We start from the raw sequence: 144,179 nt of genomic DNA on the forward strand, positions 1-144,179 counted from the left end.
GTCTACATATGTTGTATCTTATATATGTGTAGTGCACGTGTTATAATAATTTAGGAAATCATTATGAATCCGCGGCTTGTTTAGGAAATAAAATTTTAAAAACACATGTAGAGACACCAACATCCCCCTCCAAAAAAGAAAAAAAAAATAAATAAACACTTACGCTGACCAATGTAAAAATGAGGAGGCAAGGTTATTAGCAGCCTCACTGACAAAAAGAAGAAAGTCTCATGGAGTTATTACTAAGACTTCTAGATAAATCCTCTCCAAAATATGGATCTTCTCTCTTATAGGATAAATCCAAAATACAACTTATGCATACACAAAAGTTGACCTCTAATATGAATATTAGTCTCATTTGGGATTCAAACCATAATCCTTTTATTACTTTTTTGAATGTTTTGTCACTGCACCACACTTGAGGGGTTGAGGATGGCAATCGCAATGGAGATTTTTTACTATTACATGGAAAAGGAAAGGTATTGTGGAGGAATGAGCTTTCTAACTCTGTAATGATCCTCTACCTTGTTGAGCTTGCTCTCAAGATGATGGGGCTCCTCGTGCAGTCCTTTTGCTCCTAAAAAAATTATGTCCTAAACAACCTTGAACACCATCACCACAAACACCACCTATTGATAGATAGTAATTGTGCTCTGCCCTGCCACCTTCATTTAAATCCCTTCCAAAGTGATCCCCATGATTTCCCACCAATTCCAAGCATCTCTAGAAAAATAGTATCTGGCAAATGAAACTTTATCTTCCTCTAGGCAACTTAGCACATTGAACTCTACAACCCCCATTGTGAAGCTACTTATGAGCTTTTAATGGATTGGACTCTCCCATGAATGGCTTGAACTTTATGAAGTAATGGGATTAGTTATCTCTAGTATGTCCTGGTACTTGAGCAGTTGCAACCAAAAGAGAGACCTCAAGAGTTGAATAGTGGTCAAAAGATTCTTCAACCTGATCAAATACATCAAGAAACTCTATAATCAGAACCTCAAGCTCAGCAGCTCTAGCTTGGCATGCACCTCAACTACTAAGCATTTCATGACCTAAATGATAGCAACTTCACAACCTGCAATGGTGGTTGCTCGATGACTCATATCCTAAAATGAGAAAAGACAATTAGAAATTAGGACCTTAACTCAATTTCAATCCCAAAACAACTTATGACTAACAAAATTTGATACATCAAAAAACTACTCACAAAAGTGTTTTAAGGTACAGAACATCTTATAACACAACGTAAAGCTCTGAGCAAAAAAAAATATCAAGTTCAAAATCAAAGCATTTGATTAGAATAATTAATTCAAGTAAAATCCAGAAGAAACAAAACAAATTGCTTCAAACAAAATCAACCCACTTTCCTATCACTAAATTGTCACATTCAAAGTGGATCTCCACAGCCATTAGTATGGCACGGAACCCTGACGATAACATGAGATCCTCATTGCTAGTCGATCTTGCTCACTTGGGGATTTTTGGAGTCTGCTTCTCCAAGGAAGAAGGGATGGGTAAGTATTGTCAAAGATGGCAATTACAATTGCTGCGGGATAAGGTGGTGTCACTAATGGTAAGATGGCAGTGGCAAGTGGCAGCGAGCATAGGAGCTTCAATGTAAGGTCATAAGACGAGGGAGATGGAAGGGTTTCTATAGGATAAAAGGGGAGGACTCACAAGTTTCAATTAGAAGAGGAAAGGCTCAATATGTGAGTTTGGATCGAAGATAATTAGTTGCCATCCTAGACTCAAGATGCAAGGGCTATAAATGACAGTAGATGGGGTCCATACAAACTTGTTAGCCATTTTTTATTCAAGTCAACAGAGTGAAAAATGAGAAAAATATTAACATGTTTCATTCACATTTTCCACAACTTAAGACTTAAAATTAACTATCTTATTTCAGAAGTAAAACTATGACATATAGAAGATCTTTGAAATCTGTTGCGTATTGACTGGTAGGTGGCATTGTAATTTAGCATGCTGAATTTATTTTGCTAATCACAAAAGTGAGTCAATTCCATTAATAGAATGCAGTAATCAAAGGGTTATCATCCACTTTACTACCAGAAGCCATGCCTGGTGTTATCAAAACTAACACCTCAATTATTTCTTTGAATAATTACTACAATCAGTCCAAGGATCATCAAGACGTATAAACATGACCAAACCTCCTATTACAGAATGTTAAATCACAACAACCCAGAAATCATTTGGACCAAGTGTTCACATTTATGCAAGGACTACATAATTCGTATATAGTTTTTGCCAATATCCTGCCAAGAAAACTCATCCTAATGATTGCACAGTGGAAAGATAAGCTAAATGAAAACCTTTTGTAATTCTAATCCTCCACCAATGCATGAATTTGATGCAGCGATAAGGTTTTACAGATGTAGAATACATCTAAATTTTCTTTCTTACCTATGCACAACCTTGGGACAAGGAGAACATCAGTATATTAATATGACAATTTGCCAAAGTCAAGATTTATGACATATTCACACTTTGAACTTGAATTTTTCAATACATTGGAAAGGGCAGACACATTAATTGGCTATGGTGGTCAGGCAAAATCTGTGATAGTCCCAGATGACTTGCTTTTGAATAACAAAAGGGGAACTTTACTGATGGCAATGGCAATATTTAGTAATACATTGAAGGATTTGTTGAACCCATTAAACAAAAATTTTAAAGGAATCTTCTGATGGTGGAATTTGGAAGACCATGAAAATGACTGAATCAGTTGACTGGTAAAAAAGGCTATCCATACATGGAACAATCACAAAATGTAGAGACTACTGCTTGTTCCAATCACTTCAGCTCACTGTGGTCCCTTTTTCCATGACATGCCTTTAGTGCTTGAACATCTGATTCAGAAACAGAACAAGAAATATATTATATAATGCACTAAAAGATGTACAGGGTGCTTTGATTAATTGAGAGTAAGAGCCAAACAATTGAAATCACAGAAAAACATTTAGACCAATTTTATTGTTTCAACAATAAGTTCATAATCCTTCTTCACTACTTTTACAGAACGTGGATATCAACTATGCGTTTGGCTAAACTCAAATCTCCTAGCAAGCATTCATGTCACACAGAGTAAGAGCCAAATAATTGAAATCACAGAAAAACATTTAGACCAATTTTATTGTTCCAACAATAAGTTCATAAATCCTTGTTCACCATTTTTACAGAATGTGGATATCAACTATGTGTTTGGCCAAACTCAAATCTCCTAGCAAGCATTCATGTAACACTAGTTTCATTGAAGAAAACTAAATGGCATGTTAGTGAAAAAGATATTAATTTATATTTTACAATACAAATCAGTTGTAGATAGAACATGAAACATAAACTAGAATTTACAAATTCTTTCTAATGGAATATCAACTCAACATGACCCCTTGAACTTCAAAGGGTCATAACTTCTGACTAGGGACTTGGAATCAAGCTCTGTTGGCGGCCACACATGCATAATTCAGAGATTTACATTTATTATCCGAAAACCCGTAACAGCCAAATTTCAAGCCCAAAAAACAATGTTCAGGCCCTCGTCCGAGTCTCCGAAGATTTTATTACTATTTTTAGTAATTTCTATTTTTATAGTATTTGTGGTCATTTTGGTATTTCTGATATTTATAGGTCCTAGTTTGTTTATGTCAACGCCTTGTTTTATTAATTTCGATTTCTGTCGAGATTTTCTTTCATAGTAAGAAATTTCCTTTTCTTTACAAGATAGGAATTGAGGTCCATAAATTAGAATTTCTTTCCTTTGTTTGTCTTAGGGTCTAGAGTCTATATAAACACATATTTAGTTCTATGAGGAGGGATCTCTCAATTATTAACAAAGTTTCCTTTTTTGGAAGATGACGGGTTTCCTCTTTGTCTTTTTAGTTTTCTCTTCTCGCTTTCTCCGCAATTTCATCGTCTCACCGCCCCAGAATAATCGCTATCCTGCTCGACATTAGTTAGTATTAGAGCAAGGTGCAGATCCAATGGAAGGACATCATGGACGTGGTCGTAGTCGCAACAAGAGGCAGGTTCCAATGGAGGAAGCCGAGCCCCATTATCTTAGCATTTATAAGATGACGAATGAGGATTTATAGAGACAAGTCGCAGATCTAACCCAGTGTCTGGCAGAAGAGATGCAAATGTGTGAAGAACGTGAGATCTCGGATCATGGATATGAGTCTTCCGTCGAGAACCCTTATCACCAGCGGCCTACGTCCCACGTCCCAGGAGCACCCGGGTCGGGAGGAACGCCATGGAGACCTCGATTTTCGGATGGAACTGCAAAAGTTTCTGGTACGTTGCAATCAGAGGGCTTCGTTGACTAAATCAACAAAGTGGAGCGGATCTTCAACTATAAGCAAGTTCCAGATCGAATAAAGGTGAAGTTGATTGTCATTAGACTCAAGAGACGAGCATCCACATGAAGGGAACAGATGTAGCGCTCACGAGACTAAACGGGCAAATCCCAAATAACTAACTCGAAAGAGATGAAGCAGAAGATGAGGGAGCACTTCCTCCCTTTAAGCTACACTCAAACTCAACGACTTTATTCGTTGAGACAGGACGTAAGATCGATCGACGAATATACGAAAGAGTTCTTCCAATTGATCACCCTAAACGACTTATTTGAGATGGAGGAGCAGTTGGTGGCACTATACTTATGGGGTTGCACCTAGCCTTGTAAGATGTCCTCAGCCTTCATTCATTGTCGACGATTTCAGAAGCCAACCAATGTGCATAGGTGGTTGAAAAGCAGTAAAATCGAAAACCGGTGGGGAGAAGCAACAAAAATAGTTGTCCAGTTCACCCTCAAAATTTTCATCCTTCACAGCAACATCAGCAGCTACCACAGGTTAATTCAAAGTCCCCTATCAGATGTTATCAATGTGGCGAATAGGGACATAGGACGAACCAATCCAGGAAACCTACTAGATCCAAAGGGCAAAAATTTATTGATTGAGGAAGACATGATAGAAGATACAACAACAATTGGCGAACTAGTGTATGAAGCTAATGACATGCTATATGGTGGTGGTCATGAGACTTTGGTCGTGCGCAAGAATCTGACTCCCAAAGGCGAGTTAGGGATCAGTGATTGAGAACTAATATTTTTCACATTACATGCATCGTCGCGGATAAAGTATGCAAGATAATCATCCACAGCGGTAGTTGTAAGAATGTAGTGTCCAAGGAGGTTGTCCAAAAATTACAACTAAAGACGGACCATCACCCTAAGTCATATAAGTTGTCGTGGCTGAATAAAAAAAGTGAGGTAACAGTACATAAGCGATGTCTCGTACTTTTTTTCAATTGGTAACAAATATTATGATAGTGCTTGGTGTGATGTGGTGACCATGGACACATGTTATGTACTATTAGGGCGACCTTGACAGTATGATCATAGTGTCATCCACGGTGGAGGGAAGAATACTTATACTCTTTACATAAAGGGATATAAAATTGTGTTGACGTCACGGCGAGAAGAAACCACTCCAATTCCGACAATCAAAATTACTAATCTGTTTTCTACGTCTAGGTTTTTAGATAAGACAGAGCATAACAATGTTGTTGGCATAAATGTCCAAGCCATGGAAATAGCTGAAGTGCAGCAGCTACTAACAGAATTTGATGAGTTGATGTCAGAGGATCTTCCTTCTGGACTACTACCTATGCGAGATATCCAATATTAGATTGATCTTGTTCCAAGGTCGAGTTTACCTAATCGACCAACATATCGCCTCAGTCCTAAGGAAGCTGATGAATTACAGCATCAAGTGGTGGAATTGCTAGAAAAGAGTTATATTCATGAGAGTATGAGCCCCTGTGTTGTTCTTGCCCTACTAGTGCCTAAGAAGGACGATTCGTGGCATATGTGTGTTAACAGCCGAGCCATCAACAAGATTACATTGAAGTATAGGTTCTAATTCCCCGCTTGAATGACATGTTAGATCAACTATCCGGTTCTAGGGTTTTATCAAAAATTGACTTTAAAAGTGGATACCACCAAATCAAAATAAGGTCGGGAGATGAATGCAAGACAACATTCAAGATGCAATATGAATTTTATGAGTGGAAGGTCATGTCTTTTGGATTGTCCAATGCACCTGATATATTCATGAGGTTTATGCATCAAATCCTGCAGTCTTTCATAGGAAAGTTTGTGGTGGTTTACTCTGATGGCCTTCTCGTCTACAATCCGACATGGGCATCATAGTTCGATCACCTCCGTACTATTTTCGAAAAACTAAAAACGGAGTATTTATTTGTGAACAAGAAGAAGTATTCTTTCTTTACTACATCGGTTACCTTCCTTGGCTTTATTGTGTCTGTTGATGGTGTGCATTCATATCAAGCAAAGATAGACGCAGTCTTCGAGTGGCCTCGACTGAGGACCTTGCACGATGTCAGAAGTTTCCACGGCTTGACTTCTTTCTACCGCCGGTTCATCAAAAATTTTAGCTCTAATTGCTCCCATCACCAAGTATCTCTAGGGGTCTAAAGAAGCATAAGCTAATTTTCAATTGATCAAGTAGAAGATGACCGAAGCATTAGTTCTGGCACTACATGATTTTAACTAAGTGTTCGAGGTCAACTGTGATGCATTCAACATTAGTATAGAGGGTGTTTTGAGTTAATTTGGACGTCTTGTTGCTTTCTTTAGTGAGAAGCTATCTAGATCCAAGAACTATTATACCTGAGTTTTATGACATTGTTCCATCTTTGAAGCAATGGCATCACTATTTAGTTCAAGAGTTCATCGTTTACTAATCATGAAGCATTGAAGTGCATGTCAACACAAGCTGAGCAGACGATATGCCAAGTGGATGACTTACTTACAGGAGTTCACTTTTATGTTGAGACACCAAGCTAGAAGTCTGAATCGTGTCATAGATGCCTTGAATCATCGATCTTCATTACTCACCACCATGAGTACCAACGTTGCAGGCTTTGAGGTTTTCCAAATATGTATGTAGCTAACCCATCATTCAAAAGGATATTCCGGGAGGTACATGATGGCCACCAACATGATTTTATTTTGCATAATAATTATCGATTTCATGGGTTGTAGTTATGTGTTCCAGATTGCTCTCTAAGGCAGCAGATCATGAGTGAGCTTCAAAATGAGAGCCACTTCGGGCGTTATAAGACATTAACCCTCATCTCTGTCGATTGTTGTGACCAGTGATATGGTTCGCTTTGTGGACCGATATTATGTATGCCAACGGTCTAAGGAGGTTCTCACCAATGCAGGCTTGTACACTCCCTTACCTGTTCTTGAAGCTCCTTGGTTTGACGTCAATATAAATTTTATATTGGGACTACCCGGCACCTAATCAACCACAGATTCTATTCTTGTTGTGGTTGACAGGTTTTCAAAGATGACACATTTTATAGCTTGCAAGACTATAGATGTTATCTGGATTGATCATCTTTATTTCAAGGAGATCATGCATTTGCATGGTGTTCCTCGATCCATGACTTCAAGCCGTGATGCCAAATTCATCAATAATTTCTGAAAAATCTTATGGGGAAAATTAGAAACACAGTTAAACTTTAGTAATGCCTACTACCCCTATGGACAAACCAAGTTGGTGAATCGAAATTTAGACAATCGTTTAAAGTGTTTAACAGGTACTAAGTCGAAGCGGTGGGATTTGGCATTACCTCAAGCAAAATTTGTCTACAACAGATCAAGAAACAAGACCACAAATTGAGTCCCTTTGAGATTATCTATGGGAGGAACCCATTTGGGGTTCTGGACTTACCATATTCCACGTGTGGGACGATTTAGTCCTAAAGCAGATGAAATGGCAAAGCATCTTCGAGACATTCATGAGCAGGTGAAACTAGCAATTTTGGATAGTCATATTCCACGTGTGGGACGATTTAGTCCTAAAGCAGATGAAATGGCAAAGCATCTTCGAGACATTCATGAGCAGGTGAAACTAGCAATTTTGGATAGCAATACCAAGTACAAAACTCGGGTTGACAGTCATCATTGTCAAGTACTTTTTAAGGCCGAAGATTTTTTCTGGCCTGTTTTAACTTGTGATTGTTCTGTGAGTACAATAAGCTGAAAGATCGGAAGATTGAACCATGTGAGCTACTATAAAAGATCAACGACAATGCCTACAGGTTGCGCCTTCCTAGACATTTGAAGACGTCTAATATCTCCAATGTAAAGCACTTGACTCCTTACTCTGTGGATGCTGATGAGGCTACTATAAACTTGAGAGCGAGTTCTTTTCAACCCGAAGAGAATGATGTAGACCAACCCTGACCCCTTGAACTTCAAAGGATTATAATGTTGGATCATAAGCACGTGAGAGGTGAATCACGTGACTTTGAAAACGTTTCTTTTCTTTTGTAAATTAAGTGCGCAGCGGAAATATAAGAAAAGAAAGCGAGACAGAAATAAAACAATCGCTAACACAGGTTCGGTTTACTTGATTCGGAGTCTTTGACGACTCCTACTCCAAGGTCCGCACTTGCTGAGTGCTTTCGGTGGGCAATCACTATAATCACGAATGATGAATACAAAGATTAAATACAATTGCAAGAAATAAAAGTATACCGACAATACAAAAGTGGAAATCGAACGTCGCTTATCGGAGCAGCTTTTCGATATCCCGGAGACCTTTTCGGAGTAGTGCGCCAGTATGAAAGTTATAGAAATTAATGTTTTGAAACTACTGGTCGAACTCTCCTTTTATAACCCCATTCGGGTACCTGGATCCACCCCCAGGCGCCTCCTGGAGTGTGCTGACGTGGCTGCACCTCGTCGAAAGTCTATCTTGCAGACTTTATCCACCTCCGGGTGCCCGGAACTGTCCGGACGCCCGAATTGTGACGTAGGCCAGCGAATCAACATACGCCACCTCAGCCACCGAGGTCGCCTGGATTCGGCCCAGTCCGGGCAGGACTACCTTTTTCAACCAGCTTCTAGTTTTTTTTCTACATCAAAGTGTTAGTAAAAATATCTTGCAACACAGAGTTAGAACAGTATAAATAAACAGAATGATTATTAATTAGATCATGTCTTCCCAAAACCAGTCCAAAATGGTTCTAAGCTGGACCGTCGTCTATAGCCCCTAACTAGGACTCGCCTGTAAGGAACTAGAGCGCTAACACGCTTATGCGAAGCGGAAACCATCTAGTTCCTCCAGGAGATCCATGCGAATGGAAAGAAAAATATACTAAGGGGGCGTTTGGTTCAAATTTATCAATCGGAATGGTAATGGGTTTGATTATAGGGTCAATAGGAATGGGAATCAGAATTACATTATCAGTGTTTGGTTCAAATTCCGGAATGGATATGGTTATAATTGATAATGTTTGTTTCAATCAGCATTAGTAATGGGAATCAAATAAATTTCCAGTTTTACCCTTATGTAGTTAATGCATTAAAAATTATTAAAAAAATGCTATCTCTATTTTTTTAAATAACATATATGTTAAAATTATTGCAAAAGATATTTTAATTTTTTCATTTTAATTATTTATATATTTTAATTTGGTTCATTTTAATTTGAAATGGAAACCTGTAAGAACCACTTAATTATCATATTTTTAATCTTTGATTTATCGTGCGCCATATTTTTATTATCATATTTCTATATTAAAAAGTATATATAAAAGGTATTCCTCCGATGAGATCCCAAACATTATACATGGCGATCAGCACAAGTGCATATCTGACGCAAATTCAACGGCAACGGTTGTATTTGTCTTGCTATGGATGCTTCACAAAGTTACAATTGCAATGTCGAGACCATTTGCACAAGCTCAAAGAAACATGAAAATGAGAAGAACATCACTGCAAGAAGCACAAATGAAACTTCAGCACATCCTATAAGATCCAACATTGGATGCACAAGCACGTGTTGTTACAGATGCACAAGATTGGACCTATTTTTTCATAGAGAAATAAAATTCAACATATCACGTAACATATTCAAAATATCACCCAAAACAACATCAGTAATAACACTGTTCATAACCATTTTAAACATCATCTACTTGTTTAATACAAAATGAAATGTCTCAATGCAAAACCAACTATGAGACTTAAGCAAAATATAAATCTACCCATAAAACATTAACCTCAATAGTTGAGGATAACAATGCCAAAATCAGGATTTTAACAGACTTTAGTTATATTAAAGTGAGCACATATGCTCTCACTTTGGAATCTAAACTAAATAACAAGTCAACATTCAAAGGATCCTGACAAATTGCTTTAGAAGCCTTGTCTGGACCACTGAACCCATGCTTTTCCAACAGTTCAAGAGCTTGTGGCATTCTTGAGGTTGTACCTTGCATCCAAGTTGACATTGTGCCAAGGTGAACATCAAGACTCTTCATAAAACCCCGAATTTCATCATTAAATTCCTTGTACTCAGTTTCAGCATTCTTCACAGGTGCAAACTTGGTCTTCTTTGAAGCTTTATGAACTTGATGAGGGCATTTTTTTTTTTGCAGCACGTGAACTAGAAGAATTAGATGGCAATGACTCCTCAGTGTTAGAATCACTCTCGTCTGTCATAGTCAAAGTAACATCAACATTCCCTAAATTCTGCTCAGCAGCAAGTGGATCTTCAGCCAGATCCCCCGTTGCTCGATCCTTGCTATACACAATATCCAAATCCGTAAAGTAAGGGAATGAGACATTATACAAGCCCTTAGCATCTTTATGAATCTGTAAAAAAAAAATACAAAGCCAACATTGCAATTAGATTTTACATAAAATAACAACATAGCCTTTTAATTACAAATTCATGAAGGGTTCAAGAACTGATATATTTTGTTTGGCTTATGCAGAACTATGTTTCCTTTGTCTTCGATAGCATAATATTTTTAATCAAGTTTTGGGTGCTGAAGATATTGGTCATACACCATTGTTTTTGTTATCTTTGCTCAAATCCTTTGTGTTTGTTCTCATTGCTCTGCTAGTATTTCTATAGTTTGTGAATGCACTATCTGTTGGATCTGTTGAACTATGTGTTTTTTGTTACCTCTGCTAGTATTTCTATAGTTTGCTGAAGCTATTTGACACAATGGAGAAACTCACAAGGTTGATCATCTGTTGAGTCAAGGAGTTTCTCCGTCTGCTAATGCATATGAGATAGAACCGTGAAGCACATAATTTAAATACAAGCAAATTACTGATAACCATATACTGAAGAATGCAAATTACTTTATTCATGTTTCTTAAATGGAGCTACTATGGCTCTCTACCATGGATCTCCTCTTGGACGTGGTTTTGGAAAGTTTGTGCAGGTAATTCCTGCTACAAATATCAAAGCTTCCATTTTTAAATAAATACACTAATTTATCCATGAGCCATGGTTGATCAGTGAACATATTTCCTAGGATGCATCTGTGACAATGTTAGGAACAGTTCCCAGCCTAGTGAAATATTGGAAGAGCAGCGAATGCAGCCAGAGCAGAGTTTGAAAAAAAAAGGTACAACATACAATATTATAAAATAGCAAAATAAAACACATGAATTAACATACCTTAATCCATTCGGTATACCATGTGAATTCACATGCAATCTTTTTTTCAACATCATTCCAAGAACATCCGCTCTGCTTGCATATTTCATTAATAGCATGGTACCTTCCCTTCAAGAACATGATCCTAGAGCCAATGTGCTTCACTTCGATTATCAACTGGGGTAACTTTTGCACCATTAATCTTTTTATTTCGTTCATGTAATTATTCTTAAAACCACCATCTGTTTTCCAAAGAGAATCTATGGCCATATCTTGTAAACATCTAATTAAGACCCAAGTTTCCTCCTCTGTCCAAAACCGCTTATTCTTGCCTCTTCCGTATTCAACATCATTTGTCTCTTGGTTATGAGCATCCACTGCACTGCTTTTCATCATACTGTGGTTCAACAAATACAAATTCCAAAAGCATAATAATATAATTATAGACATTATATAACAACTCAAACACATAAATATCAAATAATGTTCCAAAATCCTACATCATATTGAAAATGTTCTAATCAAAATACAATAAAAGCACAAACATATGCAATAGTCAACCCATATTAAAAACTCCATTTCTCCAATTATTAAACATTTCAATTGCCATATTATTCCTGAACGCATTCCACTGGTCAGTTGGGGCAATTGTTCGTATGTATTCCACTTCATCATCATCATCACTTTCCTCATCTTCATTTTCTTCATCATCCTCTATAGATTCCTGAGGATCTGTACTCATAAATTTGCGAATCAGATTATGGAGTAGACAACAAGAAATAATAATACGGACTTGGGTTTGTATTGGGAAAAAAGAAGGGAATGCTAGAATTTTTTCTTGCTCTAGAGTGCTTCATATTAAAATATTCTTCCGGAGTCTCGGGTCGATGACCATCAAACTCATTAAGATGATACCTATGTCCACGATAAGGCGCAAGAAATCCAGAAGAATTACAATAACCAGCCTCCACCAAGTAGTAACAACCTTCGGCAATAAAACAATACTAAATGTAAGACTACAATAAAAATTAAGGTAATTGGTTAATTCACAACTTTTTTATGTATACCTTGAGGAACTTTAAGCCCAGTAGGCCTACTAATGGCATCACGAAGAACACGACCGTCGTGAGCAGAACCTTCCCATCCAAGTAATACATATATAAATTGCATATTTGGGGAACATACTCCCAACACATTTGTCGCTATACCTCCTTTCTTTGTCCGATAACGTTGTTTTTCTTCTTTAGGTGTCACTGGAATAAAAGTACCGTCTAACGCGCCTAAGCAACCCTATAATAATCAAATGAATTAATAAGAAATACTACTAAAACATAATGACCCTATTATGTTACTAAATACTTATCATATGTTATTACCTTAAATGGTTTTCATCTGTCATCTTCACGGTTTTCGAGTATAGGTTCTGGTGTTTTGAGCAATATGTGGTGAAGCTTCAAAATTGCATGAAGACACAGATTGAAGTGACGACTCACAGTCTCTTGACTTCGATGAAAAAGTAGACTAATTGTTCTATTTTTCTTGTGATGTGCTAGAACATAGATAAAAAATGCAACAATTTCATCAACGGATGCATTTCTTGTGTCTTTTAACCCCCCAATGTCTCTTACCATATCACATAATATCCCAAAGGTTCTCCTATCCATACGGAGTTCACTAATACAAAATGCATCACTCTCTTTTGTAAGACTAAATATCCATTGCATTCGCTTAATTCGTTTTTCTTCCTTATTTTTTATTCGGCAAATCTTAGTACGTCGATATATTCGATACGAATGTTGATAGAATATGAGAACCAACACAGCCATAAGTATAACATGTGTAACCCACAATGTGCACATTAAATTTTGACTTCTGCTATTAAAAGGAGGTCGTGCCATATTTTTCTACAACAATACAAGTAAAAAAACATCAATGAAATATAAGAGAAACAAACAGAAACTAATGCATAACTAACGAGGATATGTAACAAGGACACAAAGTTTAATAGCAAAAAAAAAACATACTTAAAAATGAAACATACTTAAAAAATGAAACATACTTAAAAACAGAAACTAATGCATATATTGTTTGCCCTTTTGACTTTGACACATTGAAAAATGAAACATACTTAAAAACCAAAAGAATTTTATTTATTTTTAATTAAATTTTCTAAGACTGAATTGAAGATGTGAATACTTCTTCTTTCCTACTACCTCTCTTTTGTGGAATTGCATAAGAAAGATTCACTCTTCTTTGTAGTTCTGCCAATACTTAAATTTGTTAGTAAGATGGCAGATAAAATAGGTCTGTATTTTAGGCAATGCCTTGTCTTTTAGCAGTATCTATAATCAGATTTCTCGTTCCTCTTGTAGAGCTATTACAATCCATCCACTGGATCAAGATTTTATTTAAAGAAAAAGTTATTTCAGCATTTTAGTGCATCAAAGATTTCAATTCCTACAATCAGAGAGACAAGGAGTACCACTTCTAGCTACAATAACAAAACTAGCTCTCCAACCAATCAAGAGAAGAGTACCATCGAGGACTAACTGAATCTGATTCAAAAAGTTTGTTGAGAAAGACTCCAAAGGTTAGTTACAATTGATCATGAAAGATGTGAGAAATAGGGTCTTGTTATAGTCACATTGCAAAACATGAAAAAATGTACTAGATGAGACAGATAATCATAGGAATCTTTTATCATATGAAGACAAAAATTGGCAATTCATGTGGCAGTAATTTCTGACTATTGTCATTACTGGGGGTTCAAATTTGGAAATTTTGCTTTATCCTAACTTCATTGTTCTTTTAAATTCCCTTCTCAACTCTTTTTAGGCAAGTATAATCCCAACTGACATGTTTGATCTTTCTTTTCATCACTTAAAGCACCGCAAAAGAAGGATGATCATGAAGATTGAACCTTCAGAAACTTGGAATAGATATTCATAAGAGATTATGATTTGCAATTTGTGCAGAATTTTATTTTGGTTCTTAAACTTGATCATGATGTCTATGATCTATCACTTTGTATGCTAATGAATAGTGTAAAAACTTATTTGCTATCCATCTTCCTTGACAAATTACAGATTGAATGAATGCTTGGTCCGAGGATCACCATGAGCAGAGGAAAGGCTTCAAATTTACTTGGTGTATCTATTGGTTTTGTAATGCTTCCGTATACGCAAATATCATCATGATAGTTTTACAAGTTCTGACATTGCTGATAATATTCAATGGCATGTTTTTATCTTTTAGCTCTATCCTATATTTCTCATAGAATTTCTACAATCAGAGAGACAAGGAGTACCACTTCTAGCTACAATAACAAAACTAGCTCTCCAACCAATCAAGAGAAGAGTACCATCGAGGACTAACTGAATTTGATTCAAAAAGTTTGCCTAAAGGATGGATTACTGAGATCAGAATGAAGGGGTACCTGGTGGTGAGCGTGGGGAGGAGATGCAGCAGTTCGTGATCGTGTCGGAATACCTAGGTCATTGGTACAGCGCTATTGGGGAAGGCGGAGGAGTTCGGGTTCTGGGAGGAAGGGGATCTTCGAATCCCCGGCGAGGTGGCGGCGTTCAGCGAGGTGGCGGCGTTCGGCGGGGTGGCGGCATTCGGCGTCGTTCGAGAGCGCCGTCACCTTCGTTCGAGAGGAGCTGCAAACAGCGGAGAGGTGCGATTGGAAATATTAGGTTAAGGGCATATTTGGTATTAAGGGGAAATGCTGATTGCTGCAAATAAGGGAATAGATGATTGAAGGGGTGGGATACGGGAATGAACCATTACCCACTAATCAAGAATCATTCCCTTATTTTTATTCCCATTCTTGTAAACCAAACACTAACATTGATTGCTATTCCCATTACCTACTTGTATTCCCCCAAACCAAACGCTCCCTAAGATTTGAACAACAACATGATAGTATACCTTTGATGCGTGCTCACGGATTCCAGACAATTTGGATCTCAGCACGATCACACCTTCGCGCCTCTACGGTATCCACACGAATAAGTATATCCGTTTGTCTCACAAACTCACAAAATGGAGAAGAAAATTACCTAAGGTTGTGCTAGCAACCAAGCAAGGTAATTTCGGCCAAGGGGAGTAGAGAAGAGAAAGGAGAATGAAGAAGTACTCAAAATGAGAGAAAAATTGCTTAAGTATTTTCATCCAATGAAAACATTTAATGAGTATTAATTTAATTAATGAGCCTTAATGAACATTCACTCTCCATTAAGAACCACACTTGAAACTCTTCATTTTGAATTCAATTTCGAAAATTGAATGACTCATTGAATTTCAAAAATTCAATGAATTAATCTCCATTAATCCTCACTTGAGTCTAACTCAAGTCTAATTCCCTTAAGTCTAACTCAAGTCTAATTCACTTGAGTCTAACTCAAGTCTAATTCAATCGAGTCTTGCTCAATTAATCTCATGCAATTTCAAATTCAATAAATCACTATTTCATTAATTTGAATTGACTCCTTGAGTCTAGTTTGAATTGGACTTAATCCAATAATTAGATCCAATTGAGTCTAACTCAATAAGTCCAATTCGGATTAGACTTAATCCAATGATTCATCATATGCACCCATCTCCAAATCTACTTGTTCTTTGTGTGTGACCCAATAGGTTCTCGTAACGTTGGCAATGTATCAAAATCAACATTTAGATACATAAGCAATGAGTGGCATCTAGCAAGGCATCATTGCTATCCAAATGACGAGAAAGTCAAGATCCGACCTAACCTGTCAGTGGCTATTATCTTATATGACTTGGTCCCTCTATCATTGATATCTAGATTGATCATTGATGCATAGACCGTGTCATCCTCTTATCAACCTTTGTGTTTCTTGATCTCCAAGTAGACAACACTTAATCAAATAACCTCAATATCTCATATTGACTCATTTGAGAATGACCATGCTTTCTTGTGTCCTACTAATTAAGGTGCCCACAGATATCGCTTCCGTCATATTGAAGGGATAGACCTCATCTACATCACTCACATCCTTCCGCATAATTCATTGCATACCCAGTGATCGATTTTATTGTCCACCTTGTTACAGGTGACGTTTGCCGATACCAAAATATACAACTTCTTATGTAGGGAACTGTAGTGACTTCAGGTCTAAGGACTATTTATATCAATAGCCACATGAGAATGTTTATGACACTCATATAACGATCCATGAAACATTCTCATGGCGAGTCATTCAGTATATATTCTCTAATATATACTCACGTGTCAACCTGATATCTCATATCCATGACTTATGAGATTAAGTCATCCGTTGACCTACATAGTAGTCTCAACGCATTAATATTGTTCTTGTATATTAATGCTTGACTAGAAATAGTTAAGAGTAGTGTTCTATGTATATCTATAATATCTCACTATCAATTCAACTAATTGATATGCTGTAGATAAGAACATACTATTCAAGGACATTATTATACTTATTCAATCGACACTAATCTGAAATAAATATAATAACCAACTTTGCCTTTTATTAATAATGAAATATGATACAAAATGAACCCTTTACAATCATCTCATAATTAGTACTCGGGCTAATATTAACATCGCCCTTACTGGAACTCTCCTCCCGTGCTTACCTCACTTACTATTACAGACCTACTTGACTCTTTGACCCACGAGGTCTTCCTGCCAGATACTCCATCTGGGTTTTAGCCCGTTGTCAGATCACCCTACTAGACTTCTTGCCAAATATCAGGACTGCTTAACATATTTAGATTTCGTGTCAGTTATCAAATCCTCCAGACTCCCTATCTTTCAATCTTGCATACTTGGTAAAAAGGTTAGACAAACAACACATCTAATTTTAACTTATTTGTTATACATCAAAACCTAATTATTAGTCTGCACCAACACAACTTTTGACTCGGGACATGGAATGAGATTCTGTCGGCAGCCACGTGTGTAGAATTCAAAGATTTACATTTATTACCGGAACTGTAACCGCTAAGTTTCGAGCCTAAAAAGCAACGTTCAGACCCTCGTCCGAACCTCCAAAGATTTTATTACTATTTTTAATAATTTCTATTTTTATGGTATTTAGGATAATTTTGGTATTTCTAGTATTTATGGGTCCTAGTTTATCTATATCAACGTCCTATTCTATTAATTTCGATTTCTATCGAAAGATTTCCTTTTCTTGTAAGAAATTTCCTATTCTTTACTAGATAGGAATTGAGGTCCATAAATTGGTATTTCTTTGCTTTCTGTCTTAGGGTCTAGAGTCTATATAAACGCATATTTAGTTCTATGAGGAGGGATCCCTTAATTATTAAAAAAGTTTCCTTTTTTGACAAACGATGGGTTTTCTCTGTCTTTGTGGTTTTCTCTTCTTGCTTTCTCCTCAATTCCGTCGTCTCATCCACTCGTAGAATAATCTCTATCCTGCTCGACATAAAAAATGATATAGTATCTTTAAATGAGTACAAATGTTGGGATATAATATTCTTCATATTTTCTAGAATTATGATACTATATATGCTAGGATATTATAAACAATTTAGAGACTCCTATCACTTCTTTTTTTGATAGGGACTCTTATCACTTATGACCATGCAACAGAATGATTGCATTTATTTCTTTGACTACATGCATTATGTTTGCAATCTTTTATTATTTTCATTTTGCAAATTTACATAAATGAACTTGCTTTCGTAGCCATCTTGACTATAATTTATGGTTCAGTTGTCTGCATTATATAAAATTGTGAGAATATTTCATATGACTATTGCATAGTTCTTTTTCTACTCTAGAAGAGGAACCAGGATCTACTAAGGTGGTTAGTTTCATAACCATTGACCAGTGGTAAAAATCTCTTTAAAATAAGAATTGATTGCCCTACATTTTTCCCATGTAATTCTTCGCTTTCATAAGTTAGAACTATTAGGGCATCCACAACGCTCCAACGTTATAACATCCACCACCTCATCAAAAAGTATGGGGTCCACTGCCACATACTCATTATAACAACCTCCTTCTTTCATCCACATTCCTTTTAACATTAAAACTCATTATTTATGGGTCCCACAATCCACTCAATCATCTTAAAATTATATCATATTAAATAAATATGTTTTAAAATATTTAACTTATTAATAATAATAATAATAATAATCTTGCATTTTTAAAAATAATTTTACTATTTTTCAAAAATAATATTAAATTTTTTTAATATATTTATTAAATCAAATAGATGTGTGAGAGAATATAAAATTATAAAGTTGGGAAAATAAAATTATTGAACGTAATTAGCCGTTAAAAATAGTCATTAAAAAATTAATCATTTTATTTTTAATTTTAAAATTTATAATCTTTTAATAAATATTTTTTTAAAAAAAATACTATTTGTGGAGGGCCAGCCAGGATAAAAAAATAAAAAATACAAATATGGGGTGGGCCAACCCCTAGCTGGCCCACCACACGTGAATGAACGCATTCAAACTTTTAAACGCGTTCAAACTGTAGTGTGTTATAACATGCTTCCATAATGGTGTCTAACACAAAGGAATGTTATAACACCCTCAATAACGATCCATTATAGATGCTCTTAGGGCTGTAAATGAGCGAGCTAAGTCGAACAGTAAGAGGCTCAAGCTTGGGCTTGGTTCATTATCGCTAAGCTCGGGCTCGGCTCGAGTTCGATTCGAGCTTTAGTTCTTAAGCTCGAGTTCGGCTCACAATAAAATTAAATAGCTCGAGTTCGGCTCAAGCTCAACTTGAAAAAAGCTCGTTTAAAAATTAAATGAGCTTAGTTCGAGCTCATTTACGATAATTAACTATAATAATTAATAATATATTATTATATGTATTATTTATGTTTATTGAATATTTGACGTTGGCTGGCAACCTAACGCAACCCTCCTCCTTTATCCGGGCTTGGGACCGGCCATGACCGGTCATCATGGGCGGAGTTTTGAACGGTTATATCAAAAATTGGATACAAAAGAAGGGGAAAGAGACATTTATAGAATAGATAAAGTGAGAGAAAGGAAAACAAGAGATTTTAGCCAAATAAAATGTATTAAAGATGAATGTAATAGGGTATTAGTAAACGATAGAGAAATAAAAGAGCGGTGGAAGAGGTATTTTCATCAATTTTTTAATGAAGGTTTAGGTGACCAACTTCACTTAGGTAAATTTAATTAGGTCAAATGAGCATAGAAATTTTAATTTTTATCGTAGAATTCAAACTTCAGAAGTAAAACAAACTTTAAATGAGATGCACAATGGAAAAGCCGTTGGACCAGATGATATTCCGATAGAGGTATGGAAGTGCTTAGGGAAACAAGGTATTGAATGACTTATAAAATTATTTAACATGATATTGAAAACGAAAAAAATGTATGATCAATGGAGGATAAGTACTCTAGTTCCCTTATATAAGAACAAGGTAGACGTACAAAATTATGCAAACTATAGGGGTATTAAACTAATGAGTCATACTATGAAACTTTGGGAAAAAGTAATAGAAAAAAGATTAAGGAGACCACAGTGACAGAAAATCAATTTGGGTTCATGCCTAGAAGGTCGACAATAGAAGCTATATGTCTTCTTAGACAATTAATTGAAAAATATCGGGAACAAAAACAAGATTTACACATGATATTCATTGACTTAGAAAAAGCTTATGATAGAGTCCCAAGAGAAATTATATGGAGAATTTTAGAAAAGAGAGGTGTTAGCGTAACATATATTGAACTAATTAAGAATATGTATGAGGATGTAAACTGAAGCATTTCCAATAAAGATAGGGTTACATCAAGGATCAGCTCTAAGACCCTATCTTTTTACACTAATTATGGACGAACTCACTGCGCACATTCAAGATACAGTACTGGTGCATGTTGTTTGTAAATGATATTATTTTGATAGATGAGACATTCACTATTGCCTTGGGGTATTGGAATGGGTTACTTAAGGCTAAATAAATAATTTACCTTTCCTTCCAATTTTTCTGTAAGGGAATCTTGTTTCTCTTATCAAATTCTAGTTTTTTTATGAATTTGACCTTCTGGAGTTATGAAATTTTATTTTTTATTCTATCTTTTTCATGAAAACACAAGAATATACAACTTCACTAAATATCCTTCAAGCTTTTAGGGATCCAAGATTATATTAAAATCAAAATTTCATGCAAACACAAGAAAGTAGCTCAATATTTTTTGTGTATATATGTGTAGATAAAGGAGAGCCTTAGCGCAACGGGTTTGAGTCGCGGAAACAGTCTCTTGCAAAGTAAGATAAGACTGCGTACAATAGACCCTTCCATGAGACTCCGCATTAGAGGAAGCTTCGTGCACCAGGCTACCCTTTTATATTTTGGTTGCTTCATATAAAAAGACTAATATGAACTAAGTATGACCCAACATAACTTGAGGTTCATCGTAAGGATGTCCATTATTCAATTCCAACCAAAAATCTAACTAGAGTCCGTTCAATTCAATGTGGGTTTTAATGAAATGTATAAAATATTTTGATTTAATTAATCATAAATCAAATCTATCCAACTCAAAATAATGAATTTATTTGTTTTAAATGATAAATCTAACTTGATAATTTTGATTCCTTTTAGTTTCTTAAAAAAAAACTATACAAAATTTTTCCTTTCATTTCGTATAGTTCGGCTCAGTCTGTACCTAATGGTCACCCTAATCAATCCCATTTTTGTTATTTTTTCTATGTAAAAGTAATATGGTCATAAATATCATTATGAATTTATATATTTGCATATTGTATATAAATATAGTATTTCATATTTTATGAAGGGGAGCTTTGGCGCAACGGTAAAGTTATTGTCATGTGACCTAGATACCCTTTCCCGAACCTCTCATTGGCACCAGGCTGCCCTTTTTTTTCCAATATTCCATATTTTATCACCTAGCTTTTAGATATTTGACATTTTAATTTTTTTGCATACTTTTTTCATTCAGTTCCAGGCAAACATGGCTTAAGATGGCTCAATGTCAGCTATATTCTCTGCATTTTCATAATTTTAATTTTATTCTGTTTCTATATATTTTAGTTTTTTCAACTTATACTTGTGTTGTGTTTGTTAATGTAAAAAAAAATCAAAATTTTACTACATCTTGTTATATTTTTTCCTTTGTTTATGAAATATTGATGTTCTTGTACTAAGTTTTATCAGCAAAGATTAATTGAATTAGTTGAAAAGGCTGAATAACAAATAAATAACAAACAACTTAGCATTTCAACTTACTCAAGAAAATGATCACTCCTGAAAAGTGATTTTCTCAAATCTAACCTATTTTCCTTAAGTTCTCATGTGAAAGATACCAAACACTGTGAAGGGTTTATTGTTTGGCATCATTCAGCACAATTAAAACATTTCATTCCGCCAACTAATTAGCGGGACATGGGACACCTAGACTAACATACCTAGGGTGAGGACTCCTTCGCATAACTCATGCTCATAGTCTAGAGCGACAATGGAACCAGCTTTGTCCAACACTCTATTACAATCCATAATGATGAGATATAGCATAAAGAGGATCGACATAGAACAAGTTTCCTGGAGATCGAGATCAGACAATTCTAGAAGGATTAAATCAAATGTCAAATCAATTGAAAAGTGGAATAAAGTACTTATAACATATCAATTTGTGAGTTTATAAAGGAGAGGAATCAAATCTTGTAAAATATCAAAATATAATACAACTCTTTTTCCTTCTCTCTCTTCCTCCCTCTCTCTCTCTTAGCAACTCTGCTTTAGGTTGCAACAATAGCCACAACCTCGTGTGTTGCCGCCACAACCTAGTGTGCAACCTCGAGGTCATCTATAATTGAGCTACAACAAGGGAAGCTCCACCTATCATGGCCCACCTCATAGTCAGTCATCCAACACGCCATCTTGACTGAGATTGAGCTTGCGAAGGACTCAATTCCCCCTCCCATTCGCCCTCTAAGTAGTTCAAACAAGTCGCATTCATTCAACTCAAAGATTCAGTCCAACCTTCCCTTTTTCTCTTGGTTCAACCGCTTTCCCCAACACAAGGTGGCTCCCAATGGGCAAACGATTGTTATGCAGCCAATTCTCAAGATTTGCAAACTTCTCTATGGATTCAATGGTACACATGCATCTATAACAAATTAGTATCAAAGGCAAGCATGGGCAACGTATCCTATAACACTTGATTGTTTGATGTATTCTAAGCAAACAGCCAGGGAGTTGACGAAAATCAACATCAATTGGTCCTTTAAAAAAGAGGAGCAAGAAAAGCTATATGTGAAGTCGTGAAGATCACATCACTTGCGAAGGAGATAGAGACCGTTTGCAAATTAATGGATTAATATGGTGGAGAGACAAGCACATCCAGGTGGTGAGGATTTTAGTTGAGAGACAAGGTCACTCTTTGTGTGGCGCAGAGGACACACAACAGATCACTGTGATTCATTTCTGACTGTTGGCTTCTTACCCCGTATAGGTAAAATTAATAACTTTACAATATGAGAAGCTTCTAGAAAATTTTCACAATTGAGAAGCTTTAACCCGATTTCAAAAGTTATTGGCTTTTTTGTAGAATGGTTTATAAAATAAAGAAAACTATTAATTCTTGGCACTGAAATGAGTGCTTCTAGGGAAAAAGGGGGGATTTGACGGAAACGTACAAGGTTGGCAAGACTTCCAGTCCCTATTGGTCTCGGCGAGGCATTCCTGAATCAGAAGATGGAAAACGATGAGTGCAGGTGAGGTATGGATCAATCTACTGTGGAATGGATCGGAGAGAAGGGGAAGGAACCAGCAATGAAGCGATTACCTGAAGAGACAAGTAAAGGACGGCGCACTCCTTGAGCTGCTTCACGCTCTCGTCGTCCTCATCGGCGTCAGTCGCGTGAAGCGGAGGACCAACAGCGGATCGGAGTAGCGCGGCCGTTGAATCTGCAGGAGATGCCATCGATCGCACTCGAACGTCGAAAGTCGAATCTTCAAAACCTCCCGATGGCGCAGAGAGAAAATAAAAGAAAACCCTATAAATATTTCCTGAATTTATAATTTTTGTCAAAGTCTTTGCCCTGAGATTCGTTTCTTTTCAAATAGTGGATTTGGTAATATTGGTTATGTGACCATTTTAGTTATGTAAAATAAAATATAATCTCCAATTATTTGATTCCATTTAGATAATATAATAAAATTTTATTTATTTAAAAGTTTTAATATATAATTTAATATAATATTTTGTTGTATTATCTTTGATTCAATCATAAATACGATGCTATTATATGTTTATCCAAATTAAAAAGAAAAAATATGATAATATTATATACATGTATGGACCTCTATTTAAGTGAAGAGAATTATATTAGGACAATTTTCGATTGTATTTATTTTAATTTATGAAATTAATATATATATATATATATATATATATATTACAATTGGATAATATTTTATTTTTTTATTATTTTAGATTTTTTTTAATATTATTTTATTGGTATTTAATTAAGTCAATTTAATTTATTTTAACTATAACTATAAGTGGTTTGACGTAATTTATTAAAATTTTAATAAAATGACAAAGTTTAAAAAAAATTGTTCCTCTTCTTCCTCTTGTTGTCATCGCTCTCTGTTGGCATCTGTCACCCGCCACCTATCACCCGTCGCACATCGTTCGCCGCCTGTTGTTAACTACCACCATCCTACACGAACGATGACGATGTCTACTACCGCTGCCTACTACCACCTCCAACTGTCACATCGCTACCGCGTGCACATAAAAAAAGGTAGATCCGCTACCTTAGCGGCCCCCTAGTGTCGGTCGCACGGATATAGAGGGAGATACATGTAGGTACACAGGTCATAGGCGCATGGTGGGGTAAATCTCAGGTCGTTAGTTCTTGAGAATCGATCCTTGACCACTACGCCAGAGATATTATGCGCCCACCGTCTGCGCTACGCCCTGGGGGTTACCTGTTGGATCGTAGAAGTCGTTGGGGGGAGGGGGTGAATAGCGATTTAAAATTCATTATCGAAATAGAGTAAGCAACGGAAAGGAAAGACAAAACACAATGCTAACACGAACCAATTTTACTTGGTTCGGAACCTTCGTCGACTCCTACTCCAAGCCCCGCACTCGTTGAGTGCTTTCGTTGGGCAATCACTAATAGTTCGCAAATAAGATTACAATAGTAGGTACAAGAACTATTAAAATGAAATACCGACAACAATAAAAAAAACTTGAACCGCCAGTTGTCGGAGTAGCTTCGCAGCGTCGCAGGGGGCGGAGCACAATAGAGCAGTTGTAGAAGAAGTTGTTCCTTTGATGCTCCGTGGAGACCTTCTTTTATAGGCATGCTACGGGTGCTCGGATCCCTTCCGAGCGCCCGGACTGTGACGTAGGTCCGACCAATCAGTTTGCGACGAGATGAGTTTTGCCTTCCGGGCGCCCAGACCACCATTTTCCAAAAATTCCTTTTCCTGCAAGAAAATATTAGTCTAAGGCAAAATAAATATTAAACTACCCTGCAAAACAAAAGTTAGCACAAATATAATAAAACAGGATAATAATTAGATTCCGTCTCACTGAGATCCGAATCTAGTCACGATCTCAACTTAGATTTTTGAAATAGTTCTAAGTTGGATCGACGCCTAAGTTCCTTAACTGGCAACGCGTCCTCACCAAATCACTCCCCTCTAGTGACTTACCTTAACTTACCTGCTAGACGTCCGGTTAGCCCGTCAACCCGTTTGGACTTCATGCCAGTTACCCCGTCGACCCGTTTACCTAGCTGGACTTCGTACCAGACATCCGGTCAGCCCGTCGACTAGTCTGGACTTCGTGCCAACTATCAAGTCAGTCTGTCGACCTAGCTGAGCTTCGTGCCAAACATTTGGTCTGCCCGTCGACCAGTCTGGACTTCGTGCCAGCTATCAGGTTAGCCCGTCAACCTAGTTAATCTTCTCCTGCACACTTCGTCAAAGTGTTAGATCATAACGAAACTAACTTAATCTATTTTATCATTCATCAAAACCTGAGTTAGACCGTCAATGTTAACCGCACCAACACTACCGCGTGCACATAAAGCTTTGGTGGTGACCTGCATACGTGGAGGAATGTGACACCGTCCGCTGTCGATCAGGCACCGCCCCACTAGTGCTCAACAACCGCGCTCAGCTCTAATCATGCTTTTCGAGGATAATTTTAGAATAAAAATTGCTTAACTTCTAAAATCGAGAATGTTGACAGGTGACTCATATCTGAATAAAGACTAATGCGAGGGGCGTCATGGAAGAAAAATCTGTTAAGATTTGTTTGTAAAAGAATTCTTTTATGATTTTTTATAACAGAATTTTATTACGATTTTTTATAATAGAATTCAATTATAGTTTACATAATAGAATTCTGTTACAATTTTACTGGATCTGAGTTTAATAATTAGATTCTGTCTCACCGAGACTGAAATCTAGTCATGATTTCAACTTAAATTCCTGAAATTGTTCTAAGTTGGATCGACGCCTAAGTTCTCTAACTGGGAACGCGTCCTCACCAAATCACTCCCCTCCAGTGGCTTACCTTAACTTACCTACCAGACGTCCGGTCAGCCCGTCGACCCGTCTGGACTTCGTGCTAGCTACCCGTTCAGCCCGTTGACCTAGCTGAACTTCGTGTCAGACATCCGGTCAGCCCGTCAACCAGTCTGGAAGATGTGTAGGCTAAGTAGATAATGACATGAAAGATGTGTAGGCTAATATCTATATCTAATCTATGGCAAAAGGCATAAAGGATAAAAGAGTGAAATGGACGCATTATCGCGACGTCACGAGTGGTCATTAGCAAAATACAGGAGACTAAAACCCTATAAAGAACATAGTCTTGGACTTGAAGGGAAACTAACCTAAATATGGTAACAGTTCGCTCTCCCCTAAAAAATTATGAATAAATCGTACTAAGAGTAATATACGAGTAAGGAACACCAAATGATAGATCCCTAGGAGGGTAGAACTGAAAAGTGCATATAGATGGTTGTAAACTTAAACAGGTCTAGATGACAGCTGGGGATAGCGTCATATAAATACCAGCTACCCTAGTAGTGTATAGAAGGACATCTACTCTAACTAGGTTGTGTTGGACCACTGGGCCGACTAGAAAGGGGGGGGGATTGAATAGCCTGCAAAAAAAAAACAGAACCCTTCTCGAACTTTCAACAGAACACTTGCATAAAATGAAAAGCAATAAATTAAAACAGAAAAGAAAGAGACACCAGATGTTTACTTGGTTACAACCGGGGAGGTTGTTAATCTAAGGAGTAAAACACACTAGAATATCTCCTTTAGGCGGAGAAGCCTCTTACAGTAATGAAAGCGCAAAAAGAAAGAAGCTAATCTAGAGATTGAGCGTACAAGTGTTGGAATTATAATTTCTGAGTTAATGAAAAACTTCTAGACCAAGGCTATATTTATAGCCTTGGTCGGGGCACCCCGAAGGGGTTCCGAGCACCTTGGGGGGATAAAACTTTATCCCCTAACATTCAGATCGTGATTGACGCGTTCTAGTCAAAAAGTCAACTTCGGGCGTCCGGAAGGGTTCCGGGCGCCCTGATTAGTCCAGACGCCCCAGACAGTTCTGGGTGCCCCGGCTGGGAAAGTCAACCCTGTTGACTTTTTTTAGCCCGGGTCTTCTGCTCCGGCTCAGTTTGCCTCAGTCCGAGTCTTCCGCTCGCTTGGGTGATCTCTGCCATCCGGAATAGAACTCACCCGAACCCAACTTCCGGTCTTTTCGAGCAGGCTTCCGCTCCGACTTCTCGTCCCTCGGAATCACCGCATTCTTTCTTCTCGTCCGCCAGTGTACTCATCCGCAGTCTTCATCCCTCCGTCACACCCCGTGCCGACCTTCTCGGCTAGATGCGTCTCTTGCTCCTCGAGCAGTCTTCCGCTCCGGCTTCTCGTCTCTCGGAGTCACCGCACGCTTCCTTCTTATCCGCCGGTGTACTCTTCCGCAACGCCTCGTCACTCGGATGCACCGCATGTCATCTTTCTCGCTAGCTGCGTCTTCCGCTCGACTACCTGTGCTCCTAAGCTCCTGCACACTTGGACACAAGGTTACACAGGACCTAACTTAACTTGTTGATCATGTTAGAGTGTATACTAAAAGCCTAACTTTTTTGTAAACATTTATTTTGGAATAAAGAATCACATTGGTCAAATGTCTACATTTATATGCTAAGTGTAGTTGTTCAATTAATTTATTTTATAGATAACATGGTGTGTGGTGTCACACATATAAGATCATATTATTAGTTCCTTATAAGTTATAAAAAGTAGCTCATGACTAAGATGGAAAGGAACAAACCATTGGAATAGTCGTAGTGTAATTTGGTATTAGTTTATCTTGACAATAAAATTACACTAGTACACTCTGAGTGTATTGAGCAGGACCATTTGAGGTAGTTTCTTTTTATACTAACTATATAAAAGAACAATATTTTTGTTATTATGGAAGTGTGTACTCTTAATTATGATATAATAACAAGCACATATACTTAATACTTATTTCTTTAATTTATCAAAGGATGCGATTTAGCTCATTAAATCAATATACTCGATAAATTGGGAAATGATATTATTTATATAGTGTGTTATTGATTATAGAATGAAACTGTGTTCTAGTAATTTAAGTTGATGATGTCCCCTTGAGGAGCTCATAAGGATTATCATATAAACTCTGCAGGTGGACTTAGTCCTACATCACGATAAGGTTGAGTGGTACTACTCTTGGAGCTAGATATTAATTAAGTGAGTTGTCAGTAACTCATTTAATTAGTGGGCATTCAATATCTTAAACATAGGGAGACTAACACACTCATGATAAGAAGGAGCCCATATAGTAATATGGGATTGGTGCGGTAGTACAATAATAACTTTTTAGTGGAATGAGATATTATTGATGAACTCGAGTTGGGTATTCGGGGCGAACATGGGAAGCTTAAGTTCATCGGGAGACCAAAACTAATTCCTCCTCGCGGTCCCTGTTGTAACCTCTTATTTATAAAGTCTTATACTCACCTAAACCCACCTTCTTACCCATCTATAGGTGGATGGCCAAGCCAAGCTTGGAGCCCAAGCAAGGGTCGACCATGTAAGCCTTGGATGGATCAAGTGGTGGTCGACCCTAGCTTGGAGCCCAAGCTTAGGTGGTAGACCACAATAAAATTAAAAGGATTTTATTTTTTTTAAATCTTTCCTTATGTGGAAGTCATGATTTAAAAGAGAGTTTTAAAATTAAATATTTCCTTTTATAGTTTCTATAAAAGATTAAGAGAAATGTTTGATATCTTTCCTTATTTGTAGATTGAAAGGAAGATTTTAATTTTGGAGAAAACTTTCCTTATTGTAATCATTCACATGTTTTAATAGAGAGATTTTAATTTATAAAAGTTTCCTTTTATAACCAACCATGAAGGAAATTTTTAAAGAGAAATTTTATTTTTTAAAATTTCCAGAAACAAATTAGAAAGTTTTAATTTTGTGTTTAAAACTTTCCTTGTTTAGAGGATTTAAGGTGGTCGGCCAATAGAAATAAGAAAGGAAATTTTAATTAAATTTACCTTTCATTGGCAAGGAAATTAAGGAAGTTTTAATTAAAACTTTCCTTATTTGCCAAGACCAAGGAATATAAAAGAGAGGGTAGAGGTGCCTCACCTCATAATAACAATAGATCTTCTATTATTCCTCTCTTCCTTGGTGGTGGTCGGCCCTCTCTTCCTCTTCCTCTCCTATTCTTCTTCCTTGTGTGGCCGACAACATTTTCATCTCAAGGAACTTGGTGGTGGCCGGATCTTGTTAGAGGAACAAGGAGAGATATGAGGCTTTATTTCTTAGCATCCCTTGGAGTTTAGTTGGTAGCCAAAAGTTCTTCATCTCTTGAAGATTGTTGGTGGTCGAAACTTGCTTGGAGAAGAAGGAAGCTTGGGTGGATTCTCGTCTCGGTAGATCATCACCCACCCGACGTCCGAGATAAGAAGAGGAATACGACAAAAGATCATGAGGTCTATAAGTTATAAAAGGTATAACTAGTTATTAGTTCTGCATCATAACTAGTTCATCTTTTTGTTTAGATCTTGAAATACCAAACACAAGAGGCTAACATTTCTAGGTTTCAGATTTATGATTCGAATTTGTGTTTCTTTTATTTTTCGATCTTGTGATTCGATTATTCTTATTGGTTAAACTTAGGGTTACTATAAGGAGATTAAATATTGAATTTCGTTGAAAGGCTTTGTTTAGGAAGTGGTGGATGCTCCCATAACCAAGAAGGCCTAGTGCCTCGCCATGTTTAACCTAGAAGTCGATCTCTGAAATAAATATTTAATCAAATTTGTAACATAGGTGGATTTGGATTAAAAATGTTAAGCATCGTTTGCGATACAAGTCTAAACTTCTAAGAACAGATAAATTGAATTTGGAATCAATAATGTTAAGTTCTGTTTGTAATTCCTAATTTAATTTCTAAAGAATACAATAGGTTGTTAGGAAAGGTTCAGGACTTGTACAAAAAATTTCTACAGGAGAACCGATATGATATTCCGAGTAGCAACCAACAATTGGTATCAGAGCTAGGGTTTGCCTCTATGTGTTTGGTTTTCAGATTAATTATGCACATGTCATACATAATTTAGGTAGGATAATAGTAGGATATGCTAACTCTGTGGTTGCAGGCTCCAACTATGGCTTATAGAGATTGTGTGTGATTGGACCCTTGGACATGTCAAGGGCATTTTATTTATGTGCATGATTGTATGTATTAAATACAGCACGAGCTGTATTAGTTTTAGGATTTTACATTTTTGTTTCGATCTAGATTACATATACATTCCTTTATGGAATATAAGATCGATATATGTAAAATTCTATTTTTGTCACAGATCGTATCCTTGCAAGGCGTGGTACTATTTATGGACCAGAGGCGCAGCGGAAATAGAAGCAAGATAGATGCGGCGACTAGACCCGATTGCAGTGGCTAAAGATGGCAGTAGCTAGGGTTGGCAGCACGCAGAGGACAATGATGGAAAATGCCATAATAGTTGGAAAATTATTTTTCCATATTTATTGCTTTATTTGCTGTGATGTGTGTGCGCATGGTTAAAATTCCTCACCTTAAATAACTAAGTGGAAGAGGGATTAGTAAATAAATTCCACGGTCTCCATTCCTGGTTTGTAAGTGATGCAATAAACTTGCGTGTTGGCTCTGAGTGCCTCCCTCCATAACGGACGAGTTTGTTTGCGGATCACTAGGTCAAACTTCCTTTATGGATGGTTATAGGGAATTATTTAGGAGCGTGTGATCTTCTCCAACTGAATGGGCACAATCCTATTTAATGGACTAAGTATCAAGTAATGGTATACACTTAGGCACATTTAATAGTATCTTTCCCAACGGAGTCACTACTATTATTTGTGTGACCAAAGGAATACCAACTATTAATTTTATTTGTCATAAAGTTAGGATGACAAGATAATAAAATTAATAGGTAAGACTCTCCTCTTATAAATGTTTGATTTTGTATACATCCACACTAACGTGACATGCAAAATTCGCGGTGTTTTGAGGTGTGAGTAAATTTAAATAGTATTGTTTGAAGAATCAATATTATTCTAAATTTAGAGTCTTGACCAAAACTTATTTTGTTTTTCTTAGGATGACTTTCAACTCACTGGCTATTATACTGAAAGAGAACAAACTTACTAGTCCTAATTACATAGATTGGAAAAGAAACCTGGACATTGTTCTAACTACTAAAGGCTATAAGTTTGTACTGTTAGCGGTCTGCCCTAATGTGCCTAATAGTGATTCTAGTGAAGAGGAGATTGAGTATCATAAGAAATGGGTCAAGGCAGATGAGATGGCGCGGAGTTACATTTGGCTTTTATATCAAATATGCTGCAACATCAGCATCAGACCATGCCTACTGGCCATAACATGATGTATAATCTCAAGGAATTCTTAAGACACTAGAATCGGGGCTGACAGGCAAGACTGTATGATCTCTAAGTACTGGACTAAAAGCAAGAATGAAGAAGCCGAAAGGCAAGTGCTTCATTTGTAAGCAGTCTAGACATTCGTAGGCAGACTGTCCTCGTAGGAAGAGAACAATATAGGTATATCTTTTTCTCTAGTAGTTGGAACATGTTTAGTAGTGTTATCTACCGATACCTGGTGTGTAGATACGAGAGCTACTGATCATGTCTGCAATTCATTGCAGGGGTTCCAGGAAACCCGACAACTATATAAAGGGGAAATCACCATGGACACTTGTAGTAGTCTGGACATTTTATTCCTTCATTTGCAAGCAGTCTGGACATTTGTAGGCGAATTGTCCTCGTAGAAAGAGAACAATATAGGTATATCTTATTCTCTAGTAGTTGGAACATGATTAGTGGTGTTATCTACTGGTACCTGGCATGTAAATATGATAACCACTGATCATGTCTGTAAATTATTGCAGGGGTTCTAGGAAACCTGACAACTACACGAAGGAGAAATCACTGTTTACATGGGCAATGCTACAGAAGTAGTAGTTGTTGCAGTGGGAGATGTTTATAGGAATAAAATATTGGTTTTAAGAAATTGTCTTTACGTACCAAGTTTTAGAAAGAACTTGATTTCAGTTTCTAAACAATGCAAGGATGGATATTCTGTCTATTTATGATAGCAAAGGTGTTCTCAAGATAAATAGGGAAGTTATCTGTTTTGGTACATTCGTTGGTAATTTACTCTAAATCCAATAACTCTCACGATGCAATAAATGAAAATTAATAACGCATCTTCTAAATCTAATAAGAGAAAGGAACCTTCGGAAATAAATCAAACATATCTTTGGTATCTAAGGCTTGGTCATATTAACTTGAGTAGGATTCAAAGGACTCTTGGGTTCATTAGTGCTAGAAAATTTTTCAACTTGCGAATCTTGCTTGGAAGGTAAAATGACCAAGAGACCTTTTAAGGTAAAGGGGTATAGAGCCAAAGATGTATTAGAACTGGTTTATTCTAATTTGTGTGGTCCTATATCTATCCGGGCAAGAGGTGGTTTCAAATATTTTATCTCTTTCATAAACGATTATTCGAGATATGGGTACATTTACTTGATGTGCCACAAGTCTGAATGCTTTAATAAGTTCAAAGAGTACAAGGTTGATGTGGAGAAACATCATGGTAAAAGTATCAAGATACTATGGTCTGATCGTGGTGGCGAATACCTCTTTGGAGAGTTTAGGAATTACTTATCAGAGGCTGAGATTCAATCCCAATTGTCTGCACCTGGTACACCCCAACAGAATGGTGTGGCAGAATGAAGGAATATGACTCTTATAAGAATGGTTAGATCGATGATGAGTTATTCAGAATTACCAGATTCATTTTGGGGACATGCTCTGGAAACATTAGTGTATATTCTGAATATGGTACCTTCTAAATCAGTACCCTCTACTCCCATGGAATTGTGGAATGGGCGTAAGCCTAGTCTGAGTCATATTCGGTTATGGGGTAGTCCAGCACATGTGCTGAAGGGAGATATTGACAAGTTAGAATCACGTACAGAAGTTTGTCTGTTTGTAGGATATCCTAAGGAAACGAAAGGTGATTTGTTTTATAATCCTAAAAATCAGAAGAACATTGTTAGCACCAATGCTTAATTTTTAGAGGAAGATTATGTAATGAACCATAAGCCCATGAGTGAAATTATTCTAGAAGAAATTAGAAAGGACACGTCTAGTCTAGTATCAACAGTGCAAGATGAAATATCACAAGAAACTGCAATACGTATCACAAATGATACACAACAATAGACAGTACCTCGTCGTAGTGGGAGGGTTGTTAGGCAACCTGAAAGATTCATATTTTTGGGAGAGTCGTCAGACTTGATCCCAGACAAACATGAACATGATCCCCGAACATATGACGAAGCCCTCCAAGATAAAGATGCAGCATCTTGACAAAGAGCAATGAATTCAGAAATAGAATCTATGTATTTTAACAAAGTTTAGGAGCTAGTAGAACCATCAAATAGTGTAAAAGCTATTGAATGTAAATGGATCTACAAAAGGAAAAGAGAGACAGACGGGAAGGTGGAAACCTTCAAAGCAAGGCTTGTTGCGAAGGGGTATACTCAGAAATAGGGAATCAATTATAAGGAAACATTTTCGCCAGTAGCTATGCTTAAGTCTATCTGGATACTCTTATCTATTGTTGCTCATATGGATTATGAGGTTTGACAAATGGATGTCAAGACAGCTTTCCTTAACGGAAGTTTTGAAGAAAACATTCATATGAAGCAACCAGAAGGGTTTATTACAAAGGGCAAAGAACATATAGTATGTAAGCTCAATCGGTCTATTTATGGACTGAAGCAAGCTTCAAGGTCTTGTAACATCCGGTTTAATGAAGTAATCCAGTCTTATGGATTTATTCAGTGTCTGGATGAGTCTTGTGTATACAAGAAGTGTGATGGAAACGTAGTGTATTTCTTGTACTATACGTAGATGACATTTTATTAGTTGGAAACAATATCAAAGTGTTGTTGAAAGTAAGGGTATGATTGTCCAAGCAAATCGATATGAAGGACTTGGGAGAATGCGCACATATTCTCGGGATCAAAGTAAAAAGGGATCGCAAGAAAAGAATGTTGTGCTTATCCCAAGCTTCATATATCGATACAATCCTAACTTGTTTTAGCATGCAAGACTCCAAGAAAGGTTTTCTACCTTTTAGGCATGAAGTATCTTTATCCAAAGAGATGTCTCCGAAGATATCAAAAGAGATAGAAGAGATAAAGGCAGTTCCTTATGCTGTAGGAAGCCTAATGTATGTTATGTTGTGCACGAGACCGGATATCTATTTTGCCGTGGGCATGGTTAGCAGATATCAAAGTAATCCAGGGTAGGGACATTGGACTACCGTAAAGCATATATTAAAATACCTGAGAAGGACTAGAGATTATATGTTGGTATACCAAGCAGATGATCTGCTCCCTGTGGGTTACATGGATTCTAACTTCTAATCAGATAGGGACAAATAATAAGTTAACCTCGGGGTTTTGTGTTTACTTCAGGAGGTAAAACCATAATAATGGTGGAGTGTTAAGCATAGATGCTTTTTCAGACTCCACCATAGAAGCTGAGTATGTGGCAGTCTTTGAGGCAGCCATAGAAGCTGAATGGCTCAGTAACTTCATGATGGACTTAGATGTGATTCCTGGTTTGCCTAAAATTATTGGTGCAGTAGCAAACTCAAAAGAACCACGAGCCTATAAGGTAAGTAAACACATAGAGTGCAAGTACCACCTAATACGAGACATCGTATAACGAGGAGAAGTTGTTGTCGCCTAAATTGCATCAGATGATAACCTTTAAGATCCTTTCACTAAGGCGCTTAAGGCAAAAGCTTTTGATGGGCATGTTGAGGGCATAGTCTTTTAGTATAAGTGGGAGATGAGTGTATACTAAAAGCCTAGCTTTTTTGTAAATATTTATTTTAAAATAAAGAATCACATTGGTCAAATGTCTACATTTATATGCTAAGTGTAGTTGTTCAATTAATTTATATTGTAGATAACATGGTGTGTGGTGTCACACATAGAAGATCATGTTATCAGGTTCTTATAAGTTATAAAAAGTAGCTCATGACTAAGATGGAAAAGAACAAACCATTGGAATAGTCGTAGTGTAATTTGGTATTAGTTTATCTTGACTATAAAATTACAATAGTACACTCTGAGTGTATTGAGCAGGACCATTTGAGGTAGTTTCTTTTTATGCTGACTATATAAAAGAATAATACCTCTGTTATTATGAAAGTGTGTACTCTTAATTATGATAAAATAATAAGCACATATACTTAATGCTTATATCTTTAATTTATCAAAGGGTGTGATTTAGCTCGTTAAATCAATAGACCTGATAAGTTGGGAAATGATATTATTTATATAGTGTGTTGTTAATTATAGAATGAAATCATGTCCTAGTAATCTAGGTTGATGATGTCCCCTTGAGGAGCTCATAAGGATTGTCATATAAACCCTGCAAGTGGACTTAGTTCGACATGACGATAAGGTTGAGTGGTACTACTCTTAGAGCTAGATATTAATTAAGTGAGTTGTCAGTAACTCATTTAATTAGTGGACATTCAATATCTTAAACACAGGGAGACTAACACACTCATGATAAAAAGGAGCCCATATAGTAATGTGGGGATTGGTGTGGTAGTGTAATAATAACTCTTTAGTGGAATGAGATATTATTGATGAACTCGAGTTGGGTGTTCGGGGCGAACACGAGAAGCTCAAGTTCATCATTTTAATGTCCAATTTTCTCGCTAAAAGCCCTAAATCTAATTAGTTCAAGTTCAAGTTAGACAAGACTTTGGAATCCAATATAGGTTCCAACCAACTGAATTAACTAAAAATTTCTTAAGGCATACTCTTTTGAAATGTTCCTAATTTGTCCCTGGTGATATATAAAATACCAACTTAAATTGTTGTATTTTCTAAAGTATGTTTTATTTGAACATACATGATTTTTTAGACTATCTATTTGTATTTTCAAATTATTATTTTCTAATTTTAATTTTTCAATTTCTAATTCTAATTTTTTAAAATCTTCTACCAGACAAGATTTATCTAGAATTAATTTCAATTCTTTATTTTATTTTTCTAGCATGTAACAGTATTTATTTAATAACTTTACAAATTTGAACATTTGGTTAGGTGGTAGGGAGCGTACCTGACTTACCTTGTCTCCTGCTGATGCTCCCCCTGTTGAGCTGCTTTCTTCCGAAGACTCTGCCCCTTCATCGATGCTCTCGATGTTCATTGAGGATGAACTTGCTTCATCTTCTAGTAGATACTTAGCTATTAAGGCTGTTCCGACGATTGCCTCGGTTTCAGATTCTTCCGATGATGACTGGGTGTCCACTAAGGAGTTAGATGCGGCTTCTTTTGGTTCTTCATGGAGCTTTAAGAACTTTTCCCAAAGTTCTTTTGCACTTTGATAGTCGTCGATTTTGTTGATATCTTCAACCGGTAGTACACTTAAAAGGTGAAATTCAGCCTTACCATTTGATGTAAAATCATCACGCTGCTTTTTGGTCCAGAGGCGTTTTTCGATTTCTTCTCCGTTCGCATTCTTCGGTGTTTCATAACCATAGTTCATAATTAATAAGATACTAAAATCTATTTTAATAAATACCTCCATTCGTCGTTTCCAAGACGCGAACTCCCCCTCGAATGTTGGTGGATAGATGTTAGCTCCGGTCATCTCGTTGCTTCAGTCGATGGTTAGTCCTCCTGAGGCACCTTAGCTCTAATACCACTTGTTGGACCACTAGGTCGGCTAGAAGGGGGGTTGAATAGCCTGCAAAAAAAAATACAACCCTTCTCGAACTTTCAACAGAACACTTGCATAAAATGAAAAGCAATAAATTAAAACAGAAAAGAAAGAGGCACCAGATGTTTACTTGGTTACAACCGGGAAGGTTGTTAATCCAAGGAGTGGAACGCACTAGAATATCTCCTTCAGGTGGAGAAGCCTCTTACAGCAATGAAAGCGCAAAAAGAAAGAAACTAATATATAGATTGAGCGTAAAAGTGTTGGAATTACAATTTCTGAGTTAATGAAAAGCTTCTGGACCAAGGCTGTATTTATAGCTTTGGTCGGGGCATCCTGAAGGGGTCCCAGGCGCCCTGGGGGATAAAACTTTATCCCCCAATGTTCAAATCATGATTGACGCATTCTGGTCAAAAAGTCAACTCCTAGCACCCGGAAGGGTTCTGGGCGCCCCAGACTGGTTCGAGCGCCCCAGACAGTTCTGAGCGCCCCGGACAGTTCCGAGAGCCCCGGCTGGGAAAGTCAACCCGGGTCTTCTGCTCCGGCTCCGTTCGCCTCAATCCGAGTCTTTCGCTCGCTTGGGTGATCTCTGCCATCCGGAATAGGGCTCACCCGAACCCAACTTTCGGTCTTCTCGAGCAGGCTTCTACTCCGGCTTCTCGTCCCTCAGAATCGCCGTGTGCTTCCTTCTCGTCCGCCAGCGTACTCATCCGCAGTCTTCGTCCCTCGGTCGCACCCCGTGCCGACCTTCTCGCTAGTTGCGTCTTTTGCTCCTCGAGCAGTCTTCCACTCCGGCTTCTCGTCCCTCGGAACCACCACACGCTTCCTTCTTTGTCTGCCGGTGTACTCTTCCGCAGCACCTCGTCCCTCAGATGCATCGCGTGCCATCCTTCTCACTAGCTGCGTCTTTCGCTCGACTACCTGTGTTCCTAAGCTCCTGCACACTTAGACACAAGGTTAAAAACACACAAGACCTAACTTAACTTGTTGATCACACCAAAACAACCTTGGGGTTCCAACAGGTTGTTATCAATTCAATACATAAACCTATGTTAATTTAACTTGTGTATTATACAAGGCACTGCAAGCTGCAGTAGTCAATGACCTCTACAGCAGGAATGCATGAACGTATAAAAAACTGTCTATCTAAACACCTAGTATAGATAGGCATGTAGATAGTACTAGCAAACTTAATCCTAAGTTCCTCAGTCGGAAACCTAGGGTCTGTACTAGCAGTAGAGAGCCCAGTACCAATATTAAAATGTTTCCTACTTTATCAAAGAAAAGCTAGACTAAGCAATAAATTATAGAAAATATTTATTTAAGAAATTTTACCGACGCATCATGAAATAATACTAAAAATGACGATCTCGGTTGATTCGCAGCAGCGTAATAATCGAAGAAGGAAGGAAAAATTTTAAATTTAATCCTTCTTGCGTTAAAGCTCGGTGAGAGCCTTTGCAAGAGTGGAAAGGAGAGGTGCAAAGATTGGGGGCACCCTTGTCGGCCCTTATATAGGGCACTCCGGGCGCTCGAACCGGTTCCGAGCGCATGGAGCAGACTCCCGGGGCGGGGCGCCTAGACTGCCTTCGCCCGGAAGGCAATACCAGGGGCAATACCGGAAGGCAATAGTATTGATCTCCTACGCAAAGCGCACCGTGCGCGACTATGCGAGTCGTGCAGGAGATCAATTAATAGCTTTGTTTTTTAAAATTTTTTATTTTTTTTTAATATTTTAAATTAAAAAATTAACATTTCCTTATATAAATTTCTAATATATTAATATATCCCCTCAATATATTATAATACTCAATAAATACTTAAATTATTTTTTTAAATTTTTTTAAAAAACTAAACACTATAATCTAATTGGGAAACATGAACCCTAGAGGTAAAATCTAAAAAAAAATAGCTTTGATACTATAACCCAAAGCCTGAATCCTAGAGGTAAAATCTAAAAAAAAATAACTTTGATACTATAACCCAAAGCCTGAAATCTAGAGGTAAAATCTAAAAAACAAAATAGCTTTGATATTATAACCCAAAACCTGAACCCTAAATAGCTTTGATACTATAACCCAAAGCCTAAATCCTAGAGGTAAATCTAAAAAAAAATAACTTTGATACTATAATCCAAAGCTTGAATCCTATAAATAAAATTTTTAAAAAATATTTTAATTATTTTTTTTAATTCAAAAATAAAAAAAAAACAAAAAAAAAACTAAAACCAGTGATATCCTGCGCGCGCGCACAGTCGCGCAATGTGCGGGCGCGCAGGATATCAAAAGTGTATATATATATATATATATTAATTTAACTGAAAGAAGAAAAATATTAAGTTAAAATGGTTTTTTTGAGAAATTATTAAATTAACATAATTTTTAAAATAAAGTTAAACTTTTGAAAACAATTTTTATGTTAAAATATATTTTTTAAAAAAAATAATTTTTAAATTAAAATAATTTTTAAAATAACTTTTAAGTTAACATAATTTTTTAAAATAATTTTTAAGTTAAAATATTTTTAAAATTTTTTTTTAAGTTAAATAATTTTTAAGTTTAAATATTTTTAAAAATAATTTTTAAGTTAAAATATTTTTTAAAATAATTTTTTCAAATAATTTTTATGTTAATTTTTTTTAAAAAATAATTTTTAAGTTAAAATATTTTTTAAGTTAAAATATTTTTTAAAAATAATTTTAAAATTAAAATATATTTTTTAAGTTAAAATTTTAATTTAGTTTTAAATTAAATTAAATTTGATTTAGTTTAATTTAATTTGATTTAATTTAATTTAATTTAATTAGATTCAATTTAATTTAATTTAATTAGATTCAATTCAATTTAATTTAATTTAATTAGATTTAATTTATTTTAATTAGATGTAATTTAATTTTATTTTTATTTTATTTAATTTAATTTGTTTCGATTATTCAATTTGATTCAATTCGATTCTATTTGATTCAATTTGATTTGAAGTCCTTTGTCATCTCACCCGGTCTATGTTTTCAATTAGGAAAACCTATAATTTTTGTGAAATGAGTTAGATTCAGTTTCAGGGTTTGATTTAACTTTGTGTTAGATTCAGGTTTAGCTTTGAGCTCAACAAATAGGTATTTTTTGGATAAACTTCTGTGCTATGGTGAGTCACTGGACATCATTAGAATAACCATGCCTCGAGATTTTCCAAATAGTCCTATCCACTAAACTTAGTATAAAACCTTGGTCTAACTAGTTAGGATTTGTAAAAGGTAGTTTCGGTTAGTTCCACTAAGCCAAATGCACCCGGTCGAAGCTATATCTTCTTAGACATGCATAAACAGAGTTTCCCTAACATACTATCATCCAAAACTTCACTAGTACCGTAGGTTAAGTTAAACTTTTGTCCCTTTTTAACTAGTCCTAATTACCTACCTCTTCTTAGCAATTAGTCCGTTGAAGAGCATCCTTGCTCTGATACCACTTGTAAGTGATCGATGACCGACTAGAAGGGGTGTTGGATAGCTAGGCCACCCCCAACTTCGATTCTTCTCTACAAGGTTAGTTACGCAAGTGGAATACGAAAACTAAAGCAATGAAAATAAACAAGTAAGAGCACAAACTCTAACACGATTCCTTTACGTGTTTTGGAGATTGCTTGCTCTTACTCCACGGCGTGTCCTTGAGGTGGACGAACCCTTGATCCTTCGGTGGATCAATCTCCGGCAATCTCCAGCTAGAGCTTACTCCTTCTCGGTGGAGTACAACCTCTCACAAGGTTCTCTTTCTCTTACAAGATGAACTTAGGTTTAGGAGGAATAGAGTAGGCTTGGAAGCTTTGGGCAATGACAAGGAGTAATTCAATAATAATTAGTAACCTCCTTCAAGCCCCAAAGCTTCCTATAAATAAGAGGAGAGAGTTGATCATCATATCAACTCATCTCGGCACCAGTCGACTGGTGCTACTGTTGGAGGTAGCCAATGGCTACTTTGCAGCACCAACAGTCTGCCAATGGTCATTTACCATTCGACTGCTAAAACTAACAGTCGACTGGTAGCTGTTTGCTGAGCGAACAGAATGCTTCTGTTCGCTGCCAGTCGACTGCGCAGTCGACTGCTAAGACTGCGCATACACACTTATCCTCTCCGGAGTCGCCCTTGAAGTCCTCTTCCTCGGCCTTCATCCCTCAGATGTACCCGAGCCCGCGGCTCCTCTTTGTGTCATCCTTCACGTTTCCTTGAAGTCCACTTCCCTCGGCTCCACTCCATTGCTCCTCGTCCGGCGGTCCCTCGGATGCCTTCCATACCATCCTTCACCGACTCAAGGATCCGAGCCCTAGAACGAGCTTCCCAAGCTTAGTTGCACCAAGCTCCTCATGTGTGTTTCACCAAGTCCTGCAAGACTCAAACACACATATGAAAGCCTAACTTAAACTCATTGACACACACATTAAAACCATGATCGTACCGATCAAACTTGGGTCTATTGCACCAACACTTTGTGCTCTTCTTGGTAGTTGAGGTGGAGGGTTGAGCTTCCAAGATCTTCTCTTCCTAGGATTGCTCTTCTTCCTCTTCACTTGAAGATGTGGGCGGTTCCACTTCTTCCTCCCTTGATGATGTGGATGATACCTCCTCATCTTCCTTCTCCTTCTCGGATGTTGAACATGTGTCAACATCCGATTGGTCCTTCTCCTCTTGGACAAATGAGTCATTCTCCTTGGGCTCATTCTCTTCTTGGATTTGTGTAGGACTCTCATGAAACGCAATTACCTTTTTCCAAAGGTCACTTGTGTTCTCGTATTCACCTACATTTAATAACGCATTAGGAGATAATAAATTAATTAAAATTCTAATTACCTCCTTATCCGTCTCCAATTGCTCCCTTTGCTCCTCGGACCAATATCGAGGTCGGAGACGCATTCCCTTCTTGTCCGTTAGAGCTTTAAATGGTTCCTCCAACGTAATCCATTGGTTCCAATTCATTTGGAACCACATCTCCATGTGCTTCTTCCAATAGTCGAAGTCCTCGCACTCGTATGGAGGTGGGATTCGGATGTCCCATCCGAGAGGTCCCTGTTGGTGCAATATTCCCTAGGTCAAGGTTGACCTAGTTGACTGAGCTTGAATTAGTTCAAACTTGATTCTTGATGTTTGGGTTTCGATGTTTGACAATACATGGAGACAATACATGGAGATTGCAGGTGCAATTGTTCATGTGGGGAGATTGTTTGGTACAATTCCCTTTTGGTCAAGGTTGACCAGTTTAGATATGAAGGAGAGTCAAGTAGGTCAAGGTTGACTGGATACTTGACTGGAAAATCCTGGTGAGTGAAGCCGGGTGAAAGTCCTAACTGGGAGGTTAGGCAGAGTATGGAAAGTCCTGGTGAGTGAAGCCAGGTGAAAGACCTAGTGAGTGAGGCTAGGCAGTTTGGAAAATCCTGGTGAGTGAAGCCAGGTGAAAGTCCTAATGAGTGGAGCTAAGCAGAAGGAAAGTCGTGGTGAGTGAAGCTAGACAGAAGAAAAGTCCTAGTGAGTGAAGCTAGGCAGAAGGAAAGTCCTGGTAAGTGAAGCCAGGCAGAAGGAAAGTCCTGGTGAGTGAAGCTAGGCAGAAGGAAAATCCTAATGAGTGAAGCTAGGCAAAAGGAAAGTCCTGGTGAGTGAAGCCAGGCATATGAGAAGCCCTAGTGAGTGAAGTTAGGCAGAAGGGAAGTCCTTGTGAGTAAAGCCAGGCACGGGAAATCCAAGTGGATCAAGGTTGATCGAACACCTAGTGGAGATAAGTCCAAGTGGGTCAAAGGGATTGACCAGACACTTGGCACGAGGAGAAAAGTCCAAGTGGGTCAAAGGGATTGACCAGACACTTGGTACGAGGAGAAAAGTCCAAGTGGGTCAAAGGGATTGACCAGACACTTGGTAAGGGAGTCCTAGCAGGTCAAGGGTGACCAGATGCTAGGCATGATGAACCAATAGGTCATGGTTGATCGGATGTTGGTTTAGGGGACTTTGGACTTGGTTTTGGGCAAAAATCATGAGCTGGATCGATCAGCCGATCGATTGGCTCATGCCCAATCGATCGCTTGATCGATTGGGTGAGTCCCCGCGACAAGCCTCCTCCCAATCGATCAGCTGATCGATTGGGAGAAGATCGCAATCGCACAGAACGGCTCTGGATCTATTGGTTGATCGATTCAGACTTTAATCAATCAGATGATCGATTGGGAGCTGTGATTTCGCGCGATAAGCCCTGGATCGATCGGCTGATCGATCCAGGCAAATCCCAAGAGCACAGAGGCGCTCTGGATCGATCAGTCGATCGATCCAAAGCCTCCCCAATCGATTGGGAGCAATCCAATCAATTGGGATCCGACCGTTGGTGCAGATAAAGACGTTGGCGAGCGTTCTTCTCTACACGGCTTTCTCGGCTTTCTTCCACGCGACTACAGGCGATTTCTCCACAACTTTCTTCTCCACTCTCACGCAGTTCTTGAAAGATCTTGGAGGCAAGCCCAAGTCAAGAGGCGAGAATACAACAAGAAGAAGAAGCTAGGGTTAGGGTTTCTTGTGTAAATCTTGTAAGCTTTCCCTTGTATTTGCTTCTCTTTATTTCTTATTGTATTGAGAGTGTTGTAAGGCTTCTCCGCCTTCGGTAGTTACCGAGAAAGAGTGTTTTTATAGTGGAGGGTGCGTGAGTATGTGAATCCTTGGATTAGTCACTTCTTCTTGAGGTGGATACCAAGTAAATCCCTAGAGTTAGCGTTGTGTGTTTGTTTCTTGTATTTCTGCTGCAGATCATCCCAAGAAGCGAGTAACGACGAGCATGAGATCGCGCCGAGCTATTCACCCCCTCCCCCCTCTAGCTATATTTCGGTCCCAAGAAGTGGTATCAGAGCGATGTCGCTCTTTACCGGATTCATCGCCGGAAGGGGCAAAAAGCTAGAGGGTGAAGAAGTTGGTGCAAATTCTATCAAGTCAAAGACTTCATCATCAAGCTCAACTTAAAATGGAATTCAGAGATGGATTCAGATTCAACACGAGGGTGCCTCCACCATATGTATCCACGAGTTTCGATTCTTGGAAATCAAGAATCGAAAACTTTCTTATGATAGAGATAGAGCAATGGTTTACTCTCATGGAAGGCTTCGAAGCTCCAACAAATTCAAAGGGCAAAATTCTCAAGAGGAGCAAGTGGAGTCAAGAGCACATTCAAAGGAACGAGGCAAATGACAAAGTGACTAAGCTATTGGTCAATTTATTGCCAAACAATATTTTGGCTCAAGTCGGAGAATTCAAATATGCCAAGGAGCTTTGGAGCAAATTCACAACGATTCATGAGGTCCCCTCCACTGTACCGATTCAAGAAGAATCCAAAGAGGGCGACTTCGTAGGTCAAGATCAAGAGGAAGTGGACTCTGAAGTTGAGAGATGCTCAACTTCCGAAGAAGAAGTCCAAGAAGCCTCATCTTCAAAGGAATGCGATGAAAAGAGCAATGAGGGAGCATACTCTTTGTTCCATGTACAAGATGAAGATGATGAAGCCTCCACCTCTTGGATTGAGGGGGAGCGATTTTCGTTGACACCGGATCAAGAAGAAAAAGAAGTCTCCACATTCGGGTCAAGAGAAGAAGAGGATGAAGAAGCTTCCACCTCCACAAGTCAGGTCAAATCTATTGGAGGAGCATCATTATCGGAACAAGAGGAAGTTTCTACCTCCGGATCCAAAGGAGAAGATGTCATCCCTACACATGAAGGTATAAATATTTCATTTAAAAATAAAAAACACATTATTTGCTTTGAGTGTAGGGAGCATGGGCACTACAAGAGAAAGTGTCATAAATTGGTCAAGAAGAAGGGTCAAGTGGCACCAAAGGGCAACGAAAAACCCAAGGAGACCGCCCCCACAACAAAGAAGAACAAGGAGCACATTGTGTGCTTCTTGTGCAACCAAAAAGGACATTATAGAAGTCAATATCCTAAGGGGAAGAAGGTTGTCAAACCTAAGGGAGGAAGCATGAGTAAAGGGGGAGCCTCTAAGGTAAAACGAAAGGTATCATTTATTGAGCTTACCCCTTTAAATAATGGTAAAAATAATGCTAATTCCAATTTTTATCATTTTAATGCTATTTACCATAAAAATAGGAAGCATGATAGCATTAAAGAAAAATATATGACTCTCCATGCTAAGACTATCACACCTAGGGTTAGGAAGGTAGGTAAAAGTTTAGGCAATAACACTAAGGACCATAGTTATAAGCCTAGAAATAAAAATGCTCAAGGATTTAAGAGAAAATCAAAATCTAGGGATTTATGGGAAGAAAATCAAGTTTTGAGGTCAAGGCTTGATAAAATTAAAAAGACCCTAAAAAGGATGGAAAGTATCCTAAAAGGGCGAAGTGAGTAAAACCTAGGTTTTCCAAGGGTCATAGGGGTTTGGGATACAAACCTAAAACCAAAAAGGATGTGCCTTCTTACCATATGGTTCCATATAATTATGAAACCAACCCTAGGTCAAATGGTCAAGTCAAAATTACTAGGTAGGTTATCCCTAAAAGTATTTTTGCAAGTCACAAAGAAGGTCACAAGAGAAGAAATTCCTAGAGTTGACTTAGGAAATGTGACCAAGACTTTTAAGAAGTCTAACAAGGTCACTAGGAAAGTATCTAGGGAGGTTATCCCTGTTGGATTGAGATGCGCTAGAGGGGGGGTGAATAGCGCTCGCGGCTATTTCATTTTTCGAATCCGTAAATCGTACGAGAAACTAACAGAGTAATAAGCAGCGGAATAAAAACAATCAAACACAGACACGAAGGAATTACTTCGTTCGGAGCCTAAGGCGACTCCTACTCGAAGGCCCGCGATCCTTGATCGCTTTCCGTGGGCAACAACTATAATTTCGAATAAAGTACAAGTATTGCAAATAAGTACAGTAAAAAGAACTACGATTATACCGACAACAGTATTGAAATCACAAGTTACGGAGCTCCGGGTCGTCAGAATGTCGCAGCAGCACTTCGGAATGATCTTGTTAGCAGCACGCTGAAGAAAGAAAGCCTGGAACTTGATTGATTAAGGTGCTGCTCGAAACCCCCTTATAAAGGGTGTTCAGGGCGCCTTGAAGGCTGTTCAAGGCGCCTCCATGCTGCCGAGTCCTCCGCGTGGATCAAGCTTGAACTGGTCGAAGTTCATCTGCATAAGGCACCTTATGCCCTATCCAAGGCGCCTTCCAAGGCGCCTCCATGGGTGCTTCACAGCCAGCTCCAGCTTTGCACCCGAGGCGCCTCGGACACTGTTCATCCGAGGGAAAACTTCATTATTTTGTTCCTGCAAGACATGTTAGTCCCAAACAATATCCTGCAACACAAAATTAGCATAAACAGCAGCATGAATATGATAAAGAATATTATGACAGTCTCCAGACTGTCCGGGTCTGACTTTGGATTTCTGTCCGGAAACCCTAGGTCGACCCGACGCCTACTGTTCCCTCTACGGGGAACGCGTCCTCACCTACTCCACTCAGGAGATTTACCTGTTGCTAGTGTGATCCTCCAGATCGACTGGACTTTTGCTCAGCACTCGACGCTTCCAGACTTTCTGCTGGACATCCGCTTCCCGGCTAGTCCAGTCTTTCACCTGGTTCGCGACACCAGGACTTTCCACCTAGGGTTACCACCCCCTAGGACTTTTGCCTGAAGCCATCGACCTGCCAAGACTTTCCGTATAGGGTTACCACCTCCTATGACCTAGGGTTACCACCCCCTAGGGTTTTCCCTTTGCCTAACTGCAGCTAATACTTTCCTGAAATACTCAAGCAGACTTGTTAGATTACAAAACACCTTAACTTTGAATCCTTTGTCATTATCAAAACACGAGTTCGATCGTCGGATGCTTCCTGCATCAACAATCCCTAGTAAGTATCTAGAGCATCCAAGGAGCACCAATAGGTTTTGGGTTCCTAAGAGCATTTTCTCTATCCCTTAGATGGGTTAGAGAGTGTCAACCCTAATTGAAAGAGTAGTTAACCTAATCATGATAAAGTTGGCACTCTAAGAACATTTTCAAGGTTATTGTTAACCTTTGAAAATGATACGGATTATTGGTTTACTCTTGGAAAGAGTAAGATGTGACATAATGTGAGAAGTTTGATTTTAAAATAAAATTGGCACATTTGGGAAAATCATAAGAACTACCAAGTTGGGATTGTGGTATGTTCTTAGGAAGTTAAAGGCAAATCTAAGCCTTATTTCTTGGTTACTCTTGAAAGAGTAAATTGTGTCAAAATTTGAGGAATATGCTTAATTTAAATTGACACAAAATCTATAAAAGCAAAAGAAATGTCAAATTGGGTTTTGGCATCTTCTTGGGAAATCATGGGTAATCTAGGATTTAAGTTAAGTTAGCTAAGGTTTTTAGGATACTTAGATAGATAATCTAGGTATATTTTATTTATGTTATTTTACCATGCTTTGTTTGCCCATCATATGCCATGACATCAAATTTTACATTCATGGCTTAAATATGAAAAATACAAAAATACCATGTCATGTCATACATACATCATGTAGTTCTAGGAAATTTTTCCTTTGAAAGGTATCTATCTTTGATGTATACCATAACATCATCATGCATTCGTTTAATTTCCTTGTAACTAAGGACTAATGACATTCATTAACAAGTAACATCCTTGGTGGATGTCTATAACCTCAAAATGCCTAGATATGCATGATCCCTAAATTAGGGCAAAACCAAAGTTTACATCTCACTAAAGAACTATAAGGTGACTTGTATGTATTTTTGTACACATTAGATGCAAGTGAGATGTTAGGATGATGAATAAAACTCAAGATGTTGATTTAGTGCATTTTTATGAGTTTTAGGTTCATCGAAACACATAGTTATGTGTTTTTCAATCATTGGGAAAGCTAATGTACAAGCATGTGCATTGAGCCCAAAGAATATGATTGGATATTGGTTTCGAAAATGATTTTAAATATGCTTTAGAAAACCTTGATGAAGACTATCTTTTGATAGTAATCATCATTGAATAGTTGAGCACAAACTTGGAAGAAAACACTAAACTTTTTACAAGTTTCCAAGTTTGTATCAATCTTTTAAAATAAAAAAGTATTTTCATAGAAAACTATTTTTCCTTGATAGTATATGCCTTAAGGAATGCCTACATGAATTTTCATGATTTTTCAATTTTTGTAGAATTTTAGGGGAGTTTCTGAAATTCACTGAAATAAATTTTCAACTTTTCAGAACTCCAATCGATCACCCGATCGATTAGAGTGCTTCAATCGATCGGGCGATCGATTGGGAGGAGTTTTCTCGCGAGCAGAAGCTCACTGGATCGATCAGCCGATCAATCCATGCAGTCTGAATCGATCAATGGATCGATTCAGTTGGGTTCAATCGATTGGGACTCAACTCCAATCGATTGAAATGCTGATTTTGGCTGGGTAAGCTAGAGTTTAGCATTTTTTGTCTATATAACCCCTCCTTACCCATCAAAACATATTTGTATACATTTAGGGGGAGTTTTCATGATGAAAACAATGATGGATTGGTTAAGGAAGACTAAGTAGAGGTTTAGGTTGATGTTTGGTTTCATTATTGAATTTTTGAATCTCAAACACTTCTAAATTTGGGTTTCCTATATGTTTATGGATTCCAAGTCATTGTTGGTACAATGACAGAAGTAACGTGCATGTCTTTAGGGGAGTTACTCTTTAGGAACATGAAAATCTATTTTTCATACACCTTGGAAGGTGGTTAACCTTCCTTAGCGTAAATGCTCAAGGTTGAGCATTTGAATATAATGGAGAGTGGATTTCTTCATTGTTCAAGTGGTATATGCTCAAGAATGAGCATGTTAAGAATAATGAAGGGTATGGAACCTTCGTTATTATGTTGTGAACAATGAGTGAAGTTGTGAACAACGTTGGGTAACTCTTCAGGGGGAGAGTTTTTGATATGTGCCAATAGGGAAGAATGTAGGATTTAAGTTAGGCCTTCATTACCTAAAGAGGGAGTTTGCACTCTAGGAAAAGGGGAGAATGAAGGAAACCCTCATTCATACATTGACATGAAGGAAGTTGAGGCTATGGGATTAGCCCAACTTAAAGATAATATCAAACATCAAAAAGGGGGAGATTGTTGGTGCAATATTCCCTAGGTCAAGGTTAACCTGGTTGACTGAGCTTGAATTGGTTCAAGCTTGATTCTTGATGTTTGGGTTTCGATGTTTGATAATACATGGAGATTGCAGGTGCAATTGTTCATGTGGGGAGATTGTTTGGTATAATTCCCTTTTGGTCAAGGTTGGCCAGTTTAGATATGAAGGAGAGTCAAGTAGGTCAAGGTTGACTGGAAAATCCTGGTGAATGAAGCCAGGTGAAAGTCCTAACTGGGAGGTTAGGCAGAGTATGGAAAGTCCTGGTGAGTGAAGCCAGGTGAAAGACCTAGTGAGTGAGGCTAGGCAGTTTGGAAAATTCTGGTGAGTGAAGCCAGGTGAAAGTCCTAATGAGTGGAGCTAAGCAGAAGGAAAGTCGTGGTGAGTGAAGCTAGGCAGAAGGAAAGTCCTAGTGAGTGAAGCTAGATAGAAGGAAAGTCCTAGTGAGTGAAGCTAGGCAGAAGGAAAGTCCTAGTGAGTGAAGTCAGGCAGAAGGAAAGTCCTAGTGAGTGAAGCTAGACAAAAGGAAAGTCCTGGTGAGTGAAGCCAGGTAGATGAGAAGCCTTAGTGAGTGAAGCTAGGCAGAAGGGAAGTCCTGGTGAGTGAAGCCAGGCACGGGAAATCCAGGTGGATCAAGGTTGATCGAACACCTGGTGGAGATAAGTCCAAGTGGGTCAAAGGGATTAACCGGACACTTGGCACGAGGAGAAAAGTCCAAGTGGGTCAAAGGGATTGACCGGACACTTGGTATGAGGAGAAAAGTCCAAGTGGGTCAAAGGGATTGACCGAACAGTTGGTGAGGGAGTCTTAGCAGGTCGAGGGTGACCGAATGCTAGGTATGATGAACCAACAGGTCATAGTTGACCGGATGTTGGTTTAGGGGACTTTGGACTTGGTTTTGGGCAAAAACCATGAGCTGGATCGATCAGCCGATTGATTGGCTCATGCCTAATCGATCGGCTGATCGATTGGGTGAGTCCTCACGACAAGCCTCCTCCCAATCGATCAGCTGATTAATTGGGAGAAACTCGCAATCGCACATAACGGCTCTGGATCGATCGGTTGATCGATTCAGAGCCTTTAATCGATCAGTTGATCGATTCAGAGCCTTTAATCGATCGGATGATCGATTGGGAGCTGCGATTTCACGCGATAAGCCCTGGATCGATCGGTTGATCGATCCAGGCAATTCCCAAGAGCACAGAGGCATTCTGGATCGATCAGTCGATCGATCAAAAGCCTCCCCAATCGATTGGGAGCAATCCAATCAATTGGGATCTGACCGTTGGTGCAGATAAAGACGTTGGCGAGCGTTCTTCTCTACACGGCTTTCTCGGCTTTCTTCCACGCGACTACAGGCGATTTCTCCACAGCTTTCTTCTCCACTCTCACGCAGTTCTTAAAGGATCTTGGAGGCACGCCCAAGTCAAGAGGCAAGAATACAACAAGAAGAAGAAGCTAGGGTTAGGGTTTCTTGTGTAAATCTTGTAAGCTTTCCCTTGTATATGCTTCTCTTTATTTCTTGTTGTATTGAGAGTGTTGTAAGGTTTCTCTTCTTCGGTTGTTACCGAGAAGGAGTGTTTATAGTGGAGGGTGCGTGAGTGTGTGGATCCTTGGATTAGTCACATTTTCTTGAGGTGGACCAAGTAAATCCCTATAGTTAGCGTTGTGTGTTTGTTTCTTATATTTCCGCTACACATCATCCCAAGAAGCGAGCAACGACGAGCACGAGATCGCGCCGAGCTATTAACCCCCCTCCTTCTAGCTATATTTCGGTCCCAACAGTCCCTCCGACTCCATCTTCTTCCTCTAGCTGCTCTCTTGGCGATTAGTCTAACAAGAGCTCACCTAGCTCTGATACAACTTGTTGGGACCTTGAAGTCCGCTAGAGGGGGGTGAACAACGTCTCACCCAAATCGATTACTTCTTCCTACACTTGTTAGTTATGCAGCAGAAATATAAACAAACATGTAGGAAGCTAATCTAAATATAAGACAAGAAATGCAAACTAAACTACACAATCATTTAACGTGGTTCGGAGATTAGGGCTCCTACTCCACGGTTATCCGTAAGGTGGACGATCCTGATCCGTCTGTGGATGACTCCCCGGCAAACTCCGACTAGCTCACGTATCTCCTTGTGGGTGGAGAAACCTCACCACAACTCTCACAAGAACACTTGGGAAGCTAGGGCACAGGTAGACTACTAATAGGGGTTAACCACCTCTATTTCGTCAACCTAAACCAAACTCCCAAGTCTTGGTTATATAGGTCATGGGTTGAAAAATCTCGCCTACCAGTCGATTGTCAAAATCATCAGTCTGTTAGGATGTATACTAAAAGCCTAGCTTTCGGTATAAACATTTATCTAGAAATAAGAATCACATTGGTCAAATGTCTACATTTATGATAAATGTAGTTGTTCAATTAATTTATATTGTAGATAACATGGTGTGTGGTGTCACACACAGAGGATCATGTTATCAGTACCTTATAAATTATAAACAGTAGCTCACGACCAAGATGGAAAGGAACAAACCATTGGAAGGTCGTAGTGTAATTAGGTATTAGTTTATCTTAACTATATAATTACACTAGTACACTTAGAGTGTATTGAGTAGGACCATTAGAGGTCGTTTCTTTTATACTGGCTTTATAAAGGAACAAAGACCTCAGTTATTATGGAAGTGTGTGCTCTTAATCCTAATATAATAACAAGCACATATATTTGATATTTATTTCTTTAATTTATCAATGGGTGAGATTTAGTTCGATAAATCAATAAGCCCGATAAGTTGGGAAATGATATCACTTATAGTGTGTGTTGTTGATTATAGAAGGAAACTGTGTCCTAGTAATCTAAGTTAAGAATGTCCCCAAGAGGAGCTCATAAGGATTGTCATGTTAAACCCTGCAGGTGGACTTAGTCCGACATGACGATAAGGTTGAGTGATACTACTCTTGGACTAAGATATTAATTAAATGAGTTGTCAGTAACTCACTTAATTAGTGGACATTCGACATCTTAAACTTAGGGAGACTAACACACTCATAATAAGAATGAGCCCAAAAATGTAATTTGGGATTGGTGCGGTAGTTCAATAATAGTTCTCTAGTAGAATGAATTATTATTGATAAAATTAAATTGTGTATTCAGGGCGAACACGGGATGCTTAATTTTATCGGGAGACCAAAACCAATTCCTCCTCTCGGTCCCTATCGTAGCCTCTTAATTATAGAGTACTATACCCACCTTCTTACCCATCCTATAGGGGCCGGCTAAGCTAGCTTGGAGACCAAGCTAGGGCCGACCATGGTTTGGTTCATGGGTGAATTCATGTGGCCGGCCCTAGCTTGAACTCAAGCTTAGGTGGCCGCCCCTATTAAAATAAAAAGGAATTTAATTTTAAAAATTGTTCTTATGTGGATAACATGATTTAAAAAAGAGTTTAAAAATTTAAATCTTTACTTTTATAAGATTCTACAAAAGATTAAGAGAAGAGCTAAATCTCTTTCCTTATTTGTAGATTAAAAGGTTGATTTTAATTTTGATAAAAACTTTCCTTTTAATCATGTTCATGATTTAAAAGAAAGTTTAAAAATTAAAAATTCTCTTTTATTAGTTTCTACAAAAGATTAAGAAAAGATTTAATATCTTTCCTTATTTGTAGATTGAAAGGAGATTTTAATTTTTAAAGATAACTTTCCTTTTTAGAAATTATCCACATGTTTAAAAGAAAGTTTTAAATTTATAAAATTTCATTTTTATTAACCAATCATGAAGGGATAAAAATTATTGGATAAATTTTTATAAATTTCCGGAAGCAAATAAGGAAGTTTTAATTTGTGTTTAAAATTTTATTTGCTTGGAGATATTAATGTGGCCGACCATTGAAATTGAGAAAAGAATTTTGATTTTAATTAATTAAAATTTTTTATTTTCATGGCAAAAGAATTAAGGAAGTTTTTATTTAAATTTCCTTATTTGCCAAGACCAAGGATTATAAAAGAGGGGGTAGAGGTGCCTTCATTGTGAACGACTATATTATTTTCTCCTCTCTTTTTCTCCTTGGGTGTGGCCGGCCCCTCCTCTTTCTTTCTTCTCCATCTTGTGGCCGAACCTCTTCATGCTCTTGGAGTTTTAATTGGTGGCCGGATTCTAGCTTGAAGAAGAAGGAGAGAAAGCTTGCATCCCTTGGAGCTTGGTTGGTGGAAAAAGTTCTTCATCCTTTGGAAGTTTTTGCTTGGCCGAAACTTGAAGGAAGAAGAAGAAGGTGCTAGGTGGTTCTCGTCTCGGAAGATCATTGCCCACACAATGTTCGAGGTTAGAAGAGGAATACGGTAGAAGATCAAGAGGTCTTTGTCTTCAAAAGAAAGGTATAACTAGTAATGTTTTTCCGCATCATGCTAGTTTTATTTCTTTGTAAAAATACCAAATACAAGAGGCATACGATTCAAGTATTTCGAATTTGTTTTCGATGTTGTGTTCTTTTATTTTTTCTTTTCCTTGTGATTTGATTATTCTTTTCGGTTGACCTAAAGTTATTTAAGGAAATTAAATATTAACTTTCCTTAAAAGGTTTTGTCTAGTCGGTGGTGGTTGTTCACATATCCAAGAAGGTTATGTGCCTCGCCACGTCAGTACTGGGAGCCAATTTTGGAAACTAATATTTAATGAAATTAATAACCTAGGTGATTTGGATCGAACGTGTTAAGTTCCGCAGGAGATCCGAGTCTAAACCTAAAAGAACAAATAAATTAAACTTAGGATCAAACGTGTTAAGTTCCGTAGGCTATCCGAGTTTAATTTAAAAGAACACATGGTAGCTAGGAAAAGGTTTAGACCTTTGTACAAAATTTTTGTACAGTGGAACCATTAGGTTTTCCGAGTAGCAACCAACACAGTCGACTGCCCTATGTGGAAATTCGACCGTTATAGCCCAACGATTCAATATCAACCCTCTGTTCGCTCCCAGTCGACTGCATTAGTCGACTGATGAAACCACCAGTCGACTGCTACAGTACTGCTATAGTAACGCTACAGTACTACTACAATAACCCTAATCTTAGTATTTAACCCCTGAGTACATTCACTCAGTATTCGTCCTCGCCCGACCAACCTAGACCTAGCCTTCTAGCCTCCTCCATCAGCCTTGCGTCCCTCAGATGTCTCCCCATTCTTCGCGTCTTGCCTTCTAGAGCTTCCATCGGCCTTGTTATTATTGTCGGGTCTTCCTTTGCCAAGAGGTCGTGCCTCTGGGACTTCATCCATTGCCAAGTCACACTTGGACTTACACCGTCAAGACTCATCTTTGGACTTTCCTCTTTTGACAATATCACACTTGGACTTTCCATGTTGTACTTGTATCCTGCACACTCATAATGCATATCAAATACAATAATAAAGCTAACTTAAATCTTTGCCCAAACATCAAAACTTAGGGTACCCAAATTGCTCCAACAGAAAGTTTTATAAAAAATTAAAATCTTTCTTTTAAACATGATAGACAACTACAAATAAGGAAAGATTTTAACAAAATTAAAATATCTCTTTAATCTTTTGTAGATAGCTATAAAAGGAAAGATTTTAAAATCTAAAACTCTCTTTTTAAACCCATGAGGATGACTATAAAAGGAAATTTTTAAAAATATTTTTTTAAAAAAAAATCCCTTTCATGAATGGCTACAAAAGGAAAGATTTTAACAAAAAATAAAATCTCCCTTTCATCCTATGTGGTTGACCCCATGCTTGGACACCAAGCATGGTATGGCCGGCCATTACTTGGGCTCCAAGCCTATGCTTGGCCGGCCCCCTTGCTCCAAGTAAGGTTGTGTCCGGCCCATTACTTGGATAAGAAGTGCACTTAGTAGATACAAGGTTTTATAAAGGCTACAACAGGGACCGAGAGGAGAAATTAATTTTGGTCTCCCGATGAGCTTGAGCATCCTGTGTTCGCCCCAAACACTCAACTCAAGTTCATCAATAATAACTCATACCACTAAAGAGTTATTATTGAACTACCGCATCAATCTCAAATTATATTATGGGCTCCTTTTTATTATGAGTGCATTAATCTCCCTATATTTAAGATATATAATGTCCACTAATTAAATGAGTTACTGATAACTCACTTAATTAATATCTAGCTCCAAGAGTAGTACCACTCAACCTTATTGTCATGTCGGACTGAGTCCACCTGCAGGGTTTACATAACAATCCTTATGAGCTCCTCAAGGGGACATCATCAACCTAAATTACTAGGACACAGTTTCATTCTATAATCAACAGCACACCATATAAATAATATCATTTCCCAACTTATCGGGCCTATTGATTTATCGAACTAAATCACACACTTTGATAAATTAAAGAAATAAATATTAAGTATACGTGCTTGTTATTATATCATGATTAAGAGCACATACTTCCATAATAACAGAGGTCTTGTTCTTTTAAAGAGTCAGTATAAAAAGAAACTACCTCAAATGGTCCTGCTCAATACACTCATAGTGTACTAGTATAATTTATTAATCAAGATAAACTAATACCTAATTACACTACTGTTGGTGTAATATTCCCTAGGTCAAGGTTGACTGAGCCTGAATTGGTTCAAGCTCGAGTCTTGATGTTTGGGTTTCAATGTTTGACAATACATGGAGACAAGACATGGAGATTACAGGTGCAATTGTTCATGTGGTAAGATTGTGAAGGAGCGTCAAGTGGTCAAGGTTTACTGGATACTTGACTGGAAAATCCTGGTGAGTGAAGCCAGGTGAAAGTCCTAACTCGGAGGTTAGGCAGACTAGAAAGTCCTGGTGAGTGAAGCCAGACAAATGAGAAATCCTAGTGAGTGAAGCTAGGTAAAAGTCCTGGTGAGTGAAGCCAGGCAGAAGGAAAATCCTAGTGAGTGAAGCTAGGTGAAAGTCCTGGTGAGTGAAGCTAGGTGAAAGTCCTGGTGAGTGAAGCTAGGTGAAAGTCCTGGTGAGTGAAGTCAGGCAGAAGGAAAATTCTAGTGAGTGAAGCTAGGTGAAAGTCCTGGTGAGTGAAGCCGGGCAGTTGGAAAATTCTAGTGAGTGAAGCCAGGTGAAAGTCCTAGTGAGTGAAGCTAGGCAAATGGAAAGTCCTGATGAGTGAAGCCAGGCACGGGAAATCCAGGTGGATCAAGGTTGATCGGACACCTGGTGAAGATAAGTCCAAGTTGGTCAAGGATTGACCGGATACTTGGCACGAGGAAATCCAGATGGGTCAAGGTTGACCAGACATCTGGTGGAAGTTCAAGTGGGTCAAAGGGATTGAACGGATACTTGGCACGAGGAAATCCAGATGGGTCAAGGTTGACCAGACATCAGGTGGAAGTTCAAGTGGGTCAAAGGGATTGATCGGACGCTTGGTAAGGGAGTCCTAGCAGGGCAAGGGTGACCAGATGCTAGGCATGATGTACCAACAGGTTATAGTTGACCGGATGTTGGTTTGAGGGACTTTTAGACTGTTGGTTAAACCTAGGAAAACGTACCGGTTCTACTGTACAAAAATTTTTGTACAAGTGTCGAACCTTTCCTTAAATAACTTATTGTGTTCTTTAGAAGTTAAATAAGGAATCGCAGACGGAACTTAACATCATTGATTCCAAATTTAACTTATCTATTCTTAATGGTTTAGATTTGAATCGCAAGTGGAACTTAACACTATTGATTCAAATCTACCTAGGTTATTAATTCCATAAATATTAATTTCTAAAATTGGCTTCCAGAACTGCATGGCGAGGTACATGACCTTCTTGGATATGGGAGCAACCACCACCGCCTAGGCAAAGCCTTTTAAGGAAAGCTAATATTTATTTCCTTAAATAACTCTAGGTTAACCAAAAGGAACAATCGAATCACAAGTTCAAAAAAGAAGAAAACATAAACTCGAAAAACTATTTCGAAAAACTAGATCTAATTGCCTCTTGTATTTAGAATTCTTACAAAGAGTAAAACTAGCATGATGTGGAAAACAATTGCTAATTATACCTTCTCTTTGTATGCTAATGACCTCGAGATCTTCTGCCGTATTCCTCGCCTCACCTTGGACGTCGTATGAGCGACGATCCTCCAAGATGAACACCACCCAAAAGCTTCCTCCTTCTTCTTCTAAAATCCGGCCACCACCACCACCAAGGAGAAGAGAGCAAAGGGAGAGGAAGAAGGGAGAGGGACGGCCACACCAAGAGATCACCCAAGCAAAAGAATAAGAGTTGTGTCTCATGAAGCCCCCTCACCCCTTCTTTTATATTACTTGCCCAAGGCAAATAAGGAAAAACCTTTTACAAAAAATAAAATCATCCAAGAGTTTTTCCTTTTCCTTTTTTATTTTTCATTTTCTTTCCTCTTGATTGAATCAATCACCAATCAATAGTTATGATCAATCCTATTTGATTTAGGATTGAATTTGGTTTAATCCTATTGGCCGGCCCTTGCTTGGGCACCAAGCAAGGTGGCCGACCACAATTAAAAGGAAAGGAAAAATAATTTTTAAAAATTTTACAAGAAGAAATCCTCTTATAAAATTTACAAGCTATCTTTCCTAAAGTATGAGTTAAAAAAGGAAAGTTTCTAAAAATTAAAACCATGTTTTAAAATTTAAAAACTCTCTTATAAAATTTCCTTTTTTAACATGGTGATAGAAAATTTAAATTTTAAAACTTCTTTTCCTTTTTTTTCCTAAACCATGAGGATAGTTAAAAAAAGGAAAGTTTTAAAATCTTTTAAACTCTCTATTTAAACATGTGACCTAATTCAAATAAGGAAAGTTTTAAAAATTAAAATCTCTCTTTTAAAACTTATAGTTTTCTACAAAGAGAAAATTTTAAAAATTTAAACCCTCCTTTTGAATTATTATGGTCGACCCCTACAAGCTTGGTCACCAAGCTATAGGGCCGGCCCCTTTCAAGAGGATGTGGCCGGCCATTGCTTGGTCACTAAGCAATGGTCGGACCCCCTTCTTGGACACCAAGAAGAGCCTTACATTTGGATGGACTTGAGGCTATAATGAGGCTACGACAGGGACCTAGAGGAGAAATTGGTTTTGGCCTTCCGATGAGCTTGAGTATCCCGTGCTCGCCCTGAACACACAACTCAAGTTCATCGATAATAACTCATTCCACTAGAGAGTTATTACCGCACTACCGCACCAATCCCAAATTACATTATAGGCTCCTTCTTATCATGAGTGTGTTAGTCTCCCTGTGTTTAAGATTACGAATGTCCACTAATTAAGTAAGTTACTGACAACTCACTTAATTAATATCTAGCTCCAAGAGTAGTACCACTCAACTTTATTGTCATGTTGGACTAGGTCCACCTGCAGGGTTTAACATGTCAATCCTTATGAGCTCCTCTTGGGGACATTCTCAACCTAGATAACTAGGACACAGATTCCTTCTATAATCAACAACACGCACTATAAGTAATATCATTTCCCAACTTATCAGGCATATTGATTTATCGAGCTAAACCTCACCCTTTGATAAGTCAAAGAAATAAATATTAAATATATGTGTTTGTTATTATATTAGGATTAAGAGTACACACTTCCATAATAACTAAGGTTTAGTTCTTTTACTAAGTTAGTACAAAAAGAACTTACCTAAATGATCCTACTCAATACACTTAAAGTGTATCAGTGTAATTTATTAGTCAAGATAAACTAATACTTAATTACACTATGACTATACTGATGAGTTGTTCCTTTCCATCTTAGTCGTGAGCAACTGTTTATAATTTATAGAGAGCCGACAACATTATCTTCTGAGTGTGACACCACACTCCATGTTATCTACTATATAAATTAATTGAACAATTACATTTAACAAATAAATACAGAAATTGACCAATGTGATTCTTTTATTTCAACAAATAAATATTTACAAAAGCTAGGCTTTTAGTATACACTATAACATGGACTTGATTTGGCAAGTCTTACATGGGCTGGATCGATCAACCGATCGATTGGCTCATGCCCAATCGATCGGTCGATCGATTGGGCGAGTCTTCGTGACAAGCCTCCTCCCAATCGATCAGTGGATCGATTGGGAGAAGTGCGCGATCACACAGAATAGCTCTGGATCGATCGGCCGATCGATCCAGAGCCCCCAATAGATCAGTGGATCGATTGGGAGGCGCGATTTCGCGCGATGGGAACTGGATCGATTGACTGATCGATCCAGGCGATTCCCAGAGCACAGAGGCGCTCTAGATCGATCAACCGATCGATCCAAAGCCTCCCCAATCGATTGGGAGCAATCCGATCGATTGGGATTCGACCGTTGGCGTCGTATTTAGCTGCTTGCGAGCTGTTCTCTCGAGACAACTCACGACCTTCTTCTCCAGCGAGCACAGATCTTCACAGAGCTTCTCCACAGAGTTTTCACCGCCAGTTCTTGAAGTTCTTGGAGGTTCTTCCAAGTCAAGAGGCGAATCTACAGCAAGAAGAAGAAATCTAGGGTTAGGATTTTCTTGTGCAAACTTGTAAGCTTTTGCTTGTATTTTGTTCCCTTTCCTCTTCTTCTTGTAGTGTGAGCTTATAGGGCTTCTCCACCTTCGGTAGTTACTGAAAAGGAGTGCTTTATTAGTGGAGGGTGCGTGAGTGTGTGGATCCTTGGACTAGTCACCTCTTGTGAGGTGGATACCAAGTAAATCCTTGAGTTAGCGTTGTTGTATTTGTGTTCTTGTATTTTTCGCTGCACATCATCGCAAGAAACAAGCAACAACGAGCACGAAATCACGCCGAGCTATTCACCCCCCCCTCTAGCTACATTTTGGTCCCAACAAGTGGTATCAGAGCAAGGTTGCTCTTCACCGGAATCATTGCCGGAAAGGGAAAAGAGCTAGAGGGTGAAGAAGTTGGAGCAAAAATTCTTCAAGTCAAAGATTCTATCAAGCTCAACTTCAATGGAATTCCAAGACGGACTTGGATTCGATACAAGGGTGCCTCCATCATTTATTTCAACAAGCTTCGATCTTTGGAAATCAAGGATCGAGAATTTCTTAATGGTGGAGATAGAGCAATGGTTTACTCTAATGGAAGGCTTCGAAGCTCCAAAGAATTCAAGGGGCAAAATTTTCAAGAGGAGCAAGTGGAGCCAAGAACAAATCCAAAGATGTGAGGTCAATGACAAAGTGACCAAGCTTTTGGTCAATTTATTGCCAAGCAACATCTTGGAGCAAATTGGAGATTTTGAAGATGCCAAAGAGCTATGGAGCAAATTGGCAAAGATTCATGAGATCCCCTCCACTGTACGAAACCAAGAAGAATCCAAAGAGGGTGACTCATTGGAGCAAGACCAAGAGGAGGAGAATTCCGAAGTTGAGAGATGCTCAACTTCCGAAGAAGAAGAAGTCCAAGAAGCTTCATCTTCAAAGGAATGCAATGAAGAGGGCAAGGAGAGAGCATACTCCTTGTTCCATGTACAAGATGAAGATGAAGAAGCCTCCACCTCTAGGATTGAGGGGGAGTGTAGATCATTGACACCGGAGCAAGAAAAAGCCTCCACATCCGGGTCAAGAGAAGAAGAGGATGAAGAAGCCTCCACCTCCATAAGTCAAGTAAAATCAAATGGAGGATCAAGTGTCATCCCTACACATGAAGGTATAAATGTTTTAATTAAAAATAAAAATCACATTATATGTTTTGAGTGTAGGGAACATGGGCACTACAAGAGCAAGTGCCCTAAATTGGCCAACAAGAAGGGCCAAGTGGCACTAAAGGGCAAGTGAAGCCTAAGGAGACCGTTCCCGGAACAAAGAAGAGCAAGGAGCACATTGTGTGATTCTCTTGCAATCAAAAGGGACATTATAGGAGCCAATGTCCCAAGGGGAAGAAAGTGGTCAAGGCTCATGGAAGAAGCACAACTCAAGGGGGAGCCTCCAAGGTAAAAAGAAAGGTATCATTTATTGAGCCTACTCCTTTAAATAATGGTAAAAAGCATGCTAGTTCTAATTTTTATCATTTTAATGCTATTTACCATAGAAATAGGAAGCATGATAGCATTAAGGAGAAACATGTAGCTTTTCATGCTAAAACTACCACACCTAGGGTTAGGAAGGTAGATGAAAATATAGGCAAGAAAACAAAGAATTTTAGGTATGTGTCTAGAAACAAAAATGCTCATGGATTTAATGAAAAACCAAAAACTAAGGACTTAATGGTGGAAAATCAAGTCTTGAGGTCAAGACTTGATAAATTAGAAAAGACCCTAAAAAGGATAGAAAATATCCTAAAAGGGCAAAATGAGCATAGCCTAGGTCTAGGAGTACAAAAGTCATCCAATGGCCATAGAGGTTTGGGATACAAACCTAAGGCTAAGAATGATGTAATTTCTTACCATAGGGTTTCATATAGTTATGGAACCAACCCTAGGTCAAATGGTCAAGTCAAAAATACTAGGGAAGTCATCCCTAAGAGTATTTTTGCAACAAATGTGATTAAGACTTCTAAGAAGTCCAAAAAAGTCACAAAGAAGGTCACAAGGGAAGAAATTCCCAGAGTTGACCTAGAAAATGTGACCAAGGCTTCTAAGAAGCCTAACAAGGTCACTAGGAAGGTATCTAGGGAAGTTATCCCTAGTGAATACCTAGAGCATCCAAGGAGCACCAATAGGTTTTGGGTTCCTAGGAGCATTTTCTCTACCCCTTAGATGGGTCAGAGAGTGTCAACTCTAATTAAAAGGGTAGTTAACCCAATCATGATAAAGTTGGCACTCTAAGAGCATTTTCAAGGTTTTTGTTAACCTTTGAAAATGATAAGGATAAATGGCTTACTCTTGGAAAGAGTAAGATATGCCAAAAAAATTTGAGTTTTTGGATATAATTTTAATTGGCACAAGAAATCAAGTCTAAAGAAATTCCAAGTTGGGATGTTGGCATTGTATGAGGGACTTAAGGGCAATCTAGGACTTAAAGTTTAAGTTAGCCAATGTTTTTAGGATACTTAGATAGGTAATCTAGGTATTTCTTTTATGCTAATTTGCCATGCTTTGTTTGCCCATCATATGCCATGACATGATATTTATTTTTGCATTCATGTCTTGTTATGAAAAACACAAAAATACCATGTCATGTCATACATACATTATTTAGTTATAAGAAATTTTCTTTTGAAAATTATTTCTTTTTGATGTATGCCATAATATATCATGCATTACTTTAATTCCTTGCAATTTAAGGACAAATGACATTTATTAACAAATAACATCCTTGGTGGATGTTCATAACCTCAAAATGCCTAGATAGATATGCACAACCCTTAGATTAGGGCAAAACCAAAGTTTACATCTCACTAAGAACTATAAGGTGACTTGTATATGGTTTAGTACACATCAAATACAAGTGAGATATTAGGATGATGAACAAAACTCAAGATGTTGATTTAGTGCATTCTTGTGAGTTTTAAGTTCATCAAAACACATAGTTATGTGTTTTCCAATCATTGGGAAAGCTAATGTACAAGTCATGTGCATTGAGCCCAAGGAACATGGTTGGATATTGGTGTTGAAAATCATTTTAAAATGTTTTTGGAAAACCTTGGTGAAGACTATCTTTTGATATTACTCATCATTGAAAAGTTAGACACAAACTAGGAGAAAACACTAAAGTTTTTACAAGTTTTCTAGTTTATGTCAATCTTGGAAAATATGAAGTATTTTCTTAGAAAACTATTTTTCCATGATAATATATGCCCTAAGGAATGTCTACATGAATTTTCATAATTTTTTGAATTTTATAGAATTTTCCAGGGGTTTCTGAAATTCACTGAAATTGAATTTCAGTTTTTCAGTGTTTCAATCGATCACCCGATCGATTGAAGTGCCTCAATCGATCGGGCGATCGATTGAGAGGAGACTTCTCACGAGCAGAAGCTTACTGGATCGATCAGTCGATCGATCCACGCAGTCTGAATCGATCAGTGGATCGATTCAGCAGATTCAATCGATTGGGACCCAACTCCAATCGATTGGGGATGCTGATTTTGACTGGGAAAGTCTGATTTCAGCATTTTGAACTCCCTTCAGTCTAGGTAACCATTCCTAACCCCTCAAAACACATTTGTATATATTTAGGGTAAGTTTTCATTATGAAAACAAGGATGGATTGGTTAAGGAAGACTAAGTAGAGGTTTAGGTTGAGGTTTGATTTCAATATTGAATTTTTGAACCTCAAAACTTCTAAATTTGGGTTTCCTAAAGGTTTAGGGATTCCAAGTCATTGTTGGTGCAATGATAGAAGTTACGTGCATGTCTTTAGGGGGAGTTACTCTTTAAGGACATGAAAAATTATTTCCATACACCTTGGAAGGTGGTTTTACCTTCTTTAGTAAAAATGCTCAAGGTTGGGCATTGGAATATAATGGAGAGTGGATATCTTCATTGTTTAATGGTATATGCTCAAGGATGAGTTTTTGATGAAAATAAAGGGTATGGAACCTTTATTTGAATCGTGTTGTGAACAACGAGTGAAGTTATGAAAAACGGTGAGTAACTCTTCAGGGGGAGAGTTTCTTTTTTATGTGTGCCAATAGGGGGAGAATGTAGGGTTAAGTTAAGCCTTCATTCCTTGAAATAAGGAGAGAATGTGTGCTTTACCCTATGGGAAAAAGGGAAGGATGAAGGAAACCATCATTCTCATGTTGGCATGAAGGAAGTTTAGGCTATGATATTAGCCTAACTTACAAGTGGTATTGTTAAGTGGTATTGTTAAACATCAAAAAGGGGGAGATTGTTGGTGCAATATTTCCTAGGTCAAGGTTGACCTGGTTGACTGAGCTTGAATTGGTTCAAGCTCGAGTCTTGATATTTGAGTTTCAATGTTTGACAATACATGGAGACAAGACATGGAGATTGCAGGTGTAATTGTTCATGTGGTGAGATTGTGAAGGAGAGTCAAGTGGTCAAGGTTGACTGGATACTTGACTGGAAAATCCTGGTGAGTGAAGTCAGGTGAAAGTCCTAACTGGAAGGTTAGACAGACTATAAAGTCCTGGTGAGTGAAGCCAAGCAAATGAGAAATCCTAGTGAGTGAAGCTAGGTGAAAGTCTTGGTGAGTGAAGCCAGGCAGAAGGAAAATCCTAGTGAGTGAAGCTAGGTGAAAGTCCTGGTGAGTGAAGTCAGGCAGAAGGAAAATCTTAGTGAGTGAAGCTAAGTGAAAGTCCCGGTGAGTGAAGCCGGGCAGTTGGAAAATCCTGGTGAGTGAAGCCAGGTGAAAGTCCCAGTGAGTGAAACTAGGCAGATGGAAAGTCCTGGTGAGTGAAGCCAGACACGGGAAATCCAGGTGGATCAAGGCTGATCAGACACCTGGTGAAGATAAGTCCAAGTTGGTCAAGGATTGACCGGATACTTGGCACGAGGAAATCCAGATGGGTCAAGGTTGACCAGATATCTGGTGGAAGTTCAAGTGGGTCAAAGGATTGAACGGATACTTGGCACGAGGAAATCCAGATGGGTCAAGGTTGACCAGACATCTGGTGGAAGTTCAAGTGGGTCAAAGGGATTGATCGGACGCTTGGTAAGGGAGTCCTAGCAAGTCAAGGGTGACCAGATGCTAGGCATGATGTACCAACAGGTCATGGTTGACCGGATGTTGGTTTGAGGGATGTTTGGACTTGATTTGGCAAGTCTTACATGGGCTGGATCGATCAACCGATCGATTGGCTCATCCCCAATCGATCGGTCGATCGATTGAGCGAGTATTCACGACAAGCCTTCTCCCAATCGATCAGTGGATCGATTGGGAGAAGTGCGCAATCGCACAGAATAGCTCTGGATCGATCGGCCGATCGATCCAGAGCCCCCAATCGATCAGTGGATCGATTGGGAGGCGCGATTTCGCGCGATGGGATCTGGATCGATTGACCGATTGATCCAAGCGATTCCCAGAGCACAGAGGCGCTCTGGATCAATCAGTCGATCGATCCAAAGCCTCCTTAATCGATTGGGAGTAATCCGATCGATTGGGATCCGACCGTTGGCGTCGTATTTAGCTGCTAGCGAGCTGTTCTCTCGAGACAACTCACGACCTTATTCTCCAGCGAGCACAGATCTTCACAGAGCTTCTCCACAGAGTTCTCACCGCCAGTTCTTGAAGTTCTTGGAGGTTCTTCCTGTAGGATTTAAAAGAATTTAGATATCTCCACAATAGCATGATATTGTCCACTTTGGGCCTAGACCCTCATGACTTTTCTCTTGGGCTCTCCCCAAAAGGTCTCATGCCAATGGAGATATCTTTTCTCTTATAAACCTATGATCTTTTCCATGTGTTTCCAATATGGGACTATGTTTGCAACCTTGCAACCCCAACAATCCCCCCTTAAACAAAGGACCATAGGCTTCCCACGTCCGATCCTCGACCCACCAGGTCTTCCTGCCCCTCGGTCCACCCGACCTACTAGGACTTCATTGCCTAGTCGCAACTAGGACTTCCTGTCTGGTGTCTGATCCTCTTGATTCGAACATAGGAGCCCCCACTTTCTTTGTTCGAGGTCAATATTATACCCACATGGCTCAATCAGACCAGAGCTCTTGTGCACAGTCGGCGGTTAAACCTTCTGGCAGTCCGGGCTCTGATACCAATTGTAGGATCGAAAAGAATTTAGATATCTCCACAATAGCATGATATTGTCCACTTTGGGGCTAGACCCTCATGACTTTGCTCTTGGGCTCTCCCCAAAAGGCCTCATGCCAATGGATATATCTTTTCTCTTATAAACCCATGATCTTTTCCATGTGTTTCCAATATGAGACTATGTTTATAACCTTTCAACCCCAACACTTCCAAGTCAAGAGGCGAATCAACAGTAAGAAGAAGAAATCTAAGGTTAGGGGTTTCTTGTGAAAACTTGTAAGCTTTTGCTTGTATTTTGTTCCCTTTCCCCTTCTTCTTGTAGTGTGAGCTTATAGAGCTTGTCCGCCTTCGGTAGTTACCGAAAAGGAGTGTTTTATTAGTGGAGGGTGCGTGAGTGTGTGGATCCTTGGACTAGTCACCTCTTGTGAGGTGGATACCAAGTAAATCCTTGAGTTAGCGTTGTTGTATTAGTGTTCGTGTATTTTCCGCTGCACATCATCGCAAGAAATAAGTAACAACGAGCACGAGATCGCGCCGAGCTATTCACCCCCCTCTAGCTACATTTTGGTCCCAACAACTACAACCACTCCAATGGTTTGCCCCATTCCATCTTGGTTATGAGTAACTGTTTATAATTTATAATGAACTGATAGCATGATCTTCTGTGTGTCTCCTCACACTATGTTATCTATAATATAAATTAAATGGACAACTACACTTAGCATAAATATAGGCATTTGACCAATGTGATTCTTATTTCTAAATAAATATTTATACAAAAAGCTAGACTTTTAGTATATATTCCAACAAGTTTCTTCTTGTCCTTCACCTTGGACACCTCTTCCTTGCCATAATTATATGACACCCTAGCATATTCCTTCTTATTGGCCTTGGATGACTCTCCCTTGTCCTTGGTCACACCTCCCTTACCAATGTCATGTGCTACCTTAACACTTGACCTCCTTTTGGTCTTGAAGGGACCTAATTTGACATTTTTGGATCTTTGACCACACAAATACATGTCAAGTCCTTTAGGCCCAATAATGAACCTCTCTATAACTTTCTCCATTTTCTCAAACTTTGCCTTCAATGCTTGATTTCCAATTCTAAGGTTCTACCCCTAGAATCAACATGTCCATCATGGACATTCCTAGACCTACCCTTTCTAGGTATGTGTTTCCCTTTCTTGGTATTAATGCCTAGGTTTTCAATCACCTTCTTCTCCTTAGGCAAGATAAATTGTTTCCTTTTAGGTCTATCATTTGAAAATGATTTCCTAGGATTAACACCTGCATTAATCCTATTCCTATCATTACATCTAAAACCATAAATATGCATGGGCAAATAATTTATATTATTTCTAACATGTATGGAGGAATTTGAATCTGAAATTGAATTCAAGTTAGGGTATACCTCCCTTACCCTTGAAGCTCTCTTCTTCTCCCACTTCTTTAAGTGAGCCAATTTCTTGAACTCTCCTCTCCTTGGGCACTTTGTGTGGTAGTCTCCCCACTCATCACACGTGAAACACCTAATGTGCTTATTCTCCTTCCTAAAACTCACATTAGTTAAATCAACCTTGTTGATTTTAGGATTTACCTCTCTTACCTTTTGAAGCATTGGACACCTACTCTTATAGTGTCACATCTTACTACACTCAAAGCATTTGATGTGGTCATTTGTTCTCTTCTTGGTAGTTGAGGTGGAGGGTTGAGCTTCTAAGATCTCCTTTTCCTTGGATTGCTCCTCTTCCTCTTCACTTGAAGATGTGGACAACTCCACTTCTTCCTCCCTTGATGATGTGGATGATACCTCCTCATCTTCCTTCTCCTCCTCGGATGTTAAACTCGTGCCAACATTCGATTGGTTCTTCTCTTCTTAGACCAATGAACCCTTCTCCTTGGGCTCCTTCTCTTTTTGGATTTGTGTTGGACTCTCATGAAGCGCAATTACTTTTTTCCAAAGGTCACTTGCATTCTCGTATTCACCTACATTCAATATCGCATTAGGAGGTAATAAATTAATTAAAATTCTAGTTACCTCTTTGTCCGTCTCCAATTGCTCCTCGGTTCAATATCGACGTCGGAGACGCTTTCCCTTCTTGTCCGTTGGAGTTTTAGACTGTTCCTCTAACGCAATCCATTGGTTCTAAGTCATTTGGAACCACATCTCTATGCAATTCCTCCAATAGTCGAAGTCCTCGCGCTTGTATGGAGGTGGGATTCAGATGCCCCATCCGAGAGGTCCCTCCGACTCCATCTTCTTCCTCTAGCCGCTCTCTTGGCGATTAGTCCAACAAGAGCTCACCTAGCTCTGATACCACTTGTTGGGGCCTTGACGCCCGTTAGAGGGGAATAGCGTCTCACCCAAATCGTCACTTCCTATACTTGTTAGTACGCAGCAAAAAATAAAAAACGAACTAACAAGAAGAAAGATAAACCCTATAAGCAATAAAGAAAGACAATAAATCAAAACAAACCGTAAGACAAGGCGTTTACGTGGTTCGGAGATTAGAGCTCCTACTCTACGGCTGCCCGTAAGGTGGACGATCCTAATCTGTCGATGGATGACTCCTCGGAAATCTCCGGCTATCTCAAATCTCCTTCTCGGTGAAGAAACCTCACCACAACCTTGATACAAACACTCTTAGATTACAAGAAGAGCTTAGAGGCTTTAGAAGACTACTAATAGGGGTTAAACACCTTTATTTCGTCAACCATGCCCAAGCATCCCGAGCTCTATTAAATATAGCTCGAAAGGAAAATACTAAGCTATTTTCCTGCTACTAGTCGACCGATCCTTTAAGTGAAGCCGACCGTTACTCAACGGTCGGCTATCAGTCGACTGCTACAGTGTACCAGTCGACTGCTACAGTGTACCAGTCGACTGCTATAGTGTACCAGTCGACTGCTACAATGCTGCTACAGTGTCGCTATAGTACTGCTACAGTGTCACTACAGTAAATTCTAATCACATAGGATTTTATCCTGAGTACAATCACTTAGCACTCATCCTCACCCAACCAACCTAGACCTAGCCTTCTAGCCTTCTCCATCAGCCTCGTGTCCCTCGGATGTCTCCCCATCCTTCACGTCTTGCCTTCTGCAGCTTCTTTCGACCTTGTCCATATTGTGGGGTCTTCCTTTGCCAAGAGACTCCTCACCTCCGGAACTTCATCCATTGTCAAGTCACACTTGGACTTACGTTGCTAAGACTACATGCTTGGACTTACACCGTCAAGACTCATCCCTGGACTTTCCTCCTTTGCCAAGATCACACTTAGATTTTCATTGTTGTATCTGTATCTTGCACACTCATAATGCATATCAAATACAACAATAAACCTAACTTAAACTTTTATCCAAACATCAAAACTTAGGGCACCTAGATTACTCCAACATTAAGGACTATGGAATATTTGATTTTGGGAGTTCTAAATTGTTAGTAAAGACTTGAATAATTATAAGCTAGATTTTTAAGATTTGCTAATATGATTTATAAGTCTTGATGGTTTGTTTGATATTTCAAGTCATATTTGACTCACAGATATTGTAGTTGACCAAATGTATAATTTATACAGGACTTAGACTTCAAATTTTAGTTGAATGTAGGTAAGAAAAGAAAAATGATGCACTAAGAGGCGATTAGTGCTCATATACATCTAAACCTTAATTTTTGTGAAAACAAAAATAAGGATTTCAATTATTTTGAAATACCTCTTTCATAATTTTCATAGGATTCCTTTATCGGCACGGATTGATATAATTGATATTTATGTGTTTACTCCAATAAATGTTAGAGTTAATTACCAACAGATACAAAATATGAGCTCCAATAATATTCCTTTCTTCAGTTAGAAGCATCCTTTTAATTGAAAAAAGATTTACAAGACCTAAAAGGTTTAAAGGGCGCAATTTTAATGTTGCTTTTAATTGTAAATTCTTTGTTAGTAAATTTAATCTTATTCTCATGTTGATTCTTATTAAATCTAAATTTGGTGGAACGCACTAAACACGCCATATGAAATTTGATAAAGTTTAAGGGTGCAAAATGGAAATTCTAAAAGCTTGAAAAAACAGAAAGCGCATATATTAACCAGAGGCCCTTCATTTTTATTATCTATTAAAAGACATTCTAATTTTAAAATATTTAAAAAGTATTTTTTTCCCGCTGCAAAATGATTAAAATTTTAAAAATAATATATATATCGAGAGAAAAATTTTAAAGAAAATTTTAGAAATAGACATGATGAAGGCCATAAAAATAAAAATAATAAATTATTAATTTATATGTCTATTCTTATTTTATTTATTATTATTATTTTTTTTGCATATTATTACTCTTAAAATTATTTTAGTTTTTCTTATATTTTTTTTTGAATAAAAATAGAATCGGATTTATTTTTTTTATTATGACCAAAATATAGGGTGTCTATGACTATGACGAAGATATGGGGTGTCTTTTGAATTTTGCCAAAGGGAGGAAAAAAGGGCGACTACCCTCTTCTGACGACGCCTCGGCGGCAGCACGATAAATCTCCGACAGCAGAAAAGCCATCCTCGCTTCGGCTCCGACTTCCTCCTCGTTGAATAGGTCCAACTCAAATCTCATACAGGTACTTTTGCCGACCTCGATCTTTCCGTTTCTCTGTCGAATAACCCTAATCTGCTGATTTTGAAACTGGACTGATTTCGTTCCTTGTTCACGGATCTCGGATCTCGACGAGGCCAGACGAATCTAAAGTTTCGATTTGAAATTTGTTTTGTTTTTTCAATCAATTTCAAGGTAAGAAGGGAAGAGGATGACGAGGTACCATGTGGGAGGAAAGGTGGTGCACGAGGTCGACTTGCTGAAGCTAAGGCATTGGACATGGCGCCTTGACATTTGGCCCTTCGCGATTCTCTATTTCATCTGGCTCCTTGCGGTTGTCCCCAACATCGATTTTAGTGATGCTTTCATCGTTCTCGGAGGGTTCGCGATCTTGCACATTCTCGTGCTGCTTTTTACAGCCTGGTCGGTGGATTTCAAATGCTTAGTTCAGTTCAGAAAGGTGTGGGAAAAATTCTGATTTTTGATGTTTCCATAGTCGGGTGGCTCTCTATAATTTTGAGGTTTTATAGGGTGCCTCAAATTGATTCCTTCACTTGGTGCTGCACTGACAGTTCTAAAATCAAAATTTATGTTTGTGTTGTTACACTAGTTGGTTCTTACTATTTGTCTGGCTCTGAAGAGGTTCCTATTATGATTTAGTTAGAAATGATTCCCAAATCTATTATAGAGGCGTATTTAAATAATGCTCAAACTACATTGATTGCTTAACTTTGTATTCACTGGCAAGAAAATATAGTCTTGTTCATGGCCCTTCCAATAAGAGACAACTGGTTCTTCTGTAGTACATTCTTGGTCTTTGTCTAATTAGGTAGTTTTTAAATTTTCATCCTTTACTACATTGTTTTGAATTGGGGGGTAGCCTCTGTCATGCAAATTTTTTGATAATGATCTTTTGTTTTCTTTGTTGCATCAGGTCAATGACATTCATTCGGCAACTTCATGCAAGATAATACCCTCTAAGTTTTCTGGTTCAAAAGAAATTGTGCTTCTTCATACAAGGAAATCTGTACGGTGGTTTCTCTTTTTAGATAATATTACCTTGCACATAGATGTAATATGTCTGCTACTTCCTGACTTCTGATTGATTCTAAATGCTTTCTAGATAGAATGAATGTAATATTGATGAAAATATTTTCTTAGAAGTGAAATTGAAGGTGTATTTGACCATCACGAGTGTTATGTGATTGCCATTTATCTGTTAAGTTAAAGTAAAGATGTTACATGGTAAATAGGGATCACATGCATTATTAAATGTGATGTTTAGTGTTTTAGTATTAATGGTGTATATATGAGGATCCATGATGGGTGTATTAACATTAAGAAATACATTTTGAAACAAAATTAGGTCAATGTGGATATTTGAGGATGTATGAAGCATGTGCATTTTTAGTCTGCATGCATTGGTTAGTCAATTTGAGTTACTTAGGATGGGGGTTTTGGAGTTGGTTTTACTATTCAGAGTTCTATATTACAGTAGTTTTTGTACACTCCTAAAGCATGCTGAGGGTAATTTATTAACAACATGCAATTTACAAGTCATTAACAACCATTCAATTTAAAAACATCACCAATTTATTAACAAAATAATACATGCAACATAGTATAAACCATATGACAAAAACCTCCATGGTTTGTTAATTCATCTGTCCCTTTTTCTTTTGAATCTACCCCAATAGTTAGCTTCAAGTCTTCAAAGTTATGATTGCCCATGCAACCTTCACATTTCCACTATTCAATTCACTTCCAGAAATGGATAGTAGAGGGATGAACCACACCTAGGGACATAGTTTTGTTGCGAAAAAGTAATGAAAAAAAAGGCTATGCAAAGATTATTTATCCTCATTTACTTGATGGGAGCAGAAAGAAAAATACAAAATACCTATTTTGCTCAACATCTCCTTCCAATGTTTGAAGTGACGAGGCATCCTGGGCATATGCAAAATTTATTGTTCTGTTCATTGATAGGCACGCGAAACACTTAGCACAAGTACCAAAGTTGGGAAGAGAGGGGAAAAAAGTAAAGAAGAAAAATTGAAGGAGGAGAGAAAGTTATCGGAGAAATAAGGTTTTGTGACAAGTGTTGTTGCAAGCAGCAAGAGTGGCGGGGCTTCTAGCCGCCTGCGACAGCGAATGGCTGTTGATGGTAGCGACAAACAATTGCGAGCAATGAGCGATGGGCGGTTGCGAGGGTAGGAGGCCTGCTTGCGAAGCATGAGCCTCCAGGAATCAAGAATGGTAATAAAAGAAGAAAATAAATAAATAACCTAATTAAATAATTTCTAATCTCATAAAAATACCATTAGCCTAATTAAATACGGTTGGACTGGAATATCTTCTATATTAATTTGGTTTGGCTTGGTTTTAAATGGACAAAATAAAATCCAAATTGGACTTCAGTTTGAATCTACTTGATCTTAATCACCAATTCACCATATTTACATAAACTTTATTTGGCCCCCCCTAAACTTATGTTTATACGATTATAAAACTCAAAATACTAATTCCATTTAGCTTAATTAGATATCTATTTTTTTAAAAAATAATTTCAAATATAAAAAATTTAAATAAATAAAATTTAGTATTAATATCATTAATGATTTTTTTTTTATGTTTTAAACTTCCATTTTTAAATTTTAATGTGATTTTATGAAATTGTCAAATTTAATTCAGTTGAGTTTGAATCAAATTTCATATATTTATTTTTTTTTAAAAAATTCATAATTATAAAATTTAAAATATAATTTAAACCTAAATATGATATTTGAGGTTTCAAAATTTAAAATATTTTGAGTCTTTATTTTTTTTTTGTTTACTCTAATAATTATAATTATGTAGAACTAGTGAAATTAAATAAAAAAATATTAGTATTTTAAATTATTTTATCTAATCTAATAGCTTTTTCTAATTTATCATACCAAATATAAGAAAAGAATATTTAATGCTTAAAGTTCTTATGAAATGCTTTTAAATAAATTTCATATAATTACATAAAAATATATGTTTGTTTCAAACAAAATTATATCATCAAAAATTATTTTTTTAATCAAAATATGAACTCAATAGTCAACATTTGAAATATAATTAATAGCAGGCATCTAGAGTAATCAAATATTAATAAAAATATATATTTTTAATTAATACGTATATTTATATTTAAAAATAAAAAAGTATCAAAATTGTATAGCCATTACATGATACAGTACTGAAATCGTTTCATTTTGCTCTTAGACTGAAACTCTGGCATGACTCTAAATTTTAAACCTTGCCTTTTGCTTGCCTTCACCTTGTTAGCACCTCCAATGGTTGTTGCATCTCAATCGTTAGTAGAGCAATGAGTTTTGTAGGGAGCCTCTTGCTTGTGGGCAATTGACAATCTCACATTCGACCGATGGGTTTGTAGGCGGGTGGGCATCAGACTCGAGAGGAGGATAAATAATGTGGAAGGAGGAGTGGGCATTAGGCTCGGGATGTGAGCAGTGGGCTCATGGTAGGTTCATGGGAAAGAGGGGTAGGTGGTGAGCATCCGTCTTGTAGTAGGGTGGCGAGTGTCTGTCTCATGGGAGGGCAATGGGCTTGGTAGGAGAAGCAGAAGGGAAAGAAGTAAGGGTGGACGAAGGGCACATGGTGTGGTGGTCGGCTTGTTGGTGGGCGATGGACTTGGGAGGAGGATAAGCAAAAGAAGAGGAAGGAGGTACAAGTGGTGGGCTCTGGAGGAGTTAAGCAAAGGAAGGAGGACATTTGACTTGGGCAAGGCTGAGATTTCACAAGTTTTGGAAGGAAAAAGGCTTTCCGCATTAGAAATGAGGCACTCCGGACCATGAAAAACTAGTTTTTCTTCTGATATATCTGGGAAATGAGGCACATAAATGTCAATTAGATTAGTTGTTTTACCTCTTATATAGTGCTCTATTCTAAACTTTTTTTACTGGTGTGTTTGCTGAACCAAATTTGATAATTTTAGCTGTTTCTAAATTTAATTAAAAATTCTTGAGTGTACCAAGCATGACAATTCTGTATTTCTTTTAATTTTTAACTAATGGAAACCACCCCATACTTAGAATGCCATTCTATGTTTGAATCTGACACTATGAATCAAATATTCCCGTCATGCATACTATAGAGATGAACTATATTGTAACAAGATTGTGCGCTGCATGAAATTCTGGCTAAAATGATATCACATTGAGACCTTCATGCCACTCCCATTTTTGGGATGGTCTGCAGCAGGCCTTGGTCCCTCAGGACTTAGTTACAATTTAATCACTTGCATATAAATGGACAGTCAAAATACATAATTCAGGCAAGAACAGATATTCATACATGCATCTTGGATTTTGGTGGCAATTGGGTGGAGCACATTTATTTGTTTGAGTTTCCTTATCATAATCTTATGCAAATGGTTTGATTTGAGGCCTTTAATGGACGAAGCCTTTGGTCTCTGACGCTCTGAGCATTAAAACAAGGTCAGTGAGAAACAAATGTTGGGTCGCAATTGTTACAATAAGATGCCAAACTTCTTTGAAGGTTTTGACATGATTGGTTAGAAAATGTTGCAATACAGAATATATTTGCTAATTATTGTTAGTGATTCAATATGTTCTTTGCCTTATTATATATTACAAAGAATAATAGTATCTTTAGTTTACAGGATACTTCTTATATTAACATTGTCATATTGGTTTGTCTGCATGCAGGTGGTAGGGTCATCAGCATCTTCAACTGAGAATGCCAACGAAATATATTTTGTTTTTCGAAAGCAATGCTTCAATTTTTCTGCAGAGAAGAACACATTTTGCAAGCTACCATACCCTACAAAGGAATCATTTGGATATTATCTCAAGAGCACTGGTCATGGATCAGAAACTAAAGTAGCTAGTGCAACTGACAAGTGGGGGCGAAATGTGTAAGTTTTCTGCTTCTATGAAGCTAATAACATCATATACTTGAATTTGTTTAGACTCAGCAGCCCCTGCATTAATTCAATTCACCTGAATCCTTAGATCAACTAAAGCTGGAAACAAATTTGTTTTGAACTAAATTATTGATCTTTGCACTTCATCAATGCAGTGTTTGATGACAAATGGATCTACTTTAAGTAGTTGAGAGATTCAAGAAGATATTATTAAATAAGAATGATGGTTAAAATGGCAAGATGTTTCTCGGTTTTGTGACAGTATTGTGTCCCATTGGACAATTTTTAAGATCAGGGCATGCTTTAGATATGGTTTTGTATTGCAAATTAACAAATAAGATACAAATTTTAGTGGTTGATAAATGAGGATGGTGGGATAAATGAAAGGAAAGAATAGAAATGTTCTCATTCGTGAGTTGTTAGGTGTAACCTTTATAATGTTGTTATAAAATAATTTATAATGGTATACATATTTCAGAAGACCGCACAAATTCTATACTTGACATTCTGACCAAAAAAATTCTATACTTACACAAGTTGAATCAATTGTATATAGGGAGACTGAATGAAGCTTGACTAGATACAATTTAGAAAAAATCTAGATGACCTTGATATTATTACGAATATGGCTGTTAGTTCAATGATTGGAAACATTATTCTAAAAGATTGGCCACATAATCCACTTTTGAGGTAGCATAAGCTTGTGTGGTGAGGGACACATGACATCGGCTTATGGTATCATGCAAGCTAACCTAACCAATACCTAGCTAAAGTCCAAGTCTATCCTGATTTGATTAAGCCAATTTTAGCCATATAAACATTTTTTAATTGCTTGATTACACATGTAGCCTTTTCTCTCATATTGAATGCCTAGGTTAACATGCATCGCTATATGTTATGCATGAGATATGGATTACTTAACTTTGAATGAAACTTATATAGAGTTAAATATTACTTAGGAAGATTAACTAATATTTTGAGTGATGAGTATAATTTTTTATATCAACTACTTAGGTAGTATGGTCAGCATATTTATCCACATAACACATGTGAATTAGGCGGTGGATTGATTGCATATGATCTGATAATTTTGAAACCTTAATGGGAAATGATCATTGTAGTCAACCCCAAATACGAGTTTATGAGTCTTGTTATTGTTGTGATAGTGAGTATTTGTATCTATTTGTATTTATATGAGGAATAACTGTTAAAGGTTGTTTTCTTCTAGCATTGTTGCTATACAAGGTTTCTTTCCCTCTACTGATATGTGAACCTTGTGGGGATCCTGTTGTATTTTCAATTACTTGGTAGACACTGAATATTTAAAGAAATATAAAAGCCTTATATCTAGCATGATGTGAGGTCTTTATATCGTTCCCATTGATAGAACAACTGATGTTTATTTTCAAGTGCACTTTAACTTCAATTGTTACTACTTGATATTATTTTGGATTGCAGTTTTATTTATTATTACTATTATTTATAAATATAAAGGTAAGCTATAACTTGGTCCCATTACCATGATAGTAAACTTTATTGATAAATGGTTTCAGCATATTGCTCTTATTTGCTAACCTTTTTTATAGGTTTGACTACCCCCAACCTACATTCCAGAAGTTGCTGAAGGAGCAAGTTATGGAGCCGTTTTTTGTGTTTCAAGTATGTACAATTATACTGTATTTGCAGTATCTAAGGTTGTGTACTGCAAATTTATTTGCACTCAGTTTTCAGTTGATTTTTCTGTTGTAGGTCTTCTGTGTTGGACTGTGGTGCTTAGATGAATACTGGTACTACAGTTTATTCACACTAGGTATGCTTTTTCTTTTTGAGTCCACAATGGCCAAGGGTAGATTAAAAACTCTGACTGAGCTCAGACGTGTACGAGTTGATAGTCAGATGCTGATTGTGCACCGTGGTGGGAAGTATGTATATAATGGTTTATGATGTTTTTTTAATGAGTCATTATATTGCTGACTGAACTCTTTGAGCTCTAGGTGGGTTAAGCTTTCTGGAACGGATCTTCTTCCTGGAGATGTTGTCTCTATTGGTCGCTCTGGTCAGAATGGGGAAGATAAAACAGTTCCAGCTGATATGCTTTTATTGGCTGGAACTGCCATTACCAATGAAGCTATTCTCACTGGCGAGTCTACACCGCAGTGGAAGGTTGTTACAACCTCAAAATACTGATCTAAATTGTGCCTAGATTTTAAAAACAGATCCATACCTTCCAGTGTTTCTGAAATTTATTTATCAGAGTCTTCGCACTATCCGATTCTAGATAGTCCATGTAGCTCTAAATAATCACCCGTTATGAGTGAGACATATGGTTGGTACATTGCCTTGTATCTAGCTGTTCCATATGGCAAGGAGAGAAGTATGTCGTTTGCTTGGTTGATGGCCGATACACCCTTATTAAACTCCCTTCACCCTCATTCATCCCTTAGCTCTCCTCTTAGTCTATTTCTCTCTTAAACAGTTTTTATTTTTAAAATTTTAATTTATGGAATTTCATCTTCATGTTTCTTCTATGGTGCTGAATCCTAGCCTCATTCACATGAAAACATGCTACAACATTTGAGAATCTTCACCGTTAGAAATATACCATTGCAATTTGGTATCATATGGTGGAGGTTTTACATGAGTTTGATAACTTCTTGTCAGCAACTATTTTGATGTTACCAAATACATAAAATGCTTGCAATTTTGTTGGTTTTTCAATTATTCCTTGATGGATGACAAGCTGAGAGCAATAGGAAGATGAGGAAGAGCTCAAGTTTGGAGCAAGTGTTCTATTTTCAGTGTTGGAACAATAAGTGTACTGTGAGTTTGAGGGTAGAGGGGACAACTTGAAGAATCTTGAGATTCAAGCTCTTTCATCCTCGAAGGAGAGTATGAATAAGCAGTACAAAGCCAACATTTATCTCATAATTGGTGAATCATAGGGAAATGGTCAAGTTTAGTCAAGTACCAGCAATTCTTCAACAAAAGGCTCTTGTCGACATATGCTATAGAATTCTGCAACAATTTGGGTCAGAGTTCAACACATGATATATGCATCTTTGATTCAATGCCACTTCTCTCACTGTCGAGCTGATAGAGTCATTGATATTGTGTGAATGTCTATTGACAAGCTAGTTTTTATTTATGAAAGTAGTATCATATTTTAGCAATTTCAAGAAGGTAGTAAAAGTTGGTTCCAGGTGGTATGATTAATATGTGGGCGCTCAAGTAGTTAGCATTAAAATATTATTAAAATAGGATCATATATATGGTAAAAAAGATGGTGAAGAAAACCATAGTTTTAAGTGGATTCAAAACAATAGGATAAAAATGCAAGCTACTTAAAGATATGGTAAAAAAGATAGTGAAGAAAAGCATAGAGGTACCTTATTATGAAGAGGATCACCTTGTAGAGAAGAGTGGTAAAAATATTACAAAAGTAGTCACAAATTTAGAAAAAACATTCTAGGGGTAAGAATAAATCCTGAAAAATTTAAGAATATATGAGGAGAAAAAACAAGAGAAGGAGAATAAACTTATAGAAGACATGGAAGAAAATATGGTTGGGCTGGGAAAAGGCTGGAAAATGGCCAACGTTGAGTGAAGAGAGAGTCTTGACGTCTCTAGAAGTAGTAGGCTTGGGTGAAGTGGGATGTTGGACAGCATATTGGAAGATTTAGGTTAATTTTTATGAATAAATGAATTCAAAATTTTAAAAGAACAGTTTTTTTTATTATAAACTTGCATGGACAAGCTCAAATGGACTACCTAGGCGGTCTGCGTAGATTGGTTTTTAAAATGCTTGCTTACTAGGGTTATTTACCACCTAAATAAAGCGACTGCCTATGGTGCTTTTTTATAACCATATATTTTAATTTATATTTTTCATGTGCATATTGGTAGAGTAGAACGATAACGGGATATCAAATTTCTTCCATTTCAATCGTGACCCCCCTAATGGATCAATGTGTCAGGGCTAAAATTAAGGAGAAGGTGCCTATCCTTAAAGACCATATACAGTTATTTTTTCATTCACGAGTCAACTTATTCAACAATGATAAATGTATAAAATCACACTAATGGCCAAAAGTTGGATGAGTTATACATCAATGTACATCATCAATTTTCTCAGTTATTGTTGCAGGAAGGTTGTTTGATAAATCAGCTAAGTTATTGACCACTACCAAAGCATAATTTACACATACGAGAGGAGGTTATGGAGGAAATTGATGCTAGGAAATTGTCTAAGTTGTCATTTAACTTCAACAGAGCTTGTTTGTCAAACTGTTGGTTGAGACTTGAGAATTCTCCTGCATTATGTGGACACCTTATGCCACTGTTGCATTGATGATGATGAGGGATATTAGTGATATCTCAACTATTAACACACTAGTAAAGAAGACTTAAGGGATCATGAGGCTCATCTTCAACCACCATTTGGGTGCATGTGTTAAATCAACTAGTAAGGCACTAGTAAAGAAGACTTGAGACATCATGAGGTTCATCTTCAACCACCGTTTGGGTGCATGCGTTATGAAGAAACACACTAACGACAAACAATATAACTAGTTCCACCCAATTTACCACAATTTTCATCAACTTAAAGTCACTGTGTCGACCCCAATATATGATTGTTGACCATGTTCAATTGTCAAGAATGGCTGAGCTCCTATTTGTAATGGGGAAGAATGGAAAGGAGATTGAGAGGAGGATCTTCATGTGTGCCGAACATTCCGAGCATTGGCATAGTATCATACCCATCGACATGATTGACATAGGTGGTATATGAGAGATTAATTGTGTCGATTAGGATCAAAGTTTGGCAGTGATTGAAATGAGACGTTATGCAACTCAACACAACATGAGATCACATTGGGAAGATTAGATGCCCAACTTTATTTTCTTCCTAAAATGTTATCAACATTGAGAAGAAAGAACTTTCTCTTCTCCTATGAATTTACTTACCTCCTTTTCTCCCTCAATTCCCTTTCCAACATCATGCTCACCTCATGGCACTGTCTTGAGACAATTTGTCCCCCTACCCCACCTCAATTAAGTCACCTTACCCTGCCTCATAATATAAATTGGATGAGATAAAAAATGCAGGGTAGGGAAGGAATGAAAATATTTTTGTTCCTTGCCTTGTTTCGCTCATGCTGCATGAAATTGAGCTTAAAATATGTTTATAGACCATTATATATATTCTTTGAAGTTTTATTATCTTGCCTTGAACCCAACCTGCATGAGAAGGAAGGTATGGGAAAGAAAAGTTCATCTCATAATCCTCCCGCTCTGCACCTTCTTATATGGGATGGAGATGAGAAGTTAAAAATGCACCCTACTCTCCTCCATTGTCATCTCTATCTTCAACAGAGTAGCTTATTGTTGCTTCTATAGTGGTCCTCCCCATCTCCTGGTTTTGATACTTTCTGCCATTGGAGCTGCTTGTTGGTTGCAACAAGTAGTTTGTTGGCTGCTGCTTCTCAGCAGAAGAGGTTGGGGAGAAAAAAAGATTAGGTAGATGGGTAAAACATATTTTATTAATTTCATTTTTTTTTTTTGCTAATTTTCAATGTTTTTTCTTCCTTATTTTCTACCTTCCCAAGAAAATAAGTTTTTGCGACTTTCATCCTTTTACTATCTTCTCTCAACATTTATCTTCGTAGTTTTTGTCTTCTCTAATAAACATGCCCTTGGCCAATTAGAATACATTACTTGATAGGTCCAAATGATGACAATGATCTCAATAGTAGTATAAACATACTAAGTGAGGGGATAAAATGACAATCATTCCACTCATCAATTTTATCCCAATCCATGAGCATTGAATAGGATTTTATTTATGCAATTGAATATTCAGATCATGTTCAACCTTATCAACACCTTTATGTACCAAGAAAGATCAGTTAAGGAAACAATTGGTAACATGATTTCTAGCTCCTTAAATACGATTATATGCAAGCTTCTTTGATGAGTATTTTAGTTTGAGATAATTTGTTAGTATTAATCACACAACAGCTAAGAGTTATCCACCTTTATGCATATCTGGATGCATATATTTTCGTCTAGAATTCCCAACACTATGCCAATTCTGGTATTTCAGATGGCTAGAAATGGCTTGTTCTTTATGTGGCAAACAAAGCTATTATTCCCATTTCTATGAAATGAGTTTTAGACATGGGAACTTGAAACATATAACATCTACCTTAGTTGATACCAACCTGCTGCTCCAATTTGAACTCATGATGGTCATTTGTTTTAAATATTAGGATGTAACTTGAAAAAAAAGGTTTTTTTATGGCTAGCTAATGTGCTATTATTTGTGTATACCAGGTCATCATACCGGATGTTGGTTATTACTTTCTTGATTATTTAAATATAATTTCATATAATTCTACCCTCATGCTATTCAGTCGATCTTGACATAGTAGGATTATTTGCTAACATATAGAGGTTAAAATGTATTTGGAATTAAATCCTAGAGGATAAGCCATTGGACAACCTGTCATCACATGGAACTATATCAAGCATTAGTATGAACCAATACTTGTGCTTGTCTGAGCGATCACCATTGGTCTAGGAATGCTATTTTAAATACTGCCCGATGCAGAACTCATTTCCTGGAAGTAGGCAATTATATACCATGGTTTCCTATGCTTAAGCTCTATGTTATTTTTGGACTATGGATCTATGATTATGTATCTTCCCTGAGATTATATAACCTAAGAGATAATTGGTTTTAAAAAATTATTACCCATCTTGTATAGACAGCAGAGAAGGCCTTTTCCACTATGCTCAAATTGAATGAAGGGCGGATACTTGGGTACAGAATAACTGAGTGAACTTTGTAACTCAAACACTATTGAGTTCGGTTGCAAAATAGGAGGAATAATCTTAGTTTTTTCCAAAGCATTTAAAATGAGAATTTAAGTGAAAACTTCAAGCAAAGTGTTAGAAGGCATTTTCTTTGATTAATGTCTGTAAATTGTTGTTTGATTTAATATGTTTGAAAACAGTATTTACTTAAGAGACATGATTTGGACTTTGCTGATCTGTAGATCATTCTAACTGTCCAACATGGTAGTGGCATGCTGATCCTTTTGTATGCCACTTAAGTTTGACTTCCCGTGGACTGACTTCCATTGGTCAGATATTGTGATAGTGGTGAGGCATTGAATATGTTGAGTTAATGGGCTGGTATCTCTGTTGTTAACTTGGAATATACTTGGGGAAAGTTGTTCAGGATTTGGGTTTTCAAGCTATACTCTACTAGAATTGCTTAGGTGGTCTGTATAGGTAAATATCTGACATTGGTCAAAATTATTCCCTCCAAATTATTTAACAAAAACTGAGATTCAGTTGTTTTTTTATGTAATCTCTATTACAATTTCTTTCTTACCTACACTTTAGTGGATTTTTTTTTGATGTCTTTGTTGATTATGACAAAATTAAATTGTGTAAAAGAACTGAACCCATTAATACATGTTGGGGGGTATTTTCATGTATGTTTGTGTGTGAGTCAAATAATGTCATATTTTTATTTTACAATTTGATCATATTTACAAAGAAAATTTTCTGTATTTGATAAAGCAACTACTTCTCAGCTCCAAAGCGAGTTGTGTGTGTTCTCTTTCATCTTCAAGCATGGGAGAAAATTTTGTTTTCAAACTTTTTTTACTTATTTCGATCTAGGCTTTCATCTTTTGACTTCTTTCTGAATGAAAAATTGGTTTTTAGGTTTCAGTTGCTGGACAAAGTCTTGAGGAAAAGTTGTCTATCAAAAGAGATAAAAATCATATTCTCTTTGGTGGAACAAAGATATTGCAGCACACTCCTGATAAAGTAAGCCGTGTAAAGTTCATGTCAAATTTCAATTTATTTTCAACAAAAAAAAACAAACTGTGAACTCCTACTCATGTCAAATTATTTTTACTTTCAATAATACTTTCTTGCTTTGATAGCCTCTTGCTCAGTATGATACTTTGTTCTTTGCATTTTAGACATTTAACCTTAAAGCACCTGATGGAGGGTGTATTGCTGTTGTGTTACGAACTGGATTTGAGACAAGCCAAGGCAAATTGATGCGAACAATCTTATTTTCCACGGAGAGGGTAACTATTGATACCTAGTTAAAATGCCATAATTGCAATGTTGTTCTAACTCCCGTGGGCATTTTTTTTTTTTTGAAATTGCTGATTCAGGTAACAGCAAATAGCTGGGAAAGTGGTCTGTTCATTCTATTTCTGCTTTTCTTTGCAATCATTGCTGCAGGCTATGTGCTTAAGAAGGTAACACAAAATTTTTCCCTTCTTTATATACAACAGAGTTCAGTATGGTTTTTGTCAAAATTTTCTAGCATTGTCCTACTATTATTCCCTTATTGTGATGCATCATTATTTTAACAGTCTTTTCTGTATTTAGGGGTTAGAAGATCCAACCAGGAGCAGATATAAACTTTTTTTGAGTTGTTCACTGATACTCACTTCTGTGATCCCTCCTGAACTGCCAATGGAGCTTTCTATAGCTGTCAATACTTCTTTAATAGCACTCGCAAGGCGTGGTATTTTTTGTACAGAGCCATTTAGGATACCATTTGCTGGGAAGGTCAATATGAACACCTTATTACTTCTTGCACAAAAATAATGCTGCTTATGATACTCCGATTAACAGAAAACTTAAACCTTTCTGTAGGTTGACATATGTTGTTTTGACAAAACGGGAACTCTCACATCAGATGACATGGTACCAGAATGATATTTCGAGTTTTAGCTGTTATCATCCTTTATCAGATTGTAACTTGTCTTCCCTTGAGTTCCAGGAATTCCAAGGTGTAGTTGGTTTGGATGATGATGGAGCTCTACAGACTGATATGTCTAAATTGCCTGTGCATACTGTTCAAGTTCTGGCTTCATGTCATGCTTTGGTGTTTGTAGAGAATAAACTGGTATATTTATTAGTGTAACTGCTTTTTTGCATAACGATTACACTGTCCCAACACATGACCGTTTGTATTACCTGATTACAACTGCAGATAAATTCTGGTCTGTTGGTTTGCAGGTTGGTGATCCTCTTGAGAAGGCTGCACTGAAAGGAATAAATTGGATATACACGTCTGATGAAAAGGCTCTGCCCAAAAAGTAAGCTGTACTCACCTGGGAAGGATTGACATAGAATTGCTAACCTTCCTTTTCAAGTTATTGATCCTAGTCTTATGCATCTTACAATGTTTCTTTCATGTTGCAAAACGTAGCACAACTATAGAAAAACTATATACTAGTGATATCATCTCTTGTGCATATGAGGTACTGGGAATCTTTTCCATCTACGCCAATCTGACACAGGGATGAATGTATGATTATTTTCAGTCATTTGCTACAAATTTCAAAAGTTTGCTCTAGATCACTGATCATGTGAGATTGATAAGCTGTACTTTCACCATCATACTCTGTAGTGTTCACTCTTAACTTGAACTATTGAAGACTTAAATTTTAGGAGACATTTTATACCTTGGCTGATGCTTATTTGAGGATGTTATGTGTTTTTATCATTTCCATTCCATTCACTTAATGCATTGATTGCTAATAATTTCTCTCATTAGTAAGCTGCTTTGTTTGGCTTATTGTTTCTCTGTCTTTGAACTTAGTCTTTAATATACCTATGTATTTTTAGAGTTTATTTCAAGTGGGCAAACTTATAAAGTCATTAACATGTTGATTAATCTTTACACACAACCGGAAGAGTAACTGACACAGGGCATGAGTCTCATGGATTATACCAACATGCTATGCCCTCATTTCATGTGCGTTTGTAGCTAAATCATTTCCTCTTTAGATACATAGTTGCTCGAGTCATCCATGTTTGTGAAATTTATGTGGGATGGTTTCTAGTCTGGTTGGATTTTAGAGCCTTTAGTCCGAGTCTTGTTAGTTAGAGAATATGTTCTGTTTTCATTCCTAATAATGTCAATAGATGTATTTTTTTCCATTATTTTTCTTAGGGTGCATTTGATTCAAGTTATCATGTATAATCTTGGTGATGTGATCACCAGGTAATCGCATAACCTAGGTTATGGGGAATAAAATATACCTAATGTTGTTTGGTTTAACATTAGGTAATACAGCAAAAACTTATTTGTTTGAAGGTTTTAGTGTATAATCTAGTTTAACATTTACTGTATTACCCTTGTTTCAACACTCTTAATTATTTCTCAAAATATTTTTTATACATATTTTGACCTTTAAAATATTTATCCCTAATAAAATTTAAATTACATTCTTAATTATTTCTCAGAATATTTTTATAATATCTTGATTGATCCTCCTTTAGAATGTGGACCATTGTTTTCATTGCAATAAAATGTTATAATAATAAAAAAAGATAGGAGACCATGTGATATCTTAAAATATTATATTTAAATGAAAAATAACAACTAGCAAGAATTTGAAGCGCGACAAGAATCAACTCATAAGTTTTTAAACCGTGATTTGATTATACAAAATCTTTCAATATTACAAAAAAATATTTATGCATTTCATAAAAGTAACAAAGGAAATCAAGACATTCATTAAGAAAAGTTGCATACTTAACAAATTCTCATTACAATGTTATTTCCAGCATTCAAAACTAATTGGGGTCATCACACAAGATCCAATTCAAGTGACAGAAAAATGAAAAATTTCCAAAAAAATATTGTATTGTTAAAGTTGTAATACAATTCAAACTACACCTTCATCAAAACAGAGATTTCCACATTAAAAAAAATATATATAGCATTAACAATTTCAGGCTAGAATACATTCTGGCAAATGCTTAAATATTAGTTGTAGAAAAAACAAAATAGCTGAGCAATACTGAAAAATAAGAAAACTCAAGTTTCACAGAACTAAGGCATGAAAGTTCATCCAAAAGACATTCAAAATAACATCAGCCATGTAAACACCAGTGAAAATCTTGTAAATTTTGAACCTCTCTGGACACCTCTCATGATTAATCTCTTCTACCTTACTTCTTAGAGGTTTTGCGCGAGTTGATTCCCAAAGGCCTCGCCTTTTCCTCACAAGACAGCTTGTCTTGGCGTCTGTAGCTTGTCACTATGAAGCAGGAGCATCAAGAGGGCCTCCTCAGCGGAGGAGATTGGTATGGCGCGCTGGTGGAGGCAGCGCGAGGAGCAGGGAAAGGGAAGGGCGATGATGGGAGTGGGGATAGGGGCGGAGGATGAGGATGTTGATGAGCTGCTGGCGGCTCTGGGGTACAATGTCCAATCGTCGGACATGGCCATGGGAAGAGGCGTTGTGGGCAGTGATGACGCATTCCCTTCCTATCTTGCAACTGACACTGTTCACTACAATCCCTTGGATATTTCAACTTGGGTGGATATTATCCTCTCCAAGCTCAACTCACCTCCTCCCCCTCTCTTGTCGCCGCCCTCGCCGCCGCATTTCGATGCCCCATCTCCCATCAATCGGTAGAATCGATTTCTAGATCTTCCACCTTTGTCTAAGAAATCCACCAGCACCACTGAGCTTCCCCTTGCTAGGGTTTCGCGAGTGGGGATGACTCCGAATGCCTTTGCTATTTTTCACGATCGCGAGTCGGGAAAGCCTTTGCGAGTTTTGGTGGGTTATGTTTGGGTGGATTGGGATTTGACAAATTTGTAAGGGTATTTTTGTCCCAAAGGATAAATATCGGAGGTTAATTTTAGAAATTTTTTTGTTAACCCCGTATAATAAAGGAAAACCTCACTTTTTCGAGGTTTTCCCATTTCCGGTTGCATGCCCCGTTTATTGACGTGACAGGCATGCGTCATGACTAGGAAATCGCTATTATCTTAAACCAAACAAGGTTTTTAATGATAACCTTGGATAGATAACCAAGATTGTCAGCAATAATCTTGAACCAAACACACTCTTAGAGTAATATGATATATATGGTGTCTAAGTCATGCCTATTAAAAACTTGATTCAAATATTTTATTATTTTCATTGATGACTACTCTAGAACGACATACTTTTTTGTAATGAAAGAACATTATGAAATCTTTTCCATTTTTATTCCTTTTGAATTGAGTAAGAATCTAGTTTGATATATATATTAAATTTTTGAACAGTTACAAGTTAAAGAATACCTTCAATATGTTTAAGTAATTCCTTTCTAGTCAAGGTATCCTTTATCAGTTATCCTATTGCCATACACCCCAACATAATGGCATCATTGATAAAGAAACACTTGGTGGAGGCAATCCATATATTACTAATTCACATGGGAATCCTCTCGAGTTTTGTGATGATGCAGTTCTCATTGAATATTCTGCTTGCTTTCTTTTCTTTTTCATAGTTTAATGGCCTTCTGCATTCTCTTTTTTCATGATTCTATATACCATCTCACATACTATCTTCCACTAGATGTTTTTGTTTTTTTTGGCCCTCTTTTCTCCATGTAGAGAAAAATGTCTTCAGATTTATCATGTGCATCTTTCTTCACTATCATTTCTTTGGATTTATCATGTGTATTGTTGATTCTCTTTGCCTTTTTATGTGACTTTTTGTGTGCTCGAACATTTAACTCTTAAGTTATTAGTGAAGGTATTCCATGATCCTTCTGTGTTTTCTTTCACCATCTTCTCCTACAGAGAGACCAAGACCTGAGACTTTGCCACGAAATAACTAAACTAGAAAGATCAAAATCTGAGCATAGATGCTCCTCAAGACTCCTTTTCTCTCCCAACACCATCCACACTCACAAATCTTACCTCTAATTTGGACCTTCCAGCCTGTAAAAGGCACTTGCAATGTACAATGTTACATCCTCTTTCTCGTTATATTTCTTATGTTACTTTGTCATCCCATTACTTTGCATTTGTATCTTCTTTAGCTGTATTTTTCATTTCTAGGACCATCTCAGAAGCACTTTGCAATCAAGATTAGAGATAGGCTATGGTAGTTGAGATAGCAACTTTGCATTCTAATGATACTTCAGAGCTGGTTCCTCTTTTTCCTAGCAAGTTTATAGCTAGTTGCAAAGTTGTGGTTATTGTTAAATTGCCCTCTAAGGGTATTGTGTCTTGGAAGGCTTGGTTGCTGGCAAAGGGAAACCTTAAATCTATAGTCTTGACTATCTAGTCAAATTTCTCCTATGGTTAAGATTGTTTTAGGTTTACTCTTTCTTACTTTAGTAGCAATAATTTCTAACTTTTAGTGCAATAGAAAATCATTGTCAATGATTTTTTTTGGTCAATGGAAAATTTTCTTTTGGTAGTGGCCATTTTTTAAAGGAAAATTGCTATATTTCTGAAAAGAACGAAAGTCATTTTTCCTGTTCATCTACAAGCTTTTCATTCTATCAATAAATTCTTTTTCTATTGTCTAGTTTAGACCATCATTTGTACAGGCCAATCTATGTGTTGGGTCTGAGTTGGTTGATCGAGCCAGGTGATCTGATTTGGGTCAGTTGGATAGAGTGATTAAATTAGGCCTGTTAGGTAGGGTAATTTGAATGGGCAAGTTGGCCTGGCCTGAGTTTGATGGGCCAATCAGTCTAGGTAGGCCAGACGTTACACAGTCTTAACTAAACTAGACAAGGCTTTGTCATGCCAAATTGTATGTCTGTCTCGGAAGGGTGATCAGTTTGATCAGTTTTGGAAGGAGCCAGACAAACCAATTAGTCCAGTCGGGTGAGGGCGTGTGCTGGATGAGAGACAATCAGTGTGGGTGGTAGGTTAGATGTAATGGTCACTCTAATTGGGCAGGCTTGATAGGCCAAATTGTCTGACCGTCCATCCTGACCTTGAGAAAGGAAAAAGTATTTTCCTATATGCACTATTAACACAATTGATCAACAAAAAAGATCATCTATTTTCCCAAAGAAAGTTCTCCTTAGCAAGAATCATAAAGCCGAAAGTGTACCTTCATCAACATTTAAAAACCAAGGACTCAAATAATTTGAACTATATTTTTAACATAATGCTCTTTTTAGGTAGAGACATTTGCATTTTATATTTAAAATATGTGCTTGATATGCTTGAGGAAGCTAGTATTCTAGAAACTAAACTGATATTCCTATGGATCCAAATGCTAATCTATTGTTTGGACTGCCACTAGGTTTGAGATCTCATTTACTTTAAATGACAACAGTCAAATTTATTGAGGCTCAATGCTTTGATCAATAGGAGGCAACTCTATAGATTTTGCAATACCTAAAAAATACAAGGATCTTTTATACCTTGATTGTGACCATCTTCATATATATATATAGGGTGCACAAATATAGATTAGTTTCTTTTCAACAAAGAGGTGTTCCATATCAGCTATTGTGTCTTTCTAGAATAATATGTTGGAAGTGCAAGAATTAAAACTAGGTCAAGTGCAAAAGTATAATACTCTATGGCTCTTGCCACATATCAGTTTATCTACTTGAAATAATTGATGATTGTATTAAGTAGTGATTCCACTGTGCCTATGAAACTATATTGTGAACTATAAAATATTGTGAATCACACTACCATGGACATTAATTCTAATAGTCTTTCATAAGAAGATGAATTATATAAGCACCTATTCTTACTTTGTCAAGGCAAGATTCAAAACACGTTAGCCATCCATCTGTTAATATAATAGAATTAAATAGGCAACAAAAAGTTAAAATAGTCACTAATACAATGGATTTAATGTGGTTCAAGTAACTTTGTCCCACGCAATGGTCTAATGACTTATTAGGTGGGTCACTGCTCAGAAATCACATAATAATGGTATTCTCTTTTAAAGAGGTTGTGAAATCTCACTTAAAGTAATTTTCTTTTCTCTTCCAAATGGTATAATTAAAAGAACTTAAGCTCTTTTCAGGTCATCGAGAGTGCTTGGAGACACAAAAAATACAACTTTCAAATAAAGGATATCAATATGGTTGACTATTTCAAGGTTCCCTTACTATCTATTTATAGTCGCAAATCAGCCTTCCCTTCAAATAGTAGATAAGACGGCTGTTACATTATATTTGATTTCAATTAACTCAAATCATGGTCAGTTGACTGAAATCTTGTAAAAAAATCTCATATCTGAATCTCATCTTCCAACAATCATCTTAGTCACGACTAAATTCCGTTCCAATCGACATAAATCCATTTAGTCACTCTACACTCTACACCTGATTAGTTAAGTCGTTTGTTTCGATCAGTCGTGAACTCGAGCCGAAACAAATCCTTTCTGTTTCTTGAGCTGAAAACTTGAGTCAACCACCTAATCAATTCAACTCTTTAGTAGACTAAAACAAATCTTCAATCAACTTAATTTGCTCGAGATTGAACTCAATTGTTGACTTCGACCTAGAATAACCTTGTTCCTTAGTTGAGGCACTTCTAGGCAGAACCTATATTAGAACCCCAATATTACAATCTCTTGTAAGCTCTTTATCTAACATGCCTCCAACTCGCGATGCTAATGATGCTCCTTGTTCTCGAGTTCAACTCGCTAGGTCTTTATTCCTTCAAAGTGTCCAAGCCCTTCAAGCTTGGTCTGTTTTTAAGTCCTTGATCTAGTTTCCGAGCCATCAAACTAACATCCTCTTGAAAATGCAAATCCACCTTGACACCTATTGAGTAATGAGTTACCCGATCTACAATCATTCTGCCAAGCTCCTCTTGGGCTTTCATCTTGCTCCAAGCTCCTATCAACCTTGACTTCTTGAATTCGCTTGTTAGCTCAAGCAACCTGTCTACCTGGTTAACCTTCACCACTTGGACCAACTTTGGTAACATGGGTTACCTGTCAAGCGCCTGCACAATTGACACACATGTCAGAGACACAATATAAATCTAACTTTAACCCTTTGTCAACCTTGACCACTTGGGGCATGACTGCATGAACAAAAATATAAAGAAAAAGGATAATTAATTCTTTTACTTCTAATAATTAATTACCAAATTTGGTAACTAAATCTTTGAGAGTGCCTAGAGTTGTATCTTTGTAGCAAATTGAGTTTCTATTAAAGGCCAGTGTTATGGTTCTATTTATAATTATTCAAATATACATGGATGTATATATAAAATATAATGAGGCAATCTGTCGACTACCTAGGGAGATGAACTCTAATCATTTCTTTCACAACAATATCTAAGGTATGAAATACTTCACTAAGTAATGTTAGGATGAGCATTAAATTGAAAACTAGGGCAGACACAACTCAGTTTTATTGGTTTGAAACCAAATCTATATATATCAGCATTGAAAAAAAAATCAAAGTTGAAATTATTTTGATTGTGTTTGGCAGGTTGTTTCAATATTAAAACAACTTGAATTATCTGTTTGGATTCGATTTGCTTCAGCTTGAAGCCAAAAATTGAAAACTGACTATACAGACAAATTAAAAACCAATTAAAGTATTTATGTAAACAAGTTTCTTTTTGAAAATAACAATAAAGATTACTTTCTAACAATGAAACCAATAAGCCAATAACAATAAGTGAACATACTAACTTACCTCTGTATACATACATTTTACATCTTCATATGAAATCTAATAGTCAGATTTGATTTTAATGATTTGTATAAGTTCAAACCAAAGTGGATGATTTTACCCAAATTACAAACTGAAACCAAGCTGATAAATAAATAAATCAATTTTTTTGATTGGGGTCAATTTGGTTCTGTTTAATTTATTGGCTTCAAGTTAGATGCCTACCCCTTCTGAAAACATGTGTTACTTAGGTAAATTGTTTCAAATAAATGATGCTTCTCAACCATTTCACTATCACTGTGGATAGCAGGAGAAGGTTATTGATTTTGTTTGAAATGTATCTTACATGCGGATCTCAATTTGTCGGCTTTCTGTTTCTAATTTTCAAGACAATAAACTATTCCAGCTTCAGGATTCTAATTGACAGTCTGATACTTCTATGCTGACATCTCTAGATATGGTAATAGAATATGCACTGAAGTTTTCAATCATGGTGATTGATCCTTGAGTGAGTAACTCAAGGGTTTGTTGGCACTCCATGGGAATGTCTGATAATTTTCTTGAATGGATTGAAGTACATGATTGCACATGATCTGATTGTCTGTCTAGTATATTACATTCCCAAACTTGTTCTCTATTAAAATTAGATTGTAAATCTTTCTATTGAAGATCTTATATTAGTAACAACATTCAACAATTTTAAATGGGAAGATTATATCAAAGTTATGTTGAGAGTTCACTATTTTCAGATTTTCGCATGCTAGCTAGTCACCCTATATGAACAATGTGTATGAATATTGTGTTGATTATTTGATTAGTTCATGAATATCCATTAACCTTAAGATCTTCATTTGAGGTACGGCATGTTGAAGAAAACAATTTTGGTTGTTAGCTGAACTGAAACTCTCTACATTAGTTAGGTTGTTGATATCTTGTTCTTTCTTCTATGCTCTACAATTTCAAGTTGAGTACTATTTACACATTCTTCCTGCTTAATATTTATTATTGCAGGTTTATTTCTTACTTTCTTTTTCCCTTCTGTTGTGTAATTCCTATTTTAACCACCTTTATGCCCTATTTACACTCACTTCTCAGCTAAAATGGGGCTTCTGTTATTTATTACTGTTGAAACCATATCTGCTCGCCTGACATAGCTGGATGGCACATGGAGCAATTGTTACTTGTTAATGTTGAGTATCATATCTGCTAACAAAAGAGAGCAGTATAATACTATTATCGTCCCAATTGCCAAGTTCAGGAGTTCCAGTCCCTTTAAGTAAAAAGACAATACACCTCTCCTAAATGAGTACTCATTTTGGGCTTGATAGGAAGTGCAGAACCCTTAACATAGTTGCTGAGTGGGTCTGCATGGGCATGTGGAACTGGTAGAGTGTTGTGTAGAAATGACACTTTTAAGTAAAACTAAGCCCCTCCTAAATCGATTCATACTTTGTGCTGAATGGAAAGTGCAGGTCTGTTAACATAGTAGCTCAGAAGGCCTGTGTACCAGGAATATGGGACAGGAGCATTGAGTAGGAAATCTGCTCACAAAAGAGCAGGTTACACCTCTCTCCCATATGGGTAGTCAATTTTGTCTTAATCGGAGTGCTTGCCCCTAATAGTGTATGATTGATTTTATCTTCCCTCTAAATGACTTGCTAATTGAGGTAAATTGGAAGAATTACCTCAATAATATAGAATAACTGCCTATGATTGTTTTTGTGGAGTGATATGATAATGAGGGTAGTAGATGTTTGTTAATTTTAGCTATAGTATGTTATGCCATTCTACTCCATTTGATTGACTGGATACTTAATTTCAAGTTCAATATTTGTTCACAGGTCAGGTGGTCAAGCTGTGCAGATTATACAAAGGCACCATTTTGCTTCTCACCTGAAGAGAATGGGTGTTATAGTTCGTATACAAGATCAGTTTCTTGCATTTGTGAAGGTGGGTTATTAACTACAAGATTTTATTTTGATTGCTTGTTTTTTCACCATGAGGTACCATGCGAATATAAAGAATATGCACTGCCCCTTAATGTAGTTTACTGTTATTTAATGTCCGTACACTTCAACAAATATTATTCATTCAACAAAAGTTAATTGTTTATCTACACTTCCAAAGGAATCTTGAAAAAGTTGGTTAAGAATTGTAAAATATAAGGTTATTGCTATTGTGTGCATTATTCATTCAACAAAGGCTTATTGTTTAACTACACTTTCTAAGGAATCATGGAGAGTTTTGGTTAAGAATTGCCAAATGTAAGTTCATTGCTATGTCCTGTACATGTAGCGACTGAAATTACAACAGGCAAAAACCTGATGTCCCCTAACCAAACTGATCCATCTTTTTTTGGGTTGAATCAGATTTTGGGTTGAATATGAACTTTCAACTATTTCCCTAAATGCTACATTCTTAATAAAATGCACAAGTGAATTATGTTGATTAAGTTACAGCGTTAATTCTTTTAGATTTGGAGTCCTACTTTACCTTTATGATTGTTGCTTGATTTGATTGCCAATTAGAAATGTATTCATTGTATCTGGTAGACCGTAGATACCAGCAGCTGTTATTATTCATCCACGATGAAACTTTCTTGAATCAGAGTTAGTTGGTGATGACAGGGTGCACCAGAAACTATTCAAGATAGGCTAATTGATGTACCTGCTACTTATGTCAAGACATACAAAAAGTATACTAGGCAGGGATCTCGGGTCTTAGCTCTTGCATACAAGACACTTCCAGAAATGGCTGTAAGCTGACTTTTGGTGTTATGAATTCGTTTGTTGTTTGACGGATAATAATTTGTTTCGGAAGCATAAAGATCTGTATGACTTGTATATTAATATTTTTTCATTCTGCACAACTTTGTTTTCCTAGCATAGCCTGTCTTTTTCATCTGAATGCTAGTTTATGTACAGATCAGATATTGTACTTGACCTGTCTCATTAGACAAAATTGGGAACTAATTTAATGTCGATGGGTATATTACACAATGTCATAAATATAGGGTTGGCTTACTCATCCTACACTCCATCTCATTTGCCAAGGCATGAAATAGTTTGCAACTTGATGCTAGAGTGACTACTGCAAACTAATGCTAAATGGATAGTCCTACCTCTAGATTTAATTATATTATTATTGACATGCTCACTACTATGGACTAGTTCCTGATTAACAACATGAAAGAGGTATGGAGTGATTGATGTATGAAATCTATTGCAATTATATTGTAATCTCGTTACCATTTTTTATGCTAAAATATGCATCTGAATGTTCTAGCAAGGATTGTCACGCCCAGGGGGAGTCTCTGCTAAAGGAAATTCCGGCAGCATTTCCCCTGTACGGGTGACAATTTGAAACTTATCTATATAGCCCTCAGGGCTCACAATCATCAGCCAACATGGCTGGAACATATACCATACAATAATAAAACAATCCACGCAGTGAGAAAAAACACAACACAACGGAAAACCTTCGTAGCGGAAAACATGGGCATCATACCCGAAGCACGACATATAATCCATAAGTACAAGAACTACACATCATTAGTATGTAGACATAACGAAATAAGGAAACAACGAAAGTCCGAAACCAGAAAGCCATCTCGACATCTAGTGGGGGACTAGCGACTGGAACCTCCTGCATAGTACAATATATCCAATAATAATAATTATGCCGTACAGTCTCCTGGATAATAGCTAGAAATGTAAAACTGAAAAGACAGGAGAAAACTGTACTCACCTGGGCCTCCTATCCTGACATAAAGGTCGTCAGACCCAACTCATTATATCTCCGGTATGCATGTCAATCATATGCAACCACACAAATGTAATATCCAATATGCAGCAATCACAAGCAATAAATGTAATCCATGCATATGATGCAAAATGTCCTGGTCACCCCTGACGCCAGTCAACCATCTCACACGCGATGGTGAGACCGAGTGGGTAGGGTTATGACAACTGTGCACTTTGCCATCACTACCCATGAGTGGGCTAGCGGAGCCCTTGACAGAGCAACTTGCTGCAACACACCCTACTTGATATACCACTAACCCATGAGTGGTTGTGTGTGCAGATCCATGTAACTGAAGCGATGTGCTCAACAATAATGGAGCCGACAATCACTCAACATGCAATCATACAAAATGATGCATGTCACTAAGCATGTAAATCCTGACAACTCCATAATATATACCAAAAGGTAAAGAAATCCAACAAGGATCTCAGTATCATGAAACTAAGTACACATGTCAGATATGTCTAGTAACTAGTCTTGTATATAGTAAGGCAATGTATATCACTACTTATATGCTCATAAGTACACATGACAAGAACAAAAGAATATAAGTCTAATTGCATACAGATAATAACAAAGGCATGCTATAGGTATCAAGTAGTGACATACCAAAACTAAGATAAACATAATTATTACTAGTGGCTATAACCTACTACGCATATCGAAATGACATTATCAAAAGAGATAAGTCAAGGTACCCGTCTCAAAAATGGAAATCGTATCAGATAGATCCCACGTCGAGACGCCGTCTCGAATCAAAGTCCTGCGATCACATAATGATCATGCTCTCATCCAAATCAAAACATGAATAAACAATCTAACAATTCCAATTGAAATGGATTATTCACACTCACCGAAACTATCCATTCAATCCATTGAATTAACTGCTAAACATGATAAGGTAATGGATGAACCAACCTTACCTAAATCAGTGTACTCCGCTGATTGGAACTAGGTGGAGCTCTTGTTCAACCAATCAAACGCCTCTAATGCAGATCCATAACCCTTCCATGAAGTAACCGTATACTGCCATGAGAAAAATGGATCCACCAGCTAACCAAAACCAATCATAAGATCAGTAACCCAAATTCCAAATTCCTCCTGCTCGTACCTTGCTTGTTTCTGCCGGAGCTCATTGTTTCTTCGCCATCTCCAAATCAATACCCTTAATCTGGTTGCTCACGGGGACAGAGGAGGGACGACAACGTTAGGGCACAGCTGAGGGCAACGAGGTCGCGGCGGCGGTGGTAAATCGGGTGTTGCGGAAGGCTCGTTGCCGGTTGGCTAGTGTGAGGGGAAGGTGACACTAGGGCTTCGGGCTTTCCTTTGGCCGATGGTTATGTATGCGGGGAGAAGAGGAATCGGCACATGGGGGAGGCGATCGGGTTGGGGAAGATGAAGAGGGGAAGAAGGGATGAGTCGGCGGCGATGGCTCGGTGTCGCGCGAGAGGAGAAGGGAGGAGAGGAATCAGACGAGAGGAAGGCTAGGGCACGAGATCAGGAGAAGAGAGGAAATAAAAAGAAATAAAACAAATTTTCAGGAAATTAAACTTAGGTATTTTTAATTAAACCTAAGGTCGAATTCCTCAATCAACTCCCACTTTTGGGTATTCCAAACAGGCTTTTCCCAAGCCTATAAATGCATCCCCTTAACATACGTCATACGAGATCCGAAGAATCCTCAGAAAATTTCTAAAAAATCCAATAAGATTGTTTCCTCAAATAACCTTATTATTTAATTATTATTTGTTCAGTATTTTACAAGGATATCAGAGTGCTTAACTAAAGTAGAAAATATGTCAGAGTGCTGACATACTTTCTACTTTAGTATTGTGACTTTCTACTTTACTATTGTGACTTTCTACTTTCTAGGTTAGCCTGTTCATTCAACTGTCGAATATCATTTATCCGTTGGCTAATGAGATGAAATTTCCTTTCAAAATATCTGTAAAGATTGGGAACATAAGATATTTGGAGTAGTTTGTGGAATGATTCTTTACTAAGGTTTTGTATCTCGTATGAGAGAAAGACTAGTGAAAGAAAAAGAGGAAATCAATTCTCTTCGTTTATTTGGTGAGGGAGAAATTAGTTTGTTCTCTTTTCTTTTCAGACCAAACAGCCAAATAGACAGAAAGCCACCTCGGCACAATGGCCTTTATGCTCCCGCTAATGGAGCACCTCCTTCTCCCAATTCCCCCTTGAGGCTTAGCAGAAAGCCATCTCGACACAATGACCTTTATCTCTTGCTCTAATTGAGCACCTCCCTCCCCCAATTTGCCACTGTGAGGCTCCATACCGTCAGTGCAGCCACTTCCTTCAGAACCAATTATTTGTCTCTTCTCTTTCTTTTCTATCCCTACCTTCTTTTTCTCACCTAGTTTCTGTTCCTCTAAAGGAAACGGCCTAAACAACATTCATGTGTAAGATCCATTACTTTCTCTGCTTAATTATTATCTTTTTATAAATTTGGATTGAGATACTAGCAATGACTCATGGTTTCCAGTCATCTCGCATTGCTATATTTCTGATGGTCATTAGTTAGAAAACTAGGTTTTCTATTGCCTAGCAAAAGCCTCAATTATCTTTTGTCAGGTGAGATTTTCCTTAGCTGAGTGATTTTTTCCTAATTAGTTGTTCAATGTGCCCGTCAGTTTTTTCCTTAGAGCATTTTCAAGTGAATGAGGAGTAGCACTGTCTCTTCCAGCATTGTTCCAATGAATTTCTGGGAAGAAGAAAAATATTAAGAATTTTAGAACTAGCAGCAGTTCATAATTTACATTTTCCCCTCAAGAATGATCTTATGCTGATCTAGTGGAAGAGATTATTAAACCTACCAACTAAATTCCACCTTAGTCTTTTTGTTTAGCTTTTCAATCTATATTTTGGTATGTCTTCTCCTATAGTGTTCAAACGAGGATCTTTGTTATGTTGGTGGTTATTAGTATCCTCCTTGTTTCTAACATGTCATACTTAGGTAGATTTTTTTTTTTCTTTCGTTTCTAAGAAATGCCTTTTTGAAAATTTTAACATTACATGTTACACTATGTTTCATTGCCTTTACAGGTCAGTGAAGCTAGAAGTTTAGACAGAGATGTGGTCGAAAATGGTCTGACTTTTGCTGGCTTTGCGGTAAAAAATTATAGTAAACTTGTAATTGTATTTAATTATCTATTCCTGTATCCTGAATGCAAAACTAGTTGTCCAAGTCGTGACATTAATTTGGGATTGTCTGTTAACAGGTTTTCAATTGTCCTATCCGATCTGATTCTGCCACTGTTTTATCTGAACTGAAAGGTTCATCACATGACTTGGTATGTGATTCATAAGATCAGTTCTCTTACCTTATTAAAATATCCTAGTTGAATCATAATTAATTCTTTTCAAACACTACTGATACTTTACATCGGGACCTAGAATTTGTTGATCTCAACTCCGGTTGAATTAATCAATGTAAAGCTCAACTCCAGTTGAATTAATCAATGTAAAGCTCAGCACAACTTACTCTAGAACTCAATAAGTTCTCTTTAACTTAACCTTCCCTCCAATTGAATCCTGAGCTTCTGGCATCTTTTGCTTCTCATTGTTCTAGAAATGGACAGCAGAACCCCCTAGTCTGACTATCAAGTCCCTAATTTCTTTACTTGGAAAGAAACCGGTTCTGATTTTCTATTGTGCAACTTATATACATTTGTTAGGTAATGATTACTGGTGATCAAGCTTTGACAGCTTGCCACGTGGCCAGTCAAGTTCACATTATCACAAAGCCTGCTTTAATCTTGGTTCGAGGAAATAACAGCACAGACTTTCAATGGGTGTCACCTGATGAAACTGAGATTACTTCCTATAGGCAAGTATTATTTAATAGCTTTATGATTTTTTTTTTCACAGCTTAAGCAAAGCATTAGATGATCTTATAAACACTGCTCGAGTATCTAGTTTGTGTTTATACTTTTTCTTTTTGCAATTGATCTTTCTATAAACTCCATGATGTTCGCATACCTTGTTCGATTTTTGTGAATATGAATTTCTGAGGTGCATGTTACAGTGAGAAAGAGGTAGAACAACTGTCGGATTCGCGTGATCTTTGCATAGGTGGGGATTGCTTTGAAATGCTGCAGAGGAGTGAAGCTGTGTTTAATGTTATACCTTATGTGAAGGTTAGTAATGAAATTGCTGATCATGCAGACTAACTGCCTTCCAAGTTATATCTTAAATTAGTTGCTGATGTGATGGTTCTCCCTTCAGGTTTTTGCACGGGTTGCTCCTGAACAAAAAGAACTCATTCTAAATACTCTTAAGACAGTTGGTAGGATGACATTGATGTGTGGAGATGGAACCAATGATGTTGGAGCGTTGAAACAAGTAAGAAATTAATATTTTTCTGACATACATATTGACACTTAAACTTGTAGAAGTAAACATGTTTACAAGAAAATCTTCTTTTCTTTCTACTCGTGCCTTTTTCTTTATCCCATTACCATCAACCTGTGTTTTTCTCCACTATTTGGAATTGATAATGTGAACTTTGGAATGCTATATCAAAATGACTAATAATTTCTGTCTCTATCCCTTGCACCTTTCACTCTATATAATATCAACTTCTAATTATAGATATTATTCATCGCCTTGGAATTTATCCATATCATTTAAACATTTTGTCTCCTTTTATTATCTATTAGCTAACACCTAACGCTATTTTTTGGATAGTAAATAAAAGTTGATTACCCTGGTAGATTCTGATATTGATACTGTTTTTTGTTATATTTTCATCAATAGGTGACACTCTCAAATTTAGGATTCCTATCACCACTAACCCAATTTTGTGGTCTTCTCACACCAAGTGTCACATGAAGATGAATCTTTATCTTTAAAAAGCCTCCCCAGAGCCATACAAGTCTCTTTTTTTCTCTTAATTTTTTTATGGCCTATTTTTTTTTTTTTTTTCAATTCTATATGCTCCTCTTCCACTGCTCCCATCTCTTACCATATCTATTGATTTCCGAAGAATATTTGCCATGTCTGTATCATAAGCAAATTTTTAGGTATAATCAAAGGATACAATATAGGTTCTGCTTTATTTAGCGTAATTAACATGTTTTTCAGGCCCATGTAGGAATTGCTTTATTGAATGCTGTACTGCCAACTCAAATGGGAGAAGCATCATCACAAACACAACCTTCTAAATCTGAAAATAAAGCTGGAAAATCTACGAAACCAAAGTCAGTGCTTGAGTCATCCAAGTCAGTTGTGCCTGCCAACAATACTGCAACGACAAGCAACCGTCACCTAACAGCAGCTGAAAAACAACGTCAAAAGCTGCAGAAGATGTTGGATGAGATGAATGAGGAGGGCGATGGTCGTAGTGCTCCAGTTGTGAAACTTGGTGATGCCTCAATGGCTTCTCCATTTACTGCAAAGCATGCCTCTGTAGCTCCCACCCTTGATATCATTCGTCAAGGTCGGAGTACGCTTGTGACTACCCTCCAAATGTTTAAGATTCTTGGCCTAAACTGCTTGGCGACGGCTTATGTGCTCAGTGTCATGAACCTGGATGGAGTGAAGCTGGGAGATGTCCAGGCCACCATCAGTGGGGTATTCACAGCTGCTTTCTTCCTTTTCATCTCGCATGCTCGTCCACTGCAGACACTATCTGCTGCCCGACCTCATCCAAATATCTTTTGTGCCTACGTGTTTCTTTCTCTAACTGGTCAATTTGCGATGCACTTGTTCTTTTTGATTTCATCTGTTAATGAAGCCTCAAAGTATATGCCAGAGGAATGTATTGAACCAGATTCAGAGTTCCACCCAAACCTTGTGAACACTGTATCATATATGGTCAACATGATGATCCAGGTTGCAACATTTGCTGTGAACTACATGGGGCACCCATTTAATCAGAGCATATCCGAGAACAGGCCGTTCAAGTATGCATTATTTGCTGCAGTGGGCTTCTTCTCTGTGATCACTTCAGATTTGTTTAGGGATCTGAATGACTGGTTAAAACTTGTTCCACTACCGGAGGTAATTAGGGGGAAGTTGATGCTTTGGGCTATGCTCATGTTTGTAGGTTGCTATGGTTGGGAAAGGCTGTTACGGTCGCTATTTCCAGGTCGAATGCCAGCACGGAGTAGACGTCAGAAACAAGCAGCAGTTTCCTTGGATAAGAAACAATTGTAATCCATTTCACAGAGTTAGGGTACACCAAGCAACATGTCCACATTGAACTGATCAAGAGACCTGGCGAGTTCCACAGGATTGCTTGTCATAACAAATGTAGTCGAAACAATTTTGTTGTACCATGTGATATTCACATGCAAAAATTCTAAATTCGCATTTCATCTTCGCCTAGTTAAACTATTCCAAACTATCTAAGAACCATACCTGTCATTTTTATTTTTTGTTGCTTAGTATTTCCATTGTGCTGCTGGGGAATCAAAAGCAAGACCTAAAGGATTTATTTTATGACAGCGTTCTGTTTCCCTTTGGGTGAACAGTCATTTTTTTTGGTCTTGTTTTTGCTGTATTTGGGGCCTTATCTAAAAGTGCTGTTTAGTTGCTTTTGAAAGTTGGAAAATACCTTACAATTCTGATGCCCTATCGAGAGAAGATTATTTATGGATCCATACACAATTCTTCATTTTTTTAAAAAAATTCTACAAAGATAACGAATTATAACCAGAGCTGGATTGTTCCAGCATCACGGGATTTTGCTATTTAAAGGATGCAACACTGACTGGGGTTTCCAAATAATAACTCAGCAGGTGAATAGATCCAAGCAAATTGTTCAGTTGGCGCTGCCTAAGACTTTTTTCGACCTTTTAAGTTGACATTCGGTATTTAATTTACGTCGAATAATCTTGATCCATCTGACCTCAGAAATTTTTGACAGACTACCAGAAAAAATTGGAAAACGTTCATAACAAATGGTTAATTAACTCTGTTCTTAGGTCAACATTTATTTATTAATTTGTCGAAACTGAGATTTAATCATTGGATGTCCGAAAAATTTAAAAGGTATCCTACCATTGCATCATTCCTCCGAGGACACGAGCTATCTAATTCAATCTATAGGAATTCATTGGTTCCGATCGATCTGAGTTTCTAATCTCCCATTGAGTTTCAGGCATTCTTTTTATACTGCAAATCTGATGCTGGAATCACAGGGTTAACACTCTTTGTGGGTTGAAACTTCTTGATAAAAAGTGCAGCAAGTCACGTTCTGCTTGTGCACTCCAGTCCTTTCAATTGATTTTGACAAAATAAAATCCACATTGCAACAAAAGAGATACTGTCTAGCGTCCACATATGTACATGTACAAGGATATTACTCTAACATTCTAAACATTACACGAGAAACTACCCAGACTCGTGCAAATAATTTCAGGCGATCTCATTAATAAAGATACTGTCAAGTGATGTGAATTTATAAGTTCATCGAAAAGAATTAAGAGGGACTTTAACAGGCAACCAACAATGAACCCTCAACAAATATTCCGAGGTCTCACTCTCCTTCCATATGCATCCGTGCCATCAAGTTCGTCACCTGCGTAGACGCTGGACGCTGCAGAAGTTCTACCCCTCTTAGCAACATATCGTAGAAGCTCAGTCAGAATAGATGGGCAACTGACCTTCAAGTATTCAAATCCCTCCGTCTGCATTACAGCTGCATATACCAGGGAGAAAAGCATCAGAATTTCGCTGGCCAGTGTAGGAGACCAGACGCCATTTAAATTATCTAGAAGTTGCATATTTAAAGTTCTGTGCTTACGAAAAATGTTCAGAAAAAATATACTAAACATTGTTTTTGATTACATGGCAGCCTTGATTTACAGAACCTGGGTAGGGAAGCTGTTCTAGGAAGTCATATCACTCCACATACAAAATCAAATCCAGGTCAAATTATTTTCATGACTTAAGTTAGCCTAACTAAAGAAGGATTGTATGTGGCTCAGCTGGTTCCGTTAATTGTTGCAAATGGCTCCGTATATAGCGATTCAAATCAGGACCAAAAAGATAATATTACTATCTATGATTATGGACACCTCCCAACGCTAACTGAAAGTTAAACTGCAATCCGGCCTGGAGATGTGCCATGAAAGGAGGGGGGGGGGGATGTTATGACAACAGGGAGATGTGCAATGAATATTAAGATAATTAATCATGGAGTTGATTATGAGAGAAGAACAGAACTATTTACTTACCGCTAGTGTTTTCAGCAGAAAAAACATTGTGAATTAAATCAAGGTTGATTGTTCATAGCTTTTTATCAAGTCCAAAATGAAAGCAATTCATTTCTAGAAAGGACAAAGAAAATTAAAATCAAAACTCATGGAGGACAAGGAACCATCTTCATCAGGATATCCATACTATAAACAAAAATCACCAACATGACACATAATAACTTACTGATGCATAATCAGAATAGGCAAGTCAAATGTGTGACTGATGTTTTCAAAAGGAAAAAGGTTCAACTTTATGCGTTGAGCTATCTTGGATTCTGTTGGATAATTATACCAAAAAAGAAGTGCATCTAGTCGAGGGAATATTTTAGAATAAGAAATTAGCTGTACCTCTCAAATTCTCGGGTGAAGCAACGAATTTAAGACAAACGGACTTAAGCTGAAAACAGTGGTGCTGCTCGGCCAGAGCCAGAGTAGTGGCCACAGTATTTATGGTAACATCCTCACATAACTTGGCTTCACAGAGTAGTTTAAGCCTATCTACTGCATAGCGGTCTGCAGCAGCAAGCAAATGCTGAGTCATTAGAGTGGAAGCACACTTTGAGTTAAGACCGGTAACCTCTTCCAAGTCAGGTAGTGAATCCCAGTATATGAAATGAAGTAAAGCCTAAAAAAAGAACAAGCACATTTAACAAAAAAAAAAATAGAACGACAAAAAGGATGATCATATAACTTGCAATACATTGTAGCAACAAATGGAATAAGCAAGGTAATATATTCCTCACACTGCTTTGTAAACTAATGGAAAATAACACAATTGGACATCACAATATGAAAAGAATGGTAACAGAGCATATCAAACAAGTCCTCATGCGCCCTTTCATTGAGAAGCCCCTACTTGTCAGGTAATTAAGTGCATGACATGATAATAGAGACTATGAGAAGCATACAATCAGACCGCAGACCATCAATATTTAGCATAAAGGTAAAAAGAAAAAAGCTACCTTAAATACCAGAGCCTCCATGTCTTCTACCTTTAAGCAGCGCATGTTACTATCTTTCATTGGACCAAAAAGCTGTGCCCTAAATACTGGTGATCGAGCTGCTAATACCAACTTATGAACATGGAAAATCTCATCATCAACTTCAAAACTCACATCGGTTGCCTCTTCACTATGAAGAAGCTGGCCAAAATGCTGAGCTATGTTTGACAGTGGCACTCGTATGGTATAAATCTTGGGCCCTTCAGTGAAAGATCTAACAACACCAACAGTACAATTAACTAATAGGCAATCATCCTTGAGGTAATCTGAGGTCTCCAAAGCAGTTCTTTTGAAGAAACGCTTATATCCCCTGCAACATTAACAATGGATATTATCCCATAAATAGAAATTATATCACTCACAGCATTTTCCTAAAAAGTATTCTATAACTCACAGTTGCATTTTTTTAATGCATAAAAAGCACAAAGCAAAAGTAATAGATTAAAAAAATACGTCACCTATCAATATTTTTGAACAAAATGAATGAAGAAACTAGTTTATTTCGATAGTCGGTGGGTAGAAAGAAAAAGTAGGAAAAGATACTGTTTTGAATCAGATAATTTGGTGGTGTGGCAAAAGCATGGGAGAGGTGTTGTTAGTGCAACCGAGTTGCAAAGGGGGCACTAGTGATGTGATCAAGGTGCAAAGGAGGCACCAATTCTATAGCTGAGGCTTATAGGATGTATCAATAGTGAAGTTGCATCATGGAGAAGGCACCTACGATGAGGTGAACAAGAAAATCCGGGTGTGATTTCAGTGTTTATGCCATGGATCTGGAGAGGTCGTAGGGTGAGTAGCAAGGGTGTCAGGAGGTGCCACTAGTAGTATACAAGATGAGTACATAGGGGCGATGGGAAAATATTTCATGATGCAAACAAAAACATGGGCAAGTGAATTTGCACCGAAGACCAAACTAAGAGTTTGACTCTAATACCAATTGACACAACATTAACTAATCATGACCTTAAAAAAGGCCAAAAATCAAGATGCCCAGTACATGGGATTCTATTCCCTTTTATAGACTAAAACAAGAGCTGAGCTATTTTATGTAAACATAGGATTTGTTTTTTTTTTTCAAAAATTATAATTCCCCAATAATTATACTCAGCCTTTTATTTCTCTAGACTCTGCATCATTAAACTTGGGCAATTGCATCAAATAAACTTTATGGATATTCTTTTTCCCCTTCATAAGATATTGTTTTATAGATGATAAGAAATTGCATACTTTATGAGGATATATCCATCTTTGTATCAGTAATTAGCAACCTCAAACTGAGCAGATTTACAAGAAAAATTACTTGGCTACAGGTTAAGATTAGCCGGCCTATCCCAGAGCGAGCAAGATTATAATTGCTAATTACTTCCATGTTACATATCATATAAAAATAAATTAGTGAACTATGACAATCTGAACAATAGTATATCATGTCATTTCAGTATCCATGCAGAGGGAAAACAGATCTAAGCACTTGTGATGAGTCATCCCAAGAAGATGGATGATGCGTGAAGTGTGAACCAAGCATGAGTGCTTGCACGCATTCCTGAGCAATCTCAAGTACTCTCACTGATGAATCTAAACATTCAATTCATTATTTCAATTACAATGCTTCATCAAGGAATTTGACATCCCATAGTTTTTACCTTCACAACATTCATCGTCATGCACAGGTGGAGGATTCAATCTTCTATCATTGCAATATAAACAAAAAAAAGTCCACTAAAGCGTTGCAAATTATTTATTCAAAGAACATTCAAATGAAACTAGTGATATAATTCTTAATATCCAATTTTTTCAGGAGAAGAAAAAGAATGAATTACATTTCTAAGTTGTAGTGAATTCCTTTTCTTTGAAATGAAAAACTTGATAATCAGAATTCTAATAGTTAATAAATGGGAATTCCAACTCCTACCAAAGTGGAAAGTTCTCAAAATTCCATTGCCTTCCTTTTTGTACATTGCTTATATGCCCAAACATAGGTTAGTAGTTCATGAAATCAAACTCAAGATAAAGATACTATCACAATTTAGTAAAGTATTTGAAAAAAAAAATCATTTGCCATTCTACCAAACAAAATGATTGAATTTCTTAAGAATTTATCTCTCAGATAATAAATTTCTTTTCTTTCAAGGATTGTTCCAAAGAATGATAATCAAAGTGCGCAACCCAACTCACCACATGCTTCCACGATATTTAAGGGTGTAGGGGCCGCTCTCCAGCGTCCTCCCAAAGTGGGTATGAATCTTGTGCCGCTCCTTCCCGCTCTGGTCCAGCAGCGTGAGCTCGAAGAGCGCCCTCACATCTGTCCCGTCGCTGGCGAGCGCCACGAAGAGGGACACATACGACGCCCGGTCCTCCTCGCTCTTCCCGTCGGGGTAGAAGTAGACGGCCCAGTCATAGCCCCCAGCCCTGAACGTGTCCGAAGCCGCGTACTTCCCCACTCGCATCCCCTTGATCAGCGAGTACCCGGAAATCTTGAAGTGGTGCGAGCCGTTCACCGTCTCAGTGACCGACGTCGAAGTCGTCTCTGTCGGCTGCTGGCAAGGCGCAGAGGACTGCAACGACGCGGATGCGAAGGGACGGTCGGAGATGCCTCCTCGGAAGGTCCTACTGCTACCCATACCGAGACAGACGCAGACCGATTCGACGGAACCGATGAGAATGCGATCTAGGGTTCCGACTCAGGAACAGAACTACGAGCAGGCCGCAAGGATCTGCGGCCAAATTGATCGAGGGTTTTCTTCCAACAGGTCGAGGCCGAGACGATCTTCCAGGATCGGCGTTCGAATTTGCGATGAAGTGAATGAAAATCGACGACGAGATCGAAACGAGGACGCGTCGGAGTCGGAATCGGAATCGGAATTCGGGAACGTTCGGGGCGGAGGAGACCAGGTATATATAGATACACAGAGAGGAGCGGAATTACACGATTAAGTCGCTAAATTTAACTACTACGGTCACCCGTTATTTCTACCTTACATATAACTGGAGGTTTAAACTGCGGCGGACTAAGTGCATCTCCAGGGCCTCTAGTGGTAGAAAATGCGGGTTACGTACGGAAATAGCCGGGAGGTTTGTTTTAGACAACTGCACGTTCCATTTAAGGAGACTTTCACGTGCTTGTGTGGTGCCCAGGCGTCAGCTAGAACCTTCGTGTAGTTAGCTGAGAAAGTGACAGATTTAAAGGTATTAAAAGGCTCCATTAAGTCAATAATAACGACTATAAACGTTAACAGAGTCGACTTTATAATATTAATTGAAGTTTTATGGATCGGTTTTTTTCTTATATATAAAGGAGCGGTCATATTTTTTTTATTTTTATTTATGGAAAGGAGCATGTTAATTTCAAAATTTAAAAAAAATATAAAATAATATTATTTCCATCCTATTCCTCACGTTAGCCTCTAAATCCTTTCTTTCGAGACGTTGCTTGCTAATGCATCCTCTTGATAAATTTAATATGAAAAAATATCATACTTATTATGCGTATAATATGAAAAATATCATACCTACATTGAATTTGATGTATAGATATATATTCGGTTTGATATGAAAAATATCAAACTCACGCTGGATCTAATATGAAAAATATCAAACTCACGCTGGATCTAATATGAAAAATATCAAACTCAGAATATGCATGATATAAAAAAATATTAGATCCACTGCCTAATGATGATTTTGATATGAAAAAATATTAGGTCCTTTTTATCCTAGAGTGAAGGGATGCATTAGAAAATAATAATAGAGGAGGGATTTAGGAGATTGACAGGAGGAATAAAAAGGGAATAATACTATTTTTAGTATTATTATTTTTTTTTAAAATTAGAGTGATTTTTAATAAATAAGAAAACTATGACCGTATTATACTCTTATTTGGTATTTTTAAAAATTTATTTTGGATAAAAAATCGGAAGGTGAGATTTTTTATTAGAAGAATTATAAATTATAAAAGGCATCCACAATCCCATTTACGCCTTCACATATTAATGCCAAAGTTTTATTATTATTCTATTTTATATTTTATTTGCATGCATTAACGCGTTCAAAGAAGTGGACGTATTAATATTACAGTGCATCCATGTCGGTTGATCCGATGGTAAAGACGGGGAACCCTCATTGGCAGAAGGTCAACGACACGTAGAGGTCAATGGTCAAGAAGGTCAACCCCCAGGGTCAGGCCGAACGGACAGATGTCACGCCGGGCGGACAGATGTCACGCCGAGCAGACCGACGGGCAACCAAGCACGCGGCTGACCGGACATTCGGCCAAGGGTCCCCAGATCGTACGAAAGACAGCCCGACCAGGGGTCGGGTTTCCGACGCTCAAGGTAAAAGAGTCTATGACCGAGCGGACGGGCCGCTCGTCCGAGTCGCAGAACAATAAGGCGCAATTCCAGCCGAGTACATGAGCAGGGCTTCCCCGCCGGGGCCGAGGTATGTGCATTCCCGGAGGCCAATGAGTGCCGAATGGCTGTTCCGCTCGGCCCGGAAGCAGACAAGAGCGCTAGGAGACAAAAAGGACAGCTGATAATTTCATCCTCGAGACATCTGCCGCCGACAAACAGCATGGTCGGCGGCCGAAGCGGACAGAGTATCGTACGGTGAAAGTTTCCACCGTCACATCCGGGATATGCTCGGACGATTGCGGAATAGCGTCAGACATGCTTTTCTGATACAGCCCTACTGAGGTATGTTTGGGGAAGCGTGCACGCATTGAGAATTTTATTTGCATACATTAACGCGATCGAAGAAGTGGACGCGTTAATGCTATAGTGCATCCATCATCAGCGTTAATGCCTCAGGCATTAATGGTTACGAAATCTTATAGTATTTATAGAATAAAATACTATTATAATATAATATTGATCAATATTATATATAGGTAAATAATATGTTGATCATCTTATTTGGGCATACAGACTTATTTCGGGTGCCTCGTGTGTATTACGAGCTCTTAATCGCGCACGTTGGGCATCCACTTTTTAAAAATTTCTTTAGCTTTAATATTATAGTCCCAACTCGACACCCTTAAGACTAAATCTTAAATTCTAAACACTAAGCTCTAAACGAAATAAGATTTTTTTTACATATAATGCTTACACGGTGTGCACTATTGAGTGTGTATTATATATATATATATATATATATATATATATATATATATATATATATATATATATATATATATATATATATATATATATATATATATATATATATATATTTTGATAGAGCCCGTTGCCAGCTCGGTTTCCCTACAAATAAAATATTCCTTTTATTCTCTCTCCCCTTCGGACCTCTGTTCAAAACTTCAGCAGCGGAAATTACCCAAATTAAAATCTCCCTCCCTGCTCTCTCTCTCTCCCATTCGCAACCTCCGTCTCCATCGTCCGTCATCTGCCGACCTTGCGGGTAAAAACCGGGAAAGTTTAATATTAAAATTTCTCTCGCCGCTCTCTCTCTCTCCCTCGCTCGCTCCCTCCTTCAACATCCTCCGTTGTCCCTCATCCCTCGCGCTCCCGGCGGGAAAGTTTCCCCGGCGTCTTCAATCGCAAAGCTGATGTGTTAATCCACACCGTTATTGCCTACAAAAATTGGTAAAAGTGCTAGTTGAAATAATTGTATAAAGATGCACCGCGCCTTTGCTTCGCTTCTAAACGTTGCATCAACTACTTCGCAGGAAACCGTCCTTGTAGCATCTGACTTGGATTGGTCGTCGTAGAAGGTCCGAAGGATTTATGCAACAACCGTCTGCAGCCACTTGGACTTTCCTTTGCTGCTACATGGTGTAGCAGCTACATGGAGAGGTAGCTGCTACAACGTGTAGCAGTTAACTCTCCATGTAGCTGCGACACCTTGTAGCAGCTAACTTGGTAAGTCGTGTTTCTAGCAGCCCTATTTTCTAACAGAGATTAACCTAGTAGTCATAGTTTTCATATTGTGTATATCAACTTGATAAAAATTATTTTCCCAGTCTTACAGTGTCATGCGTTGCTTTGCTGCTACAGATTGATTGTAGCTGTATATATATTTGCTTTAAAATTATTTATGTTGTTGCAGCACCCTTGGTTTGCTTTGTTGGTACACGTTGAAGCAGCTACCTCGACTAATAACTTGCTACACCTGTTTGTAGTTGTATATCATCTTGCTTAAAAAATGATAAAAAGTTATTTGCGATGCTGCAGCGCCTTTGCTTTGGTTTGCTGCCACGTGTTGTAGTAGCTAATTCGACTAATAACTACATGTAGCTGCCACAACTTGTTGCAGCTAAATCGGTAAGTCCTTTTTCTAGTAGCTGTATTTTTGTAAAAAGATTAACCCTAAAAATATTTAATTGTCGTCTCCCTATTTAAACTTGCTAAAAAAATGATTATAAATTATTTCCGCTGTTGCAGCGCTTTTGCTTTGGTTTGCTGCGACGCGTTGTAGTAGCTACTTCGACTAATAACTGTTACACCTTGTAACAGCTACCTCTACATGTAGCTGCCAAAACCTGTGGCAGCTAAATACGTAAGTCCTCTTTTTAGTAGCCATATTTTTGTTCAAAGATTATCAACTTGCAAATAAAATGATTTAAAATAATTTCGCCTCCATCGTGAGTATTATCTTAGGGTTTATCATTCAAAGCTTCGCCTACTTTGATAGTTTGAATTTTTAGGGTTTTGATCCTTCTCCTAGCTGCTACAATGGGGGTTAATGCTTTTAGGTCACTATTCAATGAGGGTTTACTTTGAGGGAACCAAGAGGTTAAAAAAAATTGTTTATCTTTGTTGTCGCAGCTCCTATCGTTGAACTGCTACAAAATGATAGAACGTGGTTAAGCCCTACAGTGTCGATTGGCTTCTCACTATTGTAGTAGCTACTTGACACTAACTGCTACAACGTGTAGAGTATTCATGTTTAGCAGCAACAAGTCACAATGAACTACATTGGAGAAATTATAAACATTGTAATGTATTAGATTATGGTTTAAAAATAAGAGTGTCAGGTATCATAGTATGGGTGAAAATTAATTGCATTGCAGTGAACGCAACTGAGTATCATTAAGATCTTATGTATTTTTTGGTATACAGAACTAAATGGCGAGCCAAAGAATTGCTACTTCCCGTGCATATCACAAGAAAATGCATTGGAAAAGTAATTACTCTCACTTCAAGGGGTTTTTATCATCACTCCACATAATCGACCGACAAATGGAGATGATCAATGGAAGCCCATTTGCTTGGGCAGTAGCCATGCCTGAAATTGCAAATATTCGAAGCCTAATCCAAAATATGTTTGACAATTGGGGCGTTCAAGCTAGATGCTTCATCTTTCAAAATAAGGAAATTAGCTTCACTAGGAAAAACGTTTCACTGATTCTTGGACTCCCGGACCAAGGCGTTGAAGTTAATTTGCAACAGCATGCAGCCACCACCCCACTATTTCTTCAACACTTACATAATGTGGAGTGTACACAGAAGAAGCTAGAGAACAAGATGGTCACCCTCAGCAAACAACCTCCAACTGTTGAATCCGATATTCTCTTTTGTCAATTGTTAATATTGTATTTCTTTGTTACTGTTTTATTTACTACTACTAGCAGTATATCTAGATTACTAGTACAATCACTAATAGATTGCGTAGATGATTTTACCAATTTAGGTAGGTATAATTTGTGTAAGACTGTATATGACTATATCAGCCCACAGCTGGGGGCCATTGGTTCGATGCTTTCACAGAGGCCAAAACCAGAGGGCCTTGCGGGAAATCAAGCTCCCATGCTCAGAGGGTTCGCACATCTCCTTGCTGTAAGTCCCTAAATATAATGATAGTCTCATAAGATTTATATAGAGAGTATCATATTTAAATAATTTTTATTGTATTACAGGTCTGGATGTGTGAACATGTCAGAATAATGGATCCTTACAGACAGCATGCCCTTCCAAGAATATGCAGATGGAAGTGGTCAGGCTCCCGCGTTGAGATAATAAAGTCTAGGATCGCTGAATTACCTCCTGCAAAAATAATTATTGATTTAAGTCTATCGGACCTAGAGACACACCTGCTCTCAAACGATTCCCTAGAAGATCTTGTAGAGCATATTGATCAACAAATTGCAGAGGAGTTTTTACAATTAGCTTGGGAGGGTAATTGTGAATAAATTCCTGAGAAATTTATTGAAGAGGTAACGGATGCTCAGGAAATTCCCCACCATGTTCCTTCACAGGCATCCGAAACTCTGGAAAAGGCTGGATAAGTCCCTGAGTCATTTACTGTAGAATTTGTTAAGGAGAAAGAGGCTTGTACAAAATGTCAAGCCAGGGAGGCCGAAAATTCTCGATTGGAGTCTGTGGTTGAGGGCAAGGACCAGATCATTGCCCAGATGGAGTGCAAAATTAGTGAGTTAATTGAGGAGAATAAAAAATGTGCCCGTGATGCAGAAAATTCATTAGCTTCCAAGGATAAAATAATAGATGAGAAGGACAGAATTATAGAGGTAAAAGAGTAAATTATTACAGAGCAAGATAGAAAAATTAAAGATCTTCAAAGTCAGATGCTTGCGAAGGTTATTGACCCATTACCTGCCAATCGACCATTAACTAGGACAAAGACTTGTGCTACAAAGAGAAGGACACCCCCAACTACTAAAGAGATTAAGGGAGTGCCCTTGGCCAAAAGGAGTAAAAGAGTAACTTTTCAAGATGAGCATGAGTCAGAGATGGCCAAGGGCAAAGGAGAGGCATTTGTTGTGCCTCCTGTTAAAATACAAGAAGGCCATAAACCATCTACTGTTATAGCTGCCACATTTTCATCAAATAAACTATTGAATACACTTGCCAAACAAAAATCCAAAATACTTAAGGTACGGTTTTGGTTGGTTAAATGTGTTATCTTTTAGTCTAATTCACATATTACTCACACCGAAAAGTTGTCTCTATGTATTTTTTCAACAAGCGAAGTCATATTTTCAGAAAAATAAAGATGATGTGGTGGCAGAGGCATTGTTGAAACTGAGCCAGCTAAAGTGAGTTGGAAGTTTCTTGAGTTATACACTTACTGAAATGCAAATATATGATGGATTAGGAATGCATAATTTTATTGGGAATACAAGGTTAAATGACTTTGGCATTATCTGCTTATTTAATAGTAAAACAAACATTTCATTTTGTTGAATCAAATCAACCATGTCTAATATAAAAGTTGCTATAACACATATAATTTATGTAACTGCTTTAATTGTAGCAGCAATAGGGAGTGTTGATGTAAACCAAATTATTGGACATGTTTTATTTTTGGTTTTTGTAGGGCTACAACAAAGCCAATATGGTCCAACGGAACAATATCATTGGATTTGTTATCTTTCCTATGTATTTTTGATTGGACTGTCTTCAGAGATGGTGATTGCATAAATGCATATTTTGCAATAATTGCAGAGGAAGTCAAATCTTCCGGCAGACCTTATTGGCCATCTATTTTTTGTCCTGCTGGTTTTGATGTAAGTATAACACCAACTCCTCCTATCTAGTTTTTTATTCTCAATATATGCCTCCACCAATGTTTGTCTGCATAGACAGGATTTGTTTGCAATGACAACATATGAGACATTTGGCCTATCAGCAAGCACTGACACTGACAAGCCACTCAGGTATATATTATGTCCATTAAATAATGCAGATGATCACTGACACCTACTGATCATAGATCTCTAAGAAGCTCAATATTTGCATTATAACTCACTTGGATCCTCAGAGCTATACACATCTAAGTTTCAAAAGTTTGTAAGTATCTTCCATGTTGAGTAAATAATAATTTATTGGATGTATGTGTGTATTGGTTACAAACTTCAAAGGTTGATTTTTTAAAAAATATGGACCCATCTTACTACGAAATGTGGTATCCAGGGCTACATTCCTTAATGTCAAGAGACTTTGAGGTATCTACGATCCCGGGTTCAACACAAGTAAAATCGTAAGTACATATGTTTATTCATAATTTTTATACATCTCCATACTTCTGCTATCAATTATAATATTAATAGTGTGAAATCAACTCTATCTTTCAGGTTAGATTGTGTAATTTTTGTGATACGATACGCTGAGAGTTTAATGTACCAATGGCCAACAGAATTTGGATAAGTTGGAATGAGAGAATTTAGTTTTCATGTTGGTCATAAAATTTTTAATAGCAAACACTGAATTAATGACAAGGTGGGGGTGTAAACGTATTGATACACTGATTGTAAAGGTAGTGTAAATCCCATAAAAATAGGCTAGGTGGTGTAAATTTATTTGTAATACTGCTGTCAATGCCTTGTGAAGCTAATACAGGGTATAGCAGCTAAAGATTATGTATATTAAATGTGGAAAAATACAATTGTATATTTTTATGATCAGAAGTAGTTGCTACAATGTGTAGCAGCTAATCGTGAGAAGCTTCTACAAATTGTAGATGCTAATCCGCACTAACTGCTATAGAGTGTAGCAGCTACTATTGAGATGATGCTGCAATTTATAGGATATCACTTTCATACTTTATCTTGATAAATTATAATTATATTTCACCACCCCATCCGGTTGCCTTTAATGCGGTATATGGAAATAATGGTAAAAAAAAACTGCTACAACGTTGTTATATATATTAACTTGATAAAAAAATGTGAAATTATTTTAATCAGCAATAGCTACTACAACGTTGTAGCATGCACTGCACTATTTGTCGCACGTTGTAGCAACTAGGGGTGTAATCGAGCCGAGCCAAGCCGAACTCTTGAATGTTTGAGCTTGGCTCATTTATAATCGAGTCGAGCTCAAGCTTTATTTAACAATTATATGTTGTACCCTGTGGTTGTTTTGATGTGATCAATCAAGTTAGGTTAGGTCCTATTTGTTATTTGATCCCTGTGTCTAAGTGTGCAGGAGCTTAGGAGCGCAGAAAGTCGAGCGGAAGACGCAGCTAACGAGAAGGACGGCACGGGAAGGGAGCTGACGGGCTCGGTGTGCCCGAAGGACAAAAGAGCTGCGGAAGAGTACACCGGTGGATGAGAAGAACAAATAATTTATGTTTGAAATGTTTGTTTATTGTAATGTAGGATAAAACGTATGTGGTTTTTGTTGGACGGAACCCCGGTGTTTATGATACTTGGGAAGAAACTCATACTCAAGTTAACAAATATAGCGGTATATTGCACAGATCATATCTCAGTAGAGAGGAAGCATTTAGAGCTTTTAATTCATACAAGGAGAAACAACATGCTTTCTTTGCCTCTACTATCCAAAAAAGTTCAAGCTCAACTTCATGGTCAACTTCAACTGCATCTTCAAGTTCTGGTGAAAAAATGAAGCAGATTGAAGAACTAGCGAAGTTGATAAAAAGTCAGCTAGATTTAGCTGATGAATATCGTTGTAATGTAGCTAAGATCGTCGAGATGTGTGAAGTGATTAAAAAAAGGACTCTATTCATATCAGTGATTAATTAATAGACTTTATTTAGTTGGATGAATGTATTTGATGGTAGACTTTTTTATTTAGTTGGATAAATGTATTTGACAGTAGACTTTTTTATTTAGTTGAATGGATGTATGTATTTGATAGAGTTTCCCTATAAAAGTGATAAAACATCTCATGCAACAATCAAAAGGCAACCCACAAGACTTCCATTAAACACTCAATGAATGCCCTTGTAAATCATCTACTATATGCAAATAATGAAATAAATATAACAATATTTATATTCATATGACATAGAGCATGTCACTGGAGATGAATTGTTTTTAGGCCATAGCTGATGGTGAACTTTGCTAGTTCTCATATGGCTCCTTAAGTACTAGATCAACGTTGGTATCAAAATCACCTTCCCTATCAAAATCACCTTCCTTAAGTTCTCATATTGCTCCTTAAGTACTAGAATATCAGGCCCAACGTTGGGCATGATATGTTAGCATATCAGGTCCAACGTGAACTTGATATTCTAGCATATCAGGCTCACAATAAGGCTGAGATGTGTTGTAATGTTCGATCACCTCTAGAGATCTTTAAATCAGTAATGGATAGCACCGTTGAAGTCCTTGGAATACTAGAAACTCACACGACTTGAAATGACCACAATCAGAGATATGTAGGTCAATCAGTGGGTTTTGGTCAAACCCCACTGATGGCCCTACGGTACTTGGATTTCTCTAAAATTACCTTCCCTATGAAGGTTTGAGCTTTTAGAAGCTATATATGGTGTCAAAACTTAGTTTTAACCAATACAAATGAAGCTCTTGCTCTGTGCCAGTTGGCACGGAACATGTCAACCTATTGGATTTCTTTAAATGAACATAATTAAATTTACAACAACACCAAGCACCACCATTTTATTTTTGAGTGACAACTTAGTTAGAGGTTAAAGCTCGTGAGCCTATAAACGAACACGTTATCAAGCCCTTTAAATGAGCTGAGCTCGAACCCGAGCTCACACTCGGTTCTTTGGGCCTGATATTTTATGATATCAGGCCTAAAGAGGGCCATATATATTTTTATACTCAAGCACACTTAACTTTCTAATTGGTGCTTGCTTTCTTCAAATGACTTTGGAGGATTCTTGCAACCATCACATTTGTTAAGTGGTATGTAGTTATGGCCATAGCCTCTACATTGTTTAAGCTAGGATAGTTTTCATTCAAACCGACATGGTTTATATTTTTTTATGGATAGTTCTAATCAAAATACAATTGTCTCTATTAAAAATGCTATTATACTAACTATCAAATATAGACTAATTTGACATGTTATCATCACAATTGTCTAAGGGTTGGACTCCTCTTTGGGCCTGATATCATTAGATATCAGACCCAAAGAACCGAGCACAAGCTCGGGTTCAAGCTCGGCTCGTTTAAAGGGCTCGACAACATTTTCATTTATAGAGCTCGCGAGCTCATGTTCATGCTCGTCTCATTTAAAGGGCTCGTGAACGTGTTCATTTATAGGCTAGCGAGCTTGAGTTCGAGCTAGGCTCGTGAACATGTTCGTTTATAGGCTCGCGAACTCGTGTTCATTCAGGATTCACTTAAACACCAGAGTTGCTTGCTATTTTGCTGTTCGTTTATACAAAAGAAAGGTGACAATACATTTAATACAGAGTTGCTTGCTATTTTGCAACTTCTTTCTTGGATTATAATATAAGTGTTTGATGACGAGAAATATGTCTGGATTTTAACACTACAAAATTGATGCAGTTGTTCCTTCATGAATCAAGTTGTAGAAGGTCCAAGCTATATGATTCATGTAAGTAAAAGATTAAAAGAGCAATCCTTCTTTTCTAACATTCTCAGTAACAAAAAATTTAGAAGCTAGAACTCAACCATGAGTTAATTAAATTTCATGCCAAATACAAAATGGACGACAAGTTATGACATGCCAAACCTAAAATGGAAGGTTGTTTTGTAGCACGATGAAGTTAAGATGGTAACAAGTTTATTTTAACATCAATTAAATACTGGATCTTCAAAAGGATTGAACTAATTACTAAAATCAAATTATATTATTTTCATTTTATTAGAAAGTACAATAAACCACCTTCTATTAAATATCATTAGATACCAAATTGAGAAATCACAAACCAGCCCTCAACTTCATATTTGCATCATTTACTGACATGCAACACAATGGATAAAAATTCCAACCATCCATCTGCAATAGGTTAGTTGGGTCCAAAAACATATAAAATTTAGACCAATATTTGACATCAAAACACAATTCTTTGATTACAATGTAAATAAAAAAAACAAGTTTTTGATAGCTAATTCTCGTTGAGTGAAAGCTTATCTAACACTAGAGCAAAGGGAATACACCAAATCAAAACCAAAGCCAAGGCAAATCTTCTCTAACACTGGATTCACTGAAAGAAAACACACATCAAGTTAAATACAAACATCAAGGATAGAAATGTTTAACCTTAAAATGCAAAGGGAATAAATTTTGAGAAATTAATTATAATAGTCTTGCAAAGATCTTGATTGAAGATTGGAAGAAGCTATTCATGCAAAGATCCAGATTGCAAAGTACCTCGTTTCTACCGGCAACCAATCAGGGATGGAAGGGCGCCTGTGAGGCTTCGTGGCGGTTAGGAACCCAAGCGCGGGGAGAGAGAAGCTAGGACTCTCGTTGGTTGAGAGGTAGGTGACGGTGAGGGAGGGAGACCCGACGCAGCGTTCGCAGGTGAGAGAGGGAGTTGCTATGGGCTGAGAAAGCTCGGGGTGACAGAGATCTCTCGCTGTGAAGGCGTTGGTAGGTGTTGTTCCCGGTATCTCCAGGAGTGCGCAAACTGATACTAATCGTCGAGGCTAGTGTTCAACACTATCTCCATAAACGATATTGCTCCGCTACGGTGCTAACAGATAGCAGCAATTCATTCCCAAGATACAACGACGAACGTCTCGGAATCGTAGCACTCCGAATTCCGAGACCAGCGAACCTTCTCGTAGGCTTTTTGGACTCTTAAATGCACAAGATGAGATGAATGCTTAAGAGAGAGTAGAATAGATGAATTCGATGATTCAATTGATATTTCCAGCATCTGGAGGGTTCTATTTATACCAAATGAAGAGGTTGAATGCCTTTTTGGCTGAGAGGATGTGTTCTTTGGGCTGGATCGATCTGGATCGTCCATTCTGAAGAGTTATAACCCTTCACATATTCCACTTTAATCTCATCCATCAGATCTGAAGAGCTCCTCAATACTCCTCGCGACAACGCATACGTGTGAAGTGCAAAGTGCGTCTACAAAGCGCCCATTGCGCACATGCGCACGTGGCGGGTGGCGGGCTCACAGGTGCGAGCACCTGTTCGCCCCTGAGAAGAGAGCACCTGGTCTTTTTTTGAGTTAACTCTATTAACACAGCATCATTAATAAGCAAAGAATGCACATCGAAAATTTTCGATGTGAGACTATTCTCCCATGCATTTCGTTGGGACCGATTATGTAGCTAGAGGGGGGGGGGGGTGAATAGCTCAGTGCACTCGTCGTGCTCTTCGTTGCTTGTTTCTTCAAGGATATGCAGCGGAAATACAAAGAAAACAAACATACAACGCTGACACAAATGATTTACTTGGTATCCACCTCACAAGAGGTGACTAATCCAAGGATCCACGCACTCACACACTCTCCACTATGAATAACACTCTTTTATGGTAACTACCAAAGGCGGAGAAGCCCTACAACACTCTCAGTACAAGAAGAAGAAAGGGAAATACAGGATAAGCAAAAACTTACAAGATGTACAGTAAAAACCCTAACCCTAACTTCTTGTTGTAGCCCACCTCATGATCTTGGATCACCAGCAAACCTTGCTCCAAGAACTCTTCAAGAACTGGCGGTAGAGTGGAGAAGAATATGTGGAGAGCTGCAGTAAGTATCAGAGCTGAACAGTGCGAGCAGTGGCGAAGGAATCGCACGCCAAAGGCTTTATCCTGCGCCAACGGTCAGATCCTGATCGATTGGATTGCTCCCAATCGATCGGGGAGGCTTTGGATCGATCGGTGAATCGATCCAGAGCGCCTCTGTGCTCTCGGGAATTTGCCTGGATCGATCGGTTGATCGATCCAGGGCTTATCGCGCAGAATCGCGACTCCCGATCGATCGCCCGATCGATCGGAGGCTCCCAATCGATCGGCTGATCTATTGGGAGGCTTTCCGTTCGCGCGACACTTCTCTCCAATCGATCCACTGATCGATTGGAAGAAAGCTTGTCGTGGGGACTCTCCCAATCGATCGGCTGATCGATTGGGCATGAGCCAATTGATCGGCTGATCGATCCATCCCTTTTTTGGCCCAAAAATAAGTCCAAAGTCCCCTAAACCAACATCTAGTCAACCATGACCTGTTGGTACATCATGCTTAGCATCCGGTCACCCTTGACCTGCTAGAACTCGCTCACAAAGTGTCCGGTCAATCCCTTTGACCCACTTGAACTTTTCCTCCTCATGCCAAGTATCCAGTCAATCCCTTTAACCTACCTGGTCTTTCCAACTCGTGCCAAGTATCCGGTCAATCCGTTTGACCCACTTGGACTTTCCAACACCAGATGTTCGATCAGCCTTGATCCATCTGGATTTCCTCGTGTCTGGCTTCACTCACCAGGACTTTCCGAATTGCCTGGCTTCACTCACCAGGACTTTCCGAATTGCCTGGCTTCACTCACCAGGACTTCCACCTAGCTTCAATCACCAGGATTTCCTTCTGCGTAGCTTCACTCACTAGGTCTTTCACCTGGCTTCACTCACCAGGATTTCCTTCTGCCTAGCTTCACTCACTAGGTCTTTCAACTGGCTTCACTCACCAGGATTTCCTTCTGCCTAGCTTCACTCACTAGGTCTTTCCATCTGCCTGGCTTCACTCACCAGGACTTTCACCTAGCTTCACTCACTAGGATTTCCCATTGCCTAACTTCCTAGTTAGGACTTTCACTTGGCTTCACTCACCAGAATTTTCCCGTCAAGTATCCAGTCAACCTTGACTTACTTGACTCTCATTCACACATGAACAATTGCACCTGCAATCTTCATGTATTGACTACATGTATTGTCAAACATCGAAACCACAACATCAAGACTCGAGCTTGACTCAATTCAAGCTCAGTCAACACGGTCAACCTTGACCTGGAGAATATTGCACCAACAATCTCCCCCTTTTTAATGTTTGACAATACCTTCTTTAAGTTAGGCTAATCCCATAGCCTCAACCTTCTTCATGCCACTAGGTAATGAAGACGTAAGTTAAACCCTACATTCTCCCCTTAAGAGGGAAAACTCCCTCTTAGATAATGAAGACCTAACTTAAACCCTTTCATTCTCCCCCTATTGACACACATCAAAATAAGAAAACTCTCCCCCTGAAGAGTTACCTAACTTTGTTCACAACTTCACTTGTTGCTCACAATCCGATAACGAAGGTCCCATACCCTTCACTATCATTAAATGCTCATCCTTGAGCAGACACCCTTTGAATAACGAAGATATCCACTCTCCATTATTTTCAAATGCTCAACCTTGAGCATTTTCGCGAAAGAAGGTTAACCACCCTCCAAGGTGTATGAAAAGTATTTTTCATGTGCTTAAAGAGTAACTCCCCCTAAAGACATGCACGAAACTTCTGTCATTGCACCAACAATGACTTAGAATCCCTAAACCTTTAGGAAACCCAAAATTAGAAGTTTTGAGGTTCATAAATTCAATAATGAAACCAAACCTCAACCTAAACTTCGACTTAGTCTTCCTTAACCAATCCATCCTTATTTTCATCATGAAAACTCCCCTTAAATGTATATAAATATGTTTTGAGGGGTTAGGAATGGTTACCTAGACTAAAGATGTTCCAAAATGCTGAAATTAAGTTTTACCAGCCAAAATCAACATTCCCAATCGATTGGAGTTGGGTCCCAATCGATTGAACCTGCTTGAATCAATCCACTGATCAATTCATGAGGGCTGGATCGATTGGTGGATCGATCCAGGAAGCTTCTGTTCGTGAGAAGGTTGCTCTCAATCGATCGCCCGATCGATTGAAGCTCTGAAAAAGCTGAAATTCCATTTCAGTCAATTTCAGAAACCCCTAGAAAAATCTACAAAATTCCAAAAATCATAAAAATCGTTGTAGACATTATTTAGGGTATATAGTATCATGGAAAAATAGTTTTCTAAGAAAATACTTCATATTTTCAAATATTGACACTAACTTGAAAACTTGTAAAAACTTGAGTGTTTTCTTCAAGTTTGTGTTCAACTATTCAATGATGATTACTATCAAAAGATAGCCTTCATCAAGGTTTTCCAAAATATATTTAAAATCATTTTCAAAACCAATATTCAACCATGTTCCTTGGGCTCAATGCACATGACTTGTACATTAGCTTTCCCAATGATTGGAAAACACATAACTATGTGTTTTGATGAATCTAAAACTCAAAAGAATGCACTAAATCAACATCTTGAGTTTTGTTCATCATTCTAACATCGCACTTGTATCTAATGTGTACTAAACCACATACAAGTCACCTTATAGTTCTTTAGTGAGATGTAAACTTTAGTTTTGCCCTAATCTAGGGATCATGCATATCTATCTAGGCATTTGGAGTTGTAAACATCCACCAAGGATGTTACTTGTTAATAAATGTCATTACTCCTTAATTTACAAGGAAATAAAAATAATGCATGATGATGTTATGACATACATCAAAAAGAAATAATTTTCAAAAGAAAATTTCTATAACTACATGATGTATGTATGACATGACATGGTATTTTTGTGTTTTTCATACTAAAATATGAATGCAAAAATAGCTAAATAAATATGATGTCATGACATATGATGGGCAACCAAAGCATGACAAGTTTTATCATAAATAAAATATACCTAGATTACCTATCTAAGTATCCTAAAACCTTAGCTAAATTAAAGATAAACCTAGATTGCCCGCTATCTCCCAAGAAAATGTCAAAACCCAATTTTGACATTTCATATGCTTTTCCTAATTTTGTGCCAATTTAAATTAAACATATTCCTCAAATTTTGGCACAATTTACTCCTTCAAGGAGTAATCAACTGAGTTAAAGCATAAATTGCCTTTAATTTCCTAAGAACATACCAAAATCCCAACTTGGTAGTTCTTATGATTTTCCCAAGTTGTGTCACTTAAAATATTATCCAATTTATCAAAATGTGACACATCTTACTCTTTCCAAGAATAAACATATAACCCTTATCATTTTCAAAAGTTAATAATAACCTTGAAAATGCTCTCCGAGTGTCAATTTCATCAAAGTTGGGTTAACTACCCTTCTAATCGGAGTTGACACTCTCTAACCCATCTAAGGGGTAGAGAAAATGCTCCTAGTAACCCAAAACCTATTGGTGCTCCTTGGGTGCTCTAGGTACTCACTAAGAATAACCTCCCTAGATACCTTTCTAGTGACCTTGTTAGGCTTCTTAGAAGTCTTGGTCACTTTTTCTAGGTCAACCCTAGGGATTGCCTCCCTTGTAACCTTGTTAGTGACTTTCTTAGACTTCTTAGAAGTCTTAGTCACGTTTGTTGCAAAAATACTTCTAGGGATAACTTCCCTTGTATTTTTGACTTGATCACTTTGTTAGGATCGATGATCGCGGCTAGAGAGGGGGGGGTGTGAATAGCCGCCCCAAATTCTTTCGTTTCTTCCTACGATTAGGGTTAGCGCAGCGGAAATAACTAAATAGAAACGAAAGCGGAGAATAGCAAACCTCAAACTCGTCGATGTAACGAGGTTCGGAGATGAAACTCCTACTCCTCGGCGTGTCCGTAAGGTGGACGAAGCCTATCAATCCGTCGGTGGATGAGTCCCCGGAAAACCGGCTAATGTAACACTCCTTATGGGTGGAGAAACCTCGCCACAATGTTTTGCAAAAGCAATACAGGAGATACAAAGAAGAGCAAGAACAAAATACACAATGAATGTACAAATACTCGCTTGCCTTCTCGTCGACTGAAGTCCCGGATAAAGCACCAACTTCACGGAGGAATGCCAACAAGCAACTCAGTCAAAGAAGCTCCCCCGAAGCTTCGGAGCTCAGCAAAGCTCAAGAGCACAGCTTTCAGAAGAAACGCAGCTCAGTTCAGAGGAGGAAGAAGCAGGAAGAAGAAACTCTAGCAGCCCTCGATCTCCTCTTATAACCTCTGATTTCCTGAGCAACCTGCGAACCTGCAAGCAAAAAGGCCAGAAAACAGAAGCCCGAAATAACCTAGCCGTTGTCTCTCAACGGCTAGGGCCAGACCGATCAGGCTCCAACCTGATCGGTCCACACTGTCCCTGATCGGTCTTGGGGACCGATCAGGCTTGCTGACAAACTCATGTTCAGATTTGGAAGAAGACGCCTCCTTCTCCTTCTTCTCTTGTTTCTTCTTCTCTACAACTAATGCTAAGCATTCATTTATGATTATTGATCATGCACCGATCGGTGGTATCACCGATCGGTCCCGGATCGATCCGAGCTTGGTTTTTCCCAGTCTCCACCACAACATCGGTCAACCTTGACCTGTTGGTACATCATGCTTAGCATCCGGTCACCCTTGACTGCTAAGACTCCCCACCGAGTGTCCCACAATCCCTTTGACCCACTTGGACTTTTCTTCGTGCAAGCATCCGGTCACTCCCTTGACCTACTTGACCTTCTCAACACGGATGTCCGATCAGCCTTGATCCATCTGGATTTTCCTGCCCGCTTCACTTACGGTGACTTTCACCTAGCTTCACCACTAGGGTTTTCACCGCTTCACTCACCAGGATTTCCACTCTGCCCGGCTTCACTCACCAGGACTTTCCAACTGCCTGGCTTCACTCACCAGGACTTTCCCACTGCCTGGCTTCACTCACCAGGACTTTCCACATCCGGTCCAGAGAACGAGCTACCGAGCCCTCTCTGACTACAGTTCGGAGAACGAGCTACCGAGCCCTCTCCGACTTCCATCCGGTCCAGAGAACGAGCTCCCGAGCCCTCTCTGACCACAATCCGGAGAACGAGCTACCGAGCCCTCTCCGACTTCCCATGTGCCAAGCTTCCACACTTGGACTTCTCCGTGCCAAGCTCCCTGCTTGGACTTTTCACCATGCCAAACTCCCTGCTTGGACTTTTCCCATGCCAAGCTCCCTGCTTGGACTTTTCCCGTGCCAAGCTCCCTGCTTGGACTTCTCCGAGTCAGGTCAACTCACCTCGTGTCAACCAGGTCAACCTTGACCACGGGTTGCACCCACAATCTCCCAAGCTTATATCCTTGTTAAACATCAAGATACAACTTTTCTGTTCACGTCAAACATTGTCAAACATAACTCGTCAAACATCAAAACACAACTCGAGTCAAGTCAACTCGAGTCTGGTCAACCAGGTCAACCTTGACCTAAGGTTGCACTAACAATCTCCCCCTTTTTGATGTTTGACAAAACCCATAATCAAACCCATAATCAAGTTAGGTTAACCCGATAACCTAACTTAGGTTTTCCAATGTTCTTCCCTGAACATTCTCTAGACATTCTCCATTCTCCTTTCTACTCTCCCCCTTTTTGACACATATCAAAAAGAGTGAATCAAGGTCAAGAGTTTCTTCCTAATGAAAGTCTCATACCTTTCATTGAAACTCTTAATTTTCCCCTTGATACTAAGGTCCAACAATTAACTTAGTGATAATCCCATATCACTCAAGTCTTTAGGAGTAAAAACTCCCCCTAAAAGTCAACTCCCCCTTGACTAATAGGTAAAACTCCCCCTAAAGGTCAACTCCCCCTTGACCATTTCACCAACAATGTCTTGGAGAGTTTCAAACCTTCAAAATACCAACTCCCGAGCTGAAATTTCAGTCAACAGTTGAAATTCAGCATTTGGCACGCTCTGATCGGTCGCCAGACCGATCAGCCTTCACTAGATCGGTCCAGTGACCGATCCAGCATCCCCTGGATCGGTCCTAGTGACCGATCCACTCTTTCCTGGACCGATCAGAATCCTCTCTGATCGGTCCACAAGTTTGATATCAGAATTTCTGATTTTCCTCTCGAAATTCAGAAACTCCTAGAAAATTCCAGAAAATTCTAAAAATTGTAAAACTTTGAGGATACATTCCTCATAACATATACTATCATGGAAAAATAGTTTTCTATGAAAATAACTTCCATTTTTAAATCTTGATATAAAGTTCGAAAAACTTTGAAATAGTTCAAGTTTAACTCAACTTTGTATCAACTTGTTCAATGATGAATGCTATCACTAGAAAAACTTCATCAAGGTTTTTCAAATCAATTTTGAAATGATTTTAAACCCTTTAATTTAGGACCATAATCTTTGGGCTAAATGTACATGACTTGTACATAAGCTTTCCCTATGATCCCCAATTTTGAATTAGGCTCATCTAGGTACAAGAACTATGCACCTTGATCCTAACTCATGATCCTAATATCTCACACACATCTAAGGTGTATCAAAAACACATCCAAGTCAATTTTGATGTGAGATATGGGTTTAGGTTATCTTAGGCTAAAGTCTCATGCATTTTCTAAACATCAATTTGATCTTCATATCAAATTGTGTTTTTAACCTTAAATCAATTTCATTGATTATAAGTGCAAGAAATGATGTCATGACATAAAATGATATCATACATAATAACATGTGCCAATGTCATGATGTCATGGCATAAAGTATGAAACTTAAATAAAGCATGACATTTAAACTAACCTAAGCATTATCATGACATTTTAAATGATCATAGATTAGATATGATGTCATGACATGGCATATGGCAAACAATATATGGCAAATAACATGTCAAGGTATAGAAAATACCTAATTCTAGCCTTAGTTGCCATTTTTGATAATTTTGATTATTTTGCCATAAATTCTATATTCCTAAGTGTAGTAGACCTAAAATCATATCCTCAAGACTTTTAGATCACTATGTGCCAACTAGATTGACTCTAGAAAATTCCTCAAATGTGGTTGGCACCTCCTAATCACCTTAGGAATAATTTTCAATTTCATTCTCAAGGCTTGATTGCACATTGAAAATTCCTAAAGTGCCACCTTTTGCCATGATTAGGTTAACTACCTATTCAATTAAGGTTGGCACACCCTAACTCATCTAGCGTGATGGAATCATGCTCTTAGGAACCCAATACCTATTGGAGCTCATTGGGTTCACTAAGTATTCACTAGGGATGACTTCCCTAGCAACCCTCCTAATGACCCTCCTAGGCTTTAAAGCCTTGGTCATTTGGGACTCATCAAGATCAACTCTAGGGGTGACTCCCCTTGTGACCTTGGTGATGGTCTTCCTAGCCCTAGATTTTGTTCCATAATCGAATGGAACATTGTGATAAGTGGGCTTGACCACTTGGGACTTAGGTTTGTGACCCAAACCTTTCTTGTCCTGGGACATTGGTTTTTGACCCTTAAACCCTACAGATGACTTCTCCAAGTTCTTAAGAGCATTTTCCAAAGTATCAAGTCTTGACCTCAAGACTTGATTCTCCTTCTCTAATACCTCAATTTTTAATTTTTAATTTTTCTTTGAGGTATTCCTATGCATATGTCTAGTTGTTTTGGGATTTCTACCTAGGTTCTCCTTAGCCTTAGATGAGTTAGTCCTAGGGTTGGCTTTCCTAGTGTTATCCTTATCTAGGCTCACATGTTTAGCACCTAAGCACATATATTGGTTCCTAAAGTTAACATGCTTATCATTATTAACAATTGCAATAAAACTACTAGCATGTGTCTTATTGCAAGAGTGAGACTTAAATGTTACCTTAGGGTTTGCTTTCGCTCCCCCTATTGACGTGCTCGGTCTCTTGTTCTTGTGAGGTTGTCTCCCCCTCGGACATTGGCTCTGATAATGTCCCCTTCGCTTGCATTGGAAGCACACCACATGCTCCTTGCTCTTGCGTATCGGGACTCCGGCTTCCTTGATCTTTGGCGCCGGTGGAGACTTTCTAATCCTCTTTGGACATTTACTCTTGTAATGTCCAAACTCCCTACACTCAAAGCACATTATGTGTAATTTATTTAAAATTGAAATGCTTGAGTTACCTAGGGTTGAGGATGGATGAAGACTTTCTTCTTCATCCCTTCCGGAGGTAGAAGCTTCTTCCTCTTGCTCCAAACTTGAAGAAGAACTCTCCTCCTCTTCTTCTTTAGATGTTGAGTGGCCCTCAACTTCTAAATCCATCCCTCCATGATGTGAACTCCTTGGCTCACTTGACTCCTCTTCATGGCTTGAAGTGGAGTTCCCCTCATGGAACTTAGCCAAGTTGTTCAACAACTCCTTGGCATTGTTGTATCCACCTATCCTACACAAAACATCATTAGGTAAAGAAAATTCAAAAATTTTCAATACCTCATCGTTGACTAGGGATTGGTGGACTTGTTCCTTGGTCCACTCCTTCTTCTCTAGGGTTTCTCCTTTCTTGTCCATCGGAGGCTTGAAACCTAATTGAACACAACTCCAATTTTCAAGGTTAGTCATAAGAAAATACTTCATTCTTACCTTCCAAAACGCGAAGTCGTCGCGATCGTAGAAGGGTGGAATCGTGACATCTTCTCCAAATAGATCCATTCTCTAGCTCGTGCTCCCCTGGGTGTTGATCCAACGAAGAGCGACCTCGCTCTGATACCACTTGTTAGGATCGATGATCGCGGCTAGAGAGGGGGGGTGTGAATAGTCGCCCCAAATTCTTTCGTTTCTTCCTACGATTAGGGTTAGCGCAGCGGAAATAACTAAATAGAAACGAAAGCGGAGAATAGCAAACCTCAAACTCGTCGATGTAACGAGGTTCGGAGATGAAACTCCTACTCCTCGGCATGTCCGTAAGGTGGACGAAGCCTATCAATCCGTCGGTGGATGAGTCCCCGGAAAACCGGCTAATGTAACACTCCTTATGGGTGGAGAAACCTCGCCACAATGTTTTGCAAAAGCAATACAGGAGATACAAAGAAGAGCAAGAACAAAATACACAATGAATGTACAAATACTCGCTTGCCTTCTCGTCGACTGAAGTCCCGGATAAAGCACCAACTTCACAGACGAATGCCAACAAGCAACTCAGTCAAAGAAGCTCTGAGGAGGCGATCGGGCAAAGGAGAGGAGTTAGGGGAGGAAAGCAGGGGAAGAAGAACGGACTCAGTAGCACCAGTGGTACACATGGTAGTTAGTTTCATGTCTTTGAGACCTAATTTATTATAAATCGAATATGGAATGAAGCTAACACTTGCCCCCAAATCACAAAAAGCTTTTTCAATAAATTCAGATCCTATATTGCAAGGAATGTCAAAGATTCCTGGATCTTTAAGCTTCGGGTAAATGTTCTTCTCAAATAAAGCATTATATTCCTCGGTAAGTGCAATAGTCTCAATGTCTCCTCTTCTTCTCTTGTTTGACATGATGTCCTTCGAGAATTTGGAAAATTTTAGCATTTGTTGAATTACATCGATCACCGGAACCTAAACGCAGATCTCGGTTACCTCGATCCAGAGCTTGGTTTTTCCCAAGTCTCCCACACCAACATCCGGTCAACCTTGACCTGTTGGTACATCATGCTTAGCATCCGGTCACTCCCTTGACTGCTAGGACTGAGTGTCCGGTCAATCCCTTTGACCCACTTGGACTTTTCTCTTCGTGCCAGTATCCGGTCACTCCCTTGACCTACTTGACCTTCTCAACACCGGATGTCCGATCAGCCTTGATCCATCTGGATTTTCCTGCCCGGCTTCACTCACCGGACTTTCACCTAGCTTCACTCACTAGGGTTTTCACCGCTTCCTGGATTCACTCTGGCTTCACTCACCAGACTTTCCAACGCTGGCTTCACTCACCGGACTTTCCAACTGCATGGCTTCACTCACGGGACTTTCCCACCGCGACTTCACTCACCAGGACTTTCCACATCCGGTCCAGAGAACGAGCTACCGAGCCCTCTCTGACTACAGTTTGGAGAACGAGCTACCGAGCCCTCTCCGACTTCCATCCGGTCCAGAGAACGAGCTCCCGAGCCCTCTCTGACCACAATCCGGAGAACGAGCTACCGAGCCCTCTCCGACTTCCCATGTGCCAAGCTTCCATACTTGGACTTCTCCGTGCCAAGTCTCCATACTTGGACTTTTCCCGTGCCAAGCTCCCTGCTTGGACTTTTCACCATGCCAAACTCCCTGCTTGGACTTTTCCCATGCCAAGCTCCCTGCTTGGACTTTTCCCGTGCCAAGCTCCCTGCTTGGACTTCTCCGAGTCAGGTCAACTCACCTCGGGTCAACCAGGTCAACCTTGACCACGGGTTGCACCCACAATCTCCCAAGCTTGTATCCTTGTCAAACATCAAGATACAACTTTTCTGTTCACGTCAAACATTGTCAAACATAACTCGTCAAACATCAAAATACAACTCGAGTCTGGTCAACCAGGTCAACCTTGACCTAAGGTTGCACCAACACACTTGACCTAGGGTTGGTTCCATAACTATATGGAACCATATGGTAAGAGATTACATCCTTCTTAGCCTTGGATTTGTATCCCAAACCTCTATGGCTCTTGGATGACCCTTGTCGTCCTAAACCTAGGTTTTGCTCATTTTGCCCTTTTAAGATATTTTTCATCTTTTTTAGGGTCTTTTCCATTTTATCAAGCCTTGACCTCAAGACTTGATTTTCTATCATTAAATCCTTAGTTTTTGATTTTTCATTAAATCCATGAGCATTTTTATTTTTAGACCTATAACTAAAACTTTTAATTTTTTTGCTTAGATTTTGATCTACCTTTCTAACCCTAGGTGTGGTAGTTTTAGCATGAAAAGCTACATGTTTTTCCTTAATGCTATCATGCTTCCTATTTTCATGGTAAATCACATTAAAATGATATATATTAGAACTAGCATGCTTTCTACCATTATTCAAGGGAGTAGGCTCAATAAATGATACCTTTCTTTTTACCTTGGAGGCTCCCCTTGAGTTGTGCTTCCTCCATGAGCCTTGCCCGCTTTCTTTCCCTTGGGACATTGGATCCGGTAATATCCCTTTTGATTGCAAGAGAAGTACGCAATGTGCTCCTTGCTCTTCTTTGTTCCGGGGACGGTCTCCTTGGGCTTCACCTTGCCCTTTAGTGCCACCTGGCTCTTCTTCTTGGCCAATTTGGGGCACTTGCTCTTGTAGTGCCCATGTCCCCTACACTCAAAACATATAATATAATTTTTATTTTTGATTGAAACATTTATACCTTCATGTGTAGGGATGGCACATGCTCCTCCATTTGATGTTTCTTGATTTTTGAAGGATACATCGTCTTCTTCTCTTTTTGTTCCGGAGGTAGAGGCTTCCTCTTGATCCGATAGTGATGATCCTCTAATAGATTTGACTCGACTTGTGGAGGTGGAAGCTTCTTCATCCTCTTCTCCTCTTGACCCGGATGTGGAGACTTCTCCTTCTTCTTGATCCGGTGTCCCTAAACGTTGCTCCCCCTCAATCCTAGAGGTGGAGGCTTCTTCATCCTCATCTTCTACAAGAAACAAAGAGTATGCACCCTCTTTGTCCTTTTCGTTGAGTTCCTTTGAAGATGAAGCTTCTTGGACTTCTTCTTCAGAAGTTGATCATCTCTCAACCTCGGAGTCCTCTTCCTTTTTATCTTGATCCAATGAGTCACCCTTTTTGGATTCTTCTTGATCTTGTACAGTGGAGGGGATCTCATGAATCTTTGCCAATTTGCTCCATAGCTCTTTGGCATTTATAAACTCTCCAATTTGCTCCAAGATGTTGCTCGACAATAAATTGACCAAAAGCTTGGTCACTTTGTCATTGACCTCACATCTTTGGAGTTGTTCTTGACTCCACTTGCTCCTCTTGAGAATTTTTCCCTTGGAATTTGATGGATCCTCGAAGCCTTCCATTAGAGCAAACCATTGCTCTATCTCCATCATCAAGAAATTTTTGATTCTTGATCTTCAAGAATCGAAGCTTGTAGATACATATGGTGGATGCACCCTCGTATCGAATCCAAGTCCATCTTGGAATTCCATTTGAAGTTGAGCCTTTTGATGAAGTCTTCGACTTGTAGAATTTTATTCCAACTTCTTCACCCTCTAGCTCTTTTCCCTTTCCGGCGATGATTCCGGTGAAGAGCAACCTTGCTCTGATACCACTTGTTGAGACCGATTATGTAGCTAGAGGGGGGTGAATAGCTCGATGCGATCGTCATGCTCTTCGTTGCTTGTTTCTTCAAGGATATGCAGCGGAAATACAAAGAAAACAAACATACAACGCTGACACAAAGGATTTACTTGGTATCCACCTCACAAGAGGTGACTAATCCAAGGATCCGCGCACTCACACACCCTCCACTAGGAATAACACTCCTTTATGGTAACTACCAAAGGCGGAGAAGCCCTACAACACTCTCAGTACAAGAAGAAGAAAGGGAAATACAGGATAAGCAAAAGCTTACAAGATGTACAGTAAAAACCCTAACCCTAACTTCTTGTTGTAGCCCGCCTCTTGATCTTTGATCACCAGCAAACCTTGCTCCAAGAACTCTTCAAGAACTGGTGGTAGAGTGGAGAAGAATATGTGGAGAGCTGCAATAAGTATCGAAGCTGAACAGTGCGAGCAGTGGCGAAGGAATCGCACGCCAAAGGCTTTATCCTGCGCCAACGGTCAGATCCCGATCGATTGGATTGCTCCCAATCGATCGGGGAGGCTTTGGATCGATCGGTGAATCGATCCAGAGCACCTCTGTGCTCTCGGGAATTTGCCTGGATCCATCGGCTGATCGATCCAGGGCTTATCGCACAGAATCGCGACTCCCAATCGATCGCCCGATCGATCAGAGGCTCCCAATCGATCGGCTGATCGACTGGGAGGCTTTCTGTTCGCACGACACTTCTCCCCAATCGATCCACTGATCGATTAGGAGAAGGCTTGTCATGGGGACTCTCCCAATCGATCGGCTGATCGATTGGGCATGAGCCAATCGATCGGCTGATCGATCCATCCCTTGTTTTTGCCCAAAAACAAGTCCAAAGTCCCCTAAACCAACATCTGGTCAACCATGACCTGTTGGTACATCATGCCTAGCATCCGGTCACCCTTGACCTGCTAGAACTCGCTCACAAAGTGTCCGGTCAATCCCTTTGACCCACTTGAACTTTTCCTCCTCATGCCAAGTATCCAGTCAATCCCTTTGACCTACCTAGTCTTTCCAACTCGTGCCAAGTATCCGGTCAATCCCTTTGACCCACTTGGACTTTCCAACACCAGATGTCCGATCAGCCTTGATCCATCTGGATTTCCTCGTGTCTGGCTTCACTCACCAGGACTTTCCGAATTGCCTGGCTTCACTCACCAGGACTTCCACCTGGCTTCACTCACCAGGATTTCCTTCTGCCTAGCTTCACTCACTAGGTCTTTCACCTAGCTTCACTCACCAGGATTTCCTTCTGCCTAGCTTCACTCAATAGGTCTTTTCATCTGCCTAGCTTCACTCACCAGGACTTTCACCTAGCTTCACTCACTAGGATTTCCCATTGCCTAACTTCCCAGTTAGGACTTTCACCTAGCTTCATTCACCAGGATTTTCCCGTCAAGTATCCAGTCAACCTTGACCTACTTGACTCTCCTTCACACATGAACAATTGCACCTGCAATCTTCATGTATTGACTACATGTATTGTCAAACATCAAAACCACAACATCAAGACTCGAGCTTGACTCAATTCAAGCTCAGTCAACACGGTTAACCTTGACCTGGGGAATATTGCACCAATACATTTCCTTATATATATCATTAATGAATAATTAATGTTTATTTGGGCCGACTTTAAACAATTAATTTCTCATTCACCTTTAATCGATTTTGAGCAAATTAATAGTCTAAATTTATCTACTCGAAATGTAGATTTCAATTTTGAAGTCAATTATGACTTTTATCTATTGATGGCATTTCGATTTTTCCACAAAACCGTATTGGTCCATTAAGGCCCCAATATCCAACAATCCCCCATATGAATGGAAATTAATGCAATGCGTATATGCATGCTGACACTTTACAAGAGTCTAATCGATAAGTCACTGCATCGGGAGAGGTAGCTTGTGACTTTGAACCTTCCGTAGTGGAATGCTATCGAGTATACTAGGTTGCACAGTGAACGTGATGTTTTGAACTGCTCAGCTATTGGTGTATACTAAGACAATAACACCCACACAGAGACCTATCTCACCTACTTTAGGTTCTCATGGTTGGTTCTGTTTCGGCCATGGACACCATCTTGGATTCATGAGTGTTTCATTGAAGCGGCCTGTTTTCACACTCATATAGGTGACACTTCTATCAGGAGTATCCTACCATACTCCACCTTATAAAGTATAAAAGTCACTAAAAGCATAAGCTTTACCTCACTACATGAGGTAGGACAGCACAAATTCATCCTAGGATTGGGATAGAGATAAAATATCTCATGTGCTGTAACACAACTTCTGTAACTTCGTTGTCCCATTGAACCAAGATTTTGGGATCTCCAGTCAACAAGGTTGGGTTACCGCTACAGTCATTTTTAGTTGTAGATTTTTAATCTCATTCCTCTTGATGAGCAGTATACTTGATCTCGACTCAACCCTTTCGTAAGAGGATCTGCCAAATTATCTTTGGACTTAACATAGTCGATTGCAATCACTCCATTCGAGATCAACTGCCTAATGGTATTATGTCTACGACGTATATGTCGTGACTTCCCATTGTACATATTACTCTGTGCCCTTCCAATTACCGATTGACTATCACAGTGGATCAGTACAGCAGGCACAGGTTTCGTCCAGCTCGGAATATCTTCCAAGAAATTCCGCAGCCATTCAGCTTCCTCAGCTGCTTTGTCTAGTGCTATAAACTCGGATTCCATAGTTGACCGAGCAATGCACGTCTGCTTAGTGGATTTCCAAGATACTACTCCCCCACCGATCGTGAAAGCATATCCACTAGTGGATTTGGAGTCTTTTGTATCTGATATCCAATTAGCATCACAATATCCCTCCAGCACAGCGGGATATTTTCCATAATGTAATCCATAGTTCATAGTATATTTCAAATATCTAAGAAATCGCATCAATACTTTCCAATGGGTGTCGTTTGGATCACTCGTAAAATGACTCAGCTTGTTGACCGCACAGGCAATATCCGGACGTGTGCAGTTTGTGAGGTACATCAAACTGCCTATTATCCGAGAATATTTCAACTGCGATAAGATCTCACCATGATTTTTCACTAAGTGTTGACTTAGATCCATAGGTGTTTTTACTGTAGAGAGATCGTACGCATTGAATCTTTTCAATACTGACTCTACATAATAGGATTGTGTCAGAACTATCCCTTCTGATGTCCTGAGAATTTTAATTCCCAATATAACATCTGCTTGACCCATATCTTTCATATCGAAATTTTTTGTCAACATTTTCTTTGTAGTCATGATTAATCATGATTACTGCCTATTATTAGCATGTTGTCTACGTATAGATAGATGATTACATAACCTTTAGGTGTGTCTTTGACATAGATGCATTTGTCGTCACATTCATTTATTCTGAATTTGTTTGATAGCATTACTTTATCAAATTTTTCGTGCCATTGTTTAGGCGCTTGCTTAAGTCCGTATAATGACTTAACAAGTCGACACACCTTTTTCTCATTTCCTGGAGCCACGAACCCCTCGGGTTGCTCCATATAAATTTCTTCTTCCAACTCACCATTTAAGAACGCAGTCTTAACATCCATTTGATATATTTCAAGGTCATACAGTGCTGCAATGACTATTAGCACTCGTATGGACATAATCCTTGTTACCGGTGAGTAGGTATCGAAGTAATCAAGGCTTTCCTCTTGCTTGTACCCCTTGGCTACAAGTCTGGCCTTATACTTGTCAATTGATCCATCAGCTTTATACTTGCGTTTTAGTATCCACTTACAACCTAATGGTTTATTACCAGAAGGAAGGTCTACTAATTCCCAAGTATGATTATTCATGATGGATTCGATTTCACTGTTGACAGCTTCTTTCCACATTGGAGCATCGGGACTAGAGAGAGCTTCACTTAATGTTCTTGGGTCCATTTCTGACATGAAAATCATGAAATCTGGCCCGAACGATTTCTCAGCTCTAGCCCGTTTGCTACGATGTGGCCCTTCACTTTGATCGTCAATAGTCCTTTTATAACAGCTAAGTTCGGTAACGTCATTTTCGTTTGAACTTCCGTTGTCATTTTCCTTCTTATTTGGGAATTCGTTTTCAAAGAATATCGCATTCCGAGATTCTATGGTTGTTCCCACATGAATTTCAGGAATGTCTGATTTGTGAACTAGGAAACGATATGCACTACTATTATGGGCATATCCGACAAATACCACATCGAACGTTTTAGGTCCGATCTTTACTTGCTTTGGTTTAGGTACTTCGACCTTTGCCAAACACCCCCACACTTTCAGGTATTTGTACGATGGCTTACGGCCTTTCCATAGTTCGTATGGAGTTTTATCATTTTTCTTATGAGAGATTTTGTTGAGAATGTGATTTGCCGATAATATTGCTTCCCCCCATAAGTTTTGGGTAAGCCTGAATTTATCAACAAGGCATTCATCATCTCTTTTAGTGTCTGATTTTTACGTTCAGCAACACCATTCGATTGAGGTGAGTAAGACGTCGTTGTTTGATGGATAATGCCAGAATCTGAACAAAATTCATCAAACGGTGCACCATATTCTCCACCTCTATCGCTACGAATTATCTTAATTCTTTTGTCAAGTTGATTTTCAACTTCTGTTGTATAGGTTCTGAACACCTCTAAGGCTTCGTCTTTACTTCTTAAAAGAAAGACATAACAGAACCTCGTGCAGTCATCGATAAAAGTAATGAAATATTTTTTACCTCCTCTAGTTTGCACAAATTTCAAGTCACATAGATCACTATGTATTAACTCTAGAGGAGTCGTTGACCTTTCCACCGAATGAAAAGGTAGTTTCGTCATTTTAGCTTCTACACACACTTCACATTTGTGTGTTTCGTCAACATTGACGTTCGGTAATAAATTTAGTTTGACGAGATGTTTCAGAATATTATTATGCACATGTCCGAGTCGATCATGCCACAAATTGAAACACTCAACCACATAGTTGGAAGCAATTATTTTATTACCATCAAATTTTCGGAGTACAGTCATTACAACCATTTGTTGGAGCAATCCCAATGGTCCGTGCGGCCATGTATTTTGGTGTTTCGGAAAAGGGTTTAAGTTAGGTTCACCCTTATATTTGATATGTGTATTTGAGTTGTGCAGGTTTGCAGGATACACATATGACTCAGGTTGATGGCTTCGGGTCTGGTGAAGGATGGAACATCTGAGGGACCGTGGACAAGGCAGCGAGGACAAGGGCCGAGGGAAGCGACTTCGAGGCATACGCGAAGGATGGCATTGGGGACGAGCCACGGGCTTGAATGCATCCGAGGGACGAGAGCCAAAGGAAGTAGGCTTGAAGGTAAAAGGTCAAAGCTGCAAAGGAAGCATCAAGTGAGTCATAAGGGTGAGGGTACGAGTGCACGAGAGATTGTACTCGGAGTAAAATCCTAGTTTTAGGGTTTTCTTGCAGCGATTTAAGCGCTCTTGTAGCGACCTTTGTAGCGATCATCGCATGTTTTAGCGGTGCGATCGGGTGAAAGGCAGATGATCGGGCGTGAACATAATGTCTCTGTTACGGTTAGTGTAATCGAGCCGTTGGGATGTAACGGTCGAATTTCCACGAGGGCATGATGGCAGTCGACTGGTAGGCGGGGTTTTCCAACCCATGGCCTATAAAACCAAAGCTTGGGAGCTTGGTTTGAGTTAACGAAATAGAGGTGGTTAATCTCTATTAGTAGTCTACCTGTGCCCTAGCGTCAAAGGAGCTCTTGTGAGGGTTGTGGTGAGGTTTCTCCACCCACAAGGAGGTTTGAGCTAGCCGGAAGTTTTCCGGGGAGTAATCCACCGAAGGATCGGGATCGTCCACCTTACGGACAGCCGTGGAGTAGGAGCCCTAATCTCCGAACCACGTTAAATAACGTGTTAGCTTGGTTTGCATTTCTTATTCTTGTCTTAAGCTTTCTTTGTATTCATATTTGTAGTTAGTATTAGATTTCCACTGCGTATACTAACAATAGTGTAGAAGGCGAGTATTTTGGGGTGCCGTCTATCCAACCCCCCTTCAAGCCGGCCGTCCGATCCCCAACAAGTGGTATCAGAGCGAGGACGCTCTCCGTTGGACTAACCGCCAAGGAAGCACAAGATGACCGGCTTGATAGAACCGCCAAAGTTTGAAGGAGGAAGCCTTGGGGACATCACATTTTGGATGATGAAGATGGAAGTCTTCTTCGACACGGATTGGGATACAATGATGGTGATCAAGTACCCGTTCGAAGTCCCAAGAGACAAGAAGGGAAAAAGGCTCCGACCACGACATTGGATGGAAGAGCAAACCACACGATCGGAGGCAAATTCAAAGGTAATATCTATATTGATTGATATTTTGCCTAATCATGTGATAAATGGTGTAGGTGAGTATAAGAACGCCCACGAGTTGTGGAGCAAGGTGAAGATAGTTCTACAAGAAGAACCTAAACTTACACAAGAGGACGAAGAACCCATTGAGATGGGTCTAGTTGCTCAAGTTGAAGAGGAGCAAACGGAAGTTGAGTCATGCTCAACTTCCAAGGAGGAGAAGGAGGATGAAGAAGCATCGTCAACATCCTCAAGGGTTGAAGAAGAATCCAAGACGGAGGAAGAAGATATCTTGGAGGTCAACCTAGTGAGCACCTCCACCGAAGCAAAGTCAAAGGACCATATCATTTGCTTCGGTTGCAATGAGAAGGGACACTACAAGAGTAGGTGTCCATTGGGTAAGAAGAAGGTAACTCCTAAACTCAATCAAGTTATTTTGAATACTAACATGGGTTGTAGGAATGAAGAAGCCCAAAGGAGGAGAATGTGCATTACATGCTTCACGTGTGGGGAGAAGGGTCACTACCACACAAAATGTCCCAAGAAGAGGGAAATCAAGAAGCTTGCGCATCTAAAGAAATGGGAGAAGAAGAAGAAGAACTCAAATCAAGGGGGAGCTTCAAGGGTAAGGGAGGTATACCCTAATTTGAAATGCAATTCAAATTTTCATGTTCCCATGCATGCTAGGAGAAATGATTGTGATTATCATTGTATGCCCATCCAAAATTTTGGATTTAAATATCATGATAAGAATAGGGTAAATGTTGATCATAACCCTAGGAGACCTATGCATGATAGACCTAGGAAAGTTAAATTCTCATTACCTAAGAAAAAGAAGGTAATAGAGAACCAAGGCATTAATCCCAAGAAGGGGAGACACATGCCTAGGAAGGGTAGGTCTAGGAATGTCCAATTTGGACAAATTAACTCTAGGGTTAGAAACCTAGAGAAGGAGAATCAAGCTTTAAGGGGAAAGCTTGATAAGTTGGAACAATTCCTTAAGAGATTCAATGTTGGATCTAAGGAATTAAGGATGATGTTGGGTAGCCAAAGACCCAACAATGATAGATCGGGCTTGGGATACCGATCTAGTCCCTCCAAGGCCAATGAGAGTTCATATGCTAGGGTGGCAAATGATCATGGCAAGGGAGAGGTCTCCAAGGCTAAGGGAAAGTCTTATGCTAGGGTTGCATATGACTATAGCAAGGAGAAGTCAATTAATGGCAAGGGAAAGTCATTTAATGGTAAGAAGAAATTAACCAAGGATAAGGTGTCCAAGGTTAAGAAAGTTACGTCTGTAGGCCAAGTGTCACCGGGGGTGGACCAATGTGGCCTAGCCATTGTGGATGAGTCACCTAGGGAGGTGACTAAGGCTAAGAGCTCTAGGGGGAGCTCTAAGAGACAATTTGTGACCCATGGCCAATGGATCTCAGGTGGGTCTTACTTGGGAGTCTAGGTTAGGTCATGGAATGTGCCAAGTGGTTTGGAGACGGACTTGAGTCTCAAACCTAGGGAATTGGCACACATGGGTTGTGTTTCATGCTTGAAAATATGACATTGGGGTCACATAGCATGATAATTGGTTTTGGATGTATAGATGCCATATAAACCAATGCTAGGGATGCATTGTGGGTTAGTATGGGCAAATACATCAAGAGGAAGCCAAAACTAGGACTTTAGGTCAAGGTTCAATTGAACTTTTTAGCTAGTTTTGTGTTTTGTGTCAATCTTGGGATTGGTGATAGATACATTTTTGAATGTATTTTTCCCAAGTAGACATGGGTAAAACAGACCTCTCCACAAAATTTGATGATTTTTGGAGGTCTGTGGAATTATTGGTGCATTTCTAAAATTGGGTCAGAAATGCTGAAAAAGGCTGAAAAACTGTGCCAGTCGACTGCTAGTTTTAGCAGTCGACTGCACCAGTCGACTGCTAAAACATGCAGTCGACTGGCTGGAAATAGAAGTATTCTGTTCGCTCAGCCATTAGCGACCAGTCGACTGGTACTTCTTGCAGTCGACTGATACCAGTCTGAAATTGTTTTCAGCACTGGATTTTGACCAAGTCAACTCATACAAGTGTATAAAATCCATGGGGGATAAACACACGAGTTTAGGGTCAATTGGAATGATAAGTTTTCAACAATTGGGATATTGTTGGAGGACTTTTTGGATGTTAGGCAAAGGGGGAGAAGTAAGGTTAAGTTGGGAAAACCTTAATGCCTTTGCATAGGGGGAGCCTTGTAGGTTCTTAAAAAGCCCTGTGGTAAAATCCTAGCTCAATTGGGAGCTTAGGTAAAGGGGGAGCCTTGGAATAGGTCCTTAAAAAGCCCATTGTAAAAATCCTAGCTCATGGGGAGCGTAGGTGTAGGGGGAGCCTTGGGATAGGTTCCAATGCATGATGCATTGTTACGGCGGTTGCCAAGTGTGTAACCTTGGCAACGTAAGTCCATTCGGCGTTGTAAGTCCAAGTGTGTAGCCTTGGCATCGTAAGACCATTCGGTGGAGTAAGTCCAAGTGTGTAGCCTTTGCATCGTAAGTCCATTGTATGTATTAGCATGTTTATTTGCTATTTCTTTTCCCTAACTTAAACGTATTGCCAAACACCAAAAAGGGGGAGATTGTTGGAGCAATCCCAATGGTCCGTGCGGCCATGTATTTTGGTGTTTGGGCAAAGGGTTTAAGTTAGGTTCACCCTTGTATTTGATATGTGTATTTGAGTTGTGTAGGTTTGCAGGATACACATATGACTCAGGTTGATGGCTTCGGGTCTGGTGAAGGATGGAACATCTGAGGGACCGTGGACAAGGCAGCGAGGACAAGGGCCGAGGGAAGCGACTTCGAGGCATACGCGAAGGATGGCATTGGGGACGAGCCACGGGCTTGAATGCATCTGAGGGACGAGAGCCAAAGGAAGTAGGCTTGAAGGTAAAAGGTCAAAGCTGCAAAGGAAGCATCAAGTGAGTCATAAGGGTGAGGGTACGAGTGCATGAGAGATTGTACTCAGAGTAAAATCCTAGTTTTTAGGGTTTTACTGCAGCAGTACTGTAGCGCTACTGTAGCAGCACTGTAGCAGTCGACTGCATGTTTTAGCAGTCGATTGGTGCAGTCGACTGGGGCAGTCGACTGGCAGCGAACATAATGTCTCTGTTCGCTCGGTTAGTGTGAAATCGAACCGTTGGGATGTAACGGTCGAATTTCCACAGAGGACAGTCGACTGCATGTTTTAGCAGTCGACTGGTAGGCGGGGTTTTCCAACTCGTGGCGTATAAAACCAAAGCTTGGGAGCTTGGTTTGAGTTGACGAAATAGAGGTGGTTAATCTCTATTAGTAGTCTACCTGTGCCCTAGCGTCAAAGGAGCTCTTGTGAGGGTTGTGGTGAGGTTTCTCCACCCACAAGGAGGTTTGAGCTAGCCGAAAGTTTTCCGGGGAGTAATCCACCGAAGGATCGGGATCGTCCACCTTACGGACAGCCGTGGAGTAGGAGCCCTAATCTCCGAACCACGTTAAATAACGTGTTAGCTTGGTTTGCATTTCTTATTCTTGTCTTAAGCTTTCTTTGTATTCATATTTGTAGTTAGTATTAGATTTTCGTTGCGTATACTAACAATAGTGTAGAAGGCGAGTATTTGGAGGTGCCGTCTATCCAACCCCCCTTCAAGCCGGTCGTCCGATCCCCAACACCATTTTGAATAGACTTTGTTCTAAGTACCCCTTTCCTACGAAGACACCATTCTTCGTAAGGACAAAGTTGTTGGACTGGACCACTAGTCTAAACCCGGCCTTAACAAGTGTCGATCCAGAAACTAGGTTCTTTTTGATGTCGGGAACATGGAGCACATCAATCAGAGTTAACTCCTTTCCAGACGTCATCTTCAGAACAACTTTTCGAGTCCGATGATCGAAGATGTCGTGGAATTGCCCATATAGAGCTTCCTTCTATTTATCGGAGTATACTTGGAGAACATCGCCTTATCTGAACAGATAAGACGAGTTGCTCCAGTATCAATCCACCACTGCTTCGGGTTATCCTCCACTGTATTGGATTCAAACACGACCGCAGTGAGATCCAACTCCTCAAGAGAGGTTGCGACGTGGTTTGCAGCATCTTTTGGCCCCTTGGTTGGCTTCTTCGGGTGTCTGCAGTCCTTTGACATGTGTCCTGACTTTCCACAGTTATAACAAGAGCCCTTGAACTTCTTTACTTGAGCCTTCTTCTTGAACTGCTTTGGCTTTTTGGCGTTTGGCTCGACCAGGTTGGACATTTCGTCAATAGTCCGCTTGATTCCTCTAGAGTCGGATAATTTTCGATTATCCTCCTCTATTCGTAGCCTCAGGATCAGGTCTTCCAGTCTCATCTCCTTTTGCTTGTGCTTGAGGTAATTCTTGAAGTCCTTCCATGATGGAGGGAGCTTCTCAATTACCGTAGCTACTGCGAATGACTCGTTCAACTTCATGCCTTCAGCGTCCAGATCATGCAGTATTAATTGCATATCTTGGACTTGAGCTGAGACGCTTTTAGAGTCCACCGTCTTGAAATCCAAAAACCGGCCGACGATGAATTTCTTTAATCCGGCATTTTCGGTCTTGTATTTCTTCTCAAGTGATTCCCACAAAGATTTCGCCGTCTCCAATGAACAATACACGTTATACAGCGTGTTGTCCAAGGCGTTGATAATATAGTTGCGGCACAGGAAATCTCCGTGTGACCACGCATCGCAAGCAGCCTTACTACCTTCTGTAGCGGCTGGCGGGTTTTCCTGCAAAAACCGTACAAGGTTTAGCGTCATTAGATAAAACAACATTTTCTGCTGCCATCTTTTGAAGTCGGCTCCGCTGAATTTCTTCGGCTTTTCTCCGTGCGGAATTGATGTTGGCGGAATGGCGGTCGGAACAACCGTCGGAACGTCGTTGGAAGTAGCCATATCAGTTTGCAGAATATCAATTACGACTGTTGTTCCCGGTATCTCCCGGAGTGCGCAAATTGATACTGATCGTCGAGGCTAGTGTTCAACACTATCTCTGTAAACGATATTGTTCCGCTATGGTGCTAACGGATAGCAGCAATTCGTTCCCAAGATACAACGACGAATGTCTCAGAATCGTAGCACTCCGAATTCCGAGACCAGCGAACCTTCTCGTAGGCTTTTTGGACTCTTAAATACACAAGATGAGATGAATGCTCAAGAGAGAGTAGAATAGATGAATTCAATGATTCGATTGATATTTCCAGCATCTGGAGGGTTCTATTTATACCAAATGAAGAGGTTGAATGCCTTTTTGGGTGAGAGGATGTGTTCTTTGGGCTGGATTGATCTGGATCGTCCATTCTGAAGAGTTATAACCCTTCACATATCCCACTTTAATCTCATCCATCAGATCTGAAGAGTTGTGACCCTCAGATCTCGTCTATTGTCATCAGCCATCGGATTTGGATCTACTGATCCATTCGATCTGACGCTTCAGATCAAGTCTCATCCCAAGCGGTCAGATCGTGACTCTTCGCGATCCAACGCTCTAGAT

General features: G+C 38.5%; 3 protein-coding genes and 1 long non-coding RNA gene across 7 annotated transcripts; 1 reads left to right on the plus strand and 3 right to left on the minus strand.

The window, feature by feature from the left end:
* Positions 1 to 272: 272 nt before the first annotated feature.
* On the minus strand, positions 273 to 23,553 carry LOC121984303 (cytochrome c oxidase assembly factor 4 homolog, mitochondrial-like). Of its 3 annotated transcripts, none has more exons than XM_042537178.1 (4): positions 23,340 to 23,553; positions 23,191 to 23,236; positions 2,777 to 2,873; positions 273 to 1,109 (listed from the first exon to the last, which is right to left on the minus strand). In XM_042537178.1, exons 1-3 carry the CDS (start codon positions 23,475 to 23,477, stop codon positions 2,818 to 2,820), a joined length of 240 nt encoding a protein of 79 aa, XP_042393112.1. In that variant the 5' UTR covers positions 23,478 to 23,553; the 3' UTR covers positions 273 to 1,109; positions 2,777 to 2,817. The 3 variants fall into 3 exon arrangements, with proteins under 3 accessions (XP_042393112.1, XP_042393113.1, XP_042393111.1); XM_042537177.1 differs by lacking the exons at positions 273 to 1,109; positions 2,777 to 2,873 and adding exons at positions 10,042 to 10,720; positions 11,541 to 11,916 and having other exon boundaries at positions 23,340 to 23,425; XM_042537179.1 differs by lacking the exon at positions 273 to 1,109 and having other exon boundaries at positions 2,423 to 2,873.
* LOC121984304 lies at positions 12,367 to 13,422 on the minus strand. Its single transcript, XR_006112839.1, has 3 exons — positions 12,896 to 13,422; positions 12,587 to 12,809; positions 12,367 to 12,504 (listed from the first exon to the last, which is right to left on the minus strand). It is a non-coding gene; the product is annotated as an uncharacterized LOC121984304 (long non-coding RNA).
* A 46,542-nt stretch (positions 23,554 to 70,095) lies between the features above and the next one.
* Positions 70,096 to 101,918, plus strand: LOC121984305 (probable manganese-transporting ATPase PDR2). Its single transcript, XM_042537180.1, has 22 exons — positions 70,096 to 70,255; positions 70,426 to 70,690; positions 71,165 to 71,257; positions 74,946 to 75,154; positions 76,750 to 76,822; positions 76,913 to 77,085; positions 77,158 to 77,326; positions 82,901 to 83,005; positions 83,164 to 83,274; positions 83,365 to 83,451; positions 83,585 to 83,767; positions 83,855 to 83,905; positions 83,982 to 84,107; positions 84,221 to 84,300; positions 93,451 to 93,559; positions 94,237 to 94,365; positions 98,477 to 98,542; positions 98,653 to 98,724; positions 99,109 to 99,260; positions 99,459 to 99,570; positions 99,659 to 99,775; positions 100,517 to 101,918. Exons 2-22 carry the CDS (start codon positions 70,442 to 70,444, stop codon positions 101,588 to 101,590), a joined length of 3,540 nt encoding a protein of 1,179 aa, XP_042393114.1. The 5' UTR covers positions 70,096 to 70,255; positions 70,426 to 70,441; the 3' UTR covers positions 101,591 to 101,918.
* Positions 101,919 to 102,779: 861 nt separating this feature from the next.
* On the minus strand, positions 102,780 to 107,516 carry LOC121984306 (BTB/POZ and MATH domain-containing protein 1-like). 2 transcript variants are annotated; one of them, XM_042537182.1, is made up of 5 exons: positions 106,812 to 107,516; positions 104,598 to 104,946; positions 103,984 to 104,260; positions 103,042 to 103,076; positions 102,780 to 102,974 (listed from the first exon to the last, which is right to left on the minus strand). In XM_042537182.1, the coding sequence occupies exons 1-5, from the start codon at positions 107,255 to 107,257 to the stop codon at positions 102,915 to 102,917; spliced, it is 1,167 nt and encodes a 388-aa protein (XP_042393116.1). In that variant the 5' UTR covers positions 107,258 to 107,516; the 3' UTR covers positions 102,780 to 102,914. The 2 variants fall into 2 exon arrangements, with proteins under 2 accessions (XP_042393116.1, XP_042393115.1); XM_042537181.1 differs by having other exon boundaries at positions 102,780 to 103,076; positions 106,812 to 107,515.
* Between the last annotated feature and the right edge of the window lie 36,663 nt (positions 107,517 to 144,179).

The sequence above is a fragment of the Zingiber officinale genome, chromosome 5B (genome assembly GCF_018446385.1).
Source record: "Zingiber officinale cultivar Zhangliang chromosome 5B, Zo_v1.1, whole genome shotgun sequence".
Lineage (NCBI taxonomy): Eukaryota > Viridiplantae > Streptophyta > Magnoliopsida > Zingiberales > Zingiberaceae > Zingiber > Zingiber officinale.

What these genes read in the sequence shown, in the direction of transcription:
- LOC121984303 (XM_042537177.1), bottom strand. Translation starts at nt 11,915, where the DNA reads ATGATGAAAAGCAGTGCAGTGGATGCTCATAACCAAGAGACAAATGAT. An exon ending in GGTATACCGAATGGATTAAG is followed by an intron (nt 10,721 to 11,540) that starts GTATGTTAATTC and finishes TTTTTTTTACAG; the next exon opens with ATTCATAAAGATGCTAAGGG.
- LOC121984306 (XM_042537181.1), bottom strand. Translation starts at nt 107,257, where the DNA reads ATGGGTAGCAGTAGGACCTTCCGAGGAGGCATCTCCGACCGTCCCTTC. An exon ending in AAATATCGTGGAAGCATGTG is followed by an intron (nt 104,947 to 106,811) that starts GTGAGTTGGGTT and finishes TTAATGTTGCAG; the next exon opens with GGGATATAAGCGTTTCTTCA. An exon ending in TTCACCCGAGAATTTGAGAG is followed by an intron (nt 103,077 to 103,983) that starts GTACAGCTAATT and finishes TGGTATATGCAG; the next exon opens with CTGTAATGCAGACGGAGGGA.
- LOC121984305 (XM_042537180.1), top strand. Translation starts at nt 70,442, where the DNA reads ATGACGAGGTACCATGTGGGAGGAAAGGTGGTGCACGAGGTCGACTTG. An exon ending in GGATACCATTTGCTGGGAAG is followed by an intron (nt 83,768 to 83,854) that starts GTCAATATGAAC and finishes ACCTTTCTGTAG; the next exon opens with GTTGACATATGTTGTTTTGA. An exon ending in CTCTCACATCAGATGACATG is followed by an intron (nt 83,906 to 83,981) that starts GTACCAGAATGA and finishes CTTGAGTTCCAG; the next exon opens with GAATTCCAAGGTGTAGTTGG.